Below are 132,438 nucleotides of genomic sequence, written 5' to 3'. Positions count from 1 at the left end.
CATATTCAAAGTCAAATCTGGTCTCTGGTCTTTTGCAGGATTTCCTAGGTCATAACCCCCCCCCAAAAAAGCCAAGTGCCTGATGCCCCCAGATTCCCATGATATGACGTACAATACATAAGCAGTTATGCTAACATATTACGTCCAAATCGGGAGAAGTCAAGAAGTGGTGAGCATTCTGGTTTTCAATGCAGTTGGTCTTGGAAAGAAAATCCTGCTAAAAGCCACAATCTAACACAATGTGTCACGCAACCTGTAGGACACTAATACTATACATAATACTTATTTTGTAAAATCCCTTGACTTCTCCATTCCTTAAATAGCAGTTCTCAAAATTTCTGAGCCCTGACTAGTGAGAATCTTGAAGATGTGAGTGACTACTTTGTGTTTGCATCTCTCTACATCCATCTGATAATCTGCAACAGTGATATTTGGCCTCCATCACTCACATTGAAAGCACATTTGAAGGGGATCTTTTAATAGCCAGTATGAACAGGGGGAATGATTACAGCGAGGGAAACCTCTTTCACTGTTAAAACTGTGAAAATTGTGAAATATGTTATTTCAATATGAATATTGAATAATTACCAGAGTACAATAGTATCCTAGTATGCTTGTTTTTTTGGAGTATCCCAGATATGTGTTGTGTATGTGTTGTGTAAAGAAAATCCTGCTAAAAGCCACAATCTAACACAATGTGTCACGCAACCTGTAGGACACTAATACTATACATAATACTTATTTTGTAAAATCCCTTGACTTCTCCATTCCTTAAATAGCAGTTCTCAAAATTTCTGAGCCCTGACTAGTGAGAATCTTGAAGATGTGAGTGACTACTTTGTGTTTGCATCTCTCTACATCCATCTGATAATCTGCAACAGTGATATTTGGCCTCCATCACTCACATTGAAAGCACATTTGAAGGGGATCTTTTAATAGCCAGTATGAACAGGGGGAATGATTACAGCGAGGGAAACCTCTTTCACTGTTAAAACTGTGAAAATTGTGAAATATGTTATTTCAATATGAATATTGAATAATTACCAGAGTACAATAGTATCCTAGTATGCTTGTTTTTTTGGAGTATCCCAGATATGTGTTGTGTATGTATACATCTGGTTTCTGAACACCTTTTCCAGGTTTCTGAACCTTCTCTGCTGGCAGCAAAATGAGACGCTGAGATGATTAAGAAATCAAGATACAACTGGACATAAATGATCAGAAATCTGGATACTGTTGAATGAACGAGGTTTCTAATGTTCCCTGTAGACGGCCTTTCCCGACTAAGATCAGAACCAGGATGCTAATGAATGTGTCAGTGTGTGAGAGAGAGTGTGTGTGTCTCATGTTTCCCTGTGTTGCTGTGTGTTATCTGATCCACAGCTCATTTCCAAAGTGAGAAGCTGATCCTGCACAGCTCTGCATCACACAAAAAGGTAAATGAAGACATTTTAGATTTAACTGTTGTCTAATTTAATCGTTTCATAAAAGGATTTCAGAAATGCAGAAGCTTTAACATTTAAATATTGTTGTGTGCTCAGTCAAATACTAAATCTACGTCGGACAATTGGATTTTCAGACATTTTTTTTACTTGTTCATGGTCATGAAATACATAAGGTAGTGTTTATTGTGCAGTTTGTGGTGGTGTTGTGGTGTACAACAGATTCTGTAGAAAATATTCAACCTTTTTTTGGATTTTTTCCATATTTGTGATGTAACAGTCTAAATCTAAGTGAATTCAATCCAGAGTTTTTGATCACTGTTTTTTCTTTCTTCTTGACTTTATACACAATAGCAGCTAAGAATTTACTATTCAAACCCATTTGCAGTACCAGTCCAAACTGACTCAAGGCTAAGTTCCTTTTAGTGTCTTTGAGATTTTTTTCACAAACCTGACCAGAAACAAAATGATCCAACGTGATGGAGACGGAAGATTCGGTAAATGAATCTCTATGAACGTCATGTCCATGTCAGTGCCTTTCAAAACTGTCACTGATTCATGTGACTGTTCAGATATGAAGGTTTGATTAATTTAAATGACTAAAACAGTTTGGCTGAGTTTAGGAAAAGATTGTGGTCATTTAAATAAACAAACACTGACTGTTGGTAGGAGACGGTATGTGAGCAGCATTCTTTGTCAAAGTAAGACGTTGTAGGGTTTTCAAACCCCCAAACAGGGATCGTCAAGCTTACATTACTGTATGTTCATGTGTGTGCACATGTATACACGTATGCATCAAGACGTTTTCATCAGGATGGGGGACAATTATTTCAGCACTTAGTACACCTACTGGGAGTATTCAGATGTCTGTCCCCAGTGTTTGCCTCGCTGAAGCAGGTCACTGGTTTGTTGCTGAAATCATCCAAAATTGACAAAGAATTAATTTAAGCTGAAATCAGTTTTCTGAACAGTGTAATTTTATATTTTGCTCACTGTTAGCGATGTACATAAGAGATTTTGAAGCTCTGTAATGGTAAATTTTTATGCCCACAGGCTTGTACGTTTGACCTTTTAAAATAATTTTCTATACTGATGATTCAACCGGCAGAATTTCATGTCCATCCAACACATGAAAGTACTTCAACTGTGAGTCACAAAGCATTGTCCATAAGAAAATGAACGGGACTTTTACTTCTGGAGCCAGTGGCGCCCAAAATAGCTCCTCCCACCTCATAAATGTGTGTTACTGGATGAACCTGGTTTATATTAATGACACTGTTTTCTTGTTATAGGAACAACGTCCACCAATCAAAACAACTGTACCTGTACCTGCGTCAGTTCATGTTTAAAGTCCTTTGAATTCAGTCTCTTTAAGATGTTAATTAATGTAAAATTTTGTCACAATGGTACACAAAGTTGCTAAATCAAGCTTTCTGGCAGGAGATGTGTTGCCTGCTGACGACCCAGAGTCAGAACTGCTACCGGGAACAGATCCAGAAGGAGATGTTTACCCGTTTGGCCTGGAAGAGCCGCTACGCCAAACTCTACCCGTCCTGTGACAATCCCCGAAAAACCAGCACAGACTCGACACAGCTGCCCCACCTGCCTGCTGACCCCCAGTGAGCTAATTTATTCACATTCAACCTGCAGTTGTATGACACCGTTTTGTGACACCCTGCCCAAAATTAATTGTGATTGATGATTTAGTTTAGTTAAATCTGAGTACAGACATTGAATGCATCACGTAGAGTTGCATCATCTGAAGCCCCTAGCACACAGCAGACGTACCACACAGACTACCGAAAGAGTAGTTGAGGTACAACTGCCAGGATGTGTTGATCCAGGGTATGATTGAGATAAAAATGTTTGCTTTTCTAGAGACTTGATATGTATCAATGTTGGAAAATAGGACAGTGGTTTATCCTGATGCAGTCATGTGTCTGAACCCGCATTGAGGCACCGATGTGTGTTGAATTCATTCATATACATAGTGTTTAATGAGTGGGAATGTAGTGCAACAGAAACCAACTATGGTAAAAGTTTTAGTTTTAATGATATTCATAAAGACTTTTGTAAAATTCTATAAATGTACCATGTAAACTATTGATGATACACACTGATCTTGTGTTTATGCTCCACCCACCAGAGCTTTCCTGCCTCCTGTCACCAGAACACCTGAGAAGGAGAGTGTCCCTCCTCTTCCTCCTCACGTGCTCTCTATGGAAGGGGAGGGGCGACTCAATGTGGCCCCTCTGATGAGGCCGATTTCCCCCAAGACCAGACAGGCTCTCTATCAGGACTCCTCTCACCACGTACAAAACATTTAAACTGCATTTGTTTTCAAAGTCTTAATTTTAAATCTTTCACTACCGGGGAATATTATGCATGACACAAAACTTTTTAATTTTAAGGCAAAAAACAAAAACATTAAACAATATGTCCTGTGCAGGGGAAGGGGCGGAGTCTCTACCTGCAGAGACGTGGCCTGATGAGACCTGAGGAGAAGTTTGACTTTCCTCTGCTGTCGTCTTGGGAGTACGGCTGGAGGCTGGGTATAGAGGAATTTAATGTATCTAATATGTCTGTATCTTTGATTAAAGCCTATTCTGGATTGAACAAGACTAAGAGTCTGCAGCAATGCTAGCAGCTCTGTGAGGTTGTACTTACAGGCACAGCTCTGCTTTGAGCTAAATGCTAATGTCAGCATGCTACCACACTTAAAATTACAATGCTAACATGGTAATGTGCAGCAAGTATAATGTTTACCATATTAACCATCTTAGTGCAGCATTTGCAAGTTAGAACTAAACACAAAGTACAGACTTATGGGTATGTCATTAGTTTTGCAGATATTTGGACATAAACCAAAGTATTCAACACATTAAATCTGTGGCCTGATGGTGGTGCTAGATCCTCAGAGGAAAATGAATGTCTGTACAAAATTTCATCCAGTCTATCCAATAGTTGTTGAGATATTTCACTCAAATCTACAAATATCAACGTCATGGTGAAAGTGAGAGTCATTAGGATTCATCTGTGAACTATGACTGTACAAAATGTGCCAATTCATCAAGTAAATGCTGAGATATTTCAGTTGGATAAGGGAGAAGTTTGACCTGCTGGTGAAGCTAGATTGATTGATTAACTGATACACCCTTAATGTTTGGACAAAATTTAATGGAAATCTACCAAATAGTTGTTCAGATATTTCAGCATGGACCAAAGTAGTGGACAGACCAAGTGACATTACCATCCATAAGGCCATGCCTGTGTAATGTCTTTGTCCTGGAGTCACCTGAGCATCTCTTTGTATCCACAGGTGACTACACTCTGGATTACAGAACTCCACCTCACGCCAGGTCGTCAGTGGTGAAGAACACTTTCTACGCCAGGAACGGCGTGTTCAGCAGCCCGTCATTTACTGACACACCTGGTGTGTGATTTTAGAACAGCTAAAAGTCTTTCATGTGATAAACAGCATTCCTGTTTGTTTCAAGACACAACTTTAGTTTTGATGGCAAATAGTGCCAACAAATCCCCCAAACACCTCCACTACCCCGCTCATGTCATCACTGTGGGATTTGGTGGTACTATAATCCATTTTGGGATCATGACAAATGGCAAATTTTGGGAGCATGATATAAAATGTTGGCATTTGGGATTGCTATAACAAAATTAGGGAGTGCTTCCCTTAAAATTACACAGTATTTTGTTTTTATGAGGCTTTTTGAATTTTATGAGGTTAACTATTTTGTGTTTATGAGATTTTATTCTGACTTCCTCCCACACAAAAACACCAGTGTCAGATGTTAGACTGATTGGACAGTTTGAATGAGCAGCAAATATTTAAATCAGGGTCATAGGGTCTGTCTGTCCAATCAGGGTCTTTGTGAGAACGATGATATGGGAAAAAAAAAAAAACGCAACAGATGAGTCCATCCATCTTCTACTTCCTGTTGTGATGTCTGTTTACCGTCCATACAGCTGTAAGGTTAAGTGTCTGACAACCTGATACTGTATGATGGATAATTAATGGATTGCTGGACTGGTGTCAGTCACACAGAGTCACTTCAACCACACACACCTGATACCTCAGTGTTTTTAAACACTGAGTCACTGGAGGAAATGTTACACACCACACACCATTAAATATTTTATTTCTATTCCGTCATAATAATCCAATTATTCTTTCTCCATATATAGAGATGTCTTCCCAGGTGTTTTTACACATTAGTGTATAAACTGAGTCAGGATTTTTGAAGGATAAGGTTGGTAATGATGTGTATTTTTGTTTCCATCTGTCAACAAATCACATTAAGAGACCAAACCCAACAATTCATCTCTTATTGCATTTTGACTTCCCACCCTGTCTGCAAAGACGTAAATCTTTAAAAATGGATCATGAATATATTCTTTCATTTGTGGAAAAGCCTCAGTAATTTCCTGAAGGCTGGCCACTGTAGATTTCAGCAAATGTCAAACTGGAGTAGATTTTCTGCATTTGTTGCAAGTTAATACACATTTGATGCTCTAGTGTGTGTTTCCTGCAGCAGGATGATGTATGTGGGACACCCGACATCAAATAAAATAAAATAAAACTGAAAAAATAATGTCAGTCTTTTAATACATCTAAATTATGATAATAACAGTCCCAGTTATCTAATTTAGCACCTGCACATGTTGTTGATGGAAGTGTGAAGAAGTTGTTTATTTATTTTATTTATCTGCACAATATTATGTCTATAGTTAGACTGATATTTGAATGTGTTGTTTCCTTTCAGACACCACTTTGTCCTTTAATAATTCAGCTGATAAAATATGTAATTAATAAAATATAATGATGGATGAAATAACATCAAAAAAATGTCATCGCTGTAAAATGATTTGCTGGTGCTGGACATTATATCAACGACTGAAAACAGCAATTTTATTATTTAAGTTGTTATTGATGAGAAAAAAAAGAACAAAAATTCACTTTAAAAACAAGAACAAAACACATGATGAATATTAGAAGAAGTTCTACACATTATGTTTGCTATATACAGAAAGAAATGAAGTCTGCATTAAGAAGTTTCAGAGAAGACAGACTTCCTGTATGCAAGTTCTCTACCAGACCACTAGTGGACAAAAGGTGTTTGTCATGTGAATCTGATCTTGAGGGGTTTTTACTCATTTTGGTACCAATCTGAACAAAGTGAAATGTCTCACATGGTCAATAATTTTATAACCATAAAAAATGGAGGTTTATTGAGGATACATAACAGAAGATTTTTAAATGGAGCAAGTGTCTCAAGTGCTTATAATTGAATAAAACAAACACTTAACAGCCTCAAAAAACATTTTAATGTATATTTAGTTGTTCAACTTTAGAATGTATTTGAAGTTTGTCCGTCAGTGTGGGAGCAACAGCAGGTTTCAGTCTTGCTTTTTCAGTCTACCTATATTAAAAACAATGGAAACACTTTAATATAAATCCCTTTATTTAGCATCTAGAAGCAGTATATGAGCATGTAATAAATGGTTTATAACACACTATAATGTAGTTGTACACAGATATAAGGACATTTTAAGTGTTTATGAATGTATAGTATTTGTGAACATGTCAACATATGGAGACATATTTTATGTTATTACACCTGTGTACTTTATACTGTGTTGTACTATATTATCTGTGTATACATCAGGCCTGTGGGTGCCCACAGGAGGAGTTATAGTTGTTGACAAATACATTAATAAACACTTATTTTTGCAAACAACAACATTATAATGTCTTATAAACCATTTATTTATTACTGTTTATAAATACTAATAAGGGGACTTAAAGTAGCGTGTTACCAACAAAATGATTGAATTAAGCTGGTGAATTGTTTACTGTGATGGATTTATTGTACTGAAATAAACTTAAACCACTAACTGTTGGAAAGTTTGGATTCAATCAAAAACGTTATAGTATGTTTTGGAAAATGCACATCAGCAATTTAAAGTACACACGATTTGTAGTTAATAGACTAAAACAAGCAAAAACACTGATCTCTGAAGGCAGCAGTGACACAATTGAGCCAGCCTTTATTAATTCTGATGATCTTTGCTCTATTATAGAAAACACATACAGTATATTCATTTAATTGCCGTAAATGTCCCAAAACATCTGTGATTTTATTAATGATTGTATGGATCAGAGGCTGGAGCTCTAGCTGGTCGGGAAGATGAGGAAGCCGGTGAAGGTGTGGCTGGTGCTGCCCATGCTCGTCACGATGTTGGTGAACCTGGATGCCTGCAGCGATACCGTGTCTCCGACCTCCAGCTCCAGGACCGCCGAGCCGGAGGTGACCAGGAAACCCTCAGATGCGTCACAGAACGTCATGTGAGCTTCACTTCCCTTCACCAGCTTCAGACACACCTAGATTATCATTAAAATACAGTCAGGAGTATGAATATGTGAGTATGAGATATCGTTATCCACTGAGAGGTGGAGGTCAGGATGTAATTTGCATCTGGTGAAGAAACAGTAGATGTGTTTTTTATTCTAGACAAGAACATTTGACAATTCTGCAAACGACATTTCAATGATGTTTTCTTACATCCAATGTTCTTAAAATTCTTGCTTTCTGCAATATCTACATATGATACGGCTGAGGCTGAGGAGAGATGGTGGTCAGGAGTTATAAAAATAATAATAACACATGTATGACACAATGTTATGTTTTTGGGCATTTTAAAGTGCCCTTCCTCAAAAATGTGTTTTTCTTCTTGTTCCTTCACTTCATGGTGCAGAATGACACCAGAAGGCCGTTCTCTCATTAATCTGCTGAATGAGATTAATACATTTTAACAGCTTTTTTTTGTTCGTACATTCAGATATAAAATAAATGTATTGTTTGATACGGACAATCAGCTCTAAAAAGTTTGGCTTCGTCTTAAAAATGTTGATTTGTGAATATAAAATTTGGTCAAAATAATAAACAAATGAATTAAATAAAACTGAGAGCAGATATTCCTGTCATATCCAGTGATTTATTACAGTAAGTGTATGAACCCCATGACCAAAATAGTCATACAGTCTGTTATTATGTTACTAATGGATGGAAGTATAGTGAAAATAAAAAACTTTTTGTTGAGGACCCCCTGGAACCCCTTCAAGGACTCCTGGAGGTCCTCAGACCCCCACTTTGGCAACCACTGATGTAAAGTGAGAGTAGATATGATCAGTAATAAAACGTGACAATTTACTCAGTTGTTTTGTATAATAATAATAATACAATAATAATAATTAAATGTAATCTGCGTTTAAGGTGAGTGAGGATGAGGATGATTTGTGACATCACAACTAGTTTGGAGCCAATCGAGGTCTGGTATACAATTTACATGATTTTGATGTGGAAACTTGAATTCTTCAGTGCACAAACACTAGAGAGACTTTTCAGAGACGTGGGAGACGTCTTGTATTCAGCGGTTCAACTTGAAATAAGACATATTTGCATTTTTATAGATTTTGGATTTTTCAGTGAGGATGAAGGATTAATTTCTAATTTAAGAGGTTTTAACGAGGTAATTTAACGTTTATGTGGGAAAGCCATAACAGACACAAATTATAATTCAATGCAGAGTATTATTATATGTTTTAAAACATGTGTGGAGGGGATCTTTAAGCATTTATTATAAATAGTAGAGAGATGACAGGAAACAAGGGAGAGGGAAACAAAGAGATGAAGGAAATCAGAACGATGAGGCTGGAAAGACAAAGTAGACTGATACTAAAAGATACACAGAAACTCACCTTGCTCTTCGCTGACATGTGGTAACTGAAGAAATAGACTCCTTTGATGACACACTCGAAACTTTTATCTATCAGCGATACTCCTTGAAGCAGTGGATCCAGGTCCGGCAAAATCGGACTGTAGGAAGTTTACACACACATTTCATGTTTTATTGATTGTTTTATGGTTCATCCATCATCAAAACATTCTACATTTATGTTTTAATTTTTTTTTTATTTTGGAAGCCTTGTGAGTTATTTATTACTTTATTTGTATTTAATGAAAAATGTTTTAATCATGTCTGGGGAACAAAGGTTATTTTATGAATACAGTTGTAAACATTTTGTAAATAGTGAGATACACAAATAAAGCCATTTATTTTAGATTTATGACAAAAACCTGACCAATATTGATATTTATATCCTTTAACAAGTCGGATGTATGTATATATTTTTTTACATGGACACATAAAGTAGTCCATCCTTTCTTATAAAGCAAGCAAGTTATATATATATATATATATATATATATATATATATATATATATATATATACTTTTAGAGCCTGATTTTCACAGATATACACATTGGTTCATAAATTTACACACAGGCTTGTCTGAAATTTACTATATAGTGCACCAAAGAGCATTCACTATTTCATTGTTAAACTGTAAAATGCTCCCCTCAGAGTGTATCTTTGTCGCAATTTAATGATAATAATCAAATTTAAGAGATCTATTTTACATTATTCATCATTTTAAAAAGAAACTCCAAAACATCTACAGAGTTTTTGTTTGTTACTTGTGTTTTAAATGTTTGAAAATGTCCTGTAAATATCCTGTAACTTTAAGCAGCAAATAAAATAAACTCTCTTTCTAATCTTTTACATTCACCATCCAATCAAATGGCCTTTCACTTCCTCTCTGTTTTAAACATTGGTTCGCAGTTTTGAATAAAGGTGCGGTCACATTATGTTTCCATTTCCATGCACTCGTCTCCAAAAAAGGATGTCACGTTTCTGACCTGTTGAACTCGATGGCAGTGTCGGACTCTGGGACTTGCGGTATCATCCGTTTGTAGGAGAAGAAGGATTTCAGCTGGTTGGAAGGGTTGAAGGCCCTTCCCTTCTCCCCTGGTTGGCCCGGAAGGCCAGGAGGTCCCGGCAGACCCAGGTCCCCCTTCATCCCAGGTCGTCCTGGGGGGCCCCGTGGACCTGTCATCCCTTTCTGGCCCCTGACAGGATGACTTGACTCACCTGCTCATACAAAAAAAACACTTATTACATGTCACAAGGTTGTGATCTGAATCTAAGATGAAAGACAGGTGTTATAATAAAGGATGTTTTTAGAAAAGTTTATCCTGCATCAAGCTTTTAGAAAATACAAAGATAAAATCAAATGAAGGAGACATCTCCACCAATCTGACAACACATACAGCATCATAAAACACACCGCAAATAGAAAACACAACCAAATACAAAAAACATGAGGTCGAAATGTTGCCTGTATTTTGACTATTTGCATGTGTTTTCTTAAGCTGCAACACTTTGAGTGATCAGGACCACTGTAAAATACATACACGTGTAGTGAGAAAATAGTGAAAAGGTTCAAACTTATCCTATCTCACAACTTTATGAAATCCTATAAGATAAACTCCTGTTTCCAACAAAAAAAACTAATCACTTATTTCTTGGTCAAAAGGGTCAAACTCCCATCAAATTTCATTTAAAATCTGTTGACATATTTTTGAAAAATCCTCCGAACAAACACACAAACAAACAAACAAGAGCACGACCTTGTTTTGTGGAGTCTAAAGCCACACTCTCAGTATAAGGTAGTTAAAACTTTATATAGATTATATACAGTATTTACTGAATCAGAAATGGTGATAATGTGGAGAAAAGTTTGTGAACAGGATGTGTAAAATGTGTCTGATGTCTTCATGTCCAGTGCGAGCTCACCAGGGTCTCCCTTCTCTCCCTTCACACCGTGTTTGCCATCAGGTCCATGAGTTCCCGGTATCCCAGGAATCCCTGGAGTTCCCCCGGTGCAGGACTGCGTGACAACCGGAGCGACGTGAACCAAAAGCAGCAATACTGCAGTACTGCAGCTCAGCCACTGGGGGGCCTGAGACACACAGACACACACACACACAGCAACTTGTTTGTGTCAATGCATTGACTTTTTAAAGATTCCCTGCACCTTAATCATAACCAGAACATGTTTAAACCCGAACGCATCATAACACCAAGTCTTAACTTTCATATGAAATGTTTTGTCTTGTGGGGACCAGATCTTTGTCCAAAATGGAAGGAGTGTTCCTGTGATTAACACAATACACACATACACAATAATAAAGTCTTATAACTGTAGCTGACTCAGTGACTCATATCAGTAAAACCCACATATGACAACAAGTTTACAGCCACACACATTACACAAATACATTAACTACATATAATAAAGACTTTGGAGGCTGAAATCTGCCAACAGCGACATACAAACACTCTACTGTACTAAATGTGATGAATGTCCATTATTTGTAAATAATACAAGATGATATAAAACACTGTAATTAAGACAAATTAAAGGCCTAATTTGTGCATTTAAATTTAAAACATTTGAAGCCTCTTACAGATCTGCAGCCCACAACAACAGCTCTAACTCTGCCCAAGAAAGACAAATAATACTTGACTATATTTAACAGTTAAACATACTGACAGAGATTTAGATTAAACATCAAGAAACATTCAGCAAGAGTGTTATGGAACTGAAAACCACCCACTTCTGTCTCAACAACTCACACGTCAAATCTGAATTTTCTCTCTCCCCCTCTCTCCTTCCATATATATGTTTTTTTTTATTTTGTTTTTTTTTAGGATAAAAAAGTCTCACCATTTGCAGGTAAAGCAGTCTCTCGTGCTGTGGTGGAGTGGTGGAGTTGATGGAGAGTGGAGGTGAAGAGCTGTCCTGCTTCACAGCGACGGCAGCGGCTCAATCAGAAAAAAAAAGGAAGTGAAACAATAGAAGACAGCATGGTTGCTGTTCCACTGGAGTTCATAAAAATATTTTTTTTAAGGATAAAATACTGACTGTTCACATTAGCATAGCATGGACCTGTAAAAAAACTGTGTGCATGTTTGCTGCTGGTGTGAATGGGTCAACCCAGGTTATCTGGGCTTAACAAACGTCTGACACAGCTTGAATTTACTATTTCTATCTGTATTTTAGCTAAAGGTGTTACCTAAAGACCTTTAAAGGTAATCTTTAGCACTGTGCTCATTTTTAGGACATTCATAAAGCAGTGGTGGAAGAAGTATTCAGATCATTTAATTGAGTAAAAGTACCAATACATCAATGTAAAAATATTCTATTACCTTGTACAAGTAATTCAAAAACAAGCTTTCAAGATTCTACTTAAACCTGCATTAACAGATTTTTTGGCCACTTGGGAGCAGCAGAAACAAGTCGTGAACAAAACATTGACATATCATCAACTTTTAAGTTTTTATTTCCACATCCAGCAGTTACGGAGCAACGTTATGATTCATTTTGAGTTTCTGTCAAACTGGTGAATGTGAGTCCAATATCCGCTTTTAGCTCTGATTTTGGTCTCTACCAACTCCTCAGGGAAATATCTGGCTCTTTAGCTGCTAAATGCTCCGCTATGTTCACCAGCTAGTCGCTAACTGTGTCTGTTTGCTGTTTGGTGCTGAGCAGGTAGTGTAAAGTGGGTTTTTAGTAGTTTTTCTCTGAAAACAGCTGCCTGCTGCAGCTGGAAAGAGCTAACACTCGATATAAAGCTCCATAAAGCCGAGGGGAGCTGCAGAATCGCTGATAATTTCCTGCATGATACTTTAAATCTTCTTGCATTTGTTTATCACCCCTCTTGTTTGCTCTGTTCCTGTTCGTGTCTTCATTCCATTTTTTCGAATCAGTTTCATTTCTGTGGGTTTCGATGGAGTATTTGATTGCATTTATCTGCAAATCATGAATCAGAGGAAGTGAAACTGTTTAACCCGAAGTCAGGAACAAGTCCACCTGATGAAGAACTGATGAAGCATCATTGAATGTATCTGAGTCTTAGAAAAAGTTTTCTTCAAATTAACATTTTGTTCTGTTTTTCTTTGGACTTCCTCTTTGTTATTGCCAGAAACACAAACTGGTTTCCTGGCAGTGTTTTGCTGATTCTCTCTCCCCCCCCGGATGTGGAGGTCAGTATCTGTTCCACAAAATATTTAATTTCCTCAGCTGCATCTAAAAACAGAGAGCTGATATGTATTTTTTATGTAATAATTACATCCTGTGAAATCTTCCTGTTTGTCATATTCAGTCTTTCTCAGATCCTCTTTCCATTTACTGCATTCTGTCCATGTTTCCGTTTTCTCGTTCTGGTAAACGTGAGCATCAGCTTCCACCCATGATCCCTTGTGTTTTGGGGGTTAATGTCCTGGATTAGTCTGAATCATGCTGTTACACCTAATGAATGAATGCACTACTGTTTTCCAGGTAGACAACCACATTTTTCAGGCTCTCTGAGGCAAATTTCTGATTTGCAATATTGGGCCATACAAATAAAAAATTGACTTGACTTGGAAATCGCCAATTTTTGCATGAATGTCAATGTCAAATGACAAAGAGATGCCTTTATAATCTGTTCACCATACAACAGTCTCTATCCTTAGACCCTTGATTCAAATCAGGAAAATCTCCAAGCAGAAATGTAAGTGTCTATTTATTGTAAATGGTTAAAATTGGCAGAAAAAGGCTCTTCTCCTCGAGGGAGCTCTCAAGGAAACTGAGACGCAGCAAAGACTCTGCAGAGAGAACGAATCCTCCCTTATGTAGCAAACATAGATGATAGAAAAGCTATAAGGAGGAGGTTTGGGGTTGCAGGAGCTGCAGCATCAGATGGCGTTGTCACGAAGGTATCAGCAGAGTAATAACAAGATGTGTCTGGTTATAACGGCCACACTGGACACCTGCATGATGAATGAAGCAGCTGATACTAATCAGCTAATTCAAGTGCAACGTTCAGGGCTCTGCTTGAATGCCATGCTCAATTACTACAAAAACAAACAAACAGAAGACAGAAAGACACGTTTTTGTTGTTGTTTTTTGTAAATTAAAGTTAGAATAATACCATAAACAACAAGAAACTAATGCAACAATCAACAAAGTGCTTAGAAATACTAAAGGGTTAAAGGGGCTCAAGTGTTGAGGTGTTCACGGAAGAGCTGAGTTTTCAGGTGTTTCTTGAATGCACCAGGGGAACCAGCAGATGTGTGGAGCTGAGTAGCTCGATCCACCATCGCAGAACCACAAAAGAAAAGAGTCTGGATCGTGTTATTTTTTATTAATTTATTTCTAGATATAAGTATGTCGGTATTATTAAAATTTATAACCTTGATATCTTCCAGGCTTCCTGCAAATTGCACTCTGTCGTGTTGTTTTAATGCCTGCTGAACCATGTTCGAAAAATCTCTAAAAAATAACTAGGAAGGTGTTTTATTATTGTTATTGTAAATCAATTAGCCTCAGCTGTCTTTAAACAACACATGGAGATGGACACTTTAAAATACAATTAAAATAGCTTAGCTAGTAATAGTAGCTTTTTGTGTTCTGATCAGCATGAGAAGAAAATCAAAAATATTGAACAGATTAGAAAAAAGGAGAAATGACAAACAAATACGAAGCATTCAGGTTGTTTTTCAGCTGTTTATTTGATTTCTTGTTCATACAATATTATCTGTTTACTGACAGACAGAGAAAGTAACATCAGCAGATGTTTTTTTTTCAGATTACTGTCTATGTTATCTTGTACACCACTGCACTTTTATTAATAAATCTCTGTGTGGGCTGGTTCCTCCTTCTCTGTGTACATACATGTGTAAAAATCTAATCTAGTATGACCTTTAGTCTCATGATGTTGTGCAGATGTTTGGACAAAGTTGGGTAAAAAAAAAAGCTTTTAAATGTGCTTTCCCTTCCACCTGAAACAATGTACAGAAGGACCTAAATGGATCTGGAAAACCATATTCTTGGTCAAAGTGTTTGCTTTTTTTTTTTTTTTTTTTAGATAATTTTCAGAAAATGTGTTTATGCATCTTAACAGGAAATTGCCTGCACTTATTTGTAGCATGTGACAGTGTTTATGTTGTTAGTAAGAACATTTTTTATGCTGCCCTCTTGGCCAACTCTCTTTAACCTAAATATCAATCTTAATGAGCCTTAACCTGGTTAAATCATTGAAAATCAACAGAAAATTAAATGTTAGAATGAAAAGTAACGAACATGTGTTTTTTTTAACAATGTGAAAGGGTCAGTGTGAGGGGAGGGAAGATACTGTTTTGCCTTTAGTTTCACTCATTTCACTCAAATAGTTGCTGTTAGACTGTTCAGTAAAAGCGAGAGAAAGGCTGGTTTGTGTTTTATCGTCCTGCGGGTCAGTGAGGATGCAGCAGGAAGCCGGAGAAGATGCTGTAACCAGTCGTTTTCCCTGTCATCCCTCTGTAGTCTTTAGTCTCCAGCCAAACCTCCTGATCCCTCAACATGTAGACCGCCAGGCCGCCTGAAGTCACCTGTAATCAGTACCGGTTGAAATTTAACTACAGGGTGCATCTTTCTCCAGAGATGAGAACTACTGTAAACGATAACATTCACTCATACTTTACAAAAATTTGAGGATTTAGTTAGTATTTTAGTTAGCTGAAACATGTGCTGACTAATTAGATTTAATATTAATTTATTTTGATTAATACTCGAGTATTATTTGGTGGCACAACAATGTAGTAAAATAAATCTGTAGTATTGTTTTAAAGGAATAGTTTGTATTTTTTAAGTGGGTTTGTATGAGGTACTTATACATAGTCAGTGTGTTACCTGCAGTAGATTTGGATCAGCTTGCTCCTAGTTTGGAGACACGAGTACCAGCATGGATGCAACAGCACTTTCTGACCAAAACAGCTGATGTGTGGTGTAATATAGTGCGCGGCATGCATAGGAGTAGTTCTATGGTTGAGAAAATCTAGTGTCAAAGTAAAGGGCTGTCTCACTGCAAGGTAAAGCGGTGAAAATATTCTGAATATAGTGTATACTTAAACCGATATTGACTTTTTTAAGTGGGCTTTTATTTAAGTGACTAAAATATGTTGTGCTGCTGTTGTGCTCTTGGCTTCCGTACTCTTGTTTGCTTCTCGAAACTGGGAACGTGCCGACCCCCATCTACTGCAGGTAATACACTGACTATGGATAAGTACCTCAAACAATCCTACTTCAAAAAAATTTGAACTATCCCTTTAATGCTCTTACCTGTCGTCTCCTCTGGCGATCACCTCTGTGATCGCAGAACGACGTCAGCGGTGTTCCGTCCAGCTTCAGTGTCACACAGAGGCGGTTATCTACAGAGGCGTGGAACACAAAGTAGTACGTTCCTGGGATCCGAGACCTACAACACACAAACTTCATTAATTCACTAAAAGTGGATTTTTTTATTTTCTCCTGTCTGGTTTGACAGTTTGATCACAAATGAAATTCGTACAAAAAGAAATGTCTTGAATTTGTTTGACATGGTTGAAACATTGCAGAGCAACCAGGGAATCATTTAGCTTTTAGCCAATCTGGCGGCATGGCTGTAAGGATGTTGGTCTAAAATATCTCAATAACTGTGGGATTGGTTTTCCTGAAATTTTGTACAGACTTTCATTGTCTCTAGAGGAGGAAGTCCCATTGATCATCATCATCTCTTTGATAGACTGCCATGAAATTTGGTTAAGACATGCTCTCCTCATGATGAACTTTAATAACTTTGATGATCCTCTGACTTATCATCTAACTTCATTGTTGGGTCAAAGTTTCTATTTCTAAAATATTTTGGTTTATGACAAAATATCTGCAAAATGAATGACGTTCCAATTAGCCTCAGCCGCACTTGCATTTGGTGCTAATTAACAAATTTTAGCCATGTTAACATGCTAAACTAAGATGGGGAAGACAGTAAACCACTAAACATCAGCATGTTAGCATCGTCATTGTGAGCCACGCTGTAGACTCTTAGCCTTGTTTACATTGAACTGACTAAGACATTGCCCTAACCTCATCCAAAACCATTTATTCAGAGTCAGTTGATCATACAAATTTGTGATTAAGTGGAAACTACTACGGCTTGAGGCTGAAGCGTTCCAACTGACTCCCATTCACAAAGCGTCAAGAAGTCATTATGGTCTCAATCACTAAATTCAGGCCCTCTAATAAGTGTGCTGGTGGTTATTTTGGAAATTATTGCTCCATTAATAAGATTTGAAGACTTTTAGTAGCTGTGATATCTGCTGTGTGAGCATTGATTGACAGTTGTGATTGACAGTTGGCTCACCTGTTACTCTCCCTGACTCGGACTCGGACTATTGTCGTAATATTTCACTCAGTTTAATATTACTTGTTGGCTCCAATACAGAGCAATGGGTGACGTCACACCTCGCTACATCCAACTTTATTTGTAGTCTAGGGTTTTACCTTTCAGTAATATATGACTAGAAAACGAGTGGTTTCCTCACCTGAAGTGTCCCGTCTCTGTGTTGTAGTCGTTATTGATGTTGGTGATGACTTTGGTGAACCGTATGACGCTGCTCCTGTCCGGGTATTCGTTGGTTCCTCTGGCCACGCTGAAGGCCGCCTTCTGCTGGACTCCGGCAGCCCTGTAACCACAGAAACAACACAGTGACACTCAGAGCCAGATTAACCTGCTAGTGGGCCCTTGTTGAGCTGCCAATGTCCCCCAACTTAGTTTAATTAGATGCTAAGTTATATATGCACAATGTAAACATTAAATCAATTGGAATATGAAAACTAGATTTTAGGTTAGAAGGTAAAAATCCAGGAATTGCCTTTTGAATTTTATATTGTTTATATTCTGTTAATCAAAATAGCACAAAGCTATTGCCACACAGTGAATCTGAGGCCCCTTGAGGGTCTGGGGCCTACTCAGTCATCCAGCCTCGAGGCTCAGCTGAATCTGGCAATCTGTTCTCATCAAATATAATTAAGTCCCTTTAAGTGACTCTCCTCTGAAAATCTCACACTCTCACACTCTCTGTCTTTTGAGTATGGTAGATTTAACCCCTGTGGGCTTGCAGAGTGGTCTAAGATTTTATTAGTTTGTAATGGTTTATAATGTAGACTGGGGTCTCCTTTAATTCAAAGCAGGATGACGGATTCCAAAACTTTTAACAACCAAAACTTCTCAGTCAACCTCCCTGCTGTCCACATTAGAACACTTGTACTTTGCTCAAGGGTTTGTCTGACTCCATACCCATTTTCTCCTGGTTCTCCCGGAGGTCCTGCAAGCCCTGAGACCCCTGGTTTCCCTGGTTCCCCGCTCTGACCTCGTTTACCAACGAATCCCACATTCCCCGGGTCCCCCTTCACTCCCCTCTGAGGGCCGCGGCCGCCGCCCCACGCTTGTCCTGCAGATGACAACAACAGGCGAGTCATTGTAGAGAAAAACCAGCAGCAATCGCCTGCTGTGTCAGACACTTTAAAGGAACAGTTCAGCTTATTCGCTTTCATTTCAAGAAGCTGGAGTCGGGATGTGGTTAGCCTAGCTTAGCATAAAGACTGGAAGCAGGGGGAAACAGCAAGCTAAGCTCTGTTCAAAGTTCATCTAAATACACCTATCAGCACCTCTAAAACTCTCAAGTTAACATATTGTATCTCATTTGTTCCAATCACAGATATTAAAGAACTGTTTGTGGTTTAAGTAGGAGTTGGCTAAAGGAGGAGGTAGACTTATAATCAGATGTTCAAGTCATGTGACTTGAAATGAGTTGAATGGACGTCCTGCTTAATGCTGATCATTCACTAATCCTGTCAAATCAACTTAAACTTTGTTAAGATAACAGCAAATAATTTGTCAAATAATAAAATAATTTGACAATTAGCTCTATAAGCATACTTTTCAGCATGCATTGTATTTGCATTAACTTTATTCTAGTTTATATAATAAAGGAGATTTGTTTTGTGTTTTTTCATACAAAGACGAATTAAAGTACAAACATAAGACACATTTTGTTAAAACTGAACTTTACACGAAAGGACAAAAACTAAAGGCCCTTTTACTCGTCAAGAATTAATAGCATGAAAATGTGTCAAGTTTGCTGTCAACGTTGTTAATTTGCAGTGCAAATTTAAGACGATTCCTCCAGTTATTTCCACAAAGCTTCACACAGCTTGAAAGAACAATATGATAGTCAGATAATTTGAATACTTCATACTACTTTGCATTTGAGAAAAAGCTGCTTTGATATCAGCTGCTGCCCATTATGGTAGATAAATGAACAGCTGTCTGAGATTTTAATCATGTGTGCACCAAAACCAGCACTACTGTCTGCACCTCGGTGAACTTTCTAGGAACTGAAAACTGGATGCCAATATCTGAATGTGTTTTTTTTTTAATAGGTTTTACAAAAAGTGGAGGCTGCTGTGAGTTGTAAATGATATGATCCACCATTTTTTTCTGTACGTTGCAATGTGTGACAGGTAAAATAAGGAAAAACTGACTTTGGAGCAATTGTTGCATTGTTGCAGGTTATTGCATTATTTCATTCAGTTATATGTTTTTTAAATGAAATGAAAATGAACCCCCCCCCCCCAAAAAAAATGTGCCTTATGTAGAAGGGTCTTAAGAAGAATTAGGGAAATTCTGGCTGAAAATTTAGAGAAGTGCAAAGTTTCTGTGTGACTTATTGTTTCCTTACTGTATTCTGATATCTGTACAAACTTCTGATGGTCGCTCCTAATGTAACCAACTCTGTGTATGACTGCTCAGGTTATGATTGTGTGTGTCTATATGTGTGTGTGTGTGTGTGTGTGTGTGTGTGTGTGTATGTTGGATACCTGGCTCTCCTTTCTGTCCTCTCTCTCCGTCACGACCGTCTCTGCCGGGCAGCCCGGGAATACCTGAGGACATACAGATAGATAAACAGATAAACACACACACACACACACACACACACACACACACACACACACACACACCTATAAACATATACACACATGCACACACATACCTGGCATCCCAGGCATCCCTGTTGCTAGGCAGGTGTCCTGGGCAACCAGCAGGGTTACAGCTAATGAGAGCAGGGCTCCGCTCACAATGAGACAACGATGGAGCATGATGGAGAACCTGACAAAGAGAAAAAGAGATAGATGAAAGAAGAGGAGATTAGACGAGAGGAGGAGAAGGAGAGGAGTTGAGGGATTAAATGAGAGGAGAAGCTGAGAAGAAAAGAAATGCGAGGGAGGGAAATAGGGAGAGAGGAAGGGACAAGAAGAATGAAGATGAGAATACAGGGAAGGAGGAGAGGAAAATAGGTGAAGGCAGGATGGGAAGGGATGAGAGGAATGGAAAAGGACAAAGGGTAGAGGGAGAGGAGAGAAGGAAAGGAGAGAGGGGAGAAGATGATAAAACAGGAGAAAAGAGGAGAGGTGGGAGATAAGATAAAAGGACAGAAGGAGAGGAGATGAGGAGAAAAGGAAAGAAAGATGATAGATGAGATAAGGGAAGAAGAAAGGAGGAGAGGAGAGAAAGCACGATGAGGAAGAGGATGAAGTGGAGAAGAAGAGGAGACAAGGAGAAAAGCAGGTGCTGACAGGTTGTTGGTTCAATCCCCAATAATAAAAGTGTATCAGATATCAAAGTCCTCTTTTAATAAAAAATAATACACAATCATAGTAAAATAGGAGAAACAGTCGACGATCTTGTTAACAAAAGCAGATTCTCTTTTACAAATAGATTTCATTTACTTCTATTTAGAACACGGTAAATGTTGAAAGATGTTGAAAATAAATGTATAAAACTCACCTGAGAGGACAGACAGAGGAATAAAAATCCACCACCTGGCGTTCCAAGCAAACTGAAGTGGAGCTCCGAGTCCTGCAGCAGCCAGAAGAGGAAGCCGACACAGAACCGAAGATTCAGCAGCTTTTGCTATTTTTTCGGCGTCTGCTGTATGTAGTTCTGCATTTTTAGGGAGTGATTGAGAGATGGAAGGAGAGAGAGAGAGAGATAATAAAGTAGCAAATCCCTAAATGAGTAAATAAGAGTTTGTCAACCTTTTCTGTGTTTAGGTTTCAAATTTTTTTATGACACCAGCAAGTTGTCAAACTGAGACACAAAACCAGCAGAGGTATGAAAGTTTTCTACATGGTCAAAAGTATGTGGACACCTGAACATTACACCCATGTGTGATATTCCAAAACAATGAGCATTAATCTGCTGATATGACAGCCTCCACTCTCCTGGTTTCAGGCTTTTTAGAAGATTTTGTAACCTGGCTGCAGGGATTTGCTCCCATTCAGCTACAAGAGTATTAGTGAGGTCCAACAGCGATGTTGGGTGATAAGGCCTGGCTCACAGTCAGTGTTCCACTTCACCCCCAAGATGTTGGATGGGGTTCAGGTCAGAGCTCTGTGCAGGCCAGTCAAGTTCTTCCACACCAAACTGGGAAAACATTTCTTTATGGAGCTGGCCTTGTGAACAGGGACATTGTCGTGTAACGGGAAAGGACTTTCTGTTGAAAGCACTCTGCTGTTGAAAATATCATTGTATGCTGCAGCATTAACATTTCCTTTAATTGGAACTAAGAGGACCAGACCGAAGATGGAAGAACAGCCTCAGACCAGTACACTTGACCACATACATTGTCCACATACTTCTGGCCATGTAGTGTACATTTACTCATGTAGTGTCTGATGATCTTCTTGTCTCTGGTTTCTCTGGCTCCAGCTTCTCAAATGTGAATATCTGTTTGGCTGCTTTAGTCCTCTATGACAGTAAACTGAATATCTTTGGTTTGTAGACAAAACAAGACATTTGAAGATGTCAACTTGGGCTCTGGGAAACAGTGATCGACATACTTCACCATTTTATAGACCAAACAACTAATCAATTAATCAAGAAAACAGATTGATTGATAATGAAATGATCATTAGATGCAGCCCTATGTAGAATATCGCCAGCCTTATTGAATATGCATTCTTATCTCAAAAAATACTGGCAAGTTATTTCTGACTCTTGACAGGATATGTTTTTCTTAGATGCAAGTTTCAGCGATTTAACCACAAATACAGCAAGAATACACTTCAAAACATGCACAAACACACACACACACACACACACACACACACACACACACACACACACACACACACACACACACACACACACACACTACAATAAAAAGAAGAGGTCAGCTGAGGATGTGCCAAAATGACAAAAGTTTACCAAAAAGAAGAAGTGCAAAAACCTGAAAACGTTTCACTTCCGTAACCTTCACAGGGGTCACACGAGAATGTGATGAGAGAAAATCAATAAATATGCAAGAAAGGAAACAAGACTTTAAAATTTTTTTATGGAGGTCTGCAATGCTGAGACAGGGCGATGAACTTGTTTACAGTGTTTTGTGCATAGATGACCTATGAGAACAGTGCAACATTTTTGTGGAATCTGTTTTTTCTCTGTCTTCCTCAGACTCAGATGAGAAGATGGAGATCAGTTTCATCTCTGTGCTTCATATACAAACATAGATCTGAGACATTATTTAGCCTAGCGAAGCACAAAGACTGGAAGCAAGGGGAAACTGATAACTTTGCCCTGCTGATCTTCTTACCTGAGTCTGAGTAAGACGATACATACTTCCATTCTGTAAGATGTTCATTGCCACGAGGTCAAACTAGTCTGCTTTTTATGTGTCATATTGAAATATTCTCTGTGGATGTGGGAAGAGGGCTTGGTCTATTGATTAGCTGTGTTAGCTGAGACAGAAAAAATTACCAAGGAGGTCATGTTTTTGGTCCTCTTTGTCTGTTAGTGGGATAATGCAAAAACTGTACAGACTTTGGCAAGTTTGGTAGACAGTTCAGCTGTCGACCAGGAACAAGTAATCCATGATTTTTATAAAAGTTTTTATAAAAATTCTAAACATTAAAGGTACAGTGTGAAGAATTTAGTGGCGAGCGGAATGGACTCAGCAGAATTGGAAGGTAATACCCATAAATATGTTTTAATTAGTGTATAATCACCTGAAAATAAGAATCATTGGGTTTTTGTTACCTTAGAATGAGCCCTTTATATCCACATAGCTGGTCCTCTTCCATGAAGCCCGCCATGTTGCACCGCAATGTTTCTACAGTAGCCCAGAACAGACAAATCAAACATCGGCTCTAAAAAGGGCCTTTTACATTTTTCGAAGGTTTTATGGCCATTGTGGGTTCTTCCACATGCTTGAAAGGTGAGGGGGAGGGGTATTCAGTTGGTTACACCTTTAAATAACCTTTAAGAGACAATATATTTTTGAACATTTTCAACTTCAACTAAGATCTGGCACATATATCTCATTATTTTAATTATTAATGTGTATTTTGATACATATCTGAATCCAGATACATATTCAAAATTTTAAACGTTTGTTTTTTATGATACCAGATTTAGAGAGTTATGCACACTTGGCGAGAGTGTTTCCTCTCTGAGTGTTTGACAGTTAGTTTGTATGTGTATTCAGACAAAACCAAAGGTCATTCACAGTCCTATTGAAAGTTAAAATCAATAATATTATTCTACAATTACACAATAAAGTTTGATAACATTTAAGTACAACAAAGTGTGATAATACTACAACAACATGTGGCATATCTCACCATATACTAGTAGCCAGTGTTAGCATTTATACACACAAGAACATCGGACCCTGAGGTTTTTTATAGTGCATAACAGTGCTCCCTAATCTCCAAATTTCTTCTGCATTCACTCAGAGGAAGTTTTTATGTTTTGAAACTCAACTGTGAAAATTTGTGGAAATGGAGGAAATGCTCGATTTTGGAGGATTGCTTGAAGCTACAATAAAATCAGTGATTGTCTGTATTAAATCTGTGTGTAATGAAATTATACCAAACATACCCACACTCAATAATATACTTTAATTTTGTTTTAGTAGCATTTACAGACCAAATAAACATTTAAAGAAGGTTTACATGAGTTAGTATAAAGGAAACAAATCAGTGAACAAATCAAAAGTTTCACAAGCAACTTTTAAAAACAGCTTTTTGAAAAGTGTGAACTGAAATCTGAGACTTTTAGATGCTAAATTCATAAACTGGTGCGGTCTCAGTCTTCAGCACTGAATCCATGCTTTAGTGAAATCATTGAGTGTACAACTGAACTTTTTTTGTTAATTTGCGAAGAGCAGGAAGCCGTTGAAGATGATCTCTTTTTCTCTGGAGTCTCTTGCATCATGATCTGTCTGCTGCTCCTTAAAGGACTCCAGCCAGACCCTCTGTCCAACTCTCAGCTCTAAGACCACGCCACCCGACAGCACCTGAAACACAACAATTACATTAAGACTTCACGACAATACTCAGCCGTCAATATATATTAAACAACTAAAAACACAGATTATTGTGTCCTGTAACCATCTGTGATTCCAAAGCAGCCTAAACTGTGTTTTTGCAACAGTACAAAAGTAAAAGGGCAATATCTCCCACACAGTTCTTTCAATATTGACGTAATCCTACTCACATCAAAGCTTACACTTGGTACTTTAACTATTACATACTGCTCAGGTCAAATTTGACCCGTTTTGACATGTGAGAGCAGTAAAAACACCCTTTCTTTTAGCCTGAAATGTTAAGACTTTTCCCAGAGTGATAGAGGGTGTTCCGGGTTAAATTTGACCTGTATTTTTTCATAAATCACCCTTCAAAATGTTGTTGTATTCTTCAAATTTAATACAATTAATTGAAATCATGGTGCTGTTATGTTCTTGTGTTTTATGTATCATAGGACTATTGTATAGCAGGATTGTGTTTTTTCTTTGTAAACAAATAGCGTAAAACCTAAATAATACACTCTCTCTGCTCTATGAAAGCTTCATTAAGGATTGATCACCCATTTATTAATGACTGATAAGGTATTTATGAATGAAAAATATATTTGTGGGGGACTAATTATGAGAGGATACTGTGAAGGGTCAGAATATGAACAATATGTAAGGATTAAAGTAGTATCCATTACTTTATTTCAAATTTAATGTGCTGATGCAAAGAGCCTGACGGACAAAGAATGTATAACTGTCCAAATACTTACTGTCTGGACTGTATTTATTATTATTATAATTTATTTCAAACTGTCACAATCCTGTTTATTGGTACTGTCAATAAAGATAATGTGGAAAAAGGGGAAAAAACTAATTTGCTCAGGCACAAAAGACTAGATATACCAAATTTCTTCTAGTTCATCAAAACACAGCTTCAGGTAAACTCGAGTAAGGTTTAGTTGCACTCCACAAGGACAAATGGTAGGGAATAACCTATCGATTCATCATTAAGTCATTTTAAAGAGTACATTAGGAATTTCAGTGAAAGACTTCCTCTCCCGATATCTCCTTGGCACTGTGGTACTAATTGAAACTTACCTGATCAAGGTTTCTGTTGTAATCACAGAATCCAATCTTGTCTTGGCCCAGAACCTCACTGGCGATACGCAGACACATGCTGACCTACAAACACACAACATCACTGTAACACAGAGCGGTGATAGAGCTGAAGGTTTAGATCACATCTCAGGTTTAAAGTCTCTTCGCTGCATGTTGATTTTTACTGCATTTAATGAAACTCCTGTCTATCTAGAAAGTAATAAAACACATTCTGATATCAAAAACATTCATGATATATTTTAGGAAATGGTCAGCACTTATTCTCATGTAAAGAAGCGGTCAGTGTGTTACCTTGGCCATAGAGTGGAAGACGAAGTAATAAACACCAGGTATTCTGCAGGTGAAGTGACCTGTGTCTTTGTTAAAGTCCCCAGGTCTGTTGACCGCATATATCTGGTAGGTTACTACCTATTAGACAGTACAAGATAAATAATGACAAGAATGAGAAAAACATAAAAGACTCGGTGAAAAATATCATTTGTTGCTGGATGTTAAGTAACAAGGAATAACAGACTTTTACAGGAAAGACACGCTACTATCAGCAGTGTATTGGGGCAGAGGCAACAGTTAAGACAGATATTTTAAAACATGAGCAGATGACTCAAAAAATATCTGCATGGCTAAACATTTTTTTTTTTTTTGGCAATTTTCAATCTTTTTCTTATTGTAATCAAATCTCATGTGCAGAACCAAACCAAAGATGATCTGATCTATTTTCAAGCATTGTGTGTGCGTATCCAAAGTCTGATATATCTTATTCCTCTGTGTCATAGACCTCCAAACTATTAAAAACACATCAATGAGCCACACAGCTGCACTGGGTGACATGCTCCTTGGTCCTGAAGATTTTGGTTTAGGAACAGTTCCAAAGACTAATAACATGAGTAAAAACTAATATCATGTTTTCAGTCTCTGGAGAGTAGTTCTGTGTAAGGCAGGAACGTGGTTCCATTTACAAAGCTTCACTAGCTTATTGTGATAAATATCAAAACCTCTTGACTTTGTACTAAAGTTCTTTATGAATTTATAATGTAGTACAAAGTCAAGAGGTTGTGATATGTAGCATAAGCTAGTGAGAACTACTCTCTGGAGACTCAAAACGTGATCGCTGTTATTTGTCTTTGGAGCCGTTTCTAAACAAACTAACGTGATCTTGATCTTCAGGATGAAGGAACATGTCACCCAGTGCAACAGTGTGGCTCACTGACGTGTTTTTAATAGTTTTTGGACAAAAACGAAGGTCTTCGTCACAGAGGAATAAGATATATTAGGCTTTGGATATACAAACAATACTTGTAAGTAGATCATTGTTGGTTTGAAAAAAAGAGAAAAATACAGAAAATCGCTAGCCACATCCTTTAATTATAGTATTAAAATGTAATGTCTTTTCTTTTACTCCAGCAGACATTAAAGAAAGAAACAGATGTATTCTTAAATGTTGAAAACATTTCATAATGAAAAAGTTGAGAGACAGAGAGGAGTGATGGACGACAGACTGGACCTGGTTAAAGGTAGGGTAAGTGTTAGTATTCCTGATCACTGAGAAGGCTGACTTGGCCTGCTGAGGGGAGTCATCACCTAGGAGCAGAGAGGAGACACAGTGGTGAACATCACTCTTCTTCACCATCAAACACAGAGGAGGACATATTACAGACCAAGGTCACCTTTTTTCCTTCTTTCTACCTTTCCCATCACCTTGAGATACTTTTTTATTTTCCCTCTGAGCCATAAAGGAAGGAAGGAGGAGTTTTGATGCTAACATACAACATGGATGTATTACGATATACAATAATATTACAGCAGCTGGTTGTGACCACAGTGCATGTCTTTTTCATTGCAACTAATGTCAAGATAACTAGTGGAGGCAAGCTAGTGGACTGCCACTGTCACCATGATGGTGACTATAGCCATGTGAGATTTTAATTAGTGTGAACTACATGCAGGGGTTGTGTGTGTGTGCAGTGAGTAGACATGGCTGATTTTTGTGGTGAAACTATTCCTGAACCTCTGTGGTCTATATAAGCAACACACTTGTCATATTTGGTAGAAGCACAGGGTTCCTGAGTGTCAAGTTTTACCATGTTTTCTCAGCTACTGTTAATACATTAGGAGCTGTAAAGAGTAGCCACTTTTGTCATACTCGTCGTAGTACAGTTGTATAGCTGTAGCTATATTTGGTTAACTTTATTATCATCCCAGAGGGAAATGCAGTGTGGTCACAAAATTCAACATATGAAAGAAAGAAGAAAAATCAATCACAATTAGCGGGCAGTCCAAGACATACACCATGACCAGTACACTAAACTACACATCACCCGCAGTGCTTAAAATGTACATATCCATAGCAACAGCCACAGAAACAGCCACAACTTCAACTATAACTCAACTCACAGCCAGCTACAGCCGTGGTCATACTGTACTAATGGCCTTCCTCTATGGATGAGGGTCAATGGGAAAAGTAGACTTTGGCCCTTCAAAGAGGTATCAGCATAAATATCAATCCTGTCATCTGTACAGTAAAATGTGAGCACCTTAATTTAATACATTTGTTGAAATATTTGCTTTATAGTATTATGATATAATAAGGAGAATTAGCTGATAAGGAGTGTGAGAATTGGCCATGGCTGCATTTAAAGTGTAATTCAACACCAGCTGAAAAGTCTTGTTTTTGTTGAAGTTTTCCCTTTACTGACGTGATGTAGAAGTGTACTCAGGGTGTGGTCAGTACACTGTGACATCACCACTGGGTGTGATAAGACATGTATCAGGACTTAACTGGTGTTCAGTTACTCTTTAAACTTGTTAGGCATAAAGAATACATGAGAGATAAGTCAAAGAGTCAGTTATATTTATATACAGGAGAGTCAGAGGTCGTGTCATTACTGTGGCCGATGTTCTTCCCCTCAGGGCCGGGCCGACCAGGTTGTCCAGATGGACCCACTGCTCCCAGAGCTCCACGGTAACCTTTGGGACCCATGTCCCCTTGCAAGCCCCGACTCCCCATCTCCCCCCTCAGCATCAGCAGGGTGTTTGCATCCACCTGAGTGTTGTCCGCCACAGCTGAAGACAAACAGATGAATGATTAACAGCTACCGGGAGAGAAGGGCATCATGATACTGTTCTTAAAGCGGCTATAATTCATATTTTTCATCATAACAATGTATCAAATGACAATCAATGTGTAATGTCAGAGGTGTTTCTCGTAGTGATGAACCTACGTCTTTATGGAGATTTATAGCCAGTTTCAGCTCATTGTTTAGCTGTTTAGCTTTTTGGTTCACTCTCAGCGCTCTCATAGCGTCCTTTTTCAGCTGCAGAAGGCAGCTATGTCCAGAGAAAAAGCTCTAAAAACCCACCATACACTACCTGCTAGGCACCAAACAGCAAAGAGACACATTTAGCTGTAGACTAGCTGGTGAACATAGTGGAGCATTTAGCAGCTAAAGAACCAGATATTTCCCTCAGGAGTCGCTAGAGACTAAAAACAGAACTAAAAGAGAGTGAGTATTGGACTTATTGGACCAGGTGGACAGAAACACAACTGCAAATGAATGATAATGTTGCTCCTAAACTGCTGGATGTGTAAATAAGCAACTGTTTGCTAACAAGTGCCACATCAACCTAAAAGACAATGATATGTTAGTTTTGTGTTCACAACTTTTTTCTGCTGCCCCTAAGTGGCCAAAAAAAAAAAAACCCTGATAATACAGGTCTAACTGTCAACCAAAATGAACGAGACAAATCTGCTCCTAATTTCTGAAGTATTTAGTCATTTTCTAGCTTATATCACGACAGGACATATTTCCAGGATAATTATTTTGATACAATCAGTATTTGAAATTTTAGCAGTGGATTGGATCTCTATTTTCTCCCACATTTGGAATGATTGATTCCCCTGAGCTGCTCTACTGAGAGTACTCTGCAGTATGATTAGAAGGGCAAAGAACAACCAACCAAGCAAATAAATAAATAAAATACCCCAAAATAAAGACTTTAGGTGTCCATACAGAAAGCTGCCTAAAGAACAAATCAGTATGCATTAACTATGCGTTTGTGTACTCTTCAGACTTTTACCTGGCTCTCCTTTCTCTCCCTTCTGTCCAGGCCATCCATCTCTGCCCACTGCTCCTGCCTCTCCCGGTCGACCGTCCAATCCTTTACAGTTCACATCACATTGGCCGGTCGACAGCAACAAGGCCACGCCCACCGCAACTGCCAGCCCATAATACTCTCCCATGGTCCCAAAACACTAGAAGAAAAAGGTGATGATGGTGATGACAATAGTTAAAACACAAGAAAGAGATAATGAGAATAAATGATATAAGATATTTAAGTATATGTTGGTGGAAATCATTTTTACACGTTTTAAGACTTTAAAACCAGCCGATATTGAAGACATTGAGGTTGTGAACTGTGTATTTTTGGTTCTAGCAGCCATTCTACAATTAAAGTAATAACTTACACATCATGGGTATTTTATTTTTTACTCTGATTTCAGTATTTGTATCCTATATGTCTATGGAGTATTTAAGAGTACACCGGACTGGACAGTAAAAAAAGGATCAAAATCGACACAGAACAACCAAAGACATAATCGTTTTCTTTGCATTATTTGTCCTGTACTGTAAACAGACTTTAGACAGTTGGACCTTCATCTTGTGAAATAAAATTTATAGGAAAATATAATCAAACAGTTAATTTGAAACTACAGATTGCATTTTTGTTGTAATGTGTGAGGGTAGTCAAAAGGAAAACATGACAAGATTCAAATCTCTGCAAGTTGTTTTCACATAGAAATCAGCTGAAATTAATGGCTGTCTAACAAGAAGAAAATCAATCTAAAACTGATTCAAATGACTTATTCGTCCCTCTTAGGGGGGGAATTATAGGAAAGCTGGTTTCCGAACATTAAAACACACGAAAACACATTAAATTATTCACACACACAAATCAGTCCAGGAAAAAGAGTGTAAGAGTAAAGATTAAAAGAAAAAAAAAGACACTGGAGTTAATGGCATACAGTATGACTTGGTCATTTGAGGTTGATTGCCTAAAAACATAAAAAAGAAACTGATATGTGCCTCCACAAACACATTGTTTGAACAAAGTTACATATTGTGCTGCTTCACTGTTACCTCAACAACTTTTTAATATTGAGAAGGTACCAAAACATTTCAGACAAAATAAGATTTGTTTGATTGTTTTAGTTGATTGTTGTAATTTTTTTACAGAGCACAATAAAGAAATATTGAACAGAAAATTGTTTTTTTTTTTCTATTATCAGTTTTTCACCAGTTTTTATTTTACTCACCAGTCGAGTTTTCTGTCTTACCAGCGGAGATTCAGAGCTGCAAAGGACGGTATTTCCTCTTTTGGTGAACAAATGAAGAGTTCTTATTAGACTGAAGAGACACTCACTGACTTATTCTGACACAAACACACACACACACACACACACACACACACACACACACACACACACACACACACACACACACACACACACACAGAGTACAAAATCAGCAAGGAAATGAAACTTATGTTCTCACAGAAAGATGGATCGACATAAAAGTTGCAGCTGTAGGACTTAATCAGGGTTGATGGGGTTGAGATTTAAAGGTTCATAGCTGTGATTTAGCTTTTTTTTTTTTTTTAACCCACAACAATTTTCCTATAGTCTCCTCAACATTATTGATAACCATTTAACAAATCAAACCTCACCTTCCAGGCAGTCAGAGAAAGCAACAATAAAACTGTTAGAATATGTGGCCTTTCTGAAGCAAACACAGACACACAGAGCGCTGGAACATCTGTCTGTGATGTAGTAAAATCCTTTACCTCAGTAAAAGTGGTAACACCACAGTGAAAATATAATGCAGAAAGCATTCAAAATTTACAAGTAAAAGAGAACAAGTATAACCAATAAAATTCTCTCAAATATCAAAAAGAAAGTTTAGTTTCACTGTTGAACAACCTTCTTAAATTTGGGATATATACACACACACATATATATATGTATATCCCAAAGTATCATATACCAACTGATATGCATGAAAAACTACAAACAAATAATGAATAAAATAAAATAACTTTCAGCAATAATGACTTGAGTGCAAACCACAAATTCAACAATTTAGACAGATTGGGGCGCCCTCATGTGGTCACATGATGCAATGGCAGCAGACAGATACTGTCCATAAATTATATCTGCAAGGAGCAATTCTAAGATGCAATCACAAGTGACTCGAGCTAAGTACACTGCACATTAATGAGGATTGTAGTTATATCACACTCACATTTACTTAAGTTACTGTCCCTGATGATGTCAAAGACAGTAATTCTGTAATGCAATGAACTAGCATTGATTAATCAGTTAGCTGTGCTGTTTGGAGGCAGGAGCATTGCTTACCTAATGTACTGTAGCCCACTGCTCAGTTTGTAATTATTTTTTTTAACTTTTGGGTATGGGGTAGCCAGGCAGGGATGGAAATAATTCATTTTAAATGCGATGGTTGCTACACCCACCAAAAATGGCGTGTTCAATACAAGGGAAGAAAGAGGTGCTTGAAATTTTTTGACTTGGAAAATTACAATGATTCAAACTTTGCAAAAAAAAAAAATACTAACATGTTCCACAGATTTAAGGAAGTTGTATAAAATTGTTGAAAAGCTACATCGGCCTAATATGTCTTTAAATTAAATATATACCAATACATAGTATGCCCTTTAAAATAAGAAATAAAATACTGTTCATGTAATTCTTATTAGCAATGAAATAAAAGGAAGAGGTATTTCTCTTTATTGATCAATGAATTATAGTGACAAATAAGGTATCATTGAAACATTTTGGTAATAATCACTGTACACACAATTGTCTATCTGTGACTCATTTCCTGTCTGCAGATTCTGATACATGAAGGAGCAGCATTATTTTGGACATAGGCTTTATGCCCTGATGCAATAACAGACAGCATGACAGCAGCAACACAGTCTAATTGTTTATCCAAAGCTGCTGCCGTGCAGACAGTAATTCTCTGTAACTTTATTATAATTTATTAGCCTGTTTCCCACCAATATTTGTGCTACTTAAAATATCAGAGCGGAAACTCCTAATTGATTCCGTGTGCATAAGTTTGGACACATCACGTTTTGAAAGATTAATACTTTGTGAGCTCAGATCTTGAACACAGTTGCAGCTTCTGTTCCTGTAGTGTAACTTGTAGTTACTTGTTTTGTGCGTGTATATCAAGTGGAATACAGTCTATGGAAGACTATAGCCAGGCTTATCGTTCATGACATTGACCAATCTTGCCTAAAGATGTAGGCTATATAACCGGATCGCCCCACCTTATTATTGCCATTCTATATTTTTCTTAAGAGGATTTGTATTATCCATGGTCAGTCATACATGGTTTGAAAGAGCAAACTGTATTTAAACACAGTGTTGACTAATCTTGTAAGTGTTGTATGTGTGTGTAGGTTACAGCCTTCTCGTCCACGGAGTGAATAGAATGACGGGACCGTACTCCACGTAGAGCTATTCAACTCTGCTGGCGAGATAATGTCAACCTCTGTTCACAACACACCATACAACTAAGCAGTTTTAGCGATTTGTCACTTTACTTTAACATTTTAAGAAATATATATATTGAGGCCCAGAAAAAATACCTAGGACATGACCTCGGTTTCCACAATGGTAGCCTCAGGCCTGCTAGTGTTCCTTCCTGTAACTGATCACCCTTTAGGGGAAGTTATGATCTGATGTGAAAGAAACAACTAAAATGAATGACAAATATGTAATTAAAAATGTCTCTGTTTTTCAGGATGCAAAGAAAAGGAAATGTATTGTCTCAAAGTCAAACAGCTCAGTGTTTTATATCTCATATCGTGCTACAATTCTCTGGATCCCTTTATTGACTTTGATTGAAGTTCAGTTTAGTCATATTCAGTGGTGGGAAGTAACTGCGTACATTTCCTCAAGTACTATGTTTACGTACAGTTTTAAAGTACTACTGTAGAATTTTAATTTAGTTTTTACTCTGCTACATTTATTTGACAGCTTTAGTTTGCTATTACTTTTCAGATTTTGTTTATTTATGAAGTATTTCCTTGAATCAAGACAGTTTTCATGTGATGAGCTTCTATAATACGATGCACTGTTATATAAATGAGTTAAGATGACCTTTTGTAATTTATTCTTGGTTATTGCAGTTTTTTGGAAAAATAACCACTGTAATCTTATGATATTCAAATTTAAGAGTAGATTTTATTGATTTTTTTTTTGTAAAATTATGAATTTGTTACTGACTTTTTTCAAAACATTACAACTTTATTCTTGTAATAATATTTTTTTCTCAACATTACAACTTTATATTCATAATAAACTCCCCTAGGAAGTGTCCCTAATTCTCTGTTGTAACATAGTTTAAATTAAAAAGACTGAACTGATGGTATGTACAATGTATTTCCATTAACTGTTTTGAGTTTTGCACAATCTTCACCAAGATTAGGAGCTCCATTTCTACTTTATGAAATCAACACACACATTAAATGTCTGTCTTGGTTTACAACATCAGCAAAAAGGCAGCGGCACACGTTCATATACAGCTTTATGCAATAATAGCTGACTGTGCAGCATCTTCAGGACATGTTGCTACAGTTTAATATTTCATTGTAAATTTTGCTGTTGAGCAAGACGGTTCCCACCTCTTCTCAAGAAGATGAATCGCACACTTGCCTGGCATCAACCAGTAAACATGTACCTGCCTGGTTTCAGGGGTATCTGATTCATTTCAGAGGTGTGGGGAACAAAAAGTTTGTGTGTTTGTTGTGTGTGTATGTGTGTGGCTTCCTGGTGGAGGAACAACGGTCTTGTTTCCTGGTTTGTCTCAGGTGAGTAGGAGGTGGTGCTTTGTCAGGCACTCTGTGTCAAACAATAAGCCATTCAGTGCAATAAACAAAGCATGTATTTCCTTTCACAGCACTATGAATGTCGGTTTTTATTCATCAAGGACAGCAGTAAAAGACAAGCTCTTACTTCTTACTCTGTACACTATGTTGTACTATAGAAATGTAATATATAAACATTATATTATGTATATATAAACATATATACAACAATACTACATATATATATGAAAATAAAATTTTTCTTTGTGGTCATATATCCCCATATCTGCACATCATTGCAAGTATGAGGATGCATACATAACTGATTTTCATTTAATTGTGCAACAGAGAGCCAAAACTGAGTTATACTGATCTTCTGGGCTCTGTTTCAAAAGTAAGATCACCTAATTTAAAATCTCACTGACATTTGTAACCACCAATGACCAAAAAATCCTGCCTGGGAACATAAGCCTCCTCACAGTATCGTGTGCAGACCGTTCAATTTGTACTAGACAGGAATAGAATATAAGAAAGTTACTTGGAGTTACCTTGCAAAGTCTAGTCTCTAAAATACAAATAAGGAAAAAAGGGTCAAAGAAAATCAGGGATAAGTATGTTATTTATCTTATACTGGCTCCATATGTTGCCTTTCAGTTCAGTGAACTGAAGTGACAAATCGCTAAAACTGCTTAGTTGTATGGTGTGTTGTGAACAAAGGTTGACATTATCTCGCCAGCAGAGTTGAACAGCTCTATGTAGAGTACGGTCCCTTCAGTTCAGCCTCTGTCTGAAACAGGTTGTTTTGGCTCCTGTCTCTTTAAAGCCCCCCTCCCAATGAGCCCACTCTGTTCTGATTGGCCAACTTCCAGAAGCTGACACTTGGCAGAATTCTGGCAGCTAAGGAGCCTACAACCAATTCTTAACCTAAACCCCCAAGAAGTGGCCCTGATTCTCTGTTGTAACATAGGTTAAAGATTGCCGAGGGTCACCTTCTGGAAGCTGGCCAATAAGAACAGAGTGGGTTCATTGGGAGGGGGGCTTTAAAGAGACAGGAGCCAAAACAACCTGTTTCAGACAGAGGCTGAACTGAAGGGACCGTACTCTACGTAGAGCTGATCAACTCTGCTGGCGAGATAATGTCAACCTTTGTTCACAACACACCATACAACTAAGCAGTTTTAGCGATTTGTCACTTTACTTTAACATTTTAAGAAATATATATATTGAAAAAGGCTCAGAAAAAATACCTAGGACATGACCTCGGTTTCCACAATGGTAGCCTCGGGCCTGCTAGTGTTCCTTCCTGTAACTGATCACCCTTTAGTGGAAGTTGTGATCTGATGTGAAAGAAACAACTAAAATGAATGACAAATATGTAATTAAAAATGTCTCTGTTTTTCAGGATGCAAAGAAAAGGAAATGTATTGTCTCAAAGTCAAACAGCTCAGTGTTTTATATCTCATATCGTGCTACAATTCTCTGGATCCCTTTATTGACCATGATTTAAGTTCAGTTTAGTCATATTCAGTGGTGGGAAGTAACTGTGTACATTTCCTCATCTGGCAGCTAAGGAGGCAACATCAAAAAACTGTAGTAGCAGGATTTCACTTCTTTTTCTCATTGTTTACTCGAAATGTCAACTTCTCAAATACATCTGTGCATGTTGGAGCTGAAATCCAATCAATGTCAACAACCCATGTAACAACCTTAGCAACAACCTTAGCAACCGAGGGCAGGTTGGCGATATTGTTTTTCCTTGGATGGCGAAGTCATGACCCGCCCTACTCTGCCTCTGATTGGCTTACCCTGATATTCTTACCCTAACCCTAACCAATCTCACTCCTCATGCCTAAACCCAACCAACCCAATCAACGAAGGTAATGAGTACTAGCCAATCAGAGGTAGAGTACGGCAGGTCATGACTTCTCCATCTTAAGAAAAACATTTGACAGGTTGTAGCCCTGGCTTTAGACTTGCAGGGAGCATTTCTGCAAATGTTAACCCCAAAACTCTCTGGTCAGGTCTCTGTTGTCTTAGATGAAAGTACTTTAATTTTGAGCCCAGGAAGCAATTGTACACACACAGAATGCAATTACAGAATAAAATAAACAATACAAATGTTTAAAGAATACTTGACTTATACCTCGGCACAAGAGACAACAAGGTCATAAACTGATGCAAACAGCTCCCCTCGTTATCTGTGGAAGGAGCCAGTCATTGCAACAAACTAATAAGAGTTGAACCCCTGCAAGGTCACATGGTCCGTCAGGCCCCCACTGAGTGTGAGAGAGGTTACATGCCTGTTAAAGTCATACAAGACATCTTGACCTTACAATGATTCAGCATTTCAGTAGCTTTACACCACAGTAACTAAAATTAACAACTGACAAGTTCTCAGAAAATTACTGTGGGGTTAAGTTTGGGTTAGTAATAGGAGTAGAACTTTTTCAATAAATCTAATTAGAATGAATTCAAACAAACATATTTTGTCTGAATTAATATGAACCTATACTCCTAAACTAATTTTACTGTCATTGACAAACAGCCATGTTTTCTTCACTTTTCATTAGCAAGAGAACAACAATAGCCTATTTTATAGGCCAACAGGGCATGCCATGGCTCCTACAGTCATTCACAGTGCATTTAAGGAAAACCCCTCGCTGGAGCCTGTTGTGCTTCTACACACTGTTAAATTTGAAGCTGGTCTTTGATCAAACATTACAAATTTTTCCCATGTTGAAATTGTAGTTTAAATTTTGAATAAAAAGTGACAGACCTAGTAGATGAAGTTACTTTAGCAGATTAACCGTAGCTCACTAAAGCTAGCTAACAGACTAGTCAGCCAAAGTTATTTTGAGACTTGGTTAACTTTTGCTACTTCATATTCCAGGATAACTATTCCTGTCAAAACTAACAAAGACATGTATGAGCTGATGAAAAAATACCTCTGAAAAAGGTAAGTCTTGTACATTTGTAAACAGACTTTAAAAAACAGTAATATTTGTGAGCTCCTGGGTAAGTTACACTAGTAAGCAAATATAACTATCATGTTAGCAAAGAAGCTAAAGAGCACAGAGTGACATGTTTGATTAGTAGAGTCACGTTGCTTTTTACGATATATTGAAGAAATGATTGTGGCACAAACTTATGTCCACTTTGTCTTCTAACTACATATATTAATACTGATAATAATTTCAACACTTGAACCAAAAAATGTTTACTCTTTTATATGATAGTCTGACTACACTGTTAGACTAGCATATAGAAGCAAATACTATAACTGATGCCGATGCTAGTGTGTAGTATTGAAACAGCCAATCATAATATGCAACATCAATTAAATATCAAGTCTAGTATTTTCACATACATATATGTCAGTCAACATTTCCAGAACCAACTCAAGCTCTCTAAAAAGACAAGACAAACTCAATAAAAAATCTTGGAGAATATCAGCACTGCAGAAGCTGGTTATGCTGCAGGAGTGGTTTGAGAAGTTTACGTGGACATTTTGATGTAATTTTTCCATGATTCTGGGTCAACATTGGAATCAAGCTTTGAATACAAGCTGACAACCAAACTATAAACTTATCAGAGCCACCTTGCAAGCACAAAAGATAATAAACTCTCATTAATACACAGTAAAGAGCTCTAAGTGTGCAGCATTTCCTTTTAAAAAAATATTACTATTCATGCTTCATCATCATCTCTAACTGGGCTGTTCCACTGTTACAGAGTCTTCTCTGCAATATTTTTAGTTGGAGTTCATTCCTATTGTTGAAGTATGGAAACAGTCTTTCAGTGAAAGTGTGTGTGAAGGTGTGTATGTGTGTGTTAGTATCAAGATCAGAGAATGACAGTTTTCCTCTGTTCCAGTCCAGATGAACTCTGATCTTCTGCAGCTTTTCCTTCACTGAGAGAGTAGTGTGGGGAACTGATGGGGAGACTGCTGCGTATTTACAATTAGATAACCCTATTCTCCATAATCCAGACTTTATGTCTCCCTTCCTCTGGACAGACTCTGCTGCCACACCCAGGACCCAGCCTGTACTGTCTCCAACCTCAACATCCCAGCTGTGAGTCCCTGAGTTAAAGCCCTCAGAGCCCAGGACAATGCAATAATAGTCAAACCTCTCTGGGTTTTCAGGAAGCTTCTGTGTCTCTCCACGTCTCACACTGGTCAGATCTTCAGACAGGATGAGCCCTGGATGAGCAGTGTTTGGATCCAGAATCACAGGAGTGTAGGAGACCATCTCCTTCATCTTGTTCCAGATGTTGAAGGTCAGGTTGCCCAGGTGTTTGGCCACATCTATCAGAGCTCCTGAGTTCAGCTCTGGATCATCCAGCAGGGGGTGCTGCTGGACTCTTTCCACTGCAGCCTTGTAGTTCTGCAGGAATGAGACGTCTTCAGCTCTCAGCTCCTCCTCTGTGGTTCTGATTGTGTTTGAAAGAGCTGCTATCTCTTTACTCAGAGCCTCAGTCTTATTCCTCATAATTTTACTTTTCTGCTTTTCCTCCTCCCTCAGAGCAGCAATCCTGGCCTCCTCTTCCTCTTGTAGAAACTGGTGAGGCTTCTTAAACTGCTCCTTAATCTGCCTCTCTGTGTTTCGGGTCTGAAATTTAATGTGTTTTGCTGTTTGATCACAGTTTCCTTTAACTTCTTTGAAGAGCTTCAGTTTCTCCTTTAAGGGCTTCAGAGATTTCTGGAGCTCCTCTTTGTGATCTTGTGCAGCTTCATCAATGGGTCTGAATCTGTGGTTGTTGTGTGTTTTTGAATCTCTGCAGACGAGACACACTGGCTGCTGATGGTCCAGACAGAAGAGTTTCAGTTTCTCAAAGTGCAGACTGCAGAGAGTCTCAGACCCTGCTGAAGCTCTCTGATCTCTCTTCAGTAAGAAGGTCTCGCACAGATTCTTTAATACCAGGTTACGAGGTGGATCACTCAGTAAATGTCTTTCCTTACAAACCGGACACTCATGTGGTAGTTTTTCTCTCCACCAGCTCTGCACGCAGGCTTTGCAGAAGCTGTGGCTACATGACAGGACAACAGGATCTTGAAAGATGTCATGGCAGACAGGACAGGAGAGATCCTTCGCTAAACAGGAAGCCATTTCCTCTTCGAGTGAAGCCAAAAACACACCCAGCTGAAGGCTAAAACAGGAAGACAGTCAGTTGTGTTTTCCCTCGCTGCTGTAACAAGTTTCCTCAGTTACTTTCACTTTGATTCATCCTCTTTTCAGTTGGCAGCAGATTTGAAGAGAAGTATTCAGTATCGTGGTGACAATCCTTCCTCAGTTATGGCGATTAATTTTAATATCTGTCTCTCAGTTTGTGAATCTCTTGTCAGAGCAACAAAGAATAACTCTCTTTCCTGTTTGTGTCACATGGTAGGAGGTGGAGCTTCATCAGGCCATCAGGAGCATTTTGAAGATAGCTGATGATGTTTATGATGATAAAAAACTGTCACACTGCTTGGAGTTCACATTTCAACATACCTTTCACGAGAAGAATGCTAAGAAACCATGGCAAGTCCTGTCTTGTAGGCTGTTTCTGTAAGAATGGAAAATACACGTGAAACACAGTGTTAATCCCATATTTCTGGTTTAGTTTCCATCACGTCATCCAGAAATGATGGAAAAACATTATTGTCCATAAACATTATCATTATAACATCGCTTTATACGTTTCTTCCCAAGACAAAAGTTACACAGAAATAAAAACACAATTAATGAAACTGGGCAAATCTCAGGAAATAAAAATAAAGGAGAGAGTCAAACACATGAATAAAGGTGATAAAAGTCAACAGAAAGTCCAGTCAAAGTCAAAGCAGCTACAATAAAGATGACTAAAAGCAAAAAAAAAAAAGAAAAAAAAATTGGAGTAAAACCAAATCAACAGTGTTTTGTAAAGTTCAGCAGAGATTGTAAAGATGACACAGTTTTAAAACACGTAAAAACACAAAGATGACATACGGTGCACACAATCGTGAACAGTTATGAAGGAACGAGGGAGGAATGAATGATAATTGATAAATCATTAATAAGTTCCTCCATAACTCTGAATCAAGGACTATAATGATGAGTTAGTAGAGGACAGACAGGGAGATACTTTATTAATGAATCACTATGTAATAATAAGTTCATAAATGCTGTTCCTGATTAATTCTGAACCAAAGGCTACTGGACATCATGAATATTAATGTATATGTGCTCTGAATATGATGATTAAAAGATTTTATAATAATCCTGCTGTTTTTGGTTTGTTATTAATAAAATATTAACTAAAAACTCAGTAGCTACTTGTTAGTTTTGTTGGATGATTGTTTACTTGATGGGACATAAAAAGGGTAAATAATGGAAACATAATGATGAATGTCATGAGATATTACTTGGGAGTGCACAAAAATAGTAACTAATGTTTAAGTAATTAGTAATTAATGATCAGTTATTAGTTTAGTGCTGATCAAAGTTAATCAGGAACGAATCATAAAGAAAGTGGTGTCGATTCACAGATATTTAAATCTGTTCTAACTCTAGGACTATATTGTCCTCAATTCAGAGTTATTAGCGACTCATCCATTGTCAGGTTGTTCCAGATGTGTTTCTCAGTAAGTACTCACAATTCAGTGTTACCATAATTATCATTTAAAATTCCACTGAAACACATTTTGGCAGCAGCTTGCTTCCTTACAGCGCCTCTGGCAAAGAGAAGAATATCATCTGAATTTCAGCAGACGTAGGCGGCTGTCGAGACTTTTCTATGGCAGAGTATGTGTGAAAAATCCGGGAACTATTTACATTACTGAGGTGCCACCGACAGAGATTACTTCACCTGTCAAAACACCATAAGAATAAATGAATCATCAAGTGAGGTAGGAGGAAATTTAAGAGAAGTTTATTTACTTTGGCTGTTCAGCATCCACCTACCTTTTGTCAAGAGTCATCTTTCCCATTGGTGTCTCTCACTGACGCAGCAAAGGTTTGTTTGTGTGAACAGCATATCAAATATGATGTGCTGAAACAGGATACCGTGATGGGACATAAAATAATATTGCAAAAGGACAGATAAAAAATGTAATTTAATGCGATACAGTTTCAGTTATGTGCACAGACAGGCTGCTTGTCAGGAAAATACCTGTAGGTTGTTTAAAGCAACTGAACAAATGATTCTGCTTCTGATATTTTCTTGGTGAGAACAGGGTTGATCAGGAGAAAATCAGAAAAATGTAAGCCAATGGGATTGACTTACATTACAATGTTAATGAATTAACTCAAATGTGAATGTTTCTAAATTGAATCTCTTTGGGTTTTCAGACTGTTGTGCTTTGACAACTGCTTATGGGTATTTCCATCAGGAGAGACAATAGATTGAAGCCAAAAAAGAATTGTTTATCATACAGATGATGTTGATGATTACGTCTTGTGAAAAGTATTTGGTGCTTAGACTCTACAGGGAGATTCTGTAATTGAGACACATCGGTCCTGTGCAGCAACAAGATAAATCCCCCCATGGAGTCCAGATACCGGTGGCTGATGACGTTTTGAGACTGATAAGGCTGATAAGGTTGCTGAAGTGATGCACTGATGAATTTGTAGAGACTGGGTGGTGATGGAGACATGGTTGGGTGCGCATGGCGGAAGCATAAAAGCACCAAGGCAGAGAGGAAGAAAAAAATACAGCTGCAAGATGATAGGCTGACAGTGAAGGTGTGCCACTGTGCTATTGGTTACACGTGACTAGCTGAGGTGAACAGTTGACATCTCAATTGATGGCCCCGGGTAATGACAACAAGGAAATTATGAGTGAATAAATAAATGAAACTACAGACCTGAGCATGTAAAAGATACAGTAATCTTCCTGACTGAACTTTCTCTAAAACTCTCTTCGTTATCAACTAAAGTTATTAAAATAAATCCAAGCATTATCAGTAGATTAAGTGTTAAACTTCATTTTTCGACCTTGGAAAAAATTACAAGAGAATCTTAAATAAGGGTCCACTTATAAGCTTCTTCCAGAGCTTTCAGACACATCTTAAAGTCTTCATCGATATTTTTACAGGAACTTTTCCTTTTATTTGTCCTTTTTTGTACTGTGAAAGTTTACTCAACAGAATAAATGTTCATCGGTTGATGACAAATTTGATTACTACCAGTAAATTAAAAGAAATATATCAAATATTTAATTATGGTGGGCACCCTGATGGCCTAATGGTGGAGGTGTGTACGGTAACTGCAACATCTACAGTTTGACTCTTGGCCAAGGGACCTTCGTTGGATATCATATCCCTCTCTCTCTCCCCGAGTTTCCCGTCTCTCTACATTTACTGTCAATAAAATATAATCTTTATTCCATAGTGACACAAAATTTTTGGTAACAAGCAGGATGTGAGGATTCTCAAAATAACATCTGTACAGCATACAAATGTTAAGACTGTCTAATTATGCCTGACACTTAAATGTGGTAGTTGTGTTTTATTAGTAACATTAACTTTTCCTCTCCCCGTTTATGTGTGTAATTGTGAGCATATTTTAATTTATAATTGAATGCCTTTTTTTATGGTGTGAACGAGTTCGAGATGGTTTTCACATCGGATATCTATGTAAAGTAATTGGATTGGATTAGATGATGAGGTACACAATTTGAGATCGTCATCAAATGGGCCTTGAAAATAGGCATACGATCCCTCGTTAATCCCTGCTCTGATCAAAGGCCAACTGGTTAAGTACCTTCTTACATCACTTTGGTTTCGTCAGTTGCTTTGTCATTATTAACTGTCTGTCACTCTAATCATGAGAATATAAAACCGCCTGAGACTCACTCTGTAATATTACTGCTCAGTTTATATGTTATAGATCAAAGCCGCTGAATAAATGAGCTACACTGGCATGTGTAGTATTTAACTACTCAGACACACTCTCTGTGTCTGTAATCTCATCATATATACATGTTGATTAAATCCAATCATTTGTTGAAATCAGAGAGATATCAGAGGAATGAGTGTTTGCTTTGTCGTTTACAACTCTGTCTGATTCCGTCTCTCTTTAAGCGTGTTTTTCATGTTGAAATCACAGTTGTGCTCAGGGTCAAATTTGACCCGATTTTACATTTAAGATCAGTAAAAACATCCTTTTAGCCCTAATGTGACCCAGAATATACAGAATTGAAAATATTTAAACTTTTTAAAAACATTTTTGTGCAGCTGATACACACTTTTGTAGTGTTTGAACCATATTTATTCAAAAAAATGTTTTTTTTCTCCATAAATAAAAAGCAAAACTAAAGAATAAACTCTCTCTGCTCTCTGAAAGCTTCATTAAGGATTAATCACACATTTATCTGTGACTGATGAGACATTTACAATTCCAACTTCAATTCCAACTCCAACGTCACTATCGAAGGCAAATGTCATCACAAACAAGAGTGATGTTTTGGGTATTCTGAAGGGTAAACCCTTTCCTATAGGGTGTGTTAGTTGTCATTGTACTGAGGGTTTCATGGTGTCTGATCTCTGTAGATTTGCTACTGAGCAACCAAGAGCAGACAAACATTCCCTCCCTCTCTGACACACACACACACACACACACACACACACACACACACACACAAGGACATTTTAAAGCTCCTTTAAAGCTCTCACAGAATAAAGATGAACTGGACAAAACAAACTTGTCTTTGTCACCTGAGTCAATCCTGTTTCTAATACCACCCATCACCCTACAGCTAAGGTAGGCCTACAGATCCTTTTACAAATAACGTATCCTCTTACACACACAAACACACACAAACACACACACACACACACACACACACACACACACATACCTTTTAACACATATAAACATAAAACAGGGCGGGATACTTGTGTTTTGTTTTTTTTTCTCTCTCTCTCTACCTCTGTCTCTGTCCAGCTATTGGTTGGCTTTCAACCAATCACACTGTCTGTGGTCACCCTCTGTAGAATATATTGTCCCTCTGAGTGACTGCAGATCAGATCTAAGAGCAACAGCCTCGTGTGCAGTGAACGAGGCTTTCCCTCTCTGTCTTCCATTTTACTGCACCCAAACTGTAAATAAACAAATCTCACCTGAGTTCCTGTCAGCAGCAGCAGCAGCAGCAGCAGCAGAATCGACTCTCGAAGGTGAGAAACAAAGCCTCTTATTGTTTGTTGTCCTCCTCTTTTGTCAGTTAAATACCTGAGAGTCTTTACATATTTGTCTTCAGACAATGAAACAACCTCCTCTCATCAAAGGTAGGCCTAAGACAACAGGTAGAAAATCCGAGTTGAGTCATTCGAGTACAGATCTGTGGTACTGGTAGTTTAAATGGCTTTTATGTGAGCCTTTGTTGTTATGTTTTTAATGCAAGAGTTAGTCAAATGCTTTATTTAACATACAAGTTAAACAATGGAAAAATATTGAGTAAAATTTGACTTCAATAAAAGCAAACAAGCATAAGAAGTAAAATTCACCAGATGTGAAAAGTACTCATTGTGGAAAATGGTCCCTGTATGTGTTAATTTATTGATGAGTTGCAGCGTACCTGTTCATGCATCCATAATACAAATTGGAGATAATGAAATAACTCACATCAGTGTGCTAACAGCATCACAATGACAAAGCTAACATCAATCAAACTTTATTTGTATAGCACATTTCATGCAGATTAGTGCAATTTCAAGTGCTTCACTGATGACTGACAATCCAATAATAACATAGAGCAAATGTAAGCAGTAAAACAATTTGAGACTAATGCACACGAGAAATAAAAAATAGGAAAATAAAATTGATTTACAAACTATAATAATAAAAAAATTGAGTGAAATAAAAACGAGATTACAAACTAGATGAAAAACAAAGACAAATAAAATTGGTAAGAAGGAAAAATAAATAAATAAAATCAAATGAAATTTTTACAATATAAATACAAAACATTAAAATAAAATAAGGTAAATAATGTCTATAAATATTCTTAATTAAAAGCCAGACTAAAGAGGTAAGTTTTAAGTTTAACACTTCCAGCTGCTCTCAGATCTTGTTCCAGCAGCACAGAGTTTAAAAGCTAAAAGCTGCCAAATGACCTGAGGGGCCGTATTGGTTCATACATTGTAACTATGTGAGGCATGTAGGCGCGTGCAAGTCAAGACCATGAAGTGCTTTAAAGACAAGTAAAATAATTTCAAAATCAATATGGGAAACTGGCAGGTAACAAATTTAAGGATTTTATAACAGGTGTAATGTGTTCTCTCCTTCCTGTTCAGCAGTCGGGCTGCAGAGTTCTTAATCAATTGTAGCTGATTTTTAACTTTTTGGGGTTGTAGCATGTTAATCTTTAGCAGGTATAATGGTTACCATGTTGTTATGTCCCCATATAGGGCGGTTGAAGCACAACATAAAATTTAGAGGTTGCTCCCTCACTGGCCCCCAAACCAAAATCTTTACACAAAATTGCAATAAAAGTCAATTTATTACTATCATTACAAATGTGTTGAAATATAGAAAATGTATGACAAACTGAAGCACTACAGGTGTAGTTCTGAGTTGATTTAGCTTGTTAAAATTCACTAATTAGCACTTAACACAGTACAGCTGAGGCCGATGGAGGCTGAACCAAATTTCACAGCAAACCATCCAATTGTTGTAAAGACATTTCAGTACATGATTTAAAAAAACCAACCTCATGGTAGCACAAGAGGAAAAGTCACAGGACCACCTTTTACCTACAGCATCGTTTGTAGCTGCAGGACGAGATAAAAAAAACTGGAAGTTGACAGAGAACAAAGAGATAAAACAGCAGTGAAACCTGAAGCTCCCAGTAAGCTCCTGGAAATATGCAGGACTTCACATACTCCATTCATTTGTTCAAATATTTGTGCTGTCACACAGTTTCTGAAGATTACATGAGAACATTGCATGGGTTGTTTTGGATGGAAATGACAAAAAATCTAGTTTGGAGAATGTCTGTGTCAAACTTGATGGTAATCCATTCAACAGTTGGTGAGATATTTGTTTGATGTTGGACCAATTTTAGACCGCCATCAACATCCAGTGTCATGTGGCTTACATGAATAAAAACCTCTATGATAAAAATTGAATTTCAGCAATGTCACAGGATGACATTGGCCTTGAGTTTAAACAGATTTAAGGGTTTCAGTTGGATTTGTTGCCAACTGCCTTTATGTTTTTCTTCAGTATGTTAGCTGCATAACTATCATTTAAACACCAGTAACACAAGAGGAAAAATCCATCTAAAATCTTGATGTTGAAATCTTGTTCTTGTTTACAGTCTGAAAGAATACTGTACACAAGTTGTTACAGTCCGGAGGAATGTGTTTGAACTCTATTATTAACTTAACTTTTATGGTTGCTGGCTGATCAGAAAGCATAAAATTAAGAGGTACTATTTGCGGGGCAGGAAGTAAAACTGGAGCTAACATGCAATTTAAAAATGAATACAGGTCTGAGTTCATGAGCTCCTAAAAGGTTCCTGCTGTTGAAAAGGGCTTAAAGATGGAAGCAAGTGGTAAACCAAAATACACCCAGGCACCAAAACGCCCATTTTTTCACACAGCCTATAGTGAGAGAGCTTGTAGGAAAGTCACCAGCCGATAGAAACAAAGAGTGAAACAGTACGACAGTTGCATAAGATGTAAAACTCGTCAGGGCAACACTGATATCTGATACCAGTGTTTACAACAACATCATCATACCATTATCTGCTCTGAGGAAAAGTAGGCGTGTTGGCACTTTGTTGCAGTTATCAGCTAGTCAAGCCAAGTCAATTTTATTTATATAACATCAATTAACAACAGAGGTTATCTCAGGGCTCTTTTCACATAGAGCAGGTTTAGACTGCAGACTTTGGTCACTTGACTGGATAGCATAAATTCAAACTAGTTGGACAAGCTCCAAAATACACATGCAAATCGACTTCTGGAGATAAAGTTGTTGTTGTTTGAGTCGCCCATGAATCATAACTGACAACCAGTGAGAGACAGCCGGGTGGTAGCATGTTTACTACTTGCTTCCAGGAGGGTGTGTGATGTAATTCCTGAAAAGAGGCGTGACCTTCTAGCTGGACAGCAAAACTTCCAAGTGAATGGCATTCTCGTGGTGAGACAGTGACCTGCAGCAAACAGAAAATTTGTTAGTATGTGAAAAAAATGTAGATGTGTAGTACTGTTACATCAAGTATAGGTATCTCTTATTTAAAGACATGATATAAAAATTGTGTTTTTTGAAGAATATGTACAAACCAGAGTGACAGGCCATGAGAATAGTTATTTATGTACTTTTTGTTTATTGTTTTTATTGCTGTTATGTGAAATCTAAGTATAGCTTCACAAGATTTTTTAAAAATTTTGCTCCATTTCACAATCTCGCTAAGACATTGTTCTTTATTTGTTGTTTTGTTATGTTCCTGTGGTTCATTGTAAAATATTCATTCATTTTCATCACGCTGTTCATTTTCTAATCATTTTGCTATTTAAACAGTTACGGGGAGAAAGTGCTGCTAAATGATAGAAATTACTCCAAACTGATTTTAATCAAATCCCCTCTAATTTAATCAGTGTCTTTTAAATTCTTCACATTTTGTGATGCATATTTTAATTTACAAGCACTATCATTATATGTTTTTTTCCATAACATTTTTGTTGTAATTTCTGTTACTTCCTGGAAAAACAAAGTTGAAACACACACCTGCTATGTACAGTCAGACTCAGTGAAACATGCTGCCAACAGTATGAGTCCAGGTATCATCGGATAATCCGTATTCAAAAACGTAAATCTGTTATTTGTTTCAAAACCAAAAACAGAAAAAACATTTTTTGTCTCAGAATCAAAAAACCAATCGAAAATGGTCCCTTTTCGGTTTTTGGCAATTCCTTTTATTGTTGCTTCTTTTTGGATTGAAGAATGAACAGGTCTGTACAGTCAGCCAATTTGTTTTTGCGTTTGAAACCAACCATGTAGGTTGTATATGTTTTATCTTTATAGCGTGTACTTAAACCACATCAAAAAGGTTCTTTTGTTATAGTGTGTATTATTAACCACCTACAGAGGCCTCAGGCGAATGGAGTTGTAAAGCTGCCAGGTTTTGTGGGAATGTTAACACATACTGTAGCTGCCTTAATACAAGAGACACACTTGAACACTCAGATTTAACATCTTATCAGATATATAGAATATTACAAGTGAATGACATTCCTGAACTACTGCAACAACATGTCCTGAGGCTGCTACACAGACAGCTGAACGTGTGCCGCTGCCAAAACAGACATTTAATGTGAATGTATGGATGTCATAAAGTGGAAATGGATCTCCTAATGTCGGTGAGGATTGTGCAAAGCTCAAAACAGTTAAGGGCAAGACACTACTAACAATCAGTTCAGTCTTTTATCTATGTTACAACAAAGAATTAGGGGCATTTCTTGGGGGGTTTATTGTGAATATAAAGTTGTAACTTTGAGAAAAATAATATTACAAGAAGTAAGTTGTAATGTTTTGAAAAAAGTCAGTAACAAAGTCACAGTTTTACAAGAAAAAGTCAATAAAATCTACTCTTAAATCTTAATATTGTAAGATTAGAGTAGTTATTTTATCAAAAAACTGTGATACTGAGAATAAAGTTGTAAATTACACAAAATGTTCTTTATTTTAAAACCCTGTCAGGTGAAAACAGTCAGTTTGTGTGTTAAAATAAGAGATGTGGAAGATTTTATTATTATTTATTATTATTGGTTTCACCAATAAGCACCTCAGTGTTATTGGTTTTAAAAGCTAAAGCTTTATTCTAATAACGATTAAATTTTTTTTTCTTGAAATTACAACTTCATTCTCATAATTGCAACTTTTTTCTCAGAATATTATGGCTTTATTCTTCTCCAGCAGTGGCTCAAATACTTGAGCTGTTGGTAGTTTGCTCCTAGCATACTTCTATCGTGAGCAGTGTTCATGATGGACAAAATGATCAAAACATCCATAACTGAACATCCGGCACAATGCACTTCGTTCCACCCTATGTTCCAAACACTCGCTAGCAAAACCACAATGTAAAAACACTCCAATACAAACAAAAATCCTGTATTTAAAATCCTACTTAAGTAAAAGTACATAAGTATTATCAGCTAAATTTAATCAAGGATTAAAAGTACTAGGTACCCGCCCCGGTAGCCGCATGCCAAAAAACTGCAACGTCGGTTGAAATCTAGCAGCAGACCTTTTTTGCATGTCGTCTCTCTACTGTCACTATAATACTAGTGCTACTAATCTTAAACAATGTTTTGTAATTTACAAACTCATCACGTGTTATTTGATGTAAAATTTTAATCTGAAATGTAGCAAGTACATATAGTTGTAAAATAAATGTAGTGGAGTTAAAAGTATGGTACTTGCATCTGAATTGTAGTGGTAGAGCAGAAGTATCAAGTAGCTTAAAATGGAAATACTCAAGTAAAGTACAAGTACCTCAAAATTGTACTTAAGTAGCTTACAGTACTTGATTAAATGTACTTAGTTACTTTCCACCACTGATCCTCACTCTACATTACACTGGAAAAGTAAAAAAAAAAAAAAAAAATTGTACTTTTCACCGTAATTTTCCACCAAGTACCACAATGTAAAAATACACAAAAAACATACTTTCATTACATAATATTTTTGGCAAAATGTACTTTTATGATTATATTTTAAAATATATTTATTATGTTCTTATCCTTATGCAAACATGCAAAAATATCCCTAATTAAGTCAACACCGTCACAGTAACACAATAATATTGATAAAAATAAAATAATAAACTAAATTTTAGTACTTGTATCAAAAGTAAAAGTGCTCATTATGCAGAATGGCCCTTTTATCATTTACTGTGTATTATATTATTGGAATATTATCACAGATACATAAATCAGTAAGTTTACATTTTAAAAGGTTTTATCTGACAAAGGTCATTTTAACTCATTTATATAACAGCGTATTGTATTTTAGAAGCTCATCACATGAAAACTGTCTTGGATTCAAGGAAATACTTCATAAATAAACATAATCTGAGAAGTAATGGGTAACTAGCTGTCAAATAAATGAAGTGGAGTAAAAATTAAATGAAAATTCTAAAGTAGTACTTTTAAATGTACGTAAATATAGTACTTGAGGAAATACACATAGTTACTTCCCACCACTGAATACGACTAAACTGAACTTCATAGTCAATACAGAAGTGGAGAGAATTGCAACATGTTATGAGATATAAAGTACTGAGCTGTTTGACTTTGAGATGATGCATTTCCTTTTTTTTACATCCTGAAAAAACTGTTTAATTACAGGTTCGTCATTTGTTATATTTGGAGATCTGTTTGGTTTTTCCCCAGAGACCTCTCCCTTCATGTAGGTAAATAGCAGAGTTGGAGTCTGTAGAGTAGACTGACAGCTAAACTGACAGCACAGTAGGATGTTAACAGTATATCCTGTGTTCATGCAAAGCAGACAGCTGCAGGCAGTCTAATCAGTGGAGAAAGGTGGTGGGGGGAGAGGAGGCATTGGGGAAAAAAAATCTGCTTAAACTTGTTAGAACAAGAATTGAACATTTTTCCTCAGACGGTTTGGTTGAAGCACTGACCTCAGTCAGGCTGCCGTAAGTTAGAAAAGCTCAGAAAGTAGCTAATTAATCTGATGAATGAATAATTATAGCACACATGGGACAAAGTGTTGACATTTTAGCAAATAAGCTCTTTAATTCACCTCAACTAATGTCTTCTTTTGTTATGTTATAAAATCATGTTCAATGAGTTCTCAAAAATTTGAATAGTTGTGGCAGTAAATTCATTGGTACATGAAAAAATATCAATGAATAGTACTGTAACATCAAATATAGCTATCACTCGTTTAAAGACATTATATAAAAATTGTGTTTTTTGATGGATATGTACAAACCAGAGTCACAGACCATGAGAATAGATATTTATGTACTTTTTGTTTTTATTGTTGTTATGTGAAAGTGTAAACAAAGTGAAAGTATAGCTTCACAAGATTAAAAAAATATGTTTTATGTCACTAAGACAATATTCTTCATTTGTTGTTTTATGTTCCTGTGGTTCATTGTAAAATATTCATGTTTAATTATTCATATTTTGTTCTGAACTCTCTTCTTCAGTTCACATTCATTTTCATCACGCTGTTCATTTTCTAATCATTTTGTTATTTAAACAATTATGGGGAGAAAATGCTGATAAACTATACAAATGACTCCAAACTGATTTTAATCAAATCCTCTCTAATTTAATCAAAGTGTCTTTTAAATGCTTCAAATTATTAATTTCATATTTTCATTTGACAAGAACTATCATTATATAATAGTAATGATAGTATAATCTTTTGTAATTGTAATTTCTGTTACTTCCTGGAGAAACAAAGGTCAAACACACACCTGCTGTGTGTGAAACATGCTTCCAACAGTTTGTCTTATCTTAATAAGTAATAAGTAGTTGTAATTACATCAAAAAAGTTCTTTTATTAGTATGTGTTATTAAGGTCTGACAGAGGCCTCAGGCGAGTGGAGTTGTAAAGCCCTCGGGTTTCGGCAGAATATTAACACAGACTGTAGCTGCACACACGGGACACACCTGTACATTCAGATTAGTTTGTTTATCACACATGCCTCGGCATGTTCAGACAGAGCCAGGCTCTATAATAATAATAATAATAATAATTATAATGTTTTCCCTCCCTCTTCTCTCTCTTTTTCTTTTTTCATCTGCAGCCATCATGAAAGTAGCAGCTTTTAACATCCAGAAGTTTGGAAAAAATAAAGTGTCAGACCCAGCTGTCCTCGATATCCTGGTTAAGGTAACAGTGGCCAGTGTGAAAACACACACACACACACACACACACACATCTCGCCCGCATGCTGAATCCAGAACTGTTAAGTACTTGCAACACTATCACCTGCTCCCACTAAAAGTTCATCTTCATGAGGAAAAAGTACAGTGTTTCATGCTTAAAATGTTGGAGCACATGATAGTATTTCATGTCATTTTGAAGGCAGAATTCCAACAATTATAATACATAATAATAAATCTTAAATTTAGTTTACCTTAAATTAAATAGCTGAGGCCATTCAGAAATTACTCATTTAAATTACTAATCAGAAAACCAAACGTACTAATTTAATTAATTTTCAATTAATTTTTCTAAAGAAATAAAATGAGTCATAGTACTGGGGCTTCAACAAACAATCATTTTCATTATATTAATCTGCAGATTATTTTCTGGATTAATCAATTAGTCTATTAAATTTTAGAAAATACTGAAAAAAAACAAACATCACTGTTTCCTGGAATGAAAACTGATGTATTCAGATTGCTTGAAAGTCAGTGAATCTTCACATTTGAGAAGCTGGAACCACAAATTTTTGATAAACTTTTCTTGAAAAATGACTAAACATTTATTTGATCATGAAAATCCTCTCTTGGTCAATTAAGTGACTAATTAGTTTTGGAAAAATGAATGTTTAAAATGGTAAATTATATTGATAAATTAACAACAAAAGAATGAATAAATGCATAATAAGATGCATTAATAAAATGAGACATACAGTATATTACATCTTGGTGTGTGACAAATTAATTACACATTGTTTATTTTTAATTCTTTATAAGTCAGGTTTGATCCTCCATATTTAAGACTTTACATAGTATACTGATGTCACACTGAGGTCTTTCCCTCTCTGTCTGTTCCCCCAGATCGTGTCTCGATATGACATCATAGTGATCCTGGAGGTGGTGGACGCCAGTGGAGATTCAGTAGAAACCTTTATGACGGCACTCAACAAGTGAGTGAAGGCTTTGTTTCTCTCCTTATTTTTTAATATTGTTATAATTATTATTATTACTCTCAGCAAGTTAGATTATCAGCCTTACAATTTTTACAAGAATTTCAATTTATGGCAAAATTATGAAAAATAAGATTAATCATCCACTGCTACGCTATTGGCTCTACGAGGCTGTACTTGGACACAGGGGTGCTTTGGGGCAAAGTCAGCATGCTAACATGCTCACAATGTGTTTTGCAGTTATAATGTTTACCATATTAATTATCTTAGTTTATTGTGTTAACATGCTACCATTTTGGAATTAGCACTAAATACAGCCAAGGCTGATGAGAATGTCATTAGGAAATTTTGTCCTGATGATCACACTACATGAGAAGGATCACCAAAGTTATTACAAGAAATCCTGATGGGAACATGAAAGTCAACCCATCCAATAGCTGTTGAAATATTTTACTCAAAACCACCGATTTCAACTAATGGTAGTGCTAGAGGAAAAGTCCGGGTATCACCAAAAACATTAGGATTAATCGTCTGGGGACCATGATTGTCTGTACATAGTTTAATGCCTATCCATCCAGTAGTTGTTGAGATGTTTCAGTCTGTACAGAAGTGGCGGACTAGCATGGCTAAAAACACACAGTCCACTCATGTTCATAGGGCAATGATATGTCTTTTTCTCCATGAATGATCTTTAGCTGAGTGCAGACACCAACTGCAGAAAGCACATTAACCAGTCAACAGTAAACAACAGCTATTTAAGGGGAAATTAAAGTAACATTTACACCATGTTTGCCTTTCTGTATGTTCAGAGCCAACGCGGACCATCACTACACTCTGAAGATCAGCAGTCGTCTGGGAAGAACTCGCTACAAGGAGCAGTTCATGTTCCTGTACAGGTGAGCTTCATCTGACACAGATTCTTACAGCTTTCCCATAACTTTTGGAAATCTATCTATTTATCTATCTATCTATCTATCTATCTATCTATCTATCTATCTATCTATCTATCTATCTATCTGTCTGTCTGTCTGTCTATCTGTTTGTCATTTGCATGAAGCTGCAAAATAGAATATAATAATAATAAAGTATAATGCATTACAATACAAATTACGTGTGTGTGTGTGTGCGTGTGTGTGTGTGTGTGTGTGCAGGGATGACATGGTGGACCTGGTGGGCTCCTATCAGTTTGATGACGAGGCGACTGAGGGAGAAGATGTTTTCGCCAGAGATCCCTACATCCTTCGATTCAGATGCCACAATACAGGTAGAAGACGCCTGTCATGTACATAAAAGAACATTTGTTTTTAAAGAAGAGCAAATGTCCTCAAATAGATATAAAGTTTTGGGAAAATGCGCCAACTTGTTCTCCATTCTTCAGATTAGAATTAGGGCTTGGTTGAGGGTTAGGATCAGGCTTGAGTGTTTTTAGTGTAACAGCAACGTTTACAGGAAGAAACGACTGCAGTGGCCTTACTGTCAGCTTTAACTGTGTGGATGTAAAGATGCGTGTGTTTGTGTGCACAACAGAGCTGAAGGACCTGGTGCTGATCCCAGTTCACACCAAACCAGAGGACTCGGAGGTTGAGCTGGATGAGCTCTATGATGTTTTCCTGAACGTCAAGAAGAAGTGGAAAACTGATGTAAGGACATTTCATGATTAGTACACTAACAGTGACAGGGTACTGCTGATGGTTTACAAAACATGATCTAATACAGTGATTCCCATCCAAGGATACTCGTACCCCATGCGCGTCCTCTGCAGTTGTGAAATAGATCATCTCCTTTGAAAAAAAAAAAATTATAACTAAATTTAAAAAGTGAATTCAAATGTCTGGACCAAACATGTTGGAATTGAGAGTCTATGAAAACTAGTTTTCTTTTTAACAGTTGAAAAAGTAGAAAATAATAATCATTAAAAGTAACTGATAAACAGCTGAGATAGCTAAAAGTAGTGTATAAACAGTTGAAATAGTTAAAAGTAATAACAGTTGAAATAGTTAGCTAAAAATAGTGGAAAATAGCGAAAAAGCTACAATAGATAAAAGGTTGACAACTAAAAGTAACAGTTAAAATAGCTAGCTAGAAGAAATGGGTAAACAGCTGATGTAGCTAGCTAAAATGGATAAATGGTTGAACTAGATAGGTAAAAGTAATGTATGCTTTGCTTAAAATGATGGATGAATAATGAAAACACTGAAATTAATGTATGGTTAAAATACATAGCAAACAGTAATGGATAAATAATTGAAACGTCAAGCTTTTGCCACTCCAGGTAGTAATATAGATAAAAACTTTACCAAAGCAACATTGACAGTGCAGTTGTATGGAAAACATATTACAATTTCTGCCTTTATATAATAAATAGGGTTAAATAAATTTTAGTTTAAAATAAAAAATGTTTTACCTACTAGGAAATTTACATTAAGAGAATAAAAGTGTTTCAGCTCTTTGATCACTGATGTTCTGCCACCTCTGTGCTCTAGAACGTGATGATCCTGGGCGACTTCAATGCGGACGGCTCGTATGTCTCCAAGAAAGACATGAAGAGCATCCGTATCCGTACCGACAAGAACTTCCACTGGCTGATTGGAGATGATGTCGACACCACAGCAAGCACCAAAAACGACCACACATACGACAGGTAACACAAAAAAAACAACACAGAGGTGCAAACACTTTGGTCTGACAAAACTATAATGAAAGGATCTAAAGCATTGATCTATCCATGTCTCTCTGTTCAGGATAGTGATCTACGGAGACGACATGCTCAAGGCTGTCGTACCAAACTCTGCCAAACCCTTCAACTTCCACGAAGCATACGGACTCACTCAGGAGCAGGTCTGTTATGTTCATACTTTCATTTCATGAAGCCTGAAATTAATTATTGTGGCATACTCCTAAAGTCTGCCACTGTTTGTCTGACCTCAGATTGGCCTTACAGAGAACACGTTACACAATCACCAGGTTCAAGCTAATGACAAGATAATTAACCTAATTACATTCTGTAATACCTTTCAAATGGAGAGTTGGGCGCGCCCATCATTTTTTTTTTACAGTGTATATTTAATGATGAAAATGTTTGGCAACTTTTCATGGTACTCTAATCTGGTATAATATGTGCAATTGTGTCGTTCTTTTTCATGAGTGATTATGTCTTTTACTTAAGAATTTTAGCTATTCTTGTGCTCTCTTTTAATGTAATGCACTATTTCATTTTTCTTGTCTGCCCCCTTTTATTCTACTCATGTATTCCTGTTTAATGTTTTTAATGTCTCTCATTTGTTTTTTTATCTTTTCAATGTGAAGCACTTTGAGCTGCATTTTTTTTGTATGAAAGGTGCTATACAAATAAAGTTTATTATTATTATTTTTTATGATTATTACCATTATGAGTGTGACAATATAGGAAAGGCCGCCATGATTTGTGGGTTTCATCCTCCAGTGATGTTGAATAGGAACAGCAAACAACTCTGCAATCCAACTGTTATATTAGATATCTTGTGTGCAAAATTACCAAAATAGTTGCCGATTAATTAAATAACAATAATAATAATAATAATAATAATGATAAAATAATTAAATAATAATAATAAATAATATGATTAATTGATTAATTGTTGCAATTCTAATGGACATCATAAGCTAAAAAAAAACAAACAAACAAAAAAAAAACAAGAGCCATAATGTGACTTAGTGGGAACAGGTTTTCCTTTGGTTAACTGTATATTTGTATGACCTGATTTGATTCTGTCTAACTGTACTTGGTTCATATTCATCCAGAATGATGTAATTGCTAAATCCACACAGTGATTACTCAATTAATAACTGTTTATTTTCCAGGCGCTGGATGTGAGTGACCATTACCCTGTGGAGGTTGAACTCGAGTCCATAATCGTAGAAGGTAACTAGAAAAATATGCATTATACTATTTCTTTGCTGGGAGTAGTAACTTCCTTGTTTCTACACTGTTTAATTAATAGCCAGTCTTGAGCAAGAAATAATCCCACATAACCAAATTGTAATTTTTACACTTCGGCTTTTGGATGGATTGAAAAAAACAAGACATATAACGTGTTACTTAGTGGGATTTAGAAGTGTTGTTAGGCAGGCTAGCTGTTTCCATTTTTATGCTATGCTAAGCTAAACTAACCAGCAGTGGTGGAAAGTAACTAAGTTCATTTACTCAAGTATTTTACTTAGTATAATTTTGACTAACTTGTACTTTACTTGAGGATTTCCATTTGATATTACTTTATCAAATATTCAAAGCCAAGATGCTGGTGTTGGGTTTGACATTCCCGCACTGGCTTGATGAATGCATGAATGCAGACTTCTGCCGGGCGAACAAATAACTTCCAGTTAGCTCTCTGCTAATTTGAATGGGGATAAAATAATTTAATCATGCGGCTCTTCTAGACGTTCCAAATGTTATCGGACCAAATGGATCAAATTCTGATAGTGAAATGAGTCATTTTGCGTGACACTCAAAACAGTTTATCCACCGTTTCACAGCCACAACTAGAAGGCTATTAGTAGTACATCAACAGTGTTTTTGTAATTACTCTCACTGCCAGAAGGGGGAGACAAAAGTCCTGCACTCCTTCTTTAAGTAAAGGATCTGAATACTTCTTCCACCACTGCTGACCGGCTGCTATCTGTTTCATATTTAATGGACGCATATTGATCATCATCGTCTAACTCTGCCTGAGAGCAAATAACCACATTTCCCAAAATGTCAAACTATTCCTGTAAAAATTAGCCTTCCTAACTTGTGCTGATTTAACTCAGTGGATTGTTTGATTGTTTTTCCTGCAGGTCTAAAACCACAGCTGTATGGGTCAGCTCCCCCAGATAGAGATCTGGATGAGCTGAAGAGAGAAAACCTGCTTCTGGAGAGAGAGAAGCTCAACCTGGAGATCCAAATGCTCCGGCAGAAGATGGCCATTATGAAACATGGAGATTGAGTTTAAACTCAGGAAGTCAGATCTGTCTGAACAACCAAAATAATCCATCTGCAGCCCGCATAACTATAAGTTACACCACCTTCACGTTACGCCTACTTCAAGTTATGCTTCTTTCTTTTTTAAAGGTGTATGACTCTCCGAGGCTATTCTGGTTTTCATCTGTTTCATTGTTGCATTCTTGTTTTCTTTTATCTGTTCAAATCAGTTTTATCAGCTACTCTAATTATGTGCAGTGTTTGTAATTGTTCATCAAATCATTAAATAAAGGGAAACAGGCTTAAAACAGTAATTTTTGTTCTCTTGTGTCCATCTCACCAGTTGCTTAAAGGAGATGTGATCAGTGCATGATTGATCGATGTAAATCTAGCTGTTTTTTGTTTTTTTAAATCAAAATGTTGCTGTATGTCATTTCACCACATAGACTACTGGTGAGTTGAGGGAAATTCTTCTCAGCAGGCGCAAAAGAAGAAAGACAAAACTTTTCCACACTGTATGAAAATAAAATATTTTGTTGTATAAAAAGGTCACATTATGTGTCTTGCTTCATTGAAGCTACATCACATTGATAATGCTGTTATCTATATCAGGTACAAACAGTTTCCAAGTTACTTAGCTTAGATACATCTTCAAGGAAAGATCTACCCACTGATGCTCCTACAATATTAGATTTCAATTTGTAATGTTTGGCGAACATGTGAATGTTTATAGTCTAGTGAAATATTCAAAGCCAAGATGCCATCGTTTTTTGGCTGCAGCGTTACATCAAATCGAAAAACAGGTTTCTTGTGCAGAGACAGTGGAGGCTACAGAGGTGCCAGAGGGTGTAGCGGCACAGAAACCTGTTCACAGATCAAGTAACACACATTCCTGCACATGGCTCAAAAATAAATTGTGCTGAGTTGTAATCCTTGCACAATAGCAACAGTGATAATGGTGGCTTTTGATACATCAACCATGGCATCTGTACATTTTATACCCTACAAACAAAGAGAAATCCGATTTACAAACTACTCATACATACTTTATTCTGAAGCAATGTTCAAAATTAAAACTGTATACAAATTAACATTGGAATAAAAACATAACATAACAAGATTTCTGTCATATTTAATGAATCCAAACAATACATTTTTCCAGAGTAACGTAGAGTGAGGATCAGTGGTAGAAAGTAACTAAGTACATGTACTCATGTACTGTAAGCTACCTAAGTACAATTTTGAGGTACTTATACTTTACTTGAGTATTTCCATTTGATACTACTTTATACTTCCACTCAACTACATTTCAGAGAGAAATATTGTACTTTCTACTCCACTACATTTATTCAACAGCTTTAGTTGCTTTGCAGATAAAGATTTGACACCATGGATAATATAACAAGCTTTAAAAAGATGACATTGTTAAAGATGAAAACCAGTGGTTTCTGTTTTATTTCTTATTTTGCAACAAGGGAAAAAGTTCAGACACGACGTTATGTTGCCAGCATTACCTTAACGATCAAGACTGGACTTGTAGACCATTACTGCCACCTACTGGTCAACACGCGAGTGATTAACTAAATATCAAGATAGTTTCCAATCTTTTTGTCTTTTGATGTCTTACAAAAAGCAGTGTGTAGTCGGGGTCACATTTCAGATGTCTATGAGTTGTTAACAGATCCACCAAATAGTGATTTTTCCCTCTAAACTTCTAACATGGTTTCATTTTATTAAAAAAAAAAAAAAAATCAATGATCAGAGAAAAAGTCCAAAAACTGAAAACAGATTTTTGTATCAGAACTTTGTTTTTTCTTCTTTCCTCTCCCATCAATCATCTCTCAGTATTTCCATTTGATGCTACTTTACAATACACAATACACTTTTCCAGAGTAATGTAGAGTGAGGATCAGTGGTGGAAAGTAACTAAGTACATTTACTCAAGTACTGTAAGCTACTTAAGTACAATTTTGAGGTACTTATACTTTACTTGAGTATTTCCATTTGATGCTACTTTATACTTCCACTACTCCACTACACAGGAAAATATTGTACTTTCTACTCCACTACATTTATTTGACAGCTTTAGTTCATTTTCAGATGAAGATTTGACACAATGGATAATATAACAAGCTTTTAATATACAACACATTGTTAAAGATGAAACCAGTGGTTTCCAACCTTTTTGTCTTTTGATGTCTTACAAAAAGCAGTGTGTAGTCGGGGTCACATTACAGATGTCTATGAGTTGTTAACAGCTCCACCAAATAGTGATTTTTCCCTCTAAACTTCTCACATGGTTTCATTTCAAAAAATGTTTAAATGATCCAATATTTCAGCAAAAATCAAAGATTAGAGAAAAAGTCCAAAAACTGAAAACAGATTTGTGTGTCAGAACTTTGTTTTTTCTTCTTTCCTCTCCCATTAATTATGTCACGACCTCTCAGATTTATCTGGTGACCCTTTGGAGGGGCCTCAACCCCTATGTTTGGAACCACTGGACTAAACTAGCTAACTGTACATAAAGTAGTACAAACTAGCTCCACCTCCAGCAGCTACAACAGTAACATGCTGCTCTAACACTGATGCTTCAGTATTAATAATCTAATGATGTCATATATAACAATATATCAGTCAGAGGGACGAAACCACTACTTTTACTGCAATACTTTAACTACATCAAGCTCATAATTCTTATATACTTTTACTGTAGTAGGATTTTTCATGCAGGACTTTTACTTGTAAAGGAGTATTTTTACATTGTTGTGTTGGTATTTTTACTTAAGTAAAGAATCTGAAAACTTCTTACACCACTGTTCATTTTAAAAGACACTTCTTTCACCTTGTTTGTTAACAGATATTTTCTCGTTAACATCCAAGACCACTTCCAGTTAATATTTTCACAGCAGTTGTTCCAAAAGAAAACACAAGGTGGTGTAGTAACTCAAGAGTATTGTTTCTACATCATTTGTTGGTTGCTTTGTGACTTATAGATGGGCAGTCTTCATCAATTTATAAGTTACAAGGATCAAAGCAGCATATTATGCTGTCTTTGCCTTTTGGAAGAAACTTAAATGTGTCTGTCAGATTGGTGATGTAATTTAAATTAAATATTTATCATTTTTGGCAAATTCCATATACACACAATGAAATTGACCACTATAAAACCAAACTTTACCTTATTTTTAATTGATATTGAGCTCTGTAATAATTCTCTAGTTAAACTGCAAAATGAAAAAGCAACATAATATAAATTAGTGGTTACCACTGTCGCCTTACAGGAAGAGGGTTCTGGGTTCGAACCTACTGGCCGGCTGAGGCCCTGCTGTTTGGAGTTTACGTGTTCTCCCCGTGCTTCCTCCCACAGATTAAAAACATGTAGGTTAGGTTAAATGGTGACTGTAAATTGCCCATAGGTGTGAATGGTTGTCTGTCTCTATACTATATATTAGCCATATGATTGACTGGTGACCTGTCAAACTCTCTAGGGTGCACCCCGCATCTCGCCCAATGTCAGTTGAGATTGGCTCCAGCGACCCTGTGACCCTCTAGAGGATAAGCGGTAAAGAAAATGGATGGATAAAATTATTGACTAATGTTACTTGATTATTCATCTGTAACCCTTTATTTTATTTATTTATTTTTTCCTCTTCCCTTGTATTATTCTGTTTTCATTGAAGGTAAAAAGCTTACTGAATGTTTTTTTATGTTATTTTATCATTTGTCATAACTGAATTCCCTGGCACTTTGTTTCCTCTTTTTGTTCTTCATACTTGTTTATACAGTGTGTTTTTTGAATTTTAGGGGAAAAGAAAGGGACCAAGCACTTTCCTGCTGGATTCTCTGCAAGGGGTTTCATCTGGTGACAGAAACACCAGCATGACGCAGTGTGAATGTGTGCAGGAAATAAACTGTAAACAATTCATATTTTCTACTTATGTTTTCACAGATCATCTGAATTTGCTCGTTGGCATCAGTTGGCGGACCAGCCCCTCCAGTCATCATTGTGACAGTTTCCAGAGGAGAAAATTAGCTGAAGTAGCTACTTGTACTACAGGTACACTGGAGAATGTCATGAAAAAAGAGTCATGGGATAAAAAATTCCTTCTTTCTTGTATTTTCTCTTTTTGCAGTAATTTTTGCAGCACAGCAGACCATCCAGTTCCCCCAGATAAAGATTATAGATTGTACTGCAGGGCTCAGCGATCGGCTTCAACTATGTGTCAGTTAATAATGCCTGATGTTTGACAGGCATGATGAAGACAGAGACAGTATCTTACGTTGATACTCATTTGGAAAAAATGACTCATGAACTTGAACATAGACTAGAAATGTAATTGATAGCTTAACCTCACACAATAAGCAGTGGCCTGCTTCACAAAGTGCTCTTATTGATATAAATCTGTTCTGGACAGACCAGCCAAGTTATGTTATGTACATGTGTTATTCATCTTGCAAGTTCATAAGAAGTTAACAGGTCATATTTATTGGGATTTACACGAGCCTTGTTTTTACATCGTTATATATGTAGATACATTAAGAACAATGTAAAAGAATTGAATTGCTCTATAAAAAGGAAAACTTCAGCTTTCATTACGGGGCAAAATAGTTTTGTCGAGGTGCCAGATTTGGCCCCCAATTATATCAGACACACATTATTGTTTCAAGCAGAGTATTTTAATCACTTAATATATGTCTGGAAGGGTTCTTTAAATTAAGTTTCTAAATATGATGCATTTTTATAGATCCCCTCCAGACATCTATTATAAAAATACTTTGCTTGGAACAATAATGTGTGTCTGATATGTTTTTTCCACAAAAAAAGTATAATTACCATGTAAAATCATTAAAATGGCATCTCCTCCTTCTCCCTCATTAAAAAAAAATCCAGGATCTATAAATATGCAAATACTTTATTATGTAGTTTTCCTACTGGACACAAGATGTCACCACTGTCAAGTCCATTCTCAGTGTTTGTGCACTGGAGGCTTCAAGTTTCCACATCACACTTGTGTAAGTTGAATATTGGACCACAATTGACTCCAAACTAGTTGTGATGTCACAAATCATGCTCGTAGGACTAAAAATGAATTGAGAAATATACATCATTCTACACGCTGAAGCTCAAACATCCAACTGTAGGAACAGGAAGAAAAACATATTTTTGAGTGGAGGGGGACTTTAAACTACCCAACAGTACATAAAATTAGCTCTGTGACCAGCTACACTAAAATGCTGCATACATTGATGCAACGATATTTATGTTAATAATGTAATAACAATATGGGGACTGTTGATTGGCAGGGGGGTTCAAGGGGTTGAAACAGGAGGGGGTAGGCAGTTGTTTCCAGACATTACTTGATTAACATTAGCTAAACAATTTTCACTTGTATTAGAAACTTTAGAACAATATCATCAGGATATAACAAACAATGGTATGCTTATTCTTATTCTTCATCAGTAGCCATAACATTTATATTGTGATGACAAATGAAAGCAACAATCACATGAAATTCCAACTCACTTAAAAAAGACTCAAATATCACTATGCAGTGTACCTGAATGACCACATGTTTTCAGCACAGGACAAATAGGCTATTTGGGGCAAATATGAATTAGTGATAGATAGATAGATAGATAGATAGATAGATAGATAGATAGATAGATAGATAGATAGATAGATACTTTATTTATCCCAAAGGAAAGTTTAAATGCCACAGCTGTCGCATAAATCAAATCAAAATACAAAAACAAAGAAGTAAAAAAGCAAAAGGGACAAATGTAATTAAATTGCTGAATTATACTCTCAAACATAAAATATGCCTGTCCTCACCGTCAGAGAAATCCTCTCTCCCGACACAGAGGTGTGTTGATAGTGCAATATGAAATACATGAAATGAATATTAATGTAATTTGTAACTCCTTCTGTCTTCCGCGTCTTCCTCCAATTTGGGGGATAATCGTGCTCTCAGTTTTGGAACTCAGGTTCCCATAATGCTTTGGGAGATTAAACAGGAAGTACACCGTCACTGAATTCGCTGGATTTATGGTTCAGATTTATATGCGCTCATCAATAAAGTTGAATGCAGTGTTATTAAGTGAGAGTAATATGAACCAGTGTAAGTGATATATTGTCATTTTAAGAATTGAAAGGGAAGTTAAACTGTATTTAATGTAATTTCCTTGTCAATCTGTTTGTCAGTCCCCTCCCCCGCCCACCCTTCTTCCGCTCTAGGCCAATGAAAAGCCTTCAAAACGGCGCGAAATTTAGAGGAAGCGGTAGTACATCGCCCATGTGGTGCGATAGCATGCGGAAGACAGCACCTAACATTTGGGTCGTCCTCACAGTTTCTAAAAACAGGTAAGAATGTGGTTATATATTCATTTCAAGACTAAATGTGAAATCTTAGATGTGTTTTTAACAAATATACAACTTCAATTTGGCTTAACTTTGTAGGTAGTGGTGTTGAAGAGGCTGTATGTGTTTGTGTAATTTCCCCCCCAACTTAGATTCGTTCATTGATACTGGGTTATTAAAAAGTTTCTTAATTTTTGTGGCATGATATTTTCTAGTTTAGTGTTTGTGTGTCTTGTAAAAAAAAAACCCCAAAAAAACCTTTTTTTAATTAATTACTCACTGCAGTTTACAGTGAGAGGTGCATCCCTTGACATCGAAATACAAAAACAATGAGGTGGGTAAAAGAAACAAATACATAAATTATATACACTAATAGAATAACATAAAAAAATAGAATAGAGACTAGAGCTTTAACTATAATGCACTATTTGCTGAGTATACACTATTCAGTCACGTCAATATGCCATAATATAGTACACTGTGCATTAGTGCAGGTCAGGTGCTGAGATAGTAAGGTGAGTAAGGAATAAGCTTATACCCAACTTCTTTCACTTTATTGGTGACAAAGTATCTTTAGGGTTAAAAGGGAAAGTTAAGGGAAACATAAATAATGACATTTAGCGGCTGATTCTCCGTTTTTGCACCACTTACACTTGTGAAAAAGTGAAAATAAGCGAAATAAATGTTTCACAGATCTGAAAGTGGATTTAAACCGATTTTTGTTGCGATGTCTAACACTTTTTCACAAGTGAAAGTGTAAATATCATTATTTCTGTTCCCCTGAACTGTCCATTGACTCGTGATTTCGTAATTCCTTTACTTCACTATCTTCCTTATTTTCTCTGACACTATCCACACCCCGGGGAGGAGCCTGAATGTCAACATTACAGAGCACCTACGCGACCCGGTCAACGTTAGTTAACAATCACAAGTTTTAAACTGGGTGTTTTTGCAGTGATGATGAAGACGACGCTGGCAGCTTTAATGTATATTTTACCGTTCATCCGAACCAGTAAGTTAAGCTAACGCCAACTAACGTCGCCGCTTTTTTTCAGTTAAAATATTACCTGAAGAAGCTCAGGCCTTGTACATTGCTATACTGCCGTAAGATAACGCGGCCAAGTTAATGTCATTGTTTAAAAACGTTTATGCTAACGTGCTAACATATGTAGAGCTTCGCTAAGAAGTCAATAGCGTACTTAAAACAAGGATTTTTTATGCATTATCTTAGAATGGCGGCTTTCGGTGAATATGAGATGGCAGGGAGGCACATGGACTTTTTTTTTTTTTTTTTTTTTTTACCGTGCCTCTCTGACAATACTGAACTGTCAAGCGGTAAGACACCTTGCTGGTTAACCAGCGACATATACCACGGCCAAATCTGATGGGGAGAATTAATAGAGATAATAGCAGATTATTTAAAATGATTGATTTAAAAATATTGCATATTTTATATTCTTGTGCTTTCTGTAGACTAGTAAAATTAAGTATTTGCCACTCTTCTTTCGTCCTTTTGAGATGGACATAGAACTTTTTATAAAGAGGAAAGCTGAGCAAATGATGAGGACATTTTCTTTGTTTTGAAGGCAATGAGATGCCCCACAGATGTGATATTCTTTGGTTTTATTAATAGGAAAATTTCACATGTATAAAAAGAAATGGACTGATTCCAAACTTTGGACGTTAGAGACCTTTGCAAGAACTATCAGGATATGGTGCCACATTTAGATATGTTAAAGTTTTGTTTAACATTTTCTTTTGTTTTATTTATTAAAACTATATTTTGATATATATGCTGTCTATATCCCTGGAGAAATCTGTTTTGGTTGTAAATATGTTGTATGTACATGTTCTGTTAAAGTTTAAAAAAAAAATTCTTTGTCACTGCTGAGCCTCCAGACTCAATTTGCCCCACTTTGCATGAAGTAAAAAAAAAAAAAAAAACTATACTGTACACTTTTTTTCCATGTGTGCACACATGGAAAACTGATAAGAAGGTTTCAATTAAAAATCACTATGTAGTGTATTATGTTGCTGTGAAATTAGGTGGTGCACCACAAGTATATTTGAAGAATTGTTGTTACGTTGGATTTAAAAACACTTAATTCAAAAGTAATCTTGGTTATTGTTGCATATCTAATTATAATGTTTGTTTTCCAGCTCCGTTAAAAGAAGTAGAAGTAGTAGCAGAAGAAGGCGACAACGTCTTGTTACAGTGTCCACAGGATCCTCAAGTCAATTTGGAGCGTTCACTCGTGGAGTGGACTAAAGATGGCCGCAAAAATTTCGTCCATGTGTATAGACATGGACAAGACTACTTTAATGACCAGAAGGACGAGTACAAAGGCAGGACAGTCCTCTTCCACGAAGGCTTGAGCCGAGGAAATGTGACACTGCAACTTTCTTCTGTACGGCTGTCTGATAATGGAACATTCAGGTGCTTTGTCAAAAAAACAGGCACCTATTGTTTTATTACCCTCAAAGTTGGTAAGCAAGCTGAAGTTATTGGTTTATGTAAGAATTGTTTCAAACTGAGTTTTAAATCATTTGTAAAAACAAGTCTTGGTTATGAGTACTTTTGTTCAATTTTATCTCATTTTTTAACAGGAAAAAAAGTCCAAAGCAACCAAACACAAGATGACGACCTGAGGACAACCAGACATCCAGATGTGACCGAGACGTATTCTGGTAAATGACTTTGAGATGTTTTCAAAGTGCAGTTTCTTCAGCACACTTTATCTTTATTTCTCTGTAAGATCAAGAGAAAAAACTGAGTCTCATGTGAAAATGTGCAGCTGAATGTCTTGACTGTAAATACTTAAGTATTATCTCACCATACAGATAGCTTTGTTTTTTATGCTTTAAAGTCTTCTGAGATTTCAATACACTAGTGGTGTTTTGAAAAAAAATCTCTGCACACCTGAATATGTGACAGGTGCATCAGGGGAAGGTGCAACTCGAAAACATTCTGGGCGAATTCACAAAAGGATTGCACGGCTTTTGTGGCTGCTAAAGCTGTGCAAATGAGAGGCACAGTGAAATTATTAGCGTCTTCAGAGACTTGATGACTTCAAGTTAAAAAAAAAAAAACTGCATCTCATTGAGCTTGCGCTGCCTCTCAAACAAACTTCTCTCATATCCTTTCAGATGGTAAAAACACAGCAGCTATCCTTACCGGCACCATTTTCACTGTCATTGTCATCTGCTGTCTCATCGGAGCTCTAGGCTGGATCTATAGAAATGGTAAGTTACAAGCCTAACTTACCCACAGCTTTTTAATATCAACATTTAAAGAGCAGAAATAAGTGTTTTGGGATGACTTTCATGATGGCAGACTGGAACGACTTCCAGGTCCAGCGAGGAATGATCAAATAAGGGAATTGGGATGCACCTTTAGTCTGGCTCTTCTATTGGCTTCAATGAGCTGAAAGATGCAGTCAGGTCTCAGAAACTTGAGTTAAGCCCAAAGATGGCTGGCTAACCCACTTATCCAGCGATCGCAGAGTAGGGATGTACGATATTGGATTTTTTGCTGATATTTCCAACTCATTGTGGCCAATTGCCGATACTGATATATGCACATATTTTTTTTCCAGCTGGCTGAGGAGACTGTTATGCATGCAAGCATAGATTGTACTAAGTATGATCAAGAATGACAATATATGAAGGAAGAACTTAGGAAGGCTGGAGTTCTGTAGCTCTGCATTAAAACTTTACTGAACCTGCCAAGTGGGTGGAGCAGTAGAGTTTTCTTTGAGTTTATTGGACAGACAGGATTAATGTGCAGGATTTAATCTCTGGTCCACACTCCAGAGCAGAAGGTCACGGTAATGCACCTAATACGCTGGTTGCCAACCGCCATTATAAAAGAAGGTCTTTTTTTTTCCCCCAAACAGAGTGGTACATCCTGGCAGCTAAAGTGTAACCTATCAGTGCAGCCGAATATAGCAGCTCCACGATGCACTGTTTCTCCCTGACAGTCCCAGTGCTTCCTCCGCAGGCTCCACTTCACTCAAGCTGCCCGACCAGACCAGCTGCTTCTTCCCACTTTAACCTGAATAACAAACCGGGGCTCAGGGCTCTGGTTAGATCCACATGGAGAGCCGAGGCTAGCGGAGCGTTAGCTGCAGCATGACCGGAGGGAAGCACAGCCAGCTAGCCTCCCAGCTAACGTTAGCCCGGGCTCTCCTTGTGGATCCAACTGGAGCACCGAGCCCCGGTTTGTTATTCAGGTTAAAGTGGGAAGAAGCAGCGGGTTGGATGAGTGAAGTGGAGCCTGCAGAGGAAGCACCGGGACCGTCAGGGTGACACAGTTCATTGAGGGAAGCACAGTCAGGCGGCGGAGGGGAAGGCGACATATCGGCCTCTCATAATCGGCAGAATTTGCCGATGCTGATATTTCATTTTAGAGTTTTTATCGGCTGATACCGATGACGTGCCGATAATATCGTGCATCCCTATCGCAGAGTCGACCTCATTTCCTGTGAGAATGTAATATTTTGAGACATTTGTGCTTTAAACACCAGAGCTGATTGATAATTCCGTTATCATATACTAACGTACATAACATTTGCTATCATATTGTTCTTATCACAGATATTTTTTTCCTAGTGAAAGCTTTCAAGCAAGCCATAATTTAGAAAAACAAGTATTAAGTTCTTATTTTATACTTCTAACTCATGGAATGAACAGTGGAGCACAGTTCATGCCTTAAACGTCAGTTTATTTTGCAAACTTTTGCCATATTGTGATAAATAAATAACTGAAATATATCCGTATCCATAATCATCCCTAACACTTACTTGCTCAGCAGTATGCACAGACTTCCTTAAACTGTAAAACCTCATGTTCACAAACTGGTTGTCATGTTCTCTCATAGAACTGAGGAGGAGGTTCAGACGACGAAGGGAGGGGGAAGCAGAGATGCCGGCAAACAACGGTCAAATGGACAATCTGATGAATAGAGCAGCAGAAGAGGGTAAAGACCTGGACAGCAATGTGGAAAACATCCAGCAAGACTTGAAGTGACGGTCGGCGGGTTATTTCTTGCACTGAGACAATGATAATTATTCATCTCGATCAAAAACTATCACAGCCTCACCAGCTTTACCAAAGTGTTATTAATGTAATCGTTAACTTCCCCATATAGCCTAGTTTAAGTATTACACATTTTTAACAATAATGATTTAATTTGACAGCACTAAAATGTGAATCGCACAAAATTAAATGTTCTAACCTATTTACTCTTTTTATTTTATTTCATTTATTATAAATTAATAATAAATTTAATATCTATGAATCAAATTTCAAAATTCATTTTACAGCGTAAATGTTGACGACTGATTTTTCCAAAATAAGTTTGGCTTCAGTTTTCCTGAAACAGGAGAAAACAGCTGACGTTTCCTTGTTCTCCTTTTTCTTTAACACGTTGATTTTCACGGTTTATTCTCCTCTGGCCTTACAACACACCATCTTCTCCTGCGGTGATTGTGACGTACTATATGATCACAGCTGATACCATGTACACTCTGGTATCGGACATATTGACCTACAGACCCACGGCAGTGACCCGATTTAGATGAAGTACTGCGGTGTGATCTGAAGCCAGACTGAAATCTTTCCAAAAGGGCATTTACATTTAAAAAAAAAAGTTGAGTTGAATCCAAAACCACTTTCTCAGTAGTTTTTCAGTAAAGGGAAGATTAGAGAAGCGTCTGCAATTATTCAATAGGGAAATATCCAGGTTGCCTTCCTCTCCAGTTTTCAATGAGCCAGTTTTTGCACATACTTTTCCAAGTAATTAAAGATATTTTTGAAACCTGGTTGACAGGATGTCAAATCAGAAGGTGCTTCTCCAGCATTAATTATGACAATTTAGCCAAAGTGGTCATCTCATCTATCATCTGTCAAACTGCCTGGTGACCTGAGATTTCTGTGTGTGTGCGTGTGTTTGAAGGGAAAAACCAACATAAAATGTCTTACAGGTCTCTGAACTCATAAATGTGTCATCATAGGATAAAGGCTCAGAACAACTTTGTATTGATGACCGCAAGGGTACTCAACTGTCTCCCCCCCCGAGGCGATCAGACTTAAAACCCTTTCATTGACTCTTTGATTAGCAGTGAGCCTTCCCTCTAAGGGGACAAGTGGACCCAAACCATTCCAACAAAATGCCCCCCAAAGCACTCACTGTACGGGTTTTTCCTTTATTTTTTGTCACCTGTTTGTATGTTTTGTTATTTTTTCAATGCACTTTCTGCTGTAAGTAAATGTTGTTTTATAAATTTATATACAGTTATTTATTATATATAAATTATATTATATATATTTTTTTAAAAAGCCTTGATTCAGAATCACTTCTGTGTAAGTACAGAATTATTGCACTGAAATATTTGACTTTGAAAGCTATGTTTCTGAATTCATATGGTCTTAATTTTACTTTGTGAAACTTTCAATAGTCACTTTCAAGCTGTGTATTTTTAGAAACTTCATTTCCAGCATATATTTATTTTAGATTTCGCAAATTGTTAGAAAATCCATGTGCCTAATATTCAAAAGCTATATTCAGGTTACTCAATTCAGATCATGATTGGCGTTTGGTAACCTGATAGGTCAGAAGCTGGATGGATTCCAGTCTGGCCAGTAGTGCCAAAGTTTATGATTATGGTGATCTGTTCTTTATGAATGCACCTGACTAGTGCCTAAAGAAGTTAGATACTGTACACCACTGTGCTTTATGTTTTGTTACTGGCTGTAGTGATCTTGTACATCACTGTACTTTGTATGCTGCTGCTTCTGTATGTCTGCAGACTTTCTCATTGGGTCACTGGAACTGTGGTTTTATGAGTAGGTCCCTGTTTTGTTAGATCTTGTGTGTGTGTGTGTGTGTGTGTGTACTTATTTCTTCCATTGCATAATAAAAAAAAAAGGGTTTTAACTTGTTTCCCAAGCTGTGATTTTATCCTTGTCACTCAGGAAGGACGGAGCGGTAACTATGGAGCTATGGTTTTATGAGCAGGTCCCTGTTTTGTTAGATCTTGTGCACAATCACAACACATCCCTATAGTTCCTACATGCTTTTCCGCTGATGGACAGTTGGTAGCAATAACGCTCCAAGACAGCAGATGTTAATGTTAATGGATATAAAAAAATACAAGTATCATAATATTTAAAAAAAAAAAAAAAAAAAACATCTTTGTAAATGTTTCATGAGGGGAATGCATTTCATGTTTGTTCGGCCTCAAGGATGCACAGGATGGCTGCGTCTGAAACCACTCTGTTATTCACTTGTTCACTACACATAATATACTAAATAGTTCACTCAATAGTGAGCAGCAAATCAAGTTTTCAGACTCTTAACTAATTGTCGTCATTGTGTGTCGTCACAGTCAGCTGTAGAGTCGTGTGACGGTCGTTTTCACATATTTAAAATGTGGAGCATTGCATTGTGGGATAACTAGCAGAAAGTAGTGTACATGCAATGGACACTTCTGCTTTTTTTTGTTTCATTGTGGAATTTTTGAGGGTGCTATATAGCGGATATATTTACACACTCAGCATTCGGACACTCGAATAAAATGGTGAAGGGTAAATGTAGTGCACTATATAGTAAATAGGCAGTGATTTCGGACACAGCCGATGTGTTTTTTGGGAGAAAACTGAACGTAAACATAAACCACCTTTATCTAATGCATCCTGTAAATCAACTGTTTGACAGCAGACAAACGTTTTTAGTCAGAAGTATTAGATTTTCTAAACAAAAACTCTTAATAAATGGTGTTGAGTTAATTTATTTATTCCTCTCAATGTCGTGTTATAACCGAGGCTGTGTGACAACCTCCAGCTTTCTGTCATGTTACTGCTTTTATAAAAAAAAAAAACACTGTACCAAAGCCAACTGACAACTGGGGGTTTAAAAGGAACAGCTCATCACTGCTGTTACTGTGAAAACTTGAGATTACTGAGAGATTCCTTTCATCCATACTAAGAATTAAATTAACACACAGTAATTACAAAATCTTTATTGTATCTCCCTCTTTACAATAAAACAAAACTCAGACAAAAAAAGAACTTGGGGGTTTTGGCTCAGGGACCTGTTGATGGGTCAGCTAACACACATTTCTGCACATGGCTCAAAAATTAATTTTGCTGAGTTGTAAACCTTGCACAATAACAGCAGTAATAATGATGGCTTTTGACACATCTGTACCTTTTATACCCTACAATCAAAGGGAAATCTGATTTACAAACTACTCATATATACTTTATTCTGAAGGCAATGTTCAAAATTAAAACTGTATAAAAATTAACATTGGAATAAAAACATAACATGACAAGATTTCTGTTATATTTAATGAATACAAAGAATACATTTTTCCAGAGTAATGTAGAGTGAGGATCAGTGGTGGAAAGTAACTAAGTACATTTACTCATGTACTGTAAGCTACCTAAGTACAATTTTGAGGTACTTATACTTTACTTGAGTATTTCCATTTGATGCTACTTTATACTTCCACTCCACTACATTTCAGAGAGAAATATTGTACTTTCTACTCCACTACATTTATTCAACAGCTTTAGTTGCTTTTCAGATAAAGATTTGACACAATGGATAATATAACAAGCTTTAAAAAGATGACACTGTTAAAGATGAAAACCAGTGGTTTCTGTTTTATTTCTTATTTTGCAACAAGGGAAAGAGTTCAGACACGACGTTATGTTGCCAGCATTACCTTAACAATCAAGACTGGACTTATAGACCATTACTGCCACCTAGTGGTCAACACGCGAGTGATTAACTAAATATCAAGATAGTTTCCAATCTTTTTGTCTTTTGATGTCTTACAAAAAGCAGTGTGTAATCAGGGTCACATTTCAGATGTCTATGAGTTGTTAACAGATCCACCAAATAGTGATTTTTCCCTCTAAACTTCTAACATGGTTTCATTTTATTAAAAAAAATAAAATCAAAGATCAGAGAAAAAGTCCAAAAACTGAAAACAGATTTATGTATCAGAACTTTGTTTTTTCTTCTTTCCTCTCCCATCAATCATCTCTCAGTATTTCCATTTGATGCTACTTTACAATACACAATACACTTTTCCAGAGTAATGTAGAGTGAGGATCAGTGGTGGAAAGTAACTAAGTACATTTACTCAAGTACTATAAGCTACTTAAGTACAATTTTGAGGTACTTGTACTTTACTTGAGTATTTCCATTTGATGCTACTTTATACTTCCACTACTCCACTACACAGGAAAATATTGTACTTTCTACTACACTACATTTATTTGACAGCTTTAGTTAATTTTCAGATGAAGATTTGACACAATGGATAATATAACAAGCTTTTAATATACAACAGATTGTTAAAGATGAAACCAGTGGTTTCCAACCTTTTTGTCTTTTGATGTCTTACAAAAAGCTGATGTTTTTTTCCACAAAAAAAGTATAATTACCATGTAAAATCATTAAAACGGCATCTCCTCCTTCTCCCTCATTAAAAAAAATCCAGGATCTATAAAATAATAACATATTTTATTATGTAGTTTTCCTGCTGGACACAAGATGTCTCTACTGTCAAGTCCATTCTCAGTGTTTGTGCACTGGAGGCTTCAAGTTTCCACATCACACTTGTGTAAGTTGAATATTGGACCACAATTGACTCCAAACTAGTTGTGATGTCACAAATCATGCTCGTAGGACTAAAAATGAATTGAGCACAGAGAAATATACATCATTCTACACGCTGAAGCTCAAACATCCAACTGTAGGAACATGAAGAAAAACATATTTTTGAGTGGAGGGGGACTTTAAACTACCCAACAGTACATATAATTAGCTCTGTGACCAGCTACACTAAAATGCTGCATACATTGATGCAACAATATTATGTTAATAATGTAATAACAATATGGAGACTGTTGATTGGCAGGGGGGTTCAAGGGGTTGAAACAGGAGGGGGTAGGCAGTTGTTCCCAGACGTTACTTGATTAACATTAGCTAAACAATTTTGTGTATTAAAAACTTTAGATCAATAGCATCAGGATATAACAAACAATGGTATGCTTATTCTTATTCTTCATCAGTAGCTATATACAGTTGCAAGAAAAAGTATGTGAACCCTTTGGGATTACTTGGATTTCTGCATAAATTGGACATAAAATGTGTTCAGATCTTCATCCAAGTCACAACAATAGACAATCACATTCTGCTTAAACTGATCTGCAACTACAGGAAACGTTTGGTTAAGGTTATTGCTGCCAAAGGAGGGTCAACCAGTTATTAAATCCAAAGGTTCACATACTTTTTCCACCCTGCACTGTGAATGTTTACATGTTGTGTTCAATAAAAAAATGAAAACATATAGTTTTTTGTGCAGTATTAGTTTAAGCAGAGTGTGATTGTCTATTGTTGTGACTTGGATGAAGATCAGAACACATTTTATGCACAATTTATGCAGAAATCCAAGTAATTCCAAGGGATTCACATACATTTTCTTGCAACTGTGTGTATATATATATATTTTGTAACTCCTTTCATTATTTTGTCTTCCTCCAATTTGGCGGATAGTCGTGCTCTCAGTTTTGAACTCAGGTCACTCAGATTAAACAAAATGTACACCGTCTCTGAATCATGGGAGAGAAAGAGTTCTCTTTATACATCCATGCTCTGAATTCGCTGTGTGCTATAACTTGAGCCAGTTTTTATCAGCTCCTGTTTGTATGTGTGTAATCGTGTATGTACAGACAACTATCACTGGTTTACTTTATACTGAAGAAAACTTAAAAACGTGAAAATTACCAGGCAAATTCTGAAGCTTCTTCTTTTCTTACGATTTCTAAGCGGATTTATGAAGGTCTATTGGAAATGCACACCAGAGACATCCTCGAAAGTGTGAGTCACGCTCAGATTTGACTGAGTTATGACTCAAAGGAGGATGTGATGTTGTTGTTGGGGTTTTTTTACACTCACGCCTCCACTCTGTCAAACTCCCTCCCGCAGTTTGTAAAACTCTAAAACGTCCTGCAGTATTACTCAAATCTATTTATAACAAGACTCTTCTGAGATATATGTATCATGTTTGTGTGTTCAGATCGTGGCTGTATGGTTCAGATTGATATGCGCTCATCAATAAATTGAATGTAATGTTATTAATTGACAGTAATATGAACCGCTGTAAGTGATAGATTGTCATTTTAAAGGCTGAGAGCGAAGTTAAACTGTATTTCACGTAAATTTTGTCAATCAGTTAGATTTGAAGTTGTAGGAAAAAAATTCCGCCAAATTACGTGACCAGTGACACGGCCCTCTTTTGCTCTCAGCCAATAAGAAGCCGAAATTTTAGAGGCAGTGGCAGCAGATCGGGCCAATAACATGTGGGAGCAATAACATGTAGGCGGGACTTGAGAAGATCGCCGAGTGGACAGCACCTAAAGTTTGGGTTGTCCTCAAAGTTTCTAAAAACAGGTAAGCATGTGGTTATATGTTCATTTCAAGACTAAATGTGAAATCTTAGATGTGTTGTTTACAAGTTAACAAATATAAAACTTTAATTTGCCTAAACCTTGTAGTTAATGTTGTTGAAGAGGCTGTAGCGGGTGTCTGTGTCATTACCCCCCCAACTTAGATTCATCCATTGATGAATACTGGGTTGTTAAGAAGTTCCTCATTTTTTTGTGGCATGTTATTTTCCACAGTAGTTTAGAAAACTTGTCTTAAGTTAATTACTGCAGTTTACAGTGAGAGGTGCTCATCCCTTGACATCAAAATACAGAAACAATGAGGTAACTTAGGTAAAAGATACAAAGCAGCTTTTAACTCATATGACTTCACAGAGAGATAACGGGACCCGGCTTGTTGATGATCACAATGACTGTCGGCAGTTTACAACCGGGCTTTGCCGTGATGATGAAGACGACTCTGGTTGCCTTGTTGTGCATTTTACCATTCATCGAAACCGGTAAGCTAAACTAACGCCACTAACGTCGCTTTTTCAGTTAATACCTAAAGAAGCTTTCAGCATCGACACTGTTTTCAGGTCTTTAACGTTGCTATAATGTTGTTAGATAACAAGTTTATGTCATGGTTTTAAAACGTTTATGCTAACGTGCCAACACATGTAGAGCTTCGCCAAGAACTAATGTCTCCTAACTAATGAGCTGTCAGGCTGCGAGACCATGAGTGAGATTTACCATCTGTTCTTCCGTCCTTTTGAGATGGACATAGAAGGAGGAAAACTGAGCAAATGATGAGGACATTTTCTTTGTTTTGAAGGCAATGAGATGGCCCAAAGACGTGATATTCTTTGGTTTTATTAATAGGAAAATTTACATAAAAAGAAATGGACTGACCTCAAACTTTGGACGTTAGAGACCTTTGCAAGAACTATCAGGATATGGTGCCACATTTAGATATGTTAAACATTTTTTGTTTAACATTTTGTTTGTTTTATTTATTAAAACTATATTTTGATATATATGCTGTCTATATCCCTGGAGAAATCTGTTTTGGTTGTAAATATGTTGTATGTACATGTTCTGTTAAAGTTAAAAAAAAATTTCTTTGTCACTGCTGAGCCTCCAGACTCAATTTGCCCCACTTTGCATGAAATAAAAAAAAAACAAACAAAAAACAAATAAAACAAAACTGATAAGAAGGTTTCAATTAAAAATCACTATGTAGTGTATTATGTTGCTGTGAAATTAGGTGGCGCACCACAAGTATATTTGAAGAATTGTTGTTACGTTGGATTTAAAAACACTTAATTCAAAAGTAATCTTGGTTATTGTTGCATATCTAATTATAATGTTTGTTTTCCAGCTCCGTTAAAAGAAGTAGAAGTAGTAGCAGAAGAAGGCGACAACGTCTTGTTACAGTGTCCACAGGATCCTCAAGTCAATTTGGAGCGTTCACTCGTGGAGTGGACTAAAGATGGCCGCACAAATTTCGTCCATGTGTATAGACATGGACAAGACTACTTTAATGACCAGAAGGACGAGTACAAAGGCAGGACAGTCCTCTTCCACGAAGGCTTGAGCCGAGGAAATGTGACACTGCAACTTTCTTCTGTACGGCTGTCTGATAATGGAACATTCAAGTGCTTTGTCAAAAAAACAGACACCTATTGTTTTATTACCCTCAAAGTTGGTAAGCAAGCTGAAGTTATTGGTTTATGTAAGAATTTTGTTTCAAACTGAGTTTTAAATCATTTGTAAAAACAAGTCTTGGTTATGAGTACTTTTCCTCAATTTAATCTCATTTTTTAACAGGAGAAAAAATGCAAAGCAACCAAACACAAGATGACGACCTGAGGACAACCAGACATCCAGATGTGACCGAGACGTATTCTGGTAAATGACTTTGAGATGTTTTCAAAGTGCAGTTTCTTCAGCACACTTTATCTTTATTTCTCTGTAAGAACAGGAGAAAAAAATTGAGTCTCATGTGAAAATGTGCAGCTGAATGTCTTGACTGTAAATACTTAAGTATTATCTCACCATACAGATAGCTTTGAAATGTGGAGAAATTGCACTTAGCTGCAAAACTTTCTGGGCATGTTTGCGCCATCATATCATATAAAATCTTTTGTGAATCAGACTTTGAGACGGTTGCAAATGATGCGCAATTCACGGTGCTTTTAGCGGCTGCAATCCATTCTGTGTAAATTCGCCCAGTGTTTTCAAAATACGACAGAGGTGTAAATTGATTAAATAAATTCAACCTCAATGTCTGTGTGCAGAAATGGTGTCCCTAATGATCCACAGACTTTACTGTCATCAGTTATAATTGGAGCTACTTTCTGCTTTCAATTTTCTCTTTTAAGTCCCTCCCTTAAGGGAAAAACTGCATCTCATTGAGCTTGCGCTGCCTCTCAAACAAACTTCTTCTCTCATATCCTTTCAGATGGTAAAAACACAGCAGCTATCCTTACCGGCACCATTTTCACTGTCATTGTCATCTGCTGTCTCATCGGAGCTCTAGGCTGGATCTATAGAAATGGTAAGTTACAAGCCTAACTTACCCACAGCTTTTTAATATCAACATTTAAAGAGCAGAAATAAGTGTTTTGGGACAACTTTCATGGTGGCAGACTGGAACGACTTCTGGGTCAAGCGATCGAGATCGAGGAACGATCAAATAAGGGAATCAGGATGTACCTTTAGTCTGGCTCTCCTATCGGCTTCACTGAGCCAAAAGATGCAGTCAAGTCTCAGAAACTTGAGTTAAGCCCAAAGATAGCTGGCTAACCCACTTATCCAGTGATCGCAGAGTCGACCTCATTTCCTGTGAAAGTGTAATATTTTGAGACATTTGTGCTTTAAACACCAGAGCTGATTGATAATTCCGTTATCATATACTAACGTACATAACATTTGCTATCATATTGTTCTTATCACAGATATTTTTTTTCCTAGTGAAAGCTTTCAAGCAAGCCATAATTTAGAAAAACAAGTATTAAGTTCTTATTTTATACTTCTAACTCATGGAATGAACAGTGGAGCACAGTTCATGCCTTAAACGTCAGTTTATTTTGCAAACTTTTGCCATATTGTGATAAATAAATAACTGAAATATATCCGTATCCATAATCATCCCTAACACTTACTTGCTCAGCAGTATGCACAGACTGTAAAACCTCATGTTCACAAACTGGTTGTCATGTTCTCTCATAGAACTGAGGAGGAGGTTCAGACGATGGAGGGAGGGGGAAGCAGAGATGCCGGCAAACAACGGTCAAATGGACAACCTGATGAATAGAGCAGTAGAAGAGGGTAAAGACCTGGACAGCACTGTGGACAATGACCTGAAAATCATCCAGCAAGACTTGCAGTGACTTATTTCACTTTTCTAATTTAATTAATAACACTGCCTAATGAAGCTGTTTACATAAATACACTGGCCATGAGTGGAAGAATCTTGATAAACTTGCTTTTGGATTCATCTCACTCAGTACAGATTGCTGTAATGCACTTTGCTTGTTTATCGTGTTCACGTCATGTTTCTGCTGCTCGCATGCTACACATGCACTGCCTTATTCCTTCCGCTACTTTTGTACCTTTCACGTAGATGTCCTTTGAAGAACGAAGAGAGAGAGAGGATGACTAAAAAAATCCGTAGGGTGTTATTGTTCTCACACAGTGTGCAAGTGAAAATCATTAGTAGCCCATTGATATTAATGAATTTTAAAATTTTAGCAGCGGCACTCATTAATTTTGCTGAATGAATGTAGGAGAAACACTGACAGTCGATCTGGCCTTACAACACACCATCTTCTCCTGCGGTGATTGTGACGTACCACATGATCAGAGCTGATACCGCGTACACTCTGGTAAATATTGACCTACAGGCCCACGGCAGTAAAAGGAGACCTGACCCGATTTAGATGAAGTACTGTGGTGTGATCTGAAGCCAGACTGAAATCTTTCCAGAAGGGCATTTACAATTTTTTAAAAAAAAAGCTGAGTTGAATCCAAAACAATTTTCTCAGTAGTTTTTCAATAAAGGGAAGATTAGAGAAGCGTCTGCAATTATCCAATAGGGAAATATCCAGGTTGCATTCCTTCGCAGTTTTCAGCGATCCAGTTTTTGCACATACTTTTCTAAGCAATTGAAAAAATTTTTTAAAGCTGGTTATGTTAAAGCCAGTTGTAAGAGGCTTACCATCATACACTAATGAGTACAAGCTGGAGAAAGTTGGAGACATTTTGGTAAGGTTTGTGACTCATTATAGACGGGGACCAAAAACACTTTCTTGAGACATATTTGAACTGATGTAGTTTTGGTTGTTTTAGACACATGCTAAACAAACACATTTCCAAAAACTAGAAGATGTTACCTTTCAAATTAAGCCCTAATACAGCGATTCTCAACTGGTGGGTCGCGACCCAAAAGTGGGTCGCGGACACTTTCTGGGCGGGTCACGGACAGCTTGTAAAAAATAAATAAATTTAAAAAATGCGTGCAGCATTCTCGTTGCCATGGTAACCACCATTCGTTTGCCGGTAACCCTTCTCTTTAAATTTGTGATGATGGCGAAACGCAAATATAACCCGGAGTATTTGAAATGTGGATTTTCGTTCATTGAGGACAAACACGGAGAGAAACCAGAGTGTGTTATTTGTAATGAAGTGCTGGCACATGAGAGCATGAAACCATCCAAACTAATGCGACATTTACAAACGAAACATCCCGCATGTAAAGACAAGCCGGTGGAGTTTTTTCAAAGACGACTTCATGAACTGAAGGTATCACAGAAGTGTCTGACAGCATCTTGCTCCAAACAAGAACAAACACTCCGGGCGTCTTACCACATAGCTCACCGTATCACTTTTATACATGCAGTTGGCATGGTCCTCCTCAGCCTCTTACTAATGTACTCTGAATGCAGAGATATGCAGAGAAGTAAAATATCTAATTTTGTGGCCTTATTTATTTTGTGCTGTTTTGATATTTAATTTTATTGCAGTAACTTTTATACATGTAGTTGTCATGTTCCTGCTGAGTTTCTTAAAAAATTGCTATGCATTCGCTTTGCATGCATATGTATGTTTAAATGTGTTTTTTGAAGGTTGTTTCAAAAACAAAATAAATTTTTTTTGTTTTGTATTCTATAAAAGTGGGTCGTGACTTAATGACCATGGGAAAATGTGGTTGAGAACCACCAGTTGAGAACCCCTGCCCTAATACATACATTCTGGCCTCATAGTTCTGCTATTATAAGCTTTTCCATTTGGGTGTGGCAAATAGGCAAAAATTCCCAAAAAATGGTGGATGTTAAGAGGTTAAAGAACTTAATGTTACTGCCTGCTGACCTGAGATTTCTCTGTGTGTGTGTGCATGTGTTTGTACAGACGGGTGACAAATTAGAGGGAAAATAGATGTGTCATCACGTACCACATGATCAGAGCTGATACCGCGTACACTCTGGTATCGGACATATTGACCTACAGGCCCACGGCAGTAAAAGGAGACCTGACCCGATTTAGATGAAGTACTGTGGTGTGATCTGAAGCCAGACTGAAATCTTTCTAGAAGGGCATTTACAATTTAAAAAAAAAAAAAAAAAAAAAAAAAGCTGAGTTGAATCCAAAACAATTTTCTCAGTAGTTTTTCAATAAAGGGAAGATTAGAGAAGCGTCTGCAATTATCCAATAGGGAAATGTCCACGTATCCTTCCTTCGCAGTTTTCAGCGATCCAGTTTTTGCACATACTTTTCTAAGCAATTGAAAAAAAATTTTTAAAGCTGGTTATGTTAAAGCCAGTTGTAAGAGGCTTACCATCATACAGTAATGAGTACAAGCTGGAGAAAGTTGGAGACATTTTGGTAAGGTTTGTGGTGAAAACTCCCTAGCTCCCATAAGATTAGGCCTAGAGGTCTGGACTTTATAACAGGTGTGCACATGTGAAGGTATGTGGTGATTTGGATAGTTCTGGCATAAAGCCATGTCCTAGTCATTGTTATTCAAATATGACTCATTATAGACGGGGACCAAAAATACTTTCTTGAGACATGTTGAACTGATGTCCTGTCAAATTAAGCCCTAATACGTGCATTCTGGCCTCACAGTTCTGCTGTGATAAGCTTTTCCATTTAAGTGTGCCAAATTAAAGGGAAAATAAATGTGTCATCATAGAATAATGACGCAGAACAAAATAAATTTATATATAGTTATTTATTATATATAAATTATATTACATATTAAAGCTTTTTTTGCCTTTCTTTGACACTATTTGTCTTTGTTCTTCATTGTTTTAGTCATTATTATTAAATGATCTGTTCCCACAAATTATAATAAAACATCTTCTAATTTCTCTCGAGTATCTAATGATAGGTATTAGTGTCACTAGATTATTACAGTGAATTTAGTGACACTCCACTCAAAAACACGTCTTTCTTCTCGTTCCTTCAGTTGGATGTTGTTCTCTGTGCAGAGTTTGTTTTCACATTCATCTACTGAAGGAGGAAAGTTTCTCTGAGCTCACCTTAAATCTCAGTTTAAACACGTGTAGCCACAAGCAGGATTTGTGACATCACAACTAGTTTCGGACCCAATCGTGGGCCAGTATTCAGCTTGCACAAGTGTGATGTGGAAACTTGACGCCTCGGTTCAGAAGCAAAATAAACTTTAAGATCCCTTCCAGTATGGAAGCAAATCATTGCCTTAAGTTGAATTATATCAGCATATTTAATCACTACTGAATTTATTTATTTCCAGCATGTATTTATTTTAGATTTCTCAAATTGTTAGAAAATCCATGTGACTAATCTTCAAAAGCTATATTCAGGTTACTCAATTCAGATCATGATTGGCGTTTGGTAACCTGATAGGTCAGAAGCTGGATGGATTCCAGTCTGGCCAGTAGTGCCAAAGTTTATGATTATGGTGATCTGCTCTTTATGAATGCACCTGACTAGTGCCTAAAGAAGTTAGATACTGTACACCACTGTGCTTTATGTTTTGTTACTGGCTGTGGTGATCTCATACATCACTGTACTTTGTATGCTGCTGCTTCTGTATGTCTGCAGACTTTCTCATTGGGTGACTTTTATATACGAATCTCTCCTTTGGCTGGTTCACGGTCATCAAATGCGTGTTGTCGGCTACAATTTCCTATCCTATTTACTATTTACTGATTTCTTTCCCATAGATCTAAATGCAAATGTCACTTTAGTCACTGTTATTATTGAAACACCAGCCAGTTGATCAGTCCTTGTGACCGAAGCTCTTCCCATCTGTGCTCAATCAATGAACCCCCTTTCCTCTTGCCATCCAAAATCTGAAACATCTGGGCCGGCTCAAAACTTGAACAAAAGATGCAGAGCATGACTGGATGTTAATTACTTAACCGCACCATGCGGTGGACCTGTGTGGAAACATCTACACTCACTATGTTTCTCCACTCATTGAGGTTTTTCCCTTTGATTCGTCTCCCGGTCTGCTTTCCTTGCATAATTAAAAACAGGTTTTTACTTCCAATCCATGTGGTAAGAAGATTCATTGAGGATTCGATTCTGGAAATACCTTCAGAACTACAGTTAGCATTTTTCTACCCTGATCTCGTTGCTTCCTATGAAGGGAAAGGATGTGGGTGTGGGTGTACTTATTTCTTCCATTGCATAATAATAAAAGGTTTTTCACACGCTGTGATTTTGGTTTTGTTAGATCTTGTGCACAATCACAACACATCCCTACAGTTCCTGCATGCTTTTCCGCTGATGGACAGTTGGTAGCAATAACGCTCCAAGACAGCAGATGTTAATGTTAATGGATATAAAAAAAATACAAGTATCATAATATTTTTTAAAAAAAACATCTTTGTAAATGTTTCATGAGGGGAATGCATTTCATGTTTGTTCGGCCTCAAGGATGCACAGGATGGCTGCGTCTGAAACCACTCTGTTATTCACTTGTTCACTACACATAATATACTAAATAGTTCACTCAATAGTGAACAGCAAATCAAGATTTCAGACTCTTAACTAATCGTCGTCATCGTGTGTCGTCACAGTCAGCTGTAGAGTCGTGTGACGTTTGTTTTCACATCTTTAAAATGTGGAGCATTGCATTGTGGGATAACTAGCAGAAAGTAGTGTACATGCAATGGACACTTTTTTTTGTTTCATTGTGGAATTTTTGAGGGTGCTATATAGCGGATATATTTACACACTCAGCATTCGGACACTCAAATAAAATGGTGAAGGGTTAATGTAGTGCACTATATAGTAAATAGGGAGTGATTTTGGACACAGCCACTGTGGTTTTTGGGAGAAAACTGAACATCGCTACTTCTTTTAACTTTAAACAGCATGTGTGCAGACAAACACATAACCGTGGTCATACATTGGACCTTTTCATTTACCCTCGGTGTAAAATATACTCTGTGGAATTACTGGATATGACTTTATCTGATCACTAATGTATAGTTTTTAACTGTGAATCGCCAGTTATTAATACTGTCCCACTCGCATCTTTAATGAGCAAAGCATCTCAAAGTTCTGCGCATTGTTTGATAATCAAGGCCCACACTTGTCTGAATATTCCCACACCGATGAACTGACTAACACTTCTAATTCAATCTGCTTGTCTTCACTAAATATTATTGCACCTCTTAAGGTCAAATCTGAGTCCTCAGAAAGAAAGCAGCCTTGGTTTAACGACAGTATTCTGATAAAGTGGAGTCAATCAGAGTCTCTATTACCCCCAACGCCACTTACTCTGATGTCCACCACCCGCAACAAGATAGTTTGAATCAGTTTTATCACATTACCTTGTCTGAACTTCTAGAGAAAGTATCATATGAGAGTGTCTTCCAGCCCTCTTGATATAATACCAACAAAGCTTTTAATAAAAGTAATGGACTCTGTCAGGCTGTGTTTCTGTTTTTAACAGTTGCTTGTCTAATGGGTGTGTCCCTGAATATATTAAAATTGCTTGTGTGAGCCCACTGTTACCTGGGCTGGTTCCCTCCCTCAAAACTACAGACCAATTTTCCTTTTCTATCATTTTTTTTTTTGGAAAAAAAAGTGTCTAAGCAATTTATCTCTGCACTAGGAAATATCAATAATTTTGAAAAGTTTCAATCTGGTTTCTGGAAGTATCACAGCATGAGACTGCACTGCTCAAGGTTACCAACAACCCAGTCCTTGTACTTCTGGATGTTAGCGCAGCCTTTGACGTAATTGACCACAGCTTCCTGTTAGCGAAGATATGTGGTACAGCCTTAACGCTTCATTCACACCAAATCAGGCAGTGCAGCGTTCAGCCGCAGGGTTGGGCGGAGGTGTGTGGATTTGTGGGCATGTTTATTTGTGCTCTACAACGTAACCGCTGTGGTTTTCATCATACCAGTCTAACAGTAGGGTCTTTGTCTCTGTGAAGAACTATGTCTCTTCATTTTATTTTGTTAAGTATGGTGTGCCTCAGACGTATGAACTTAGATTTTATGTTTTTAAACTGAATCTTGGCTGCAGACTAATGATCAAAGCCGTCTTGTTGAAGTGTGCCCACGCTATGATTGTTTCATCCAACACAGGGTCAGTGGTCGTGGTGGTGGCCCAGTGAGTGTTTATGGTCAGAGTCCAAATGGTATCAAAGACCTTGTGATAAATTTTCTTCCTTTGAAGTTCACAATTTTACACTTGGCGGTCTCCATTTGATCATGTTTGCTGTCTTTATTGCTGCCAAAAACCAACGGGCAGCTTTTTACTACCCTGAATGTTTATCCACTCTTGTTTTAATTTATGACAGTTCCTTAATTTTTGTTTTGTTTCGCTGCCTATATATTTTATTATGTTATTTTAACATGTTTAAAATAAAATAACTGATCAATAATCCATCAGTTATCAGTTCTTTGTGGTGATTTTATCATCCACATTGATGACTCCAATAATGTTCATGCTACTGGTTTTTTAAAACATCGCTACTTATTTTAACTTTAAACAGCATGTGTGCAGACAAACATACATTGGACCTTTTCATTTACCCTCGGTGTAAAATATACTCTGTGGAATTACTGGATATGACTATCTGATCACTAATGTATAGTTTTTAAATGTGAATCGCCAGTTATTAATACTGTCCCACTTGCATCTTTAATGAGCAAAGCATCTCAAAGGTTTTCATCATACCTGTCTAACAGTAGGGTCTTTGTCTGTGTGAACAACTATGTCTCTTCATTTTCTTTTGTTGTGCCTCAGGCGTTTGTTGAATTTCTTTATACATGCTTCTCCTTGGGTACATTACTCATAGACATAGTGTCTCTTTCTGTTATTATGTCGATGATACCTGCCTGTTAGATCCACAGACCCTGGAATACTGAATGCACTTCATGATGTGAAAAAATGTTCCTCAGCTGAAGTCTAACAAAACAGAGATCCTTGTCATCGGGTCACAGCTCATGGCAAAACAAATTCTGCTGGTTCCAAGTTGTAATTGAAAAAAAAAAACCAAACAATATATTTTAACTTTCACACCTTCATCTCATCATGCTCAGATTCTTAGTCTTTTTTTCTTGCCTGAACCAAAAATCTATAGATTGACTCCAGACTGTTAAGAACTCAGCTGCCAGGCTTTCAACCAGAACAAAGAGACATGATCACATCACTCCTGTTTTAGCCTCTTTACACTGACTCCCTGTATGTTTTAGAATAGATTTTAAGATCTTACTGACTATACACTCGAATAAAAATGGTGAAGGGTAAATGTAGTGCACTATATAGTAAATATGGAGTGATTTCGGACATAGCCAATGTGTTTTTTGGGAGAAAACTGTAAAACGTAAACCACCTTTAAACCCAGAACTGACACACACATGTATGTAAATCAAGTCTAATGCATCTTGTAAATCAACTGTTCAAAAGTTTTTAGTCAAAATATTGGATTTTCTAAACAAAAACTCTTAATAAATGGTGTTAATTTATTTATTCCTCTCAATGTCGTGTTATAACCGAGGCTGTGTGACAACCTCCAGCTTTCTGTCATGTTACTGCTTTTATAAAATAAAAAAAGCACTGTACCAAAGCCAACTGTTGATTTAATGAGGCCTGAAACTGACAACTGGGGGTTTAAAAGGAACAGCTCATCACTGCCGTTACTGTAAAAACTTTGAGATTACTGAGAGATTCCTTTCATCCATACTAAGAATTAAATGAACACACAGTAATTACAAAATCTTTATTGTATCTCCCTCTTTACAATAAAACAAAACTCAGACCAGACAAACAAAAGAACTTGGGGGTTTTGATGCGTTTCTGATACATGACAAAACAGAACACACGCTATCCATCTCTACAGCTGCAGAGCTTCATTTCTGAATGAATTGGAAGATTTTGGTCAGTGTGTATGACTGAGTGACAAACGTGTTCGACAGATATCACAGTGTGAAACCTCAAATTAGGGCCGTATGGGGAGTTTTGATGTTTGTACTGGACCTGACTGGCAACAGACATTCCTGTTGTTGAAATTCATTATCACTGTGGACGAGGTCAACACCTGGGACATGTTTTGTGTTTGATGGGTTCGTGTTTTCAAAGAGCAAAACAAACTGGAGTCTCTTAGAGAGCAAACAGACATCTCAGACGCGGGGGAACCGAGGCAGGGGAGCAAACAAAACGTCATCTTCAGATTTTACTTCTTCCCTGATTTCTTGATGCCACCGCTTGCTGCAGGAAAGAAAAGACAGGAAACATTTAAAAAATGAGTTTGTAAGAAATGCTGGATGAGTCTGTCTCTTCACATAGTTTTGATATACCTGTAATCATAACACATAGGTCTGTCAACCGACACGTGCACATTCTACTCAGAAATATTAATAATCTATTAAAGATTCGGACAAATGCATCAACTTCTGCTCAACACAAATACACTTAAAACGGCTTCTTCAATGTGAGATCTCTGGTTTTAATTCATCTACAAACTTAAACTGAATCTTGGCTGCAGACTAACGATCAAAGCCGTCTTGTTGAAGTGTGTCCACGCTATGATTGTTTCATCCAACACAGGGTCAGTGGTTGTCGTGGTGGCCCAGTGAGTGTTTATGGTTAGAGCTCAAATGGTATCAAAGACCTTGTGGTGCATTTTCTTCCTTTGAAGTTCACACTTTTACACTTGGCGGTCTCCATCTGGCTCATGTTTGCTCCCCCAAAACCAACTGGCAGCTTTTTACTCCCTGAATGTTAATCCAATTTTGTTTTAAATTATCACAATTTAAACAGTTTTTGGCTTTGATTTGATTGATAAAAGTATATAAAAAAAAGGGTGAGACTAGAAAAGTTCTTCATCCTACGTCCTTTTCGAACATTAAATGGTTATTTGTGTTGTTTACTGAAAGTTTGCAGTTATTTTATTTGTTTTGTTTTGCTGCCTATATATTTTATTATGTTATTTTAACATGTTTAAAATAAAATAACTGATCAATAATCCATCAGTTATCAGTTCTTTGTGGTGATTTTATCATCCACATTGATGACTCCAATAATGTTCATGCTATTGGTTTTTTTAAACATCGCTACTTCTTTTAACTTTAAACAGCATGTGTGCAAACAAACACACATTGGACCTTTTCATTTACCCTCTGTGTAAAATATACTCTGTGGAATTACATGATCTGATACAAGAGACGTGATCACATCACTCCTGTTTTAGCCTCTTTACACTGACTCCCTGTATGTTTTAGAATAGATTTTAAGATCTTACTGACTACTTTTAAGGCTCTTCATGGCCTCTCTCCCTGCTATATCTCTGACCACTCATCACTGTAAAAAAAAAAAAAAAACACCACACAGCTACAGACAGTCGGTTCCAGATGCTTCAACTGAGAGCACATCCAGTTTAATAATCAGTTTCAGCTCAGACAGAGCAGAAACGTCCACTCACTAATTGATCTGCTGCTGTTTGTGTTTCTTTACAAGACATCAGCCTGATATCTGCAGACTGCTGCTAGCTAGCGTTAGCGCCCTGCACATAGAGATGAACTGTACAAGGTCGAGTCTGGAAACTGTTCAGTCGACTCCCGGAGCTTCAACTAAATTAACAATAGTGCGTTTTGTAATTACTTGATTTTTACGATTTAGACATTTTACACTTTGTGCAAAAAGAAAAATTAGAATTAATTATATTGGCTAGCCCTAAGTGGCGTGTTAAGTGGTTACGGCATAGCTTTGGAGCCTAAGCTGTAGCAGCAGTAGTTAACATGTGCTCAACTATGTAACTACGCATCAGGCTTACGCTGCCAACAGAGACACCACATGAAGTCCATAAGAACTGTGCTTCTGGTGGAGGTTCGCTGAGTGAAGTCAGGTTTAAGAAAGTCTCAGTAATCTGCTACTTTTCAGTAATAAACATTTAACAAGTCCTTCTCCTCACTGTGATCGCTGTTCTCCGTCAGTGAGTAAAGGTACAGAAACATCATACAGATTTTTTTTACCCCCCCCCCCCCCTTTCAAAGGCCAATACTGCTTTGAAGACAGCTAAAAAAATTATCAAAAAAGGAAACATTTCATCTAAACACGTGTGATACATTCATCTAGTGTTGTGGTGGTGAAATCAACGGGTGAAGTCCAACGCAAAAGTATAAATTAAAAAAACACTTTATGGATCACAAACACCATGGCTGATTTTCTGGTCTTACCTAGAGGTCCTTTTCCTGAAGCTTTGGCCTTCATTGCCTCCATCGCCTTCTGCTCCTCCTTCTGCTTCTGCTTGAAGGCCATGTCATCCTGCACACACACACACACACAGAGTTTATAATGCTTCAACTAAACTCTGTCCGTGATATCACTTCTGTCGTATATTCTTCTTGTGTTTGGGTTGCAACTAATATTTATTTATGACTATTTTTGCAGCTAAATGATTTATCACTTTAGTCAAATAAATAAGTAAGTAAATAAATAAAAATTCAAATTTATATCACAGGTTCCCAGAGCAAAAACGGCAACTGACTGATGAATTTTAATAAATCTTTTCACGTTTCTTAATAAAACCGAAAAATATTGGATTGGGGAATAATCAGTATTGGGAACATATTATTGGAGCTGAAAGAAATAATCTCAAGCCATAAAAGCCATAAAAGCCTGACATTTCAAGTATTTACGGTTTTTCTTCTTTACATCCTTCTAAACTGAATCTTTTTTGGCTTTTGGACTGTTGCTGAAACATTTTCAGGCTAATTACTTAAGATGAAAACTTATCAATGATGAAAATGAGTGAATGGTAGCTGTAGCTTTAAATATGAGTTATTGTTGTTAATTTAGAAAATACTGTATGGATGCATCCATACATTAGAGCAAGCAGATTTAACAGAAATGTCAAAGTAATTTCTCTTAAAAGCATATTTTTATTTCATATTGTCCAATTCTATGTCATAAAAAAGATTTTGTTATACAAGCTATACTGTTCATATACAGCATGGATCAGCAATTAGGTTCAACCATGGGCCAGTTCTTTCTGCACTGCTTATGGGGGGGGGGGGCTACATATAGGCGCAGTGAAAACAAAGCTAAAATGGTTTTAATATGTTCTGTTTATTCCTTTTCAGTCATTCAGTCAAGAATAAATGGACTTATTCAATAGTTTTAGGGTTGAATCTGAGAGCAGATTTCATAATTCCCACAAGGCTCATAGAGGTGCAGCAGCTCATAAACATGAACATGTCTTTGTTACAGTCCATAGAAAGGAGGAATTTTAGCTTTTTTTCCCCTTTAGATGGCCGTATATTTTTGATGGAGGGCCAGATTTGCCTACCACAGATGTACAGTATCGATCATCTCTGAGCACAGAAGGACACTTACCTCATCCATGTCCTTGTTCTGTTTCTTGGGCGCCTTCAGTGGTTTCTTTTTGCCTCCTGAGGATAATAAATGAAAAGTTAGCTCGCTGTCTGCAAAAAAGACTTGTCAGACAGTAGACAAAAGGACAATGGTGATACGTGACATAAACCCACTGCAGCAAGAAGCCCCCTATATGGATTTCAAATTTTAGAATAGACATTAGTTTGCCTGTTAATAACACAGGCATTAAATATTTAAAATTTTGTTTGGGATGCAAATTTCAAGTGATTTTCGCCAATTTATGAAATACTATGGACTTCTTTAAAAGGTGCAGTGTGTAGAATTTCGTGGCATCTAGCAAAACGGACTTGGCAGAAATTTAATGTAATATCCATGAGTGTGTTTTAATTAGTGTATAATCACCTAAAAATAAGAATCATTGTTTTTTCGTTAGCCTAGATTGAGGGTCTTCTTCCACGGAGCCCACCGTGTTGCACCACCATGTTCCTACAGTAGCCCAGAACAGATAAATCAAACACTGGCTGTAGACAGTTTTTGGCAGCCACCGCAGGTTCTCCTACACACTTGGAAGGGGAGGAAGATGAGGGGGAGGGGGGGTGAGGAGGGGTATCCAGTTGGTTGTAATTCGCAACCTCACCGCTAGATGCCACTAAATCCTACACACTGATCCTTTAAAATAGCCGCAGTCTTGTACTGTAGATACCTTTAACGTTGTCCAATAAATATCTACACATTTTCTGACAGTTACACCGCATCTCCCTCGTCTTCTGCATTACCGGTTAATATATTTTTGAACAGTTAAATTATCGACGGCAATTAATCTATCAATCATTGACAATTCTAGTTGCTTGGAAGATAATTTAAAAAGCCGAATGTCCAAAACGATAGCCGTGAATCGTACGTGGTCAAAATAAATACTCTATCGTGTGTTTATATTTGTAAACAAAGAAAAAGGCGTTAATTTTCTAAAAAAAATGAACGTATTTTAACAAAAGAAGAAACCGTTACCAGGCTCGCGCGCTCTTCAGCAGTTAGTTAAGTTAGCTAGCTGACACGTTATGCTGAGTTTTGTCGCGTTGTCAAAAAATAATCTCTTATGACGACAGACATTTCAAGTAGAAGAAACAACGACGTCTCACCTTCTCTGCCGGACATGTTTTAGATTTGTAAGGGACGTGTAAAGAGAAGAATTAAACGTATTCCGCTGAGAATGTAGCCGGCTGTGTGACTGTAATCCGCACTGACAGGACCCCAGCGAACTGTGAACCGGAAACAGAATATCTGTTTTATATGCCTGATCAAAAATCCACCCGGTGTTACGTTTTAACGAGTGACTGTGTTAACTGGTGACTTTCAGCCGGGTGCGTCCGTGGTTGCGCGTTGTGGAGGCAGCTGTTGAAACCACGTACAAAATCACATAGGTGTCCTCAGTAAAGCCTTAAATTGAAAACTGAGCTTTCATTTACAAACCTCCCTTTATTATTTTATGCTGCTCCATTTGCTCCTTTTCATTTCTTATGTGTATTATAGATCTGTTATTAATGTCATATCTGTGTCCACTGGTTTCAAGTTGTATGTTGTTTTGTAATATGTGATTTGTTTTATGAAGTTTGGAAGAAAAAAAGTCCTTAAATTCTCTTAAATTAAATAACCACCACCACCACCAAAAAAAGGATGAGTTGTCATTTTATTTGTGCGGTGACAGATGGAACAATAGCTAAATTAACTGGATAACACATGTGCAATATATTCAGAGACACCTCTCGCACCTTACTTCAAAAAATATATATATGTTTTTTTTTCATCCTATACCAATATACAGTTTACTAATCGTGCCCCTCTGGATTATTTCCTTATACATTCAATTCATTATTAGTTTTTATATTCAAAAAAGTATCTGAATTCCCTATATATAATTGTGGTGGAGTAGTTTGATGGATAATATCTCTGGTTGCAGATGACAGAAGAATTTTAATACCTTACAGAATAGCGTCAAAGACAGAAATGTTATACTCTGATAAGAAAAGTAAACATATGACCCTCCTTTTTAAACAATTACACAGATCAGTATTGATTCAAGTAAAATTATTAAGGCTTTTAAGAGGACACCTACGTCACTACGAGGACCCACGACGCTGAACGTCAGTCACAAGTTAACACGGTCACTCGTTAAACCGAAACTCCCTTTCATTTGACATCATGATGCTAACTATAAATTAGCTCAAAGAAACTTCATCCATGTGACATGTTTGCTTTGACAGTATTGAAGAAAACAGGTATATTTATTTTGTCACCTTGTTATATGAGTTAAAACGTCGTCACGGATCGTTTTTCAGCTACAGTTTAAAGCTCATATGTTGGCAATGAAACAGAGAAACAGGAACAGAGCAGTCAGCTAACCTTGGAGGAACTAATTTGATTTAAGTTATACTAATGACGTTCATGTCTGTAAACTTTATCTCTCTCCAGTCTGGTTATTGATTTGATGTATCAGCCACATTAGTGGTGTTGAGTTGTGGTTTGTTTATGATGAATTGAGGACAGTTCACTGTATTGAAAGTCATTCATCATGCTGTATGTACAGAGTCCATATTAGTCATGTTTTCTCTCATGTTTTACATTTAGTCACAACATAGCAATAAGAATGTGGTTAGAAAGTTCTTCAGTTTTGGTATTTAAATATCTGTTATTAATTTTGGATGTGAGTTATGTCACTTCATACAAATGTGAATTTAATAACAGAGTAACATGAATGGTTTCCTTTAGAGCTGTTAGTTGATTAATCGATTAAATTAATTGCCAACTATTATGATAATCAGTTAATCGTTTGGAGTCATTCTTTAAGAAAACATATGTCCAAATTCTTTGATTCCAGCTTCTCAAATGTGAATAATTTCTTGATCCTTTAGTCTTCTGTGACAGTAAACTGAATATCTTTGGGTTGTGGACTGTTGGTCGGGATAAAATTGGACATTTGCAGGTGTCACCTTGTACTGTGGGGAACAGTGATAAAGATTGTTCACAATTTTCTGACATTTTATAGGCCAAACAATAAATCAATAATGGAGAAGATAATCAACAGATTAATTGATAGTGAAAATCCTTAGTTGCAGCCCTAGTTTCCTTTGCTATGGTTTCATTATTGACGATGGCTGTTGACAAAACTCATGTGAACATACATTTAAAAAAAACTTACTACATTAATAAATAATTTTACTGGCCCACGCAATGATGAATTTTGTCTTGAAGATGTTTTTTGAAAAATCTGATCCAGAGTTATTATTCTATTGCAACTGGACCCAGTTCACAACAGCACACCTCTAGCTGATCTCAATGAATGAGATGTCCTGAACCTGGTAACATGTACAGCTGATAGTTTATCTGTCATCTAATATTTTATATGCGGTTGTTCTCACAGGTGCCTGTTCCAGTGTCAGCTCAGTAGCTGCAGTGAAAGTGAAGCTCTGACAGTTTTCGAGCTGGATTTCTGACCGCTGCTTTTCTCAATGAGGTACTTGCAATTTAAAATGTCGTCCACAGGGGAGAACTGAGCTCTACGACTGGTTTTACGTCAAAATACAGCACTGATGCTGAGGATTAACAGTATCTTTACTGTGTCAGGTACAGAGGAGCTCAGATCTGTCTCTGGGCTCATGGCTCATGCTGTTTATCCCGCCTCTTCCCGCCTGGATCTCCGCCTGGCAGAATCGTTCTGGTCCGAACCTACAGTGCTCACCATCAGCCTGGCTCCCCCCCACCTACTAACCCAGCCCCTCCTGAGGGGAAGGGAGGAGCCGAGGTGGTGAAGGAGCGCGCCCTGGCTGCCTTACAGGTACAGGAAATCCCTGTGTTGACTCTTTATAACAGCTTTCCAGACCAGAGACGTCACTGCTAACATGTTTTGTAATAAAAACACATCTATCATCTGATACAAAGACATTAAAGCATTAAACACAAAAGAACACAAGACCAAATAATTTCATCACTAAAATAATTTTTCTCCCTCCTCTTCCTCCTCCAGCATGCAGGTGATGTGGGGCGGCAGTGGGGTCAGTGGTCGGCTCAGATGACCACAGCCACAGTCAACAACTGGTGGGAGAAGTACGAGGAATTCGTTGGTCTCAACGAGGTTCGCAAGGCCCAAACCAAGGTCACTGAGGTCAGTAGACAGTAAGAAGCACCTCAACTCGCAACTGCCAAGTTTAGTCGACCGTCACGTATATATAAATGGGGTAGACAAAATAAGAGAAACATCTCTCAGTACACAATACAGTTTAATAGCACCGCAAACTAGAGCCTCCTTATATTGAATCAACACCTCAATAAAACTGAGCATCATAAGCTTCATGAAGGAAGGATTTGTTGCAGGACTGTTGTACTGAGCCTAATTCAGACAGGATTCATTTCTTCAAGGAAAGTCAGGTGATTATAATAAATAAAGTGCTGGCCAGTGAGTTTAATCCCAACCAGACCACGTGTTTAATTTTTCACCCCAGACCTCAGATGTAATTACAGCCCCAAAGTGCCCACTGGTTCCTCTGTAATTTAAGGCCCATCCAGAGAGGCGCTTTAAAAGTGTATATGGAGTTTCATCAGTTCAGTTTACAGTTTTAGTTCTTTGTAATAACTGAAGATATAGAAAACGTATTTTTCTTGATGGATTCCAGCTCTTAACAACCAATTTTTAGTCAACTTGTACAATTAAGGAAAACATTATGAGAGTAATACCTTACAAGTGCATCAGACGGGCTGTTTTAACGTGTTATTCTCTCTTCGCTGGTCAGTCTTTGTACAGCTTAACTGATATCAACTGTAAAACCAAAACAGGCATCCAGAAAGAGTCATTAGAGTAGTTTTCAGCTTGTAGGTAAATAATTAAATTACCAGTAAATAGAAGCCAGTTGGTGATGATAATAAATATTGTTTTCCTGTAGAATATCCTTGTACTGAAAACCAGCTCCTGTAGTTTTGCAAAAGTTAAATGTCATCTGGAACAATTACTTTAATTACTGAGGAGCACGGCAAATCTTTAATTACTGACCTCCCCCTGTAATATTTATCTTGTCTGTACGGGTGATATTTTTTTTCACTTTTATCATGAAATTTGTCTCGGCAGAATTAACTTTTCATTATGTTAGTGGAGGAGTTCAGCTGAGTGGAGGCAGCTTGTGTCAGCACTGTGCAGCTGGAGGAAACTTTGGAAATCCAGCATCCAGGATGCTGTGTGTTCATTTTAAGAGTCAGTGAAATTAGACCTGCATTATAGATGAACTCCAAAAAGTCACGGAGGATGATACGTACCGAGAAAAATCTGATGTGTGTGTTTCGTCCAGGCTGAGGCAGCGTTCATGGTGGCCAGAGGGATGGTACGAGAGGCTCATTCCAGCTTGGAGGCTCTGCAGGGCAGGCTGAAGGAGGTCAGAGACCGGCTGGACAGAGTCTCCAGGGAGGAGGCTCACTACCTGGAGCTGGCAACGATGGAGCACAAACTGCTGCAGGTTAGTTGTGGCATAAACAGGTGTTTAGACATATGAATATACAAGCAAAACAAATACTAAAAAGAAACCCTTTAAATCTTTTATTTTAACATGAACATGTTTAGAAACTTCATTTTATCAAGATCAAGACTTTCATCAAATAGACATTTATGTGAAATAAAGAAGAAGATGAATAATTCCTTTTAGTGGATTATAGAAGCTTTAAACTCATTATATGTATGTTTTATATGTAGGAAAATGAAACAATCCAGGTAAAATTGGTGTTTTAGATGTAGCTGTCAGTCATGATGTTATTGTTGATACAACCACCAGATGGCACCAAAGTAAAACATTTAAAAATCCCTGCACAATGTAGCATACTTGATGATAATAATGACAAATATCCACCACATTACCACAGCTTAAAGGGCTTAATTTGTTGTCACAGATGTTGCCTGAGCAGTCAGTGAGACTTATATAGGTAGATATTGGAATTACGGTGTATTAGATCCAGATAGTTTGAGATCAGAATAAGATTAAGTAGATTTAGCCACAGTGGCACATTAACTACCACCAAGTAATGAAACAATTATAATTACCTTGTTGATAATGATGTTGTAGGGAATTAAGTTATCAGTCCAGTTAGAGAGATCAGCTAAGAAAATTATCTGTTTGTGGAATAAACAGATTGAATTTGACCCTAACCCTCACGCTCTCTCCTGAACGCAGGAAGAGCGTCGTCTCCGGACAGCCTACGAGAACGCCGAGGCTGCTGAGAGGGAGAAGTTCGCCTTGTTTTCAGCAGGCGTCAGGGAGAGCCACGAGAAGGAGAGGACGAGGGCCGAACGCACCAAGAACTGGTCCATCATCGGCTCGGTGCTTGGAGCCCTGATCGGGGTCATGGGATCAACGTACGTCAACCGCGTCCGCCTGCAGGTGAGGAAGAGTGATGATGGCTTTGACTTAAATAATCAGAGTCCGAGGTGACGAGAGATAGATATTCAACTTACAATGATGTGAGAAATGGATCTCGAGCAGGAAATCTCCACATTTGGGAAGCAAGAACCAAAGAATGGTTGGCATTTTTAGGTTGATGAATGAATTAAATGATTAATTGATCAAAATTGCTGCAAAGTTCACCAAATAATGGATTAATTAACATTTTTTGTAACATTGTGAACTAATAAAATGTTTGTTGCTGCCAGGTTGGATTTACAGTTTATGATTTATTGTCATTTTGACAGGAAAATGTTTATAAACTTAATTTCAATGCATCTTTTTAAATAATTGAAAACATTTAAAAATTGCTCATTCACTACAAATCACCTTGATTTTTTGAAGTGAATGAACTTATGAAGTTGTTTTGCTCCTTGTGCTGTATATTCTATCAGCACTTCACTGGGAAACCAGTGTGCATTGATGATTGTTTCAGCTGATAACATCTTCACTCCTCTTGTCTGTAGGAGCTTAAGGGTCTGTTGCTGGAGGCCCAGAAAGGTCCAGAGAGCCTGCAGGAAGCCCTCAGGGTTCAGGCTGGAAACCATCGCTCCCAGCAGGACGAGCTCAGAATGCTCATCGACAGCCTCAGGTTCACTCTGAAGGACGCCTTCACAAAGAAGGACGACTCCCTTCAGGAAAAGGAAAGTCCGACTTCAGACTCACCTGTCGTGCCTATTTCAGCCTTAAAAGACCTCCACATTGGCAGCGAAAGGACAGAGTCCCTCCTGGAGTCCCTCCCACCACAACTGGGTCAACTGGAGCAAGGACTCGGTCGGGTAGAGAGCGAAGTGTCTGTGGTGAGGAGGCTGCTGGAGACCAGTCCACAGAGGGAAATACAGGCTAGTCAGCCACAGCCGGAGAGGCCTGAAAGACCAGCGAGAGGGGACCAGTGGGAGTCTGAGGTGGTGGTTAAGAGTCTAGAGGAAACCCAGAGGACGCTGGGAGAAGGAATCAGGAAAAACACCTTTTATAACGCTGTGTTCGCGTACACTGCCACCGCCATCACCATCTCTGCTGTCTACATGCTGCTTAGGGGAACTGGTTAGAGAAGATACCTCAAGTTAGAATATGTACACATGCACTTAAACACTACTGGTAATAATCTAAATTAATTATTTCAGGATATAATATTTTCATGGTGGAAGTTTTCTAATAAACCGGTTTACAGGTGTTGATTTGGGCTCGTCATCTACCGCTGATGTTTGCTGAACTACTCAAGCCAAAAGCGACTGGTTGGCTCTAACAGTGTAATCAAGATAATTTAACAGGAGTTTGGCCCTATTTCTAGCTATGTTGCATTCCACTGCTAGTGCTCAGCAGTATGAGCGTCTATCACATCTTTAAACAGTCAGATATGATCATCAGATTGATCAGATTTCTCCAAAATGTACTGAATGAAACACTTGAGTTCAGCACTGACGTCAGGTTGATGTCACATGCCATTATGTAATTATATGGGTGCGTCCATCAAATACTTTGTTGGTTTACTTTATAAAATGTCAAAAAATAGTGAAAACGCCCATCACAATTACCCAGAGCCCAAGATCACATCTTCATATCGTTTGTTTTTGTCCATTCAACATTTCCAACATCCAGCATTAACCACTTACAGATCCCTGGGACAGAAATTAGCTGTAGGTGCTCCCATGTTTGTGGTAATTTGGTAAAAAATAAAACTGATTAGTTTAGGAATATACAGCATGTATATTTTGACACAGGGCTCTCTCCAAGATAGATAATAATGAAGGAGCCAGCTTAAGGCCAAAATCATTGAGAATTAATGGTTGATATTCCTCCAAATAAATACCAATTTATCAAATTGGCACACTACATATATACATATAAGGGCCGACTTTGCCCAGTTAATTCAGCTCTGCATACCAAGAGTTTAATTCATGGTATAAAATGGAGAAAAGGAGAAAATCCTCACCTTTAAGAAACTGTGACCAGAGAATGTTTGACATTTTTTCTTGTTAAGACTGAAATGATGATCAAATATTTTCCTGATTAATTATCTGTTAATTGTTTTATCTACTGAAACATTTCAGGACTTGATAACTGCATCTCAGAAACCTCCTGATTGAGAATTTCTGAGCGTCTGATTTGCAGAAGAGCTGCTGCATCACTGATCAAACCCTACAGGGGTGAACGCCAGTTTGACTTGCGCTCTCAAGCACTTGGCTGGAACCACATTGGTAACTGATGTTTCTCTGAAGCCAAGTTAGTCCAGCGCCAAGTGAGTTTTTAACACTGGTAATCTGAGTCAGCATTTTAATCATCAGCCTGTAATTTTTTGACTTGCTGAACGTCAGAGGGACCACATATTCCGTTCATGATTCAACCTCTGGGAGTCATTTCCAGTCTGCTCCAAGCTATAACTCTCCGACAATAGTGAAGGATTGACGACAAAACTTTGTTCCTCTCATTTAACAGGGCATGAAATTGTGCATAAGATCAGTAAAAATATAAACATATAAAAGGGCAATAATGAGATTAAATTAGCTATGTTTTACTTACCTCACTGCAGAGGAAAAAAAGATTAATTTAGGAAAATATCGTCATACAAATTGACAAATTAGGGTTTTTATTTATCATCCTCCAAAATCTGAGGTGGACATTAACCTGCTGTGAATCACTGGAATCCTTGTTGTCCTGTCAATAAAAAGTGAAATTCCCAAATGCTAACTAAATTAAAAATTGTGCAAAAATCCTAATGAAATTTAACAGATCCCGTCAACAGTGGAATTAATTTTTAATCTCTTTCAGTACTTGAGTGTGTTATGTGATTTCATGTTGATGTTGGGTCGTTCGTCATGTTGTTGACACTGTCACTGTATTAAATGTTCTCAAGGGAAAACTTCTGTTGAGCCTGACTGACTGATGAATGACTGATAAAGAAACACATTTTTTACACATGATCGTTATACACTTACCGAGCACTTTATTAGGAACGCCTGTGATATCTAATGCAATCCAATACAACAGCTCTACCATAAAGTTTATACATTTTCATTATTGAGTGTTAGTGTTCCTAACAGTTTTTCCACCACATTAGCATACATGAGGGCGGCACTCCAGTAGACCACCACCACCCACTACACCCTCAATAATACACATAAAGTAGAATTATCACCTTTCTGATAATGTCGACAAAAACTGAAAACTTATAAGCTAAAGTCAAATTTATAGGCAGAGCTGGTGTATTGGATTGCATCAGATTGTACAGGTGTTCCTGATAAAGTGTTTGGTGGGTGTATGTATTGCTGGACCAGTGGGAGTCTGAGGTGGTGGTTAAGAGTGAGTGTATGTATTCCTGGACCAGTAGGAGTCTGAGGTGGTGGTTAAGAGTGAGCGTATGTATTCCTGGACCAGTGGGAGTCTGAGGTGGTGGTTAAGAGTCTAGAGAAAACCCAGAGGACGCTGGGAGAAGGAATCAGGAAATCGGGGGCTGGTGTATTGGATTACATCAGATTGCACAGGTGTTCCTGATAAAGTGTTTGGTGGGTGTATGTATTGCTGGACCAGTGGGAGTCTGAGGTGGTGGTTAAGAGTGAGTGTATGTATTCCTGGACCAGTAGGAGTCTGAGGTGGTGGTTAAGAGTGAGTGTATGTATTCCTGGACCAGTAGGAGTCTGAGGTGGTGGTTAAGAGTGAGTGTATGTATTCCTGCACCAGTAGGAGTCTGAGGTGGTGGTTAAGAGTCTAGAGAAAACCCAGAGGACGCTGGGAGAAGGAATCAGGAAATCGGGAGCTGGTGTATTGGATTGCATCAGATTGCACAGGTGTTCCTGATAAAGTGTTTGGTGAGTGTATGTATTACTGTGCTGGATGGTAACATTTGAGTTGAAATCTGATTCTTAAACACAACTCTACATGATGAGGATGTGTTATGAGTACAGTACAATGCAGAATTGCTCCTTGACAGATTGTGTAAGTTCCACCAGCAACCAGTTGAGAGCAGCAGCTGAACAAGCAATATAAAGTGAAATCTGCTGCTTCGGTCTACATCATTTTCTCTCACTGCATCAGTCTGCTGCACTGTCTTCGATCTTTATTTTTCTGCAAGACAGCCCTGTGTATCTCTGTCCTCTTCTTTATGTACTGTACATTTTTTCCAGGTCTGTTTTTCCTGGATTGAGCCCCTTAGTTCTAATGAAGGGAAATCTTGATGCTATAGGCCTAGCATACAGTGATATTTTGGACAACAGTGTGTTTCCAGCTGTTTTTTTGAAGTCTCTCTCCTGTTTCAACATCACAATGATCTCACACATAAAGCCAGGTCCATAAAGGTCCGTTATTTTCCATTTTGGTGTGAAAGAACTTAACTAGCCTGTGCAGAGCTCTGACCTCAATCCCATCTAACACCTTTGGGTGGAACCAGGAGTGCAAGCCAGGCCTTATCGCCCAACATCAGTGTTGGACCTCACTAAAGCTCTTGTGGCTAAATGGGCGCAAATCCCTGCAGGCCGGTTCCAAAACCTGGTGGAAAGCCTGAAACTACAAGAGTGGAGGCTGTTATAGCAGCAGATTAATGCTCATGGTATGAAATTTGTGTAAGATATACTTTATTGTCACCAAGGGGAAGTTTGTCTTGGGCTCAAGCGTTAAATACAGCTGCATATAGAAAAAAACCAGGGTACCGTACATACAATATATTCATACCTTTACTTATGCTCAGAAAGAGCACATTGAGGTACAGGCGCTAGTACGAGTTTACATCATAAAAACAGACATTACAAATGAACAAGAAAGAGAAAAAAACATCAAATACATCAAATTATTAACGGAAACATCAATGTATTATTCAAGAGCAGCACAGCTAAAGCATATACAACTAATATTAATTATGCCCTTAATGAGTTCTCTGGAAGTACTCAGGGACACCAGATTATTGAGCTTTGGGATCTGGTGTAAGTTATTGCATGAGAGTGGAGCAGCACATCTGAAAGCTGACTTCACAAGCTCAGTATTCACTCACAGAACCTGTAAACGAATGCATTAAGTGTTTGATAAGTTTGACATGTCCAGGTGAGCTTTGTCAATAAACAGGAACCTTCTTACATAGAGACACCAGACAGACACAATACACTACTGTAACCCCAGTACACAGAGTATACACTGTTCCTAAAATGATAAAACACAATGATTTGTGTTCAGTACAGTAGCAGAGCATGTTTAGAAGAGTTAAAAACAATAAAAAAGGTGAAAACCAGATGTGCAAAATAGGCAATGTTCATAAATTTGATATCCAATTAACAGTTCAAGAGTGTTGCACTTACGATTTATATAATTTGGCAGACGCTTTTATCCAAAACAACTTACAAGTGAGGCAAGACGATCAAGTGTTTGAGGACAGCGACTCAGAAAGAGCAAATTCTCAAGTAGCTGACCAGGTACAAGTGCAATGAGAAAAAGCGCTAGACAGAAGTTTTTTTATTTCTATTTTTATAATAATTCTTAAGAAACAATTGGAAGTGGACAAGTGCATAAGAAATACCGTAAACAACAAGAAAGTAGTGCAACAAAGTGCTCAAAGGTTGAAGGGGCTCAAGTTTTGAGGTTTTCAGGTGCTGCTCGCCATCAGTCAGTATTGCACATGAAACCATATTGAACTAGGTATACCTTCTAGTCTGTTAAAATAAACAACTGTGTAACTGATATACTGGGAATCACACAGGTTCTTTGTTCAGCAGTCTGATGGAGGTAGGGACGAAGGAGAGCTTGAGACATTTTGTTTTGCATTTACTGGCTCCGTACTCATATATAAAATATAAAATCATCAATATGAAATATGTAATGGATCCTTCAGTATTCAGTGTGCTCAGATGTCCATATACTTTTGGCCACGTAGTGCATGTATCTTATCTCTCTCTAGTGTCTCTCTGTCCTGGTAAATCCGCTGCAGCAGGTGTTGAGTCTTTACTTAGCACAATGACGGACTGATCTCATGAGCTCCACATTCTCAACTACAGTACGTCTGATTGTGATTGTTGGTGATCTGGAAAACAAACATTTTATTAAGCTCTTTATACTGTAGCTCACAATGAATAAACAGTCTGGGCAGGAAAGGATTAAGTGGCACAAAAACTTTAGCTCGCCGACGAGGCTGGAACACACCAACACGACACATAATGTAACATCCATATAATGACACTGAGCCATTGTGAATGTCACTGCTGGTGCACAGATACATATGTATCTGGGTTAAATATCTATTCTTTGCCCTCTATAAGATTTACTCGTGAGGGACCATGTACAAAATTCAAGATAAATGTCATTCATACCAGAGCGAGAGCTATAGTTCATTTAGATTTGCAGTCTCTTGGTAATGACATACAACACTGAACAAACAGGATAGACAAATAGTATTCATACTACATACAGACGCATAATTATCCTAGGCAGGTAACAGGCAATGCAATATGTTATATGGACTTTGTTTTGATCACAGTCTGTTGTTTTAATTACATAGAAAAAGTTTGTAAAATATCGTCAAATGATCATCATCATCATCAAAAGGCCTGCTGATACCGATATCGCCAAAAAAGTCCACACCACCCACTCCTACTATGTATAGCATCTACTGTTGTAATATGTGTGTAATAACTGTTGTAATATGTGTAACATTATCACAATGTGGCAAGCATTATGCACATGTCCACCCTGTCATGGAAGGCTTGGTGACAGGGTGGACAATGACAGAGTACGTGCAGCTTGTTGCCAGTCAGTCTGTGATTTAAACTTTTGAGCTGCTTGACAAACCGTGTCTGAAACCAACTTTCCAACGTCAGAAGTGTATTGGGATTTACGTCTGATCATTCTCCAAAACAGAGCTGATAATCACGCCAATTTACAAAGTAATAGACCCTTTACACGTTAGACATTTTGACTTGTCAAAGCAGGAAAAACATAGGTGGAATTAATAACATTAATGATGGCTGCATTGTATTTAAGTGAGCCACTCCCTGACATGGCTTACTGGCACATGTAATGGAATGAACCGTCATTACAGTGGTGCTTATCCTGCTTTGACAAGTCGAAATGTCTGCCATGAAAAGGCTTTATTGGCCAGATGTGTTGTGGTGTGAAAGTAATTTGTGTGACGTGGTGTGGTTTGGACTTTTCTCTCAATCTCTTTTTTTCATTTTTCCTGCAATTGTTTCTGTAACTTTGCATGTCTACAATCACGTGTATCACCAGTAATGCATTAGGAGGAGAGACTCTGAAACATTCAAAACAAAACCTTTAGACACATTGTACAATCTAGGTCATTTCAAGCATACTGAACCCTTAAAATACAGCTGAAATCACATCTAGTCATCCCTTTTTGCAATCAAAAATAATATGATTTTTAAATGTATTGTGATCAGGTTTTTATCATTAAAAGGAAGAAAAAAGGTATTTTTTGCAGAAATATCATAAATACCCCCTTTTATCTAACCTATGGTGGCCCCTAAGGACAAAGCACAGACAAGAGTGAAAGCACAAACATTAAGGGAAACACGCTCCAAATCCAGAAATGCAACAAATACCAAAACACATGCAAAGGAAAGGGAAAGCATGCAAAACAAATAATGCTGCGAAGCTCATTGCTACACTGGAAATGCTGCTGCAAGGGGGAGTAATGGGCTGAGAATATAGTTATATATAATTTACAGTTATTCATAAGTTAAGCAGCTAATTAGATATCCAGCCTGCTAAATGATGTTAGCAGTGCACCTTTCCCTGGTGACTGTTTGTTGCTTTTTAAACAAGCTATGGTGCAAGATGTGTGTTCATGTTTGTAGCAGGAAAGCTAATGTAGGTTGTTGTTCACACTCTGAGGCTCTTGTATTGTGTAGCAGGATGCTATCAGGCTCAGTGTGACCGTCTGCCTTTGATAGCATGATGACATTCCAGCTTTATGGAAAGAAGAAATCCATCTAAGTCGGTTGAGAACTAACAGTATTCTGACTATTGATGCAAAATCAGGAGCGCCATCATGAAACAAAACACCAAACTTCTGGTTTCAGATTTTTTCTCAAATGAGAACACAGGACATGTGATTTATAGCGCAGATATACTGTAGCAGACAAAAAAGTATTTAATTTCAGTTGGACTTTAACCTTAACCATCACATCTACATGTCTAAACCTAACTAAAAGTCTTAACCCTCAAACAACTCTTTGAAGATGTGAGGAGTGGACAAGATGTCCTCATTTTCAATGTCTGAAACTTTATACAATAACAGCACACAAACATACACATTTACACCTCAGTGTAATGAGCTAAATGACCTGGATACCGTTGTCATGTGATGGACCTGAAGACAATCTTTCACCCCCCACCCCACCCTGGTGCAGGTTAGTTTTTCCACTCCACCAGGTGAACAGTGTTTTGGTCATGTGATCAGGTGTATTAGTGACCTGCTCCACTGAAACACCCTGAGGACGACTGACACTAAACAGTGGATCTAATTTCCTTTGACTCCAAAATGTCACTAGAAACTCCTGACTGCTGACTGACTGAAAGATGCTGGATTACAGTGTCAGTCACAGGCCACAAAACTATCAGCTCAGATCAAAAGGTTTTATCAATTCTCATGTCTATCCTGAACTGTTTGATATCGGATGTTTGGTTTGGGATACAACAGTTAGTCTGACAAACTCTATGAATGAACACTTTTATGAATGTAATGCAATCTGATTACATGGTGCGTTCAAGTGGGGTTGTATTTACAGAAGATAGTCCACTTGAACAACCAACTGATGTGTATGAAGCCAATTTTACAACAGTAGCAGAAAAATAGATGAGACGTTGTACAAAGATGAATAAAATTACTCATAAAATATGATTCAAAGTTCAGAGATAGTTAGCTGGTCAAAATCATGATTTATCACAATATTGTGTCTTCGTTTATGATGCAAATTTATGACTGTGTATCTCATAATCTTGACTTCAAAAGTTAAAACTTTGACTTAGTATCTCATAATTTTCACCTATCATATGTATTTATATTTCATCAGTCGTTTTTTTCATCTGTTTTTTCCTTTCCCGGCTGAAACGAGCTTCCATAGATGTTGCATTCATGACTTTGTATGTTGAAATTTTATGAAAGCTTAGCATCTGCAAGATATTGCTAAAAATGTCAGAGTCCGAGAATTTACCTTTTTTAAGTTACTTTAAATTGTTGTCTTCAAAAATACTTCCCATCGAGAAAATATAATTTCTACATACGTTCACTTCAAGTTTTGGAAATTTGACCATGTTTAACATAAACATCCGACATCATAACAGTATAAAAATGACAGAAAATCACAAAAAGCATGATATATGCCCTTTATTGCTTTAACTTTTGTATCTTTTACATGCATGTGATTGGCAAAGGACAAAAAAGTAGGACAATATAGAGTGCAGAGCACGACGTGGCAGCCCCCCCACCCTCCCCCCCATACACACAGGGGTTAGGGTGACCCTAACCCCACAGGCTTAACTGTATAAGTCATTTATTAAGTACAGACGTGGCTGAAAATATTGCACCTTTTTTTTAAATAAAAAAAACAAATTTTCTCTGTATTAAGTTGAAACTGACAGAAGTATAATATGGTATCAATCATTCTTTATTTTACATTGAATACAACTGAAACTTTGCTTTTGATTTACAACTTAACATATTATTTAATACAATAAAACCATACCAAAAATATTGGTACCCATAACTTTATATTTTGTAGCACAGCCTTTGGAGGCAGCAACTGCAGTCAAGCGCTTTCTGTAACTCTGAATAAGGTTTCTGCACTTCTCCACTGGTAGTCCGGCCCACTCTTCTTGAGCAAACTGCTTCACTTCTCTCAGGTTTGATGGGCGCCGTCTCCCAACTGCAAGTTTCAGCTCTTTCCACAGATGTTCAGTGGGATTCAGACCAGGACTCATAGCAGGCCACTTCAGAACGGTCCAATGTTTTCTTCTCATCCACTCTTGGGTGCTTTTTGATGTATGTTCGGGGTCATTATCCTGCTGGAAGACCCATGACCTGCGACTAAGACACAGCTTTCTGACACTAGGCTGTATGTTCAGCTCAAAAATGCCTTGATAGTCTTGTGATTCAAGGCTCCCAGTGCCTGAGGCAGCAAAACATCACTGGGCCTCCTCCATATTTCATGGTAGGCATGATGTTCTTTTCTTTGAAGGCTTCATTTTTTCTTCTGTAAACATAGGGTTGGTGTGATTTAACAAAAAGCTCTAATTTAGTTTCATCTGTCCAAAGCAGTCTGGCTTTTTTGTGTGTCCCTCTTAGTGGGGTCTTCCTGGGTCCTCTACCATTCCCATCCAGACAGCGACGGATGGTGCGACTTGAAACTATTGTACCTTGAACTTGAAGATCAGCTTGGGTCTGTGTTGAAGTTTTCTTTGTTATTTCTCGACCATTTGAACAATCCCTCTGCTCAATCTCGGGCCCATTTCCCTCTTGCGACCACGTCCAGAGATGTTGGCTACAGTTCCACGAGCCTTAAAGTTCTTGATAATATTGACAAGAGTGGTCACAGGAACATCAAGCTCTTTAGAGATGGTCTTGTAACCTTTATGTTGACCATGCTTGGCTGTTACCTTTTCTCTAATGTCTTCAGACCACTCTCTGGTTTTCCCTCTGTTTTCCATGTTCAATGTGATGAACAAAGTGGCACAAAACAGCAGAGTGAGCAATTTTCTCCTTTTAAACTGGCTGCATGAGCAATTGTAAGATTGAAAACACTTGTGATTCTAATTAAAACACGATAGTCTGCTTAAAGTATCACTACAAATCAATTACTTCTGTCAACTTCTGAAGAGTACCAATAATTTTGTTCAGGCTATTTTTGAACGTCTTTGTAGAAAAAGCATGGATTCAGTTATTTTCACAACTTTTTTGTTTGCTGCAAACCAAACATAGACATGCATTGGTAATAAAATATCTTTTAATTTCAACACTGTTCACTGCGAATGGTGCATTATTTTAATAAAATGCAAGGGTACCAATAATTTCGGCCTTGTCTATATATATTGATGGATTCAGGTTCTCAAATTTGATAATTTGTTGCTTTTCTGTTGTGTTAAATCACCATAAATTATACATTTTGGTTTTTCTATCAGTCAAAAAGTCACCTTGGATAGTTTTCTGCCATTTTACAGACCAAATGATTGTCAGATTGATCAATGATGATAATCTTTTGTTGCAGCTCTAATCAGATTAGGATTATATTCTCGAGTAAATTATGAGTTGTTCTGTCTGTATGGTGACAGAAATCAGCTAAAATTGTCCATCTCACTTTTCTAAGAGTCCAAAGTGTTTGAATGTCTTGTTTTTTTTTGACCATTTTTGATTGGAAAATAACTAATTGATTAGCTTAATAACAATAAGATAATCAATTACTCAGCTATTTGTTTCTGCCCTAACTCATATATTCTAAAAAGCACTCAGAATATTTGGGAAACCTCCTTGTTGATATAATTTGTGCACAAAATTTTATTTAGACGTCATTTTTTTTCTACAACTACAAATAATTTCTACATGTTTACAAACCTGCATTTCTCCAGCAGAGTTTTTGACAGGTTTATGATGATTTACGAGCACACTCTTACTGATCATCATTTAAAAAAAAGCTCAAAATCTCAAGTTTGAGACCATAAATAACCAATTTGAGTCAACTAGACAAACTATTTGTACCCAGGTTCACTGTAAACTCTGACTTATCGATCTCACTGTTGACAAGGAAAAAAATAACTTCATTTCAGCTTGAATTCTTTCTAAAACTCCAACGTTTAAACTCATGTCCTCTCACAGTGTCGGTGATAACTCCGGGACCACAAAATGCATAAAAACTAGACTTTCCGCTCCATCAGCGAAAACTCCACCGAGTTCAGACTGTTTACTTACAGCACAGCTACACTCACAGATAACCGAGCCTCGTACGCGCCTGTCAAACCGCAAACAAACCATAAACCTTCTCCTGACAGTCCGGATCTGAGACCTGCAAGGGATAAACAGATGTGAAGTCTGGCAGCTGCTCGCTCTGCCTGCATGTTGCTGCTGCAGTTCAGCGGGTAACGAGCAGAGCTAACTGCTAACAGCCACCGCTGCAACCAACAAATTCCACAAATCTATTGAACCGCTCCTCCATTTACAGTCAGATACACACAGCTGCTTATTTACTGCTGAAAAACAGCTAAAAACTTGCACTGGTAACGGCTGACACTGCTCCAATGTGAGTGTTTTGCAGGCTAGCGAAACATCCTGCCACCGACAATTTACTGGCTATTTTTTTTACGGATATGCATGATTCACATGGGTCATATTTTCAGGTCAGGAAATCCGGAATTCCAGATTAATCCAGAAAAATCACATCCCTGGTTTTAGTATTTGTAGCATTTTTTTTGGATTCAAACCGCACTTTTATGAATGTTTATGTTTTCACCTTTTAATGTGTTTTACAATTTGCACCATTTTTGAATTTGGAGTTCATTTCCTTCATGTTTCTTTTACTTTTGCATGTGTTTTGTCCTTTGGGGACCACCGTACAGACCACTGGATCAGACAACACCTGTGTGTCAACATAGTTTACAAGCCAGGTAATATAACAGAAACAGCTCCATTAATCATGCTAAAGGTTTCAGTATGCTTCAGACTAATTCGTAAGGTGTTGCCTGAACATGTCTAAAGACATACATGGCTACAACTGTTCCTCATGACAGGCCAAAAGCCTGCTGTCACAGAGATGGATGAGACACGGTGAGTTGTAAAAATAGGGATAACAGACACTGTCTCTCCCAGAGGACATCCATGAAGTTGCATTTGGATATTCACACAAAAACTTGGCAAAGTAATGTGAGCAATGAAGACCGAGAGCTTGAGGGAGAAGTTAACACCTTCACACACACCTGATTAAATTACTGCATAAAGTGGGCGTGATTGTCAGATTATTGGTTTTGGAAAGTTTCAAAAATGGTTTGAGCAGCAGCCCCAGATTCTGATGTCAGAAAGTTGTGGAGGGACGGTTTTCAGACGCTGTTCAATGATCCGACAAGCGCTTCAGTTAAAGCATTCTCAGGCCTTTATTCCAGCATTGCACCTAAGTTAATCTTATATTGTTTTATCATTTTATACATAAACACATTCCTCACTGGATATGCTTTGCGACCCTGCCAGTCATGTCCTCGGTGCCAGTAGAGTAAAATGTCAGATTGATACTGATCAGATACTGCATGTACTGTAAATTTGTGGAAGACAGAGAAAGCCAAAAATAGCAAGGAAAGTGCAAGAAGAAAGAAGAAAGAGATACAGAGAGTAGAGAAGGGGGGGGGGGGGGGGGCGGCAGTTAGCACATCTCCTCACATGACAGCGGTATCCAGGTCACCCACTTCACTACACTGTGCTATGCAATATGTGTGCTGTGAATTCATAGACTGTTATTCAATCATCAAGTTAGTTCACTTCAATGTTCTCTCTGAAATTCATTTTGGGTCTGAGTGCAGGATTGTTCTCTTCATAAACATTTTATAGGTCAGGCTTTCACAAAACCATCTCTTATGACGACATTAAATTAGATGAACTTGGATAAACTACTCTAGTGTTACTGTAAACCAGACATGAGCTGGTTTTGTTGGTTTTAAGATGAATTTCACCTGTGGGCTTGAGGTTACAAAATGTTAGGCCTGCAGCGAAAAATATGTTTTTATAATTTTTCTTTTTCCGATGATATATTCTGCTGTCATTGCTGGTTTAACATCACAACACGAGGCATTCTGGGTTATTCCCTTAAGCGAAGTCAGCTGAGTTGTGGACGTATGTACAGAAATGACTCAAAAAGTGAACTAGAGAGCCATCTGTCAGCTCTCCAGCTCTCCAGGGCTATACTTAAAGATTTCACAGTAGGAAAGCCCCCATGGAGAGACTGTGAGTGTGAAAGGGAAGGGAAATTGAAACGGGGTCATTTTGGAGTTTTCTTGCTTTTGAGATGATTCAGTAGCTGACTGTCAATTCTAAAAATTCCAGCAGTGAAATTTTTTTAAAAAACATTCCCCTCTGCATTATTTGCTTTGACAAAATGCAATAATTAGAGTAACATGAAATAACATTGACGTATAAACTGTGAATCTGTGGTTTCATGTAATTCTAGAAATGTTTTCTGTGTGGGTTTGTTAGACGACATCAACAACACCTTAGTGGAAAAGTTTTACAGCCCTCGTTTGTAAAAAAATTTACCTTTATTGCTCTGTTATCTTTGTGGATCACAATAACTCTCAGATAACGGTGTTCACTGTGAGGAAGTTATAAATGCTTTTGCAGTAAATAAAAGCAGCACGTGCTGGTCACAGTTAGAGGAAGATTTTTTAAAGCTGTTTTATAAAACAGATCAATTTAATTCAATTCAATTCAACTCAGTTCACTTTATTGGCATGAAAGTTTCGAGAACAATTTGCCAAAGCATCCAAATACAATTTGTCCAAATATTTGAAATGTCCTTGATTATGATTGGCTGAGCTGCGTTCAAAGCTGTGACCACATTACAAATTACTGTGCCAATTAGTCACCTATACAAAATGTTTCAAAATGTCAGATTTTGTTGTGAATTTTGGTTTACTGGGTGGGCTAAGTGTGGAAAGAGATCGACAGGATAGAGGAGGAAGATAAAAAAGAAAAGGAACACACTGAAATTATTGAGAGAGAAACTGAAGAGCTGGAAAAGTCAAGAAACGAAGACCTTTAAACAGACAATGTGGTCTGTTAGCTGTTTTCAGACTTGGTGTGCTGAGAAAGATCCGGCTATTGATTTTAAAACAATCACCAAAATAGAGCTGAACCAAGCTCTCCTTCAGTTTTATTAAACTATGAAAAACAGGAAATGTGAACCCACATGGTTTCAGTAGGTATGTCGGCCTACGTGTGAGGCTTAACTGGCACATTGACTACGTTTACATGCACAAAATATTCTGGTTTTTCCCCTTATTCTGAAAAAGACAATATTCCTACTAAGTTGTTTACATTGCTAATGAACATGAATATTCCACCAATATTCCTGTTTACATGCAGAGCGTTTTCAGGGTTTCCCTTTGCTCCAGTAGGAACAGGAATCACAAGATCTCTGCAGGCAGTGAAGTAAACCAGCGAGGTGAAAAACATTAGTGAGCTGCTGCCTGATATTTAGAAGTGATATTGATATGACTGATATTATAAATGTATAGTTACAGGCACATCCAGTACCAAGGTTGTCCCATGATGTTTACTACACTGCTGAGTCGAGTTGTCATTCCTCTCCTCTGTCTGCCTTCCTGCTCCAGCATATGTCATTTTGCCTGCGCAGGGGTGCGTTACACAACCAGCCTGTCAGGCATCTCTATCCCAGCCTTGCAAACTGTTTACTAGTTGGTTTGTTTACAACACACAGAGCTGACTGTAAACAGGCAAAAGGCCGTGTGTCACAAACTGCGGTAAAACCCCTATTTGAGACGCATATTCCGAATGCTCCGAAAACCTGAGTAATATCCGCATATCCCACATGCCTTAATCAGAAAATTTGGAATAAGGCCTAATTCAGAATATCCAAACAGAATATGCTGTTTACATGACCCGTATCGAATTCAGAGTACTGTCATATTTGGAATTAGTGGAATATTAAGGTGCATGTAAACGTAGTCAATGATCCACCGATCAACCAATCCTGGTGTCTGTTGAAAGATCCAGAGTTTATCGCTAGCAACATCTTCGTTGGAGTAGTGAACAAACTTTGCAGAGAACGACGCGACAAAACATCCCACCACCAAGCATTAACGGAGGCACTGTCAGGCACTGAATCCAAACACACCTGAGGGTCTTTTAACAAAGTCTGGTCTGATGTACAGCTGCAAATGAAGCCCGAATCATTTATTATCTGCCAGGACGAGAACAGTCAGAAGTATAAAATGCTGCCATTCAACAAATGCACAAAGATGCCAGCAAAAGAAACAAAGAGAACCAAGGGGATTTATGTTTGAGCAGCCAGGGGACCAACTGTGTCCTGTCACTTCCTTGGAAAAATACCTCTCATTACTGCTACTCAATCCATATATCTCCTTCCAAAGAAGACAAACTACACCAACGATCTATGGTAAGTTAATGATGCAATGATTTAACTTGGCAGAGTGCCAAACAAAGCCGTTAAGCTGTTCTAAAATTACTGTAAACAACCGTCTCTTGTGGTTTATTGCTTACATTTTATCAGGCCTATGTTCTTTTTGAGCCCTGCCCAGTTCTTGCCAGCCGGTGTGCAGATTCAAATTGGTGACATTTTGGTTATAAGCCTGTTTCTCTGACCTTCAGGCTGCTGATATCACCGTTGTTCAAGTCAGTAACTTCACATGAGCGAAATGTCACAACCTTTACTCTCTTTTTATGACTCTGACTTCATTTCAGGATGTAACTCCTGCTCATTCATGTCATGTGGTGATATTTATTGTCAGTTGAGGTTAAGTGGTTTATGAACCTGACCTCAATATGCAAACACAATATTTACACACACACACACGTACACACACACAGTCATATTTACATAATTTCAGAGGATCAGACTTACCTTAATCTTAACCCTAACCTGATGCCTCCTTTAATATCATTTACACCTCGAGCTATAACCTCCAGCCGTAGACCACCCTCTTATAAATCTAACCTTACATTAACTTTAAACCAAGTCTCCACCCTAAAATTAATGATATACATTATGGGGACTTGCTTTTAGTTCCCAAAAGGAACTGGAGTCCCGAAAATGTGACTTTGTAAACAGATTTATTCCCGGACAACATGAGTAATACTTGATAGGAATCAGAATCAGGTTTATTGCCAAGTAGGTTTGCACATATGAGGAATTTGCTTTGGTGCATAACAATCAAAATATACATAAAAATTTAGAAATCATAAATTTTAATTTTAATTGAAATTTACAATAAAATGTATAAAATATATTATAATACTATTGAAAACGAGCTGTTACAAGTTTAATGTTTAAATTGAGCAGAATAAAATGTACAGAAATGTACCTGGTGCACAAACACAAAAAAACTCACATATACCAGTTTGTTATAATTTAAATCAATTAAATTGCTTTCTAGTTTCCACCATCTGGAAGCTTCTAAACAAATATTGAACTTTCTTTTCTTTCCTTTTTATAACTGGAGAAATGAGTCAAATCAGCCATTGCAAAGTTGGCAAGTTTATCCACTTCTTGTATTTTGCTGTTGATTTTTTTTTCACACGGCACAGGACCTCCAGCTGTCAGAGGCTGTTTTACACACTGATTATATGGATACACATCCGTGCATAGAAAAGACTACTGCAAGTATTTTGAAACTTGACTGTCAGAGGCAAAACTGAAAACTCACTGTAATGATCCTCGTGACATGAAAGAAAAAATGTTTCGGTTCTCCAAACTGAGTTTAAACTCTTATTTAATAAAAATGTCCCGACAGATTTGATGGAGGTCAGGACGCATCCTGAGGACAACTGCAAATTATTTATTGTTAAACTTGGGATCTGCGAGTAACAGTTTTCCAGTCTGATGTTTAGAAAATGCTGAACATTAATGACTTTAGATCCTGTCTGATCCCGTTGCCACGTTGGGAGATTTAAATAATTAATGACGTTTCTTCTTCTGTGCCATCTGCATGTGACCTGATCTACAGCCTCTCTCTCAAATCAGAGACTGTAGATGAAACACACGTATCATTCCTGCTGCTGTGTGATGACTACAGCTGTTAAATAAACGTGGAAAAGATCCGATATTCTACAAGTTGTTGTGAGAAATGGAATCTGACAGAACGCACCGGTCACCGGATTATGCTCATGATATTATCGGTATGAATCTTCCTTAATAAACAGACATAAATCTTCACAAATTAAAAGTGTTTCGTGATTTTGGAGCCGTCTGTGTACGTGCACCTCTGCCAACTGAAGCCAAGAAAATTGCCCTGCATCTTTGATAAGAGGTGGTCTGAGCAAGATTTAATGCTAATGCAATTTCATGCCAAAATGAGCACCAAAACTGCACTGCTCCACCTAATCTGCATAAACAGCCTCAGCTATGCCCCTCCTCCCATGTTGGCACAGGTGCGCTCCTTTGGTGCCAGGAAATTACCAGACACACAAAAAGTAGACTTGCACCGTGCATAAAGACTGCGTTTGGACCAGCACCGGCCTTGCACCTGCAGGAAAATAGATCCAGTATCTATGAACCTGAGTCTGATCATGAATGAAGGGGAACCTGCTGTTGCACAGTTCAGATTTCAACAGGATGTTTCAGAACAATACGATTGTGTCTACATTTCCTCACATACTAAAAGTTATTTTTTCAAATTCAGCCAGAGGTCGCTAGCTTAGCCAGCGTCCTGCTTTGCTTGTCATGCGACTGAAATGCAAACTACAGAAGTTACGGCAGGGGTGGGCTCATGCTAAAGCTTCCTAGCATATTTGAGTTGACTTTCTGGTGTGATGTAATAACAGGTTCTGCTTGAAACGCCGCTAGCTCTTGAGCCGCAAATTTCAAATAACTTTAAAAGACAGAGGAGACAGAAACCAGTAATTTTACAGCACAGGAGGGCTCCAACTCATTTTCTTGTTTTCCACAGTACCAGCTCTTTAATACAGAAAAAGGTCCATAATGACTACAACATGGTTATTAAGATTTAAGCGAAACCACAATCTTTTCTTTAACCTTAACTGCAGGGCTTTTGTTGCCTAAACACATGCAGGATTCAGGCTGCAAACCTCAATTGACTTCGGAGAAGAAATGTAGGGCTTATGATAAAACTTCACCTGTGAACAGAGGCACTGATTATGTTTGAAGTGTTTATAAACGCAACATAATCGGGAAAACAATCTAGTAGTATAAACATAATCTCTAGGAAACTGGGTTGAACATTTACTATACAGCGGCAGTAGGTCAGCAGTAGCTCTCTAGATATAAACACCACTTCAGACTTGTGTGTGCTTTTTTTTATCAGACTTTGGCCTAGATTCACAGATTAATCATTTATTACCAAAACTGTGACATCGTCCACTGTGAGAATGTCACAGGGTTTATTACTGTTTTACTACAGAGGATAAAACATTAATTAAAAAGCAGATGAAGAGAATATAATTCCTCAGTCAAACAGATGTCTTCATCAGGTTCTGATGATGGATCCTCTTTTAAGGATCTAAACCAAAATTAAGAGAAAAAAACAAAGAAAAGCAGGTTTTCCAGCTCATTTACCTTAAATCAATGAGCCCAGTAAGAGCAAACAGTAAACATTTCAAATGACACGTCCTTTTTTCAACTTTGTGCCCTTAAAGGCAAATTCTCTTATTTAGGTCAAAAGTGTGATGTTCTGTCTTCTGGTCCTAGCAAGCCCCATAATTCCCCCTGAAGCCGTTGTAACATGAGGTCTAATTCTGCAGCAACGTTCCTCGTTCATGTGTGTAAATCAGTGAAAGCTGACCAACAGGACGAGTGGAAAACTTTCAGAACAAGTTTCAGAGACCAGCTGCTGAGAGTTCTGCCTTTCAAATTCCACTTTCCAGCTCATAATAAAAGTTGGACACAGACAAAAAAAAAAAAATCCACTAAAAGGAAAGAGAAGATTCAGGGAACATAAATTAAAAACTATGAAGACTGAGGAACAAAAACATAAAGGCTGTTCGACTCAAGTTGGTTTTAATTCAAGCTCTGTTGGAGTTCTGGGGTTAGCAAGTTCAGCAGGCTGAGGGATTAGTATCCTGTGTGTGTGTGTGTGTGTCAGTGTGTGTGTGTGTGTGTGTGTGTGTGTGTGTGTGTGTTTGACCTGTGGATGTCTGCTCGTTGACAGGGTCACAGGGTCAAACATGCGAGTGAGTGTGTCTAGACATGTCCGTGTTTGCTGAAAGGCTGCGTGTGTTTTCTTGTGTTTCTATCTTTGTGAGGACCAGATTTCAGAGTGAGTACATTTTGTCTCGTCGACACTGACGGCTTACGGTTAACCCAAATGTTGTGTTAAATACATACATTGTAATATCCCTTTAAGAGTGTTGCATATATTTATTTAATTATTTGCATTAATCACCTTTTATGAATTTGGGCCCCTCTAACATCCTCTGCATGTACCTGAAACTGCCTGCAATCGCCTTTTATCAGCCTTATTCGATGTGGCACGCAAAACGTCTATCAATGGATCTGGTTTCATCATGGCAGCATAAACCTCTATTCTTCTGTATTCTTCCAAAATGGCTGAACCTTTGGGCATGACCATAGAGAGTGGAACAAAGTGCCCAAAGATACCTCAGGGTATATCTTGTGTAATCTTGATTTTGTATAGTGAAGTCTATGGATGACCTTGAATTGGATCAATATGTCTAACATTTATAGAGCATTTAATTATATTGAAAAGACACTCCTCCCAGACCTCCTCTGTTATTTTGTCCGAGAATTCCCTTTTCCCATTCCTCTCCGACCTTTTTTGTGCTTATATTGTTTGTCTTTGCCAATGTAGTATAATACAAGGAGATCACTTCTAGATCCATTGGTTTGTGTTGGTTGATACGTTTGTGGTGGAAACTGCCTTCCAGTGATCAAACGAATTTGCCAGTGAATGTGCAAAGATAACATTAATGTCAATAAGAGACAGTTCCCAGGGAAGTTAAAAAGAAGGCTAATCAGCAGTGTAACATTTCGGTTCTCTGTGTAAGATGATTAAAGGCATTTTTATTTTGAGAAATGTGGAAGATGCTGAGACAGTATTATTTCTAAGATAAACCAAAGCGTCAAGGTCACTAATTAACTCAGCAATAATGACCAAATAGTTTCGAACATGATTAAAATACGAGGTGGAGTCTAGAAAATAAGCTCCACAATAGGAGTGGTTATGAGAAGTATATAATATCATGTTTTATGATTTTGCATTAGGTTTTTTATCCCGGGATAAAGGCCTCGGTTTGCTTTGTATTGCTCTTTATGCACAGTAAACCTATTCACATTGAACTCTACCAGCTTCAAGTGTGTTTGAGTTTAATACTAAGTTGTGGGTGACCTGAAGATTTATTGGCCCATTTGAAGATTTACCACGGCACGTTCAATGGTTGAGTGAATACTGATCTTCTCAAAATCGTGGAGGTGCCTCCTTGTGAAATCCCTGATCTGTAGATACCTGAAGAAATCTGAAGAAGGTAGGTCATACTTCTGTTTACTTTGAGTAAATGACCCAAAAATGTTGTCAATATATAAATGCCTTATGGTGACTAGACCCCTCTGTTTTCACTGAAAACCCTGTCTTATAGCCCAGGAAGAAATGCTGAATGTAGGCGTATGAGACTAACATTAGCAAGTCGGCTAAGAAAACACAAAATGTTCAATAAGACAACGTTGTGAGTAGCATGAGTCACATTTTTCCTCCTCCGGAGCGTCTTTCAGCTGAACACAGAGACCGCACTGATATCAACCCTCCATTAATCCCAGTATGATAGCGAGCCCCCAAGTGTAAAAGTAACAGAGCATTACTGGGATTAGAAACTGTAATATAATTACTGAATTTCACATTGTAATCCCTTACACTACTTGTTACTGAAAAAAGTTATTACATTACTGTGATGAGCTGCAAAGTAATGCATTACTGTCCAACACTGTTTGATTCAAGATTCAAGAAACCTTATTGTCTTACACATAGTAACAGAAATTCCTCTTTGACACGACTCAATCACAGACAAAGGTAGACAAACTTAACAATGACAAAGTAAAAAACAGTAAAAACATCAAAGTAAACATCACAGTAAAATAAGTCATGAATGTTAACATCAATACTGCTGAAAGACAATTCAGCTGTGAATATAATTTGAAAGTGTGACAGTCCAACAGTAAGATCATTCATTCCTCCACGTTTTGGGAAAATCCAACAAGTAAACGAGTGTTGCAGCACTGCCAAAGAATAAGTGTATAACTTGTAAAATGCTGGAAATTACAACATCATCTACTGAAGTTTAATCAAATCAATTAAAACAATGCACATAACAGACTGTCAGATTTCACCTCGAGTACCTCCAGCCTCTCTAGTGTTTATGATCTGTCCCTTAGCAACACTGTTGATAAAAGTGTTGGCTTTCTGGATCTGGAGAAAACAATGGTTTGCACAAGCAGAGACAAACGAGCCGGCTGGATGGTTACCAGGTGGGGCTTAAACATGCAGTCAACCATCAAGACCAACAGCTTCACACAAAAGGAAATCCCCTTATTCCGTCTCCATCTGCCACCTCCAAGGAAAACAGCAGTCATTCAGAGTTTCAGTCCACCTGCTTCTGTCTGCATAATGTTTGTATTTCTCCATTTATTATGTAACATCATCTTAGACACCAAAATGTAAATGCATACAGTAGATTTAAATGATAATTGGATCGACCAACATCACCCCATGAGCAAGCAGCGGCAAGGAAACCCCCCTCTTTAATGGGAGGAAACACTGGGGAAGATATCAAGTTAGTGACATGCATTAATGGTGATGGATGGAGAGGGAAAGGAGTAAAGAGGAGCTCAGTGCATCATGGGAAGTCCCCTGGCAGTCTAGGCCAATAACAGCATGACTAGCGTCTGGTCCAAGGCGAGGCCAGCCTTAACTATCACTAAAAAGATGAGTCAAGAAACACGAAAAGTCAAGAAAAACAGTTAAATCTCAATAACAACATCTGTTTACATTCAAGGAGAAAACACTGTGACATTATTATAGAGCCACAAAGTCCACAGACAGAGGAGGTCACGTTGGATGAATTGGTCAACAAAACATCAGACTTTGACACGAGAGGCCACTTTTCACTTACTGATTCCTACCAACAGTCAATGTTTGTATCTTCTAACCATGAAGGTCCCCAAACCTTAACCAAGAGGTTATTTCAGCCAAATACTTTCTCTAAACCTAACCAACTCGTTTGTACCTAAATCTAACCATAACCAAAGTGATGTCAGATCAGAAATTAAAGGGGAGATATCATGTTTTTTTTTATTTTCTGTTAATTTTATACTGTTATGATGTCAGATATCTATGCTAAGCATGGTCAAGGTTCCAAAACTTGAGGTCAGTGTATGTAGAAATGCTCCCTGCAAGTCAAAATCCAGGGCTCCAGAGGCTGAACTGAGGGGCTGTATAAAGGGCCAGTATAAGATAAATAAGGAGTCTTTTTCAACTGTAAATCTTGCAAAGATATTCCAGTAGAGCCCCAGAATATAAATATAGACCTGGAAATGGGCATTTTGTTTCCCCTTTATCTATTTAATCTATTGGAAGACACTGACAAATGATGCTGTCCTAATTTCTATAAACAGATATCTGCATATGAATGCAGAATCTGTAGGTGAAGGACAAGATTTTTGGATCCAAAGCGTTCTGGTTTCGGTTTCCATTCTGGGAATTTCTACAGGAACATGCTTTAGTTGCATGCACGTTAACAGTGTGGGGAGCAAAGTATCAATATTTGTTTGGTTTTAAACTGTTAACTGAGTGTAAACTAGCGACTTGTGAAACAATCTGGTCATAGACGTCGTCTCTCAACTCCAACTCCATTCTCGCGTTCTTGGATAACTTATCCGTTATCTGGATAGCTGGCTACACTGGAACCACTGAAATATTGGCCTTTGCCTCCAGACAATAAAATGCATCAGATGATCCTACTGAAATGGTTGTCAGATCAAATACAGCCTCTCTGGTGTTGTCCTCACTGATTGAAGTTTAAGTTCTTTTATATGTAGTGCACAATAAGGAGTGAAGTTGAAGTGGTATGTGTGGAGATAAGAACTTATGACATTTTAAGGGCAGTTACACCATGAGACACCAGTGGTTAATTAGGGATAATTGCTGGGTCACAAAAAATGACAATGTCCTTTTCCTTTTTTAAAATAAATTTTATAATTTAGTCACAGGACCTGCTGTGGTCTCTCACATTATGTAACAAGACTAATAGTCTGTAGTCATGCTAGCAGCTCTGTTAGCCTATACACAGGCACAATGGTGCTTTGAGCTAAATGCTAATGTCAACATACTAACATGCTCATCATGACAATGTGATAAACTGTTACCATTTGCTACCATGAGCACGAAACACAAAGTACAGCTGAGGCTGATGGGAATGTCATTAGTTTTGCAGGTATTTGGTAATAAACCAAAGTTTTGACCTGATGGTGACTATGATAAAAAGTCAGATGATCAACAAAATGATCACTAGTGGGACATCAGGTTGTAAGAAAAAACAGTCTTATCCATGAATGGAAGAATACAAGAAAACAGACTCTTAATGAATAACCACACACTATCAGAGGAAATACACAAACCATAAACAAAGAAGAGTAAAATATTTATGTGTCAGAGGTGAACAGGGAGCTGAATCAAGGAGGGGAATTTACAACCAAGATAAGAGGAAACGGGGAAAGAGGAGGATGTGGGTTAAAGAGGAGGTGAAACAGTGACAGAGCATTAAGAAAATGTCAGTCATAAACCAAAACAGAAAAAGGTTAAATAATAACTATGGATTTTTTTTCTTTTCTTTTAACTCGGTGAAACTTAAAGGGAACAACCTGTTCTGAACACTTTGTTTACAAAGTTACCTCTACTTCCTCCTTGTAATGATGTCAGATTGTTCGCTCATGCCCACAAACAGCCGTCTGTTCGGTAGACTTTGTTGCTAAGGTTGTTCCATGTGTTTTTCACGTTGTCCACATGATTATTACAGATTGGATTTGGGCCCAAACATGTAGGCTACAGATATATTTGAGAAGTTTCCATTTTGAGGAAATAACATGAAAAACAAGTGAAATCCTACTACTATTTTTTGTTTACGTAACCTCCTGAGACGTCGGGAGTCTGCTGAGGGGCAACTTCCAGAAGCTGACCAATCAGAGCAGAGTGGGCTCATCGGGAGGGGAACCTTAAAGAGACAGGAGCTAAAACGTCCTGTTTCAGAAGGAGGCTGAACGAAGGAGCTGCATAGAGAACCAGTTAAGTTTTCATCTCAACCTGCAACAGATAACACACTGTTTTCAGGATAAAATGGAGTTCTTTCCCAGGAAATAATTTCACCTCAAACTTTAAACATGAGAGCAGCTCTTTTAAAAAAATGTATCAAATGTTTCTGATAGTAATTCAGTACATCACCACAATGTATTTACCAGGTGTTACTGGTAAATACATTTGAACTGTATTGTTGAATATAACTTATTTATGCCAACTTTTTCATATTGACTTTTAATTTGCTGAGAAGCCATGTGTGTTTGTGTGTCTTAAATGAACTCTGACTTTAAACAAGTATGTAATTTTCTGCCAGTAGGAGTTTCTCAACCAAAACAATAACAAAAGAAAGAGTTTGATGACGTCATGAAGTAGCGTGGGATCATAGGAGATGTTGTTTTCATTGTTAAACAACCACCATTGCCGTCATTGCAGTCAGCTTCTCCCAGTTAGGATTACTTCAGTGTTCATCATTCAGGAGGTTTTTACTGGGAGCAGAATTATCCACAGAGGTCTCCTCCTCTCCAAAACAAACAGACCTGGTGATCAAAACCGGTAAAAATGCTGAATAAAGCAGTTTCACATGAAAAATCAATGTTTCTCTGACGCTGTTCGGTGGATAAAGGACCTCCAGAGGGGCAGCAGCAGCTTGGCTGCAAGCCGAGGCTTAAAACTGGATAAAAACTCACTTCATGACAACTGGCGGACGACCAAAACGCTGACGCATGTGCAAAGGGGATATTCAAATTTTTTTTTTAAATCCAAATTTCTCTGGGTTTGAACACTGTTGAAAGCATTTTTAAGTACACAACTCAACAAAATATATAACATACATTGGGCTTGACTTTTGATGGGAAAAGTAAAGCACTATGAATATGTTTCAAGTTTCAAGTTTATTTTATTTATATAGCAATTTAAAAGGAAACAGGTTTTGCACCAAAGTGCTTCACAAAGACAGGCGTATATATGCACTTACAAGCATAAAGACATATACGTGCATAACAGATAATTGTAAAAAATGGAGCACGAGTAAAATAGAAACACTTTTAAGCACAAATTAAAACCCAAAAATCTGATAGAAATAAAGCAGATTAAACACTGTTAAAGCCAGAGAATAAAAGTGAGTCTTCAGGTGCATCTTAAAAGCATCAACAGACTCAGTCTGTCTAATGGTCTCTGGCGGGCTATTCCAGAGCCGAAGAGCCGCTACAGAAAAAGTCCTGTCCCCAGCCGTTTTTTTCCACCAACGGGGCACAGCCAACATGCCACGGTAGGAGGATCTGAGGGGTCTGGTGGTGCTGTAAGGAGTGAGAAGTTCTGAGATAAATAAATTGGGGCAAGACCGTGTAGAGATTTATAGACAAGAATTTTGAAGTTTATCCTGTAATGAACGGGGAGCCAGTGTAAGGATGCAAGGATAGTGGTCTCGTTTCTTGGACGTTGTTAATAATCGGGCAGCAGCGTTTTGGATAAGCTGTAAACAGCAAATTGTAGCTTGAGAGATTCCTAGGTAGAGGGAGTTACAGTAGTCCAGCCTGGATGATATTAGTGCATGAATAACTCTCTCTAGGTCAGAGGATGAGAGGAAATGCCTAATTTTGGAAATGGTTCTGATTTGGAATAAGCTGGACCTGACAACGTAATTAACCTGTTTGTTGAAATTTAGATCACTATCAAATTTAACACCCAGGTTCTTAGCATGTGGTCTGATGTAGGTGGAGAGGTGATTGAGGTTCTGGGTAACAGCAGTGGTATGATGTGGGGGGCCAAAGAGTGAGATCTCTGTCTTGTCCTCGTTTAATTGCAGGAAGTTATGAGACAACCAGTCTTTAATATCTTGGAGACAGTTTTGTACTTTAGTTTCATCAGCCTGATTTTGGGAATTGAGGGGGAGGTAGATTTGAGTATCAGCCACGTAACAGTGAAAAAAAATGTTATGAGTTTGGATGATTCTTCAGAATGGGAACATGTAAAGACAGAAAGGAAGTGGACCTAAAACTGAACCCTGCGGAACCCCACATGAAATATTTGCTGGTGTGGAGGATGAGCTGCTGATGGAAACAGTGAACTGTCTGTTTGAAATCTAAGAGTGGAACCAATCAAGGGCGGATCCAGAGAGGCCGACTCAGAGTTGCAAGCGATCCAGGAGAATTGTGCAGTCAACAGAGTCAAAGGCTGCACTGAGATCTAGAAGAATTAAGATGGAGCATTTACTTACATCCGCAGTCGGACAATATGTGATGTGTGATTCAGTCACATACACACAAACACACTCAGGTGTGTTTGTTTTAGAGCCTGTTGGTCGTGGTTAGGTGGGAGGTGAGAGCAATTCATATCTAATTGCTGATCATGAAAAGACTTGAAGAGAACTGTCACTGCATTCTCAGCTTGTGCTAATGGTACTTATTATATAATTAATATAATATCCTTTTTTCAGTTTGAGGGAGAAATTGTTTGTAGAATTTAAATGTCAGAAGACATCCTCGTGGTCTATTGGTCCAGTGTGCAAGCAACTTAACTGAAACAATCTCTGTCTCTACCAAAAATAACCTTAAGACTTTTTTCTTTTAGAGCAAACTAGGTTTATCATGATAAACATAAATAAATAGCACATAAATAAATTCTTTGTTCCAGCCCGATAATCAGACTGAGTCCATTTCAGGCCAGCCTTTAATTGCTAAACAATTCAGAGATGTGGGTGGTGTTTCATAGGCTAGAAGTGGCCCATCCTTCATCAGATTACATGACACACTAATCCCACAGGTATGCATATCTGGCATTTTACATAACACACACTATGCATGTCAAGTAGAGCATGTCTGAGAAAGCTGCAGCATCAAAGCTTCTTATACAACTCATTTCTCTCAAGGCGCCATCGACTGGTACAGAGTGAGTGCTGTATAAGACTGTGTAAGTCTTAACTATATTCTGGTTGTAATAACCAGTCCTTTCAGCCACAAAGCAGAAACATTATTTACAGTTGTTTATCAGTTTCCACTTTTATGCAGACGACACACAGATGTGACCCTGCAAACAATTTTCAGAAAATTGGATCCCTCCAAAACTGCCTTCATGACACCCATAAGTGGATGTCTCAGAATTTAGGGCAACTACAGCAAATAGTGCAGAGACACTAACACATTGTGATAAACATATTTAATGGCTCAGTCCTGCTTTCTGCATTTGAGACTACATCTACACCAGAGGTATTCAAATTCTGATGTACACCCTCTATCTCAGTTACCTGTGGGATGCAATTTGTCTTCATTTGTTTGCATTAGCCTTTCATGCTGAGAATGTACACATGGATGTACAGACAACTATCACTGGATTACTTTGACACTGAAGAAGAGTTTGTGTTATGTTATGTGATGATTCTCAGACAAGTTCTAGAGCATAATTTTTTCTTTGATTTATTAGCAGACTTATAGGTGTTTATTTGCGATGGACATCACAAAACTTTGACGCAAATTGCAGCAATTGGGCGTTTTTCAGTAGTCTTCATGAGCTTTGTGTTGCATTCAGTGCTGCAGCTCCAAATCAGCAGGCAAACTACAACAACTAACTTCCCATTGTTTTCAGAACAGCATACACCTGTCTGTTTCACATCACGCAGTATCTTTGCCTCTACCCTTTCTCCATTTTGGTTTCTGATTTATTCTCAAAGGACAATACAGGACGAATGATTTACAGAGCAAATATGTATGCTGCAGCAGATTGAAGACACATGCAATGTAATTTCAGTTGGACTATAAGTTTTTTAAAAATCCTGGATGTGTCAGTCATCTTACATGCAACTCAGCAGCTTGTGTTTGGAGTTTTCTGAGCAAGGCGCTAACGGACTGTGTACGATAATCCCAGTGGCCACTGTAATGCTGTTGCAGCCCTGACAGCAATCTGTTACGTCACCACCAATCAGCCAGCCTCTCTGCACAAAGGCAGAGTATTACATAATCTTATTTATGTAATATTTTAATCCAATTGTCAACAAACTCCACAGTCTATACAGTAGTTAACTCGACTGGAGAAGAGAGGGAGGAGGCACCAACAGGGTCAGGGGTCCATTCCCACATATGCTTCTAAACCCTGTGTTCTTTATGGTATTAGCACATCTGAGGATACTGAATTTAAACAGGGTTATATGATTCTTAAAGGAATAGTTCAACACTGTCTGAGAGTGAGACTATCAATCTCATGTCTGTGCGTTCAGTATACAGCTGGAGTAAAAACATGGTTAGCTTAGCTTAGCGTAAAGACTGGAAGCATACAGTTAGCCTGGCTCTGTCTCTAGTTCAAAAATACACAGACCAGCACCTCTAAATGTCGATAATCAACACGTTGTATCTAGTTTGTTTAATCTGTATACAGACAAAAATGTAAAATCAGTCTCAGGGGGAATTACAGTACATGGTGGAGGTCAAGGTCAAGGTAATCTTTATTATCCCCAAGGGGCAATTTGTTGCACAGCCAGCAGTAAATAAATACAATCAACAACACATACCAACTTACACTTAAACAAATTAGACAAAAAAAACAAAGAATTACATAATACTGTTCAAAAAGCCAATGGTAGCAGGGACAAATGAGTTTTTCAGTCTATTGGTCCTGCATGTACGCAGAATATATCTGATGGAACCAACTTGTACTCACAGAACAGGAGGTGACTACGGTCAGCCAGCACTGACTGGGCCTTCTTTGTGGCTATGACTCTGTGAAACAGGGAGAGTTCCTCAAGATTTGTGCCAGTGATTTCACTGCACATTCTTAAAATGCTTTCCAACCTATTCCTGTTTTTCAAGTGACCCAAACCAACAGACAAAAGAAAAGGTTAAAACAGACTCAATAAAACAAGAGTAAAACATTTTCATAAAAGAGGTGATGGTAAAATGATGGAACCATTTTTTGACAACTACAGTGTGGTACTGGGATGTTCGAGTGTTTGTGTTGTCTCAATATACCCAGGTCCGGACTCGAAATACTCAATACATCCGCCACAGATAAGTAAGGAAACAAAAAGAGGGAATTTTCTCCTTAACAGGCTGTGGAATATATTGAATCAGTTTAGCTCACTGAGGCTGTTGAAGTCTAATTTTGGCAGAACTTTTGAGTGCATATTTGCACAGACTTACATTGTAGTTGCATTGCGGTGGAATAGCTTCAGGGTCAATGTGGAGAGTAGGGAATGTTACAGCCAACAAGACCCATTTCCACGTACATAATGGCACATCAGTATTGTATTAAGACAGACTTGAAAAAAAACAAAACCTATCCTTTAACTCTAGTGTTTTCATCAGATTCTGTTTTAAGATCATTTTCTTGTCTGCCAAAATACATTTAGTATCTTACAGCTTGTCCCGTCATAATGCAGTTAGAGCGCCATATTCATGTAAAATGTCTTACGTGGCACATCTCATCCGTTGCTGTTTTCTTTGTGCTGTGTGAAGTTTAAAACCCTGTTCTGTGTCTGACATCCACTGTACCTCACTATGTCTCTGTCTTGTTCAAATGTTCTCTCTGTTCCTGGAACAGAGGCAAAGGAGGAATGCTTTGTGTACTTTTAACTCTTCACAGGCCCTTTTGTCTCGCTCTGAGCTGTTCATCCTCTGCCTGTGATCTCTGCTGTTGAAAGCAGATCCCAGTGACGTCGACGCTTGACCGCTCACATGTAGACAAAGGGAAGCTTCCTGCACAGGATTAAACTGTGACTCACAGACCGGTGTTGGGTTTCCCAAAGGCATCTTTAGACTCACAACTGCCCTGCTTTCACACCAAAAGCAGTCTGAGCGGTTTATTTCAAACCTGAAGCATTTCCTCTCAGTTTAAACAAACTTGTTAGATACTGTTTCAGATGAACTGCAGTGTGACAAAATTGAAGCCTTTTTTTTTTTTTTTTTACCAAATATTCCCATGAAGCAAATGGGTAATTAAAGGTTCTTTAGTAAATGCATGTTACCAATTCCAATGCATACATCACAATGAACTAAAAGGTGCTGACGTTGTTTAAATTCCGGACAAAATGGCATTTCGAGAGTATCTAACATCCGCATTATAATGTATTTATGAGTGAAACAGGATAGACAGACAGGACATAACGTTGGGAGGAATTTGGTTTGAATGTTGAAAGAATATTGTTAAATAGGTCCACAATATGAGCAGGGATATGATCTAAAAGGGTTAAAAAATTTAAAAAAATATTTTGACTTTAACACTACTTGTTTAACTTTGCTGATATTACAAACATTTGAGCAACTGTGTGATTAAACAATGTTAGAAAGAAGATGCACAGAAGAAAACATAAAAAATGCCAGGAGGATAACACACCATCTTAAAAGTAGTGATGAGCCACTTCTATGGGTGGAGATTTTTATCTTGCTGGGGCAAGCTGTGGGCTTAAAGGATGGGTTCGCAATTTTTCAATTCTGTCTTAAAGAAATTAGTTAGGTGCCCAGATGAACACTGAAGTAGGTTTTTCTTGCCATAATCATTCCCCCTGTTCATACTGGCCATTATAAGATCCTTTCATAGTGCACTTACGGTGTAAGTGATAGTGTTCAGTGTTCATATGGGCACCTGACTTTTGTTTTAAGGCACACTTTAAAAATTGTGAACCTTTCCTTTAATTATTTATTGTGGCATTTGAAAGTCAATTTCAGGAATCATATACCATCTATGAACACTTCTGATGAATCAAAAACTAACAATAAAAATCAGTTTTCCAGTTTCAGTGTGAACTGATAGATTTAATAAAATTTAGGTTTATCTGTTCTGTCAAAAATGCCTCAAAACTGCTTTCTGTGTGGGTTGGCTGTAAGCACTTGGTTAAGGTATGGGAAAGACAACAGACAGACACATTGTCTTGAAACACAAAACAAGATATTTTAACGTTTTCAATACTTAACTTATCCTCTTTGTCCCCTTTGACATAAGGCCACAATGAGTTCCCTCCATTGTTCCCTGTCCTTGGCAACATGTTAATATACAGTATATATCTGCTCTGTCCTATGTTCTTCTTTGAGAAAAAAATAAGACATCAAAAGGTAGAAATTTATATTTTAATTTCTTAGATTTTGTCCTAGTTTTGCATTATTTCGATGAAATACCGTTCCATCAAATCACAGTAAATTAAATCTTGAATAAAGTGATAACATGGCAGAGCAGATGGTCACACTGAGCCTGATTGCATCCTGCTACACAACACAAGTGCCACAGACTCTGCACAACAGCAGCCACATTGGTTTTCCTGCTAAAGTCTCCTTCTTATTTAAAATTAACACATGTTTGAGTTTTTTTAAAAATTTTATTACTTTATTTGTCAGGGACAGTTCATATTGATAACATTTCTGAAAATATGCCAGGGTTAGTCAGGCTAATTTACATCTGTAGTCCCTGGGCACCTTAGCTTGTTGAATGAGCTACCAAACCAAAACGAAAAAATAAGCGCAACCCAGCACTTGTTTTTACAATGAGCAACCCAGCATGTTTGTGTCTCCTTCAAATATCTGTAAACACCTTGAATACCTGAATCTTTTCTTACATAATTGGTTAGTGAAGTGCAAATAAAGGAAAAGATCATGCTGACATTTAAAATTCATTAAGCTGTTTATCTTATTACAGTAACCTAAAATTAGGTCATCAATTCCTACATCAGCGTGGTCGTAGCATGATAGGTAGACAGATAGACAGATAGATAGATAGATAGATAGATAGATAGATAGATAGATGGATAGATAGATTATGTCATGTGGCCTCACCCAAAAATGTCAAGAGCGCTTGGAAATTCTTATAAAAGCAGAGTTTCCTTAGAAGCTGATGGCATCTGCCTCCAGGTGGCAAGATGTACCTGCAGCTTCACAGCACAACTGATAATTATGAGAACCTTTCAGATATGTGGCCTCAATCAACAATCTTAGGAACTCTTGGGAGAACAAAAGCCTTCTTTCAGTTCCCAACTTAATCTCATACAGTGAGAACAACAGCAAATAAACTATTCATTATTTATAGTTTTAGGACAAAATGTATTCAATTAACAGTTTTCAAAATTCTTCAATTTCCTCATTCCACTCTCCGCAAACACTTCTTCTACAGAACATTTTGCAAATGTTTGTGTACTCTTTATATTTTATAACTGAAGGGTCACCAGTTTTTTCTGGCAGACTGCTGGACAGAAAACAAGTTGTGACCAAGGGCAACGTGCTATCAGCACATTCTGTCCTATTCAATATCATCATTTGCATCTTATATAAGAGTACAGCTTGCATGACACAACACATCTGCATTTCATTTGTAAAGCTGTAAATTCATGGGATTTTTTTCATTTTCCCTGAGTCCCAAATGCCTTACTGATAGACAGTAGATTGCTGATGCTTCTCACAATGGTTCCATTATTTCAAGCTGCATCCACATTCATATTTTTAGCCACGCTAGCAGCACTATGGAATGCAATGTCGGTCAGTCCACCACTTTGGTCTAGACTGAAATATCTCAATAGCTATGAGATGATTTGACTTTTTAAAAAAATATATAAATATTCCTTGTTCCCAGAGGAGGAATCCTAATAACTTTGATGATCCCCTGACTTTTCCTCTAGCGCCATCATTAGCTGAAAATTTTAATTTGTCTAATACTTTGGTTCATGACCCAACACCTGAAAAACTACATTCCCATCATCCTCAGCTGTAATTTGTGTTTGGTACTAATTAGCAAAAATGTTTGAATGCTAGCATGCTAAACTCAGATAGTAAACATGGTAAACAATACACAGAACCTGCTAAACGTAATCATGTCAACATTGTCATTGTGAGCATGTTAGCATGCAGATGTTAGCATTTAGCCTACAGTACCGTTTTGCCTTAGTACAGCCTCACAGAGCTGCTAGCATGGCTGTAGACTCTTGTTGCTCTTGTTATCTTTGATTTCATGATGTCCTAGTTTTACATTACATTGATGAAAATTTTTTCCATAAAATCACAGCAAATCAAATCTTGAATAAAGCGATAACGTGTCATTCTATCATTGACAGAGAAAACACACTGAGCCTGATAGCATCCTGCTACACAACACAAGAACCACAGACTCTGAACAACAGCCCACATTAGCTTTCCTGCTAAAGCCTCGTTCTTATCTAACTCACAAACATGAACACAACTCTTGTCCTGCACCTTAGCTTGCTGAACAAGCCACCAAACAAAAAATGCTTGCACTTATTTTTAAATTGTAAGAGCAACCCAGCAGCTTTGTGTCTCCTTAAAATCTCTGTAAACACCTTAAATACCTGAAATAATTGTTTAGTGAAATGTAAATAAAGGAAAAGATCATGCTGACATTTAAAATTGATTAGGCTGTTAATCTTATTACAGTATTTTAAAATTAGGTCATCAACTCCTACATCACCTTGTTATGTGGCCTCACCCAAAAATGTCAGGAGCGCTTAAGCAGCTGATGGCATTTGCCTCCAGGTGACAAGACATACCTGCAGCTTCACAACTGATAATTATGAGAACCTTTCAGATATATGGCACCAACCAACGATGTCAGGAACTTTTTGGAGAACAAAAGCCTTCTTTCAGTTCCCAACTCAATCTCTACAGTGAGAACAACATCAACCAAACTATTCATTATTTATAGTTTTAGGACAAAATGTATTCACTGAACAGTTTTCAAATTTTTCCAATTTCCTCCTTCCACTCTCAGCAAACAGTTCTTCTACAGAACATTTTGCAAATGTTTGTGTACTATTTATATTTTATAACTGAAAGGTCACCAGTGTTTTTCATGCAGACTGTTCAACAAGTTGTGACTGAGGGCGACGTGCTATCAGCACATTCTGTGCTATTTATTATCATCATCTGCATCTTATGTAAGAGTACAGCTTGTCTGCATGCCACAACACATCTGCATTTCATTTGTAAAGCTGTAAATTCATGTTTTGTTTTTTTCATTTTCCCAAATGCCTCACTGATATACAGTAGATTGTTGATGATTCTCACAAGGGCCTCTGGTTGGTCAGTTT

General features: G+C 37.6%; 9 protein-coding genes across 12 annotated transcripts; 4 read left to right on the top strand and 5 right to left on the bottom strand.

Moving 5' to 3' along the window:
* Nucleotides 1-7,488: 7,488 nt before the first annotated feature.
* LOC137181026 (complement C1q subcomponent subunit B-like) lies at nucleotides 7,489-12,251 on the bottom strand. Its single transcript, XM_067586353.1, has 5 exons — nucleotides 12,093-12,251; nucleotides 11,159-11,324; nucleotides 10,222-10,453; nucleotides 9,220-9,337; nucleotides 7,489-7,842 (listed from the first exon to the last, which is right to left on the bottom strand). The coding sequence occupies exons 1-5, from the start codon at nucleotides 12,093-12,095 to the stop codon at nucleotides 7,633-7,635; spliced, it is 729 nt and encodes a 242-aa protein (XP_067442454.1). The 5' UTR covers nucleotides 12,096-12,251; the 3' UTR covers nucleotides 7,489-7,632.
* A 2,650-nt stretch (nucleotides 12,252-14,901) lies between these two features.
* LOC137181025 (complement C1q subcomponent subunit C-like) lies at nucleotides 14,902-21,213 on the bottom strand. Its single transcript, XM_067586352.1, has 7 exons — nucleotides 21,055-21,213; nucleotides 20,261-20,376; nucleotides 20,088-20,150; nucleotides 18,505-18,658; nucleotides 17,750-17,890; nucleotides 16,509-16,644; nucleotides 14,902-15,778 (listed from the first exon to the last, which is right to left on the bottom strand). The coding sequence occupies exons 2-7, from the start codon at nucleotides 20,364-20,366 to the stop codon at nucleotides 15,644-15,646; spliced, it is 735 nt and encodes a 244-aa protein (XP_067442453.1). The 5' UTR covers nucleotides 20,367-20,376; nucleotides 21,055-21,213; the 3' UTR covers nucleotides 14,902-15,643.
* Nucleotides 21,214-24,148: 2,935 nt separating this feature from the next.
* LOC137181024 (complement C1q subcomponent subunit C-like) lies at nucleotides 24,149-31,150 on the bottom strand. The gene is made up of 7 exons (XM_067586351.1): nucleotides 30,993-31,150; nucleotides 29,756-29,930; nucleotides 28,565-28,741; nucleotides 27,183-27,259; nucleotides 25,973-26,089; nucleotides 25,661-25,744; nucleotides 24,149-24,565 (listed from the first exon to the last, which is right to left on the bottom strand). Exons 2-7 carry the CDS (start codon nucleotides 29,916-29,918, stop codon nucleotides 24,419-24,421), a joined length of 765 nt encoding a protein of 254 aa, XP_067442452.1. The 5' UTR covers nucleotides 29,919-29,930; nucleotides 30,993-31,150; the 3' UTR covers nucleotides 24,149-24,418.
* Nucleotides 31,151-34,718: 3,568 nt separating this feature from the next.
* LOC137181023 (E3 ubiquitin-protein ligase TRIM39-like) lies at nucleotides 34,719-40,744 on the bottom strand. Its single transcript, XM_067586350.1, has one exon. The coding sequence runs from the start codon at nucleotides 39,676-39,678 to the stop codon at nucleotides 38,254-38,256; it is 1,425 nt and encodes a 474-aa protein (XP_067442451.1). The 5' UTR covers nucleotides 39,679-40,744; the 3' UTR covers nucleotides 34,719-38,253.
* Nucleotides 40,745-44,542: 3,798 nt separating this feature from the next.
* Nucleotides 44,543-70,897, top strand: dnase1l4.1 (deoxyribonuclease 1 like 4, tandem duplicate 1). Of its 3 annotated transcripts, none has more exons than XM_067586345.1 (10): nucleotides 44,543-44,705; nucleotides 52,319-52,404; nucleotides 53,301-53,389; nucleotides 54,199-54,285; nucleotides 54,541-54,653; nucleotides 54,917-55,029; nucleotides 55,873-56,030; nucleotides 56,131-56,227; nucleotides 57,230-57,292; nucleotides 70,349-70,897. In XM_067586345.1, exons 2-10 carry the CDS (start codon nucleotides 52,324-52,326, stop codon nucleotides 70,367-70,369), a joined length of 822 nt encoding a protein of 273 aa, XP_067442446.1. In that variant the 5' UTR covers nucleotides 44,543-44,705; nucleotides 52,319-52,323; the 3' UTR covers nucleotides 70,370-70,897. The 3 variants fall into 3 exon arrangements, with proteins under 3 accessions (XP_067442446.1, XP_067442444.1, XP_067442445.1); XM_067586343.1 differs by lacking the exon at nucleotides 70,349-70,897 and adding an exon at nucleotides 58,205-58,642 and having other exon boundaries at nucleotides 57,230-57,290; XM_067586344.1 differs by lacking the exons at nucleotides 44,543-44,705; nucleotides 70,349-70,897 and adding exons at nucleotides 46,258-46,378; nucleotides 58,205-58,642 and having other exon boundaries at nucleotides 57,230-57,290.
* On the top strand, nucleotides 65,564-70,342 carry LOC137181022 (V-set domain containing T-cell activation inhibitor 1-like). Its single transcript, XM_067586348.1, has 5 exons — nucleotides 65,564-65,698; nucleotides 66,847-67,173; nucleotides 67,294-67,374; nucleotides 67,834-67,929; nucleotides 69,566-70,342. Exons 1-5 carry the CDS (start codon nucleotides 65,644-65,646, stop codon nucleotides 69,712-69,714), a joined length of 708 nt encoding a protein of 235 aa, XP_067442449.1. The 5' UTR covers nucleotides 65,564-65,643; the 3' UTR covers nucleotides 69,715-70,342.
* Nucleotides 70,898-76,074: 5,177 nt separating the features above from the next.
* On the top strand, nucleotides 76,075-81,578 carry LOC137181021 (erythroid membrane-associated protein-like). Of its 2 annotated transcripts, none has more exons than XM_067586347.1 (6): nucleotides 76,075-76,156; nucleotides 76,525-76,649; nucleotides 77,522-77,836; nucleotides 77,959-78,039; nucleotides 78,593-78,688; nucleotides 79,363-81,578. In XM_067586347.1, exons 2-6 carry the CDS (start codon nucleotides 76,550-76,552, stop codon nucleotides 79,521-79,523), a joined length of 753 nt encoding a protein of 250 aa, XP_067442448.1. In that variant the 5' UTR covers nucleotides 76,075-76,156; nucleotides 76,525-76,549; the 3' UTR covers nucleotides 79,524-81,578. The 2 variants fall into 2 exon arrangements, with proteins under 2 accessions (XP_067442448.1, XP_067442447.1); XM_067586346.1 differs by having other exon boundaries at nucleotides 77,510-77,836.
* A 5,860-nt stretch (nucleotides 81,579-87,438) lies between these two features.
* Nucleotides 87,439-92,239, bottom strand: tma7 (translation machinery associated 7 homolog). Its single transcript, XM_067586342.1, has 4 exons — nucleotides 92,118-92,239; nucleotides 90,979-91,034; nucleotides 89,820-89,907; nucleotides 87,439-87,852 (listed from the first exon to the last, which is right to left on the bottom strand). Exons 1-4 carry the CDS (start codon nucleotides 92,131-92,133, stop codon nucleotides 87,818-87,820), a joined length of 195 nt encoding a protein of 64 aa, XP_067442443.1. The 5' UTR covers nucleotides 92,134-92,239; the 3' UTR covers nucleotides 87,439-87,817.
* An 875-nt stretch (nucleotides 92,240-93,114) lies between these two features.
* ccdc51 (coiled-coil domain containing 51) lies at nucleotides 93,115-100,315 on the top strand. The gene is made up of 7 exons (XM_067586356.1): nucleotides 93,115-93,254; nucleotides 94,397-94,489; nucleotides 94,600-94,810; nucleotides 95,000-95,137; nucleotides 96,312-96,476; nucleotides 97,185-97,391; nucleotides 97,919-100,315. Exons 2-7 carry the CDS (start codon nucleotides 94,485-94,487, stop codon nucleotides 98,498-98,500), a joined length of 1,308 nt encoding a protein of 435 aa, XP_067442457.1. The 5' UTR covers nucleotides 93,115-93,254; nucleotides 94,397-94,484; the 3' UTR covers nucleotides 98,501-100,315.
* The last annotated feature ends 32,123 nt before the right edge of the window (nucleotides 100,316-132,438 follow it).

Source organism: Thunnus thynnus, chromosome 4 (assembly GCF_963924715.1).
Source record: "Thunnus thynnus chromosome 4, fThuThy2.1, whole genome shotgun sequence".
In the NCBI taxonomy this organism is placed as follows: Eukaryota; Metazoa; Chordata; class Actinopteri; order Scombriformes; family Scombridae; genus Thunnus; species Thunnus thynnus.
This window is presented reverse-complemented; position numbering and strand designations above follow the sequence as displayed.

Coding starts and splice junctions, on each gene's coding strand:
- LOC137181026 (XM_067586353.1), bottom strand. Junction 10,454..11,158: donor GGGAGAGAAGGGAGACCCTG/GTGAGCTCGCAC, acceptor TTGTATGAGCAG/GTGAGTCAAGTCATCCTGTC. Junction 7,843..9,219: donor ACATGTCAGCGAAGAGCAAG/GTGAGTTTCTGT, acceptor ATGATAATCTAG/GTGTGTCTGAAGCTGGTGAA.
- LOC137181025 (XM_067586352.1), bottom strand. CDS start 20,366: ATGCTCCATCGTTGTCTCATTGTGAGCGGAGCCCTGCTCTCATTAGCT. Junction 18,659..20,087: donor AGGACAGAAAGGAGAGCCAG/GTATCCAACATA, acceptor TGTCATCTGCAG/GACAAGCGTGGGGCGGCGGC. Junction 16,645..17,749: donor ACAGAGACGGGACACTTCAG/GTGAGGAAACCA, acceptor TGTGTGTTGTAG/GTCTCGGATCCCAGGAACGT.
- LOC137181024 (XM_067586351.1), bottom strand. CDS start 29,918: ATGGGAGAGTATTATGGGCTGGCAGTTGCGGTGGGCGTGGCCTTGTTG. Junction 28,742..29,755: donor GGGAGAGAAAGGAGAGCCAG/GTAAAAGTCTGA, acceptor GTTTGTCTTCAG/CTGTGGCGGACAACACTCAG. Junction 26,090..27,182: donor CTTACCCTACCTTTAACCAG/GTCCAGTCTGTC, acceptor ACTGTCTAATAG/GTAGTAACCTACCAGATATA.
- LOC137181023 (XM_067586350.1), bottom strand. CDS start 39,678: ATGGCTTCCTGTTTAGCGAAGGATCTCTCCTGTCCTGTCTGCCATGAC.
- dnase1l4.1 (XM_067586343.1), top strand. CDS start 52,324: ATGAAAGTAGCAGCTTTTAACATCCAGAAGTTTGGAAAAAATAAAGTG. Junction 54,286..54,540: donor CAGTTCATGTTCCTGTACAG/GTGAGCTTCATC, acceptor GTGTGTGTGCAG/GGATGACATGGTGGACCTGG. Junction 56,228..57,229: donor ACGGACTCACTCAGGAGCAG/GTCTGTTATGTT, acceptor TTTATTTTCCAG/GCGCTGGATGTGAGTGACCA.
- LOC137181022 (XM_067586348.1), top strand. CDS start 65,644: ATGATGAAGACGACGCTGGCAGCTTTAATGTATATTTTACCGTTCATC. Junction 65,699..66,846: donor TTTACCGTTCATCCGAACCA/GTAAGTTAAGCT, acceptor TTTGTTTTCCAG/CTCCGTTAAAAGAAGTAGAA. Junction 67,375..67,833: donor TGTGACCGAGACGTATTCTG/GTAAATGACTTT, acceptor ATATCCTTTCAG/ATGGTAAAAACACAGCAGCT.
- LOC137181021 (XM_067586346.1), top strand. CDS start 76,550: ATGATCACAATGACTGTCGGCAGTTTACAACCGGGCTTTGCCGTGATG. Junction 76,650..77,509: donor TTTACCATTCATCGAAACCG/GTAAGCTAAACT, acceptor TTTGTTTTCCAG/CTCCGTTAAAAGAAGTAGAA. Junction 78,040..78,592: donor TGTGACCGAGACGTATTCTG/GTAAATGACTTT, acceptor ATATCCTTTCAG/ATGGTAAAAACACAGCAGCT.
- tma7 (XM_067586342.1), bottom strand. Junction 89,908..90,978: donor AGAACAAGGACATGGATGAG/GTAAGTGTCCTT, acceptor GTGTGTGTGCAG/GATGACATGGCCTTCAAGCA. Junction 87,853..89,819: donor TTCAGGAAAAGGACCTCTAG/GTAAGACCAGAA, acceptor TCTTTCCTGCAG/CAAGCGGTGGCATCAAGAAA.
- ccdc51 (XM_067586356.1), top strand. Junction 94,811..94,999: donor GCGCCCTGGCTGCCTTACAG/GTACAGGAAATC, acceptor TTCCTCCTCCAG/CATGCAGGTGATGTGGGGCG. Junction 96,477..97,184: donor TGGAGCACAAACTGCTGCAG/GTTAGTTGTGGC, acceptor TCCTGAACGCAG/GAAGAGCGTCGTCTCCGGAC.